Genomic DNA, 109,553 nt, shown 5'->3' with positions numbered 1-109,553 from the left:
TGTTAGCTGGGGTAACAGCAATTGAAAGGCCAGATTCTCTCATGTGGATAACCTGTACTCGCAAAAGGAGTCCTCCTTTTTGTAAAGAGACCACTCAGTGCAATGAAAATAACTTTGTGCACAGGACTGCATTTTGAACATGCTACTGTATTCAACTGCATCACAACAAACTGAGTGCTAAGGTAACTCCCACTGACAAGCTGGACCTACAGAGAGGGTAAAGCATGGCTCTATCTCCTCATACTCTAGGATAAAAGGCCACTTTGCTACACCACTTGTGGTCAGTTTGTTGAGTCAGAATGGTCAAGAGCAAACGTTAAAGGAGATTTAATCTTAGTTCATGGTTGTGCAAAATTTCCCCTTTCAACATTGCCAGATTGTCATTGTGAAAACAACGATGCTCACAAAATCCTTACATTTAGGGCATTTTGCCATTCCTTCCCACCCCACAGAAAAAACGCAGGAGGCCTGGACCTTGTAAAACTAGAAAGGTCATGAAAGAAGCAAAGAGCTCCTGCAGTCATTACTCACTCAAAACTACTTTTAGGAATAAATGCTACTTACAGGAGGGAGGCCCCTCCCCGGTAACTTGAACAGTACCAAAATACTACAACATGGGTAAATGAAAGAGAACCACAGGCCTGCCCCTTTGATGGGTTTTCCCGCACAGACTATGGGTCTGCAGGGAAAATCCTTAGCCTGTGGGGAATTCCCCTTCTGATTGCCTGGCAAATGGTAGCTAGTCAGAGCTGCTGAGGGCCTGATTTCTCTGGCAAATATGGCCGGCTGTGCTTTCCTACACACATAGGGGCCAGAATATTACCAGGGTCAGCTATGCCACGTCTCCTGGACACTCCCTATCCAGGTTGGGGAACCCGCCAGGTCTGGAGGGTTGAGGAATGAAGGTCCTACAGTGTGGGTGCCTCCCACAGATAAGCTGGAGCCACTGTTCTTTTCATGAGAGGGAAAGTAGAGCAAGGTGCAGGGCTCAGAGCCCATGAGAACAGAATAGAAAAAAGGTAGAGGCAGGACTGGGGGGAGGAGGCTCCAGAGGGCAGAATCAATTGGGTGGTTCAGTGTGGAGAAAGCAGTATCAAGTGTGAGGGCTTGTGGGGTGCAGAACCAAATGTTTCTTCAGGGTAGCATTAATTTGTCGGCATATTGTGTTATGTGTGGGTACAGGGAGAGTAGTGGAGTGTAAAATTCGGGGGAATGAAGAGAAGAAATCACTTCCCCACCTCTCAATCTCTCACACTTAAAATTTACTCCATTTCCCCCAAATCCACTCTCACTCTGCTGTTCAGACTTAACCCTTCTTTCTCCCCAGGACATTTTCTCCCTTTTCCTCTTCCATTTAATACTATTAAGGAGGGCAAGCTTGAAAGGGAGCAATGGGGATGGAGCATCCCTCACCTGAGGGAGAGCAGCCAGGAAGTCCAGCAACACCCACCATCACTCAGAAGAACCACCACACTGATACCTATCACACCCTGTTCCTGCTCTTAACTCAGGGGGAAGGGAGTTGTTATATATGAGTCCTATATAGATCCGAGTAACATTTTTTCTGTGAGTAGCTTACAGAAAAAAAAATCAAAATATTTCAGAGATCATTAAACTAAACTTTTTTGTTTCATCGTGATGAAGTGTATCTTTTCTATTTGGGGTATTTTGAGACAATCAAAGGAGGACTGGATTCACAAAATGGCAGGAAGGTGGAAGTAGTCTCCCATATAACCTTTAGCCTAGTGGTTAGAGAACTCACCCAGGATGTGGGAGACCCTGTTTCAGTTCCCCAGCTGATGCATGAGAAGAAAAGATTGGAACTGAGACCTCCCACCTCTCAGGGGAGTGTCCTAACTACTGGACTATGAGATACTCTAGTGTGGGCTTTATCAGTTTCTCCTATTGAAGCTGCTCCATTTTCTAGAGCTTAGTAAATAGTCATTTACCCAATGGCAATTCATAGTCACTCATGACAGTGAATTGTCATTGGGACACACACACAGACAGAGAGAGAGAAAGCGAGAGAGAGAGAGAGTGTGTGTGTGTGACTTTATAACTTGGTGCTTACAGTATTTACATGAGAGACAGGACACTCAAGTTCAAGTCCCTGCTCCAATGACAATTTAAGTATTTACAAAAATAAAACAGCTTCAACAAAAGAGATTGGGAAAAAACCATCCCAGAATATTCCACAGTCCAAGCTCCAATCCCTTCTCCTTATCAGGTAGAGAAAAGAATTGAACTGGGGTCTCCTACATCCTAAATGAGTGCGCTAACTAGTAGGCTAATGGTTGCATGGGATGCTGTTACTACCTTTCTCATCCCAACAGTTTTGGAAATGAGCTCTCCTTTGCTTTTGTCAAAATGCCCCTCTGAAGTCATTAGCAGTATTGCCAACTCCAAGAATTCAAACATCATGAGTCAGGACCCCCACCTCAATATCATGACATTTAAAAATAATAAATATGGGAGACCTTTTCTTTGGTTTCTGAGCCTCTAGGGTGCAATTGGGTCACATTTCAGGAGTTTCTCCATAATTGTAAAGGCTAGCAATGTTCTTTTTCAAAACATTTTTAAATTGATATTCTCAAATAATCTTGTGACTCCAGCAGCTGGAATTTTTAAACAAAAACCCACCAAATATCACATGAGTGACAATGAAATGAGTTTGCAACCCTGGCCCGGTCTTAAGGGCAGAGTATGATGTTTAAAAAGAAGGGACTACCTGCAGTTAAATACATGTGTGTGGACAGATCATAACAACTGTGTGATAACAGATCTAAATAATTCTTGGAGAGTTATCCTCTAAACTGTATTCATGTTAAACAACTCTTTTCTGTGCTAAAAGTTGCTGGTTATAATTATCTCTTTTCTAAAGCATACACTTTTGCTCAACAATCAAATGTCTCTTTGTCATCCTGATCAAGGATATTTTATAACTTACACTAAAATTGTAATATTAAACACTCTAAAATTAGAGTAAAAGTGTCTAAAGGCTTGTACCTGGAAGCATATCTAATGGGAGGAAACCACATTGCTATTCTTGCTTTCCCCCCAGTGTCCAACAGCCTTTGGCCATTTCTGTGTACCTACAGGAAGAGGGGGTAGCTCCCACTGGGGTCTCTAGGGAGAAATGACCCACATGGCCAGTCTCATCACCTTACCCACAGGATCTGATAGCTCCCAGCTGGTTCTCTCACAACACCCTGCAGTCATCCACTGTAGTTCAGCAGTGTGTAGGGGGAATGTTTGATTTCAGTCTGACAGATAGTAGTTCAGAAAAATGGCATTTTAAGAAATTGGATCTAATTGAAGATGAATGTTTGTATAATTTTTAAACACACACAAATTATACCAACCAACCTAATAATCTCTATGATTAGGGGTATATATAGCATATAATTATTCTTAACATTGCAAAATGTACTGTATTATATGTTGTGAATCTTCACTATAAAGATGCATACTGGAATTTTACATTTGCTATACCTCTGCTGTCGTGTGGCTTCCAATTCTATATCAAATTCTTACAACGCTCTCCACCTGTACAGTATCACACAGACTATGCTATTACATAAATTCCTGGCCCCAGAGAAAATCCTAATGAAGACTGTGCAGTGCAGAGTGGTACCAAAGAAAAATATTTCATTAGCATAGAGCATCAAGACTCCAAAAACACGACTTGAGTAGCAGCAATCAGTTCCAGAATTAATATTGTAAACATCCGGCATCCACCAACAGCCACTGTAATTGGTTTCTGATTTTTCCTCATTAAACTCATTACACTGGGAAGGCAGAATTGTTTTCAATATCATAATCTAGCATTGCCTCAAATTATGAAAAACCATTCTTGCAATTGCTTCAAAAGGACTAAACACCTGTTGATATTAGAGACTAGGCTCATTAAAATGACGCACATACTGATTGCCTTTACTAATTCTAAGCTTTTTACTTTACAATACAAGTTGATATCGGTATTGTTATGCGTGCTTTTTTCAAACTGCAGTATTTTCTTTCAAATGTTCATAAATCCAAGCATCTAATCCTTAGTTAGACAGTGATACCGACTGTCATTTACACAGTGGGGTCTAGATTTGTTTAGATTTTTTTTCTCTTTACAATCCTGCCCGCATAGGGCCAGGTTCTACTTTCTATTATACCACAGAACATCTAGATTAATTCCAGTGAAGCCAGAAGTACTGTGTTTTAATGGAGATCAGAATTTATCTTAGTTATTTCTGCATTCATTGAAATCTCTTTTGATATGTTTTCTACCCTTCACTTTAAACATAGAAAAGAGCATAGAAAATAGCTAAAACCACTTGGATCAGCAGAATTGCCATTACCGAGACCCTTCTCACCTTTGTAAGCTTCTTATGATGGTCCCAATTTCAGTCATAAGCAATTAACTCTGATTTCCTAGTTGGTTCATCTTAATATAATGAGTCTAATCCCAGGATTAAGGTAAAGTGGAATGCAACTTCCACTCTGTATTTAGCAGAGGAGGAGTTCCCCTTCCTCTTTCTTCTCCTGGGCTTATTTTCAGTTCGTTCAATGAAGTTTTATTGGCATAACAAGCGATGCAAATGTTGCCAAAGTGTACAAAAGATTGACTCCTCAGGTGTCTACTAGAGATGATTTACACACAGCATTTTGAGTTTGATCCCATGTCCATTTGTCATTATTGGCTATTCCTGATCCAGTGGCATAGAACAACCCCACCTCTGCCATCACTCTTCTTTCTCTCATTTCTCCCAGCTCACCCCCCTGCTCCTGCTTCTTCACTGGCGGACTCATCAGGCAGGAGAATGTGAAGTGGAAGCAGCAGGAGGAGCTAGTTCCTGGTTGGGAGTGTATATGGCTTCAAGCCTTCAACCAGCAACGGCAGCCTCTAATGGGGGAAGACTTCCAAACTGTACAAGTTCCCTATTTTCTTCATTACTTCCTCAGGAAGATTTTCCCTCCAGTGGTTCCTTCCAGGGAGGCAGAGAGCGAAAGAGGGAGAACCTGCTTCCCTTCAGCTCTTCCCCCTCCAGTGAAAAACTGCTACCAGTTCTGGATTTTTAGCATAAACCCATAATCAGGGGACTCAAAGACAGAAAAGACCTGTTAGGTCATGTGCTCCATCTCTCTGCTGATCCAGGATTGTTCCTTTCTATATATTTTTCTAGTGCTTTACTCAGTTTGATTTTAAACGTTGCAAGCAGTGCAGCTTGCACTATTTCTCTTGGGAGAGTATTCTACAGTGCTAAGAATCTGGGAAGCTTTTCCTAATAATTCCCTAAATTTCATGCCAATACTCTAACATATGACCCCTTGTACTGTTGTACCAGATATCCTTTGTGTGGTGTCATGCAAGTGGATCAAATATCCTTCCCTCTCCACCCCCCCGCTCTGAATTCCCAAATGTTACAATGATTGCAAAATACGATTGCAATATGATTGCCAACATAGTGGATGTGAAGTTGCTTTTCTAGGCTGTATTCTTTACTACATGAGTTATTTTTACTTGTGACTAACTTCTGTGGCACAAGCTTGTGTATCTTAGTACATTTCTTGCAACATATGCTTTGCAGCAACTTTAAGAAATGCAATAAAAGATGACAAAATTAGAAAAGGAAAATAATAACGGGGTAATCACAATTATAACGGTTGCTTCATTTAAAAGAGCTGATTTAGCAACTGCTAAAAGAAAGTGCAACGTGTGGAAAAAATAAAATGAAAATGGGAAATTATAGGTAAAATGTCTGCTTTTGCACTTTGGATTTCTTTATGTTCTCAGCTTATTATGTCAGAGGGTCAGTGATAAAACAGTTACTGAGAACAACTACAAGCATCACAGCTCCAGGTGTCCCAAGTTTTAAAGAGTCATTAAACAGGGTTTTGAGAAAAATCACTGGAAATTTATATTGTGTAGAAAGTAATTAACTCTGCTGTTTCACTCAAGGTCAGTCAGATCCTCTGCTACAAGGATGCCCTGGTCAAGTGGGATAGGCTGCCATGTAAATGAGGGTAGTTCAGCGAGTTCTTTCTGAGTACAAATTATGATTGTCAGATATGGAGCATTTCTTGCACATTACTATTTAATTCTCTTGAGAGCCACATTTAGAAGCCTTCTGAATTGCTTTCAGAACAGTTTCTGTTCTGATCCCTGTGCAGACTGTGCAGTGACTTGAGACAGAAGGCATTGGTTTTTGTCTAAATAAATGACAGGCATGTCTAGTATGATATTTGAGATTGTGTTAGAGATTAAATATACTTATGTCCTAGAGAGAAACTACATCCACTATACAGTGAAAAATATCCACACTATACAGTGAAATATACTCTGTTGTATTGTATGCTAAAATGCATAGCATACACACACCATCTTATATATTCAAAATGGATCACCACATGCAGATTCTGTTGGACAACTGTCTTGTTGATTCTCTGAACAAGACAGGAGCAACAAAAATAAATTCCTTTAATTTTTCTCTCTCTAAAACAAATTTTGCTTTTTGTAGGTCAAAAATCACCGTTATTTCAACTTCCAAGGAATCAAACAAAAATTTCATAGCAGAACCAGTTCCCCAGGCCTCAAATATCTGGATGGCAGCAACTCTATTGGATTTACTATTCAATAAGGTAGCCAACATGTGAGATTTTACCAGCTCATATTTGTTGGCAACAAGACATAACAGAAAGAAACATTTTTTTTTTTAAAAAACTCCAGCCATTTAAATTCAAAAGGACAGCATGAGGATGCAGCACCCCTATGGAAGTACACTCCCCCTGACCTCAAGGTATAGAACTGGAGACACTACTAAAGGGAAAATCACCAGAGACCTCTGTAGCCGAGATAAATAAAACAGAATGCTATGCTTCCTCTTTGGTGCCAGGATAAATAGTATCACCATACTGGTATGGGATAGCCTCAAAATTGATGAATTCCCATGGATTAGAGTTAGGGCTACAATTTTGTTGCAGAAATGTTTAATAGATTTCACGGCAGAGCTGTATGAAGGAAAGATAAGTCACAGAAAGACAGAGAGTGTGGGGGCATTGGATTGGGAGGTTGGAGAAGGAGCCAAGGTGGCTACTGTCCCATAGGGCGGGGCCTTTATCCCCACTCTGTGTGCTGTAACCTAGCGCACCTGTTTGCAGCGCTACTCAGTTTGGTGCATCTGCTCCTCTGTAGAGACAGAAGGGCAGTGGGACAAATTTGATTGGAGTTGCGACCTAGTGTACAGAGTTGCAGCGCCACTCAGGTTTGGCCTGTCCATCCCACTGTCTCCATCTAGAGAGGGGCAAATGGGCCAAACCTGAGTGGTGCTGCTTCTCTGTGCAAGAGGTCACAATGCCCACTGATTTGGGTGCATTTCATGGACTTGAACCAAATACACAGTTTCTATGACCACTGCGACCTCCATGCCAAAATTGTAGCCCTAATTACATGGAAACAGAAACACCTGTGAAGAATGATAGGATGTTGCCCCTTTTTTGACCCGAGTGACTAGTCAAAGTTTGGAGCCCTAAGGAAGTTCCAGTTGGGAGTAGAAATTGGTGATAGTTAGGTATTTCTTTGATGCAGTTTTGTTTATTTACAAAGAACATACAAAGTCCTGTGTCTCTGAATGCAGGAGGAATCAAATAGCAGGAAACAGCTTCTTTTGCACACAGAACCAAGAATAGTCTTTTCAGCCTGCACCCAGACCCAAAAGCCTCTCCCCAGATGTCCAGGGTCAGATAGTCTGAAGAAGCAGCTGAAAGCAAGGTGTTTGTCTAGCTCTCAGTCTCTCCCAGTTTGGCCTGTTCTGCTTTCACACACACGCACATACACACACCTGGTCACAATACCCAATGAAACCCCCAACCACAGGGTGCTAGTTTCTAGATAGACACTAGTAGATCTTGTTTTAGGTGTGATCCTTTAAGTGTTTCTTACAACTACCTTAAGTGAAGGGTGCAGTCGCACATCAGTTTTAATTCAGTTTTAACTCAATTCATAACAATCAATCATAGAATCATAGAATATTAGAGTTGGAAGGGACCTCAGGAGGTCATCTAGTCCAACCCCCTGCTCAAAGCAGGACTAACTTCAGCTATATCATCCCAGCCAGGGCTTTGTCAAGCCTCAGCTTAAAAACCTCTAAAGATGGAGATTCCACCACCTCTCTAGGTAACCCATTCCAGTGCTTCACCACCATCCTAGTGAAAAACTTTTTCCTAATGTCCAACCTAGACCTCCCACCCTGCAACTTGAGACCGTTGCTCCTTGTTCTGTCATCTGCCACCACCGAGAACAGCCTAGCCCCATCCTCCCTGGAACCCCCTTTCAGGTAGTTAAAGGCCGCTATCAAATCCCCCCTCATTCTTCTCTTTTGCAGACTAAACAAGCCCAGTTCCCTCAGCCTCTCCTCATAAATCCTGTGCTCCAGCCCCCTAATCATTTTTGTTGCCCTCCGCTGTACTCTCTCCAACTTGTCCACATCCTTCACCGAGTTCATAACAGAAGAATAATTTCAAAGACCTGGGTTGAAAAGCAAAGATGGAAGCAATGCAGCTCATTGCAGAAATCCTGCTGGATCTAAATATGAGTAAAGATAGGAGAAGATTCCTACTGGAGGCTGCCCAACTGCTGGATGTCTCAGAGTTTGAGAGAGGAGGGATTTTTATTCATGTTGAACTGGAACACCATGTGATCAGATTGTGTGGATTGGATAGTCTCATTTTAAGCATAATTGCACACTCCTTCCTAGGTTAAAAATGGTCAGGGTGCATTAAACAGACATTACACGATATAGGCATGGGGACGGGAGGAGTTTTCACACCAATAACTTGGCATTTTTATCCAGCATAATCCCAATGTAAGAAACTAAATTGTAATGTAATAAGTCTAAGTATTGCTTTCCTTTCATAAGAGATTTCATATAGTATAAGAAATACGCACAAAGCTACTAATTGTTTTATTATGGTAATGCCTGAAGGCCCCAACAAAGATCATGGCCCCAATCTGCTAGGCATTGTACACAGTAAGATACAGTCTCTCCCCCAAACAGTTTACAATCTATGTAGGCAAAGGCAACTAAAATAGGAAATATTATTCTCCACTTTCTCCCCATTTCATAAATGGGGACTTGAGACCCAGAGCAATTTTGTGACTTGCTCAAGGTCTATCTATCTTGTATGGCCTCCATCACTGTGGTATCTGAGTGCTTCATAATTGTTAATTAATTTATTCTCACAGCACACCTGTGAAGTAGGGAAGTGCTATAATCCCATTTTTACAGATGAGGAACTGAGGCAAGGTGATTTATACAAGATCACAGGGGAGATCTGTGGCAGAGGAATGAACTGAACCTAGCTCTCACGAGTCTTAGCACAGGGCATTTGCAACAAGGCCATCCTTCCTTTCTGACAGGAATACATGAAAAAAAGAGATAGTTACATTTTAGAACCAGAAATATTAATATATGTTTTGAATCTGAACTTGCTGAGCCTGCCATTGTTCATTTCTTGATTTCAGCTAGAAGTAGGAAATTGTAAAATGTAAATATTTTCACATTGATTATTGGCAGCAACTGCCATTTTTGGATGAAAAATTTCACTAGACTACAGAAGTAAAGTTACTTTGAAATGAGTTGTAAGCAATGTAAGTGGGCTATAGTTTAAAAAAAAAAAAGGATCACTTCAATTATCCCCTCACTCACTAAGTTTAAAAATAGCTGTGCATGTTTGAACACAAAGAAAACCTGTAATTAGGACACAAACTTTCAACTGCAAATTTGCCACAAGCTATTCTTTACTGTGTCCATAAACAACTGTAAAAAAACCCCCACAAAACCAAAACCCCACATCCACACCAATTCAACTCAGCGCCTGTAATTTACTTGCATAAGGTGTACATTAGTCACAAATGTATTTAGAAGCTATAATTCTCCACTAAAAAATGGAAACAAGAAAACACATGTATTTACAGTGGTATAGTACACTGGTTCAATATACTTTTTAGGGACTGATCCTGTGAAATGCTGAGCATCCTCTTCATCCATTAGACAAGGCATTCAGCACCCTGGAAAATCAGAGCTTGACTTTGATGATATCTTCACTATACAAGTGAACTGGTTCAGCAAGAGCTGGTTGGAAAATGGCATTTCCATCCCATGGGAAAATCTGATATTTCTTTCTTTCTTTCTTTCTTTCTTTCTTTTTCTTTTGTGTGGGGTAGGGGATGGTCCCAAGTCAGAGGGGGAAAATTGTAATTACAAAATTCTGCATGTAATTAAAAGTTCACAAAAACTTGGATGTGAAACATTTCAAAATGTCGATTAAAAATAAACATTTTGTTGCTGTTCTTCCCATTGAATTTTGGAAAATGCATTCAAAATCAAGATTTTTCTGTGAAAAACCCTGTATTTCATCAGGAAATGTCTTTGGTCAAAAAACTTCAACCAATTCTAAATTTGAAAAACTAAGAACCAGGCCAAAGTTCAGCTTTTTCCTTGAGCTTCATCATAATTCTTACGGTTCTGAAAGATCTCCCCCGCCCCAATCCTGCTGTTCAGCCTTCTCTTTCCATGACTCAAACAGGCCCTTTGTTGCTTCCCCGTGATCTCCAAAAAATCTAATGGAGCTCTCCTTTTCTTGTGCAACTTCCAACTACCCCTGTTTATCCACAACCTTCACCAAAGGCCTCCTTTAGCTTTAATTGCCTTCTTGTGGAATCTAACAAATCTTGCTCATGTTTGCTGGGTTCCACCTCCATTCAAATCTCATTCACTGAAGCTTCCTAGTCAAAGAATCTCTAGAACGTATCAGCATGTGCCTCTGACCTTTGAAGCACCACAGCACATAAGATTTGGAGAGGCAGACCATGGTTAGCAAATACGCAGCTATACCCAGATAGGGATTAATCAAAAGTAAAGGAGGAAAGTCTGGTAGTTTATAAAAAAGGAATTAAATTTGTTGAAGGTGATGGAGAGTGAGGAGAGCAGGAGCCTGTTGGGTGCACAGAGGGGTGTGGTGCAGGAGGCAGAGGGAGGAAGAAGGTTTAGAATAGCTTTGATAAGATGAACTTCTGGGGTTTTATCGAAACTGAACTGCCCCTTGATTTTCTCTCTCACCATGTTAAAAGAAACAAGTCTGATGGTCCTGTGAAGCTGGTCAAGATCTTCTAAAAAGAGACCTCAGATAATAGCTTTTCCCTTTCTTTTGCAACAGAGATCAAATTGGATGGTGTGGGGGAAGAAGAATAGCAGTTCTCTCCCAAACTCCACCCACAAAATACGCTGTCTAACTGAGATTGTGCAGATGTTCAAAATCTGAGCCCTCTAGGGCAACCCGTTTAAATAAAAAAATATTCTACTAAATAGTAAATTCCTGAAATCCTCCTCCTGTTTACTGTGAAAGTAATAATATATCTTGACAAGAAAATCAGCCATGTGCAGTATTCCAACCTTTATGCAGCAGTCTAACCACCATCTCTGATACTTTGGAGGGGTGGGATCATCTGTCTATTGAGTACTTCTGCGGATATAGGAAAGCGGATTTAGAAATGACACACAGGATGAGAAGGACAATGTTAATGTATGCAAGAAGAATATAAGATCAGAAACATGAGAGAGATGATGGATGACAGAAAAGCATGTCATTACACACAGCAGGCGCTGCTGCTGTTTAACTGAGTTGTATTTAAATGTTCTTCACATGAGGGCAAGGGAAGCCTGTGAGGATTGTTGACTTTCATCTGATAAAGTTTCTGGCTGAATGATAGCAACACTAACATTTCCAAAACCAGCATACCTAGGATTTGATTCTAACAAGGTTTAAGAATATTTCAATGCTTCAGCCTTTCATAAACTCACAAATTCTAATGTTTTACAGGCTTTCATAGTTAGATAGCCTAATTTTACATATTAAAGGCCAAATTCTGATCTCATTAACAGTGTAAAGAAGAACAAGTCCTCTGAAGTCAATGGATTTACAATGATATAAAACTAGTGTGAGTGAGAGCAGTACCAGACTCTTATGGTCTGTGAATTTCCTTTAAAGAATAAACAGCCTAACTCTTTACGTATGTCAAGAAGAAGACAAAGCCTTCCACATGAATAATGAGCAAGAATTTCTCTTATCATTAATATTTTTATGACAGGATGTTTTAAAGACAAGTAAAAGGTAATGGAACCCAGGACACTGAACTCAGGATTTTCTGGCCCTCCTCTGAAACTGTTAGGAGAGGTTTAACAGAGTCCCTCTAGATTGGGAAATAATGACATATTCATCTGTGCTACAACTAGCAACAAAAAATACTAGGCAAATATAATGATTGCTACTAAAGGCTACTTTGTCACATCATACTGAAACTGACCTCCCATTGTAAAGCACTTTGAGATCTACTGAGTGCAATATATGAGCTAGATATTATTAATTATTACTATTATTATTAGCCAAAATATACTTGATGATAAGGACTACTACTATTATTGTACAAAGCAAGAGCAGTGTTGGCATTCTTTAAAATTAAAACCTACAGAATACGTTGCACAGAATCACCAGGAAGCTTTTTACTCAGAAACAAATATAGAAATGCCTCATTAATCTTTAGGAGAATAGACACTTATTTCCCACCCTTTCTCATCAAGTGTCCTATGATGTCCATGTAATTTAAATTATATGAATTAAAAAAGAATCACCATCGATGTGGTCTCTGGTTTGGGAGTCCAGCTTCAGTTTCAATCTTCAAAAAGTCCCACTAGATTGGACTAAAGTTTCCTAGCTGAATGGGATTGTTTTGTAACCCCATTTGCATTACGTAAACTGGTTTGGGGTCCCATTAGAAAAAAAGTCACCTTTATTTGTAGAACTAGTAGTATGCCATAGGACCTACAGGCAGTGCTTAATTTGTGCCAGGGCTTGTCAGGGCTGAGCCCGGGCACATCTCGGCTTGGCTGTTCATAGCCCTGGCACCTCTGGGCTTGCTACATCAATTATGAATGTAAAAAAAATTGCTTGAGCCATGGCACCTCTTTCATTACAAATTAAGCACTGTCGACAGGTCCCTAATCAGGATCATGGCCCTATGTGCTAGATACTGTACAAACACAGAGTAAGACCTTGTCCTTGCCCTGAAGAAGTTACAATCTATTTATCGGACAAGATCTAAACAACGTTTCTACAAACTGTAGGAGGGAGCACAAGGGTAACAATGATAAAATCGTAAGATTACATAGGCTACTAGTGCACAACTTCTTGTTTCAAATTCAGTTGAATTATTCTGCAAGTTATATAGACCATCACAGCACAGGCATCCAAACTTTGCCCAACCAAGGACTGCACTGGCATCTTGCCAGCAGTTCAAGGACTGTACCTAATTTGCATAAAATTGAGCATTTTGCAACTGTCATCAACTTTAACACAGACGTGCAACTTGTGAAATCAGTCGATTCTGACACATGATGTTCCATCTTGATCTGAGCAGTCTGGACACCTGGATAACAATTGACCACTTCATAGGGAGCTTCCCTGGGCTCCACCACTGTGAAAAACAAGAATAGCCACAGGATGCAGTCTTCATCTTAGAACTCCACTTTGAGTGCTCCCATTTACTGTATGTAATGTTCAAAGGAACAAGACACAGTTTCTTTTGATATACTGTATCACAGATGACGTACGAATCTCATACTGAAGCTTAAAAACTGAACATGGTTTCTATCTTAGTATTCTTATGGCTCTGTCATGGGATTTAACCTGGTCTTTGTGGCTTCCTAGGGGAGGTCCCGTGGAACCTTGGAAGCTTGGAGGAAAAAGGCAGCCCTGCCTAGAGAGGCCTTATTGGAGCAGCCATCTTGGAAGCTAGAGATATCTGGTCCTCAAAGGGCTAGAAGGGCTAGCAACAACCAATCAGAACCCAGCAGGCCTAGATAAAAGGAGCTGCACAGCCTTAGCAGATCAGTGGGTGGAAAATAGCAGCCTTCACGCAGCCCACTCTGTTTAGTGAGAAATCACAACTAATGCCATCAACCTGGTGACTGAACATCGACCAATGATCTCCCAGTCTTCAGAGAAACAACTCAACAACTCAAGCTTCAGGACCAGGTAACACACCAGATAGGTTCTGGGACAAGGATCCTCCAACTTAACATTGATGGACTTTCCCGGGTGAAGTGCGAGTATCTCACAAACATGTTGACGACGCATTACATCAATGTCCTTACACTCCAAGAAACCCACACTTTCAATGACTAACAGGCTAGCCATTACTGTATTCATGGTTACAACTTCACGACTAACCACTACCATCCAAAATATGGCCTGGCCATCTACGTGAAGAACACCATCCCAGATTTTGTTATCGTCCCCCCAACTGAAGAAGAAGCCATTTACACCACCACCATCAGGATAGGGGAGCTGCATATTACCAACATGTATAAAGCCCCTAATTCAAAATGGCCAAAACCAGCGCTCCCAAGTGCACCAATCCCGGTTCTATATGTTGGTGACTATAACAGCCAGCACACTATGTGGGGCTATGAAGTAAATGAGGCTGATGGTGAAGACCTCAGAGACTGGATGTCTGCAGAAGATCTGCAACTGGTCTTTGATCTCAAACAGTGAGCAACTTTCCAATCTGCTCACTGGCAATGTGATTACAATCTGGACCTCACTGTTGATTTTCAAAGATCAAAGCAGGAGTATGCTTCTTGCATCCTGCAAAATACTTTCCAACTTCCCCAACAGCCAACACTGGCTCATCATCACCCATGTCGACACTGAAATCCCTGTGATTCTTTCGAAACAACTCCCACGGTGGAACCTGGCCAAAGTCGACTGGGCCTGCTATAGGGAAGCCGTTGAAAAAGGGGTGATCCGAATCCCCATGTCAGCAGAATGCTATCGCCAGTTTGTGGGCCTCCTTACTGTCACCGCCCAGAAGAGTATCCCTTGGGGCTTCTGGGAAGAATACACTCCCTGCTGAATAAAAGAGACCCAGGACTTGCACTGGCAGTACAACCAGTCGGGCAGCCCACTGCTTGCGAAGGCCCTGTTAGAGTCTTTAAACTCAGACGCCAGTGGTGGATTGAGTGCACTGAAGGTTTGAACTTCACATACTCTAGTCGCCATGCCTGAGCCTTAGTAAGACATCTCAGAGCCACTAATTCAAAGCAATACTGGACCTCTGAAGTCTGGCCCAACTCCATAGCCTTCAAATTGGTGGAGAGCACAAAAGGACCACTCGACAAAAACACCAAGCGAGAGATTCATTGTCAACTACCTTGAACCTCAATCTCTCCACAAGATGCCATCTCCATCAGAACAGATGAAGTGAAAGAGGGTTTAGCTGCAATGGAGAAAGGGAAGGCAGACAGTCAAGATGGTATCCCCCTGGAATTTCTTCATCAACAAGATCCTAGGGGACTCCAATGGTTGGCTAACCTATACACCAAAACTATGGAAATCAGATGCATATTAAAACCTGGCAGGAGGTGATAGTCATTGCCATACTCAAACTGGGCAAGCTGACCGACAACCATGGAAGTTATAGAACAATATCACTCCTGTGTACTACCTACAAACTCCTGGAATGTATCATCCTCTGGAGAATCAGTTCCCTTGTCGAGTCAGTGATCCCCAAAGAACAAGCAGGATTCTGGCCTTAATGCAGTTGTTATGACCAAGTTCTGGCTCTTGTAATATACATTGGGATATACATACAGAGGAAATCTAAGATCAGAACAGCCTTTATAGTCCTGTCATTGGTCTATGACATGGTCTGGATTAAAGGCTTGCTGCTGAAGATCGCAAGGATCATCCCCTGCTGCAAAACTCTATGTTTGCTATGGATGATGCTGAGCAATAGGCAACTACCTGTCCACTTGGACAACTAAATCAGTTTGCCCTGGCTCCTCAACAATGGACTGCCACAAAGCTCAGTACTTGCACTGACACTATTCAATGTTTACACAAGCGACATGCCTCCAACAAAGTCACACAATTTTGCATATGCGGATGATCTTGCCCTGGCAATACAAGCAGCCACCTTCACCTTCAGTGACATCAAGTCCAACTCAAATGGGGACCTAAACACCATGGAGGAATATTTTCAGAAGTCCAAATCCTCACAAAACCACAGCCACTTGATAACAGGAATGCTAAGCACACCCTGAAAGTGACCTTCTCCAACAACACCGTACGACAGGACCCCACTCCAACCTATCCTGGAATGAAGCTGGATTGCACGCTAACCTTCCAGGACCATCTGAAGAAGGTAGCTGCCAAGACAAAGACTAGGCTCAACCTGGTTCAGAAACTGGCAAGCACAAGCTGGGGAGCATCAGCATCAGTGCTATGGACATCAGCGATGGCCCTTGTGTACTACGTAGAAGAGTACTGTGCACCAGTATGGTCCAGAAGAAGCCATACTCAGCCTGATGTCCAACTGAACACTGCAATGTGGTGCATCACTGGAAACTTCAAGTCAAAACCCAACTCTTTGGCTGCCAGTGCTGTTGCACATTGTTCCCTCATCCATTTGCCATCATGCCACAACCCTTCGGGAATTCCAGAGGATCATGGAAAATGACCATCTTCCCATTCACCAGGACCTTAACAACATCCCTCACCACCAATTAGAGTCACGTTAGCTCTTTTGGACCCATGTGTTTAACCTTCAGCAATGCAACTTAAATCCTGATAAAACTTGGAAAGCCAAACAGAGTTTACAAGAAATTACAAATACACATAAACACCTTGTAAAAGACTCGACACAGAAGATACCTGGCTTTGATCTCCCACAAAGCTTATGGGCAATCCTAAATCACATCCACACAAACCATGGCAGATGTGGATACTTGCTGCACAAATGGAAAATTAAAGACTCTCCAGTATGTGACTGTGGTCACCTAGAACAGACCATGAAACATATAACAACTCTGTGCCTGATTCACAAATACCAAGGAGGCATCACAGCAATACACTCTGCTACTCCAGATGTAGTTAAGTGACTTAACCATCTGAATGCAAAATTATTGTTGTTGATCTACATTTACATCAGCCATACGAAGAAGCAGCAGCAGATCAGTTCCTAGCCGGTACCAGAGACATGAAGAAGGGTGCTTCTCTCTGGCTAAAGGAACTTGAGGGATAGCCAGAGTTTGTTTCCTGCCTGCATTTTGCATAACTGGGTTTGTAGAAAGAGAGAGGACCTAAGAGCCTTAACCCTGAAACTAGAAGGAACACACAGGGAGAGGCCCAGGGAAGAAGTAGCAAAGAACTGGATCAAGCAATACGTGGTTGCTGTGTAGAGGGTCCCTGGGTTGGAACCCATAGTAGTGGGCCTGGGCTTGGGTTCCCCCACTGGCCACAGGTAAAGTGGCATAAACCACAAGAAGGGGATGGAGCTTATTTGGGCACCTGAACAAAGGGCTGAATTTAAAGGGTCCAAAGCTGGGGCTGAAGACTCTGGCGAGGGCAAAGTAGTGCTTATTTATTGGACTCTTCCTACCCTACAAAGGGGTCATTCAGACTTAGTGCCTTGGCCAGAGGGCCAAACCACTGAAGACCCATCAAGGTTGGTCGGCAGGGGGCCCCAAGGGTAAGAAAATGATTACAGTATCACACCCAGCCACACAGAGGTGCTCAAGAGGTGAGTGCCCCATTACAAGCCCATATAACTGTTTACGGCCCACATACTTCTAACCACATGCAGTTCTGATTGCCACAAAGGGTCTACTATTTCATGAAATGACAAAACAATAGAGGAATAAATAACTGATTTGAGTCAATGATGAGTTCGATCAGATGAAATATTTAAGGGTTGATTTTTCAAAACCTTACATGACCCATAGTCAGCAAAGATAAAGGAGTGAAAACTCTTTTGCAACGAATCTTTTGATAGCCTACGCAGGCTTCATACTTCAGATGTGATCGGATATTAAATGGTTACTCAGTAAAAGCCTCGCTTTAGCAGGAAGTGAGAAATGCCAAAGGCCATGAGAAACTAAAACACACAGTGGCAAAATGCTAAACAGTTCACACAGCTGGTAGCTGATTCATTGCTACAAATGCATGTTAAATCACATACTGCAAATGTTTGTAACCTGCTTTCTACTTAGCTAGCCGTGGAGATGATTACCACATTTAGAAAATGGTTTTCATCCTGGGCCCACATCTAGAAATGATCTCAAAGTACTGCACTGGAAATCATTCCACTTGTAAAAATGACATACATTTTGTGTTTTTTCAAATCCTGGTGCTCCCAATGAACCCACACTTAATCATTCCATGTTATTATCAGGAACACGACTGTTTTCTACAAGCTTCAGAAGGCAGCAAGATTTGCTAAGTCCAGTACAAAAATCAGGTCAGATTCTTACCTTGTAGGCAGTAATGTATAAACCCACAGATCAGAAACCAGTGGGTGATTTCGGGTGTACCCTGCTTCCTTGTGCATACTTCAGCTAATATGATCAAAGATAATGATTCACACAAACTTCATCTTTTGCAATACACGCAGTATGAAAAAATGTACAGAAACAGCTGACATTTTTCTAAGCACAACTTTGAAACTACAAATGATGCTTAATGATGAAAAGAGTCAAGTTTAATATTACCTGACAATGGCTTAAGCATGTTTCCCGATTACAAAGAAATACATGTACGTATTTCATAAACACTTGCTTGTCAAACAAAATACCGGAAGGTTTATCTTCTCTTCTCAATCGTTCAGGTTTTAAATATAAAAAAAAAGATCAAGAGCATATCAACCTTAGTAAAAGGATGTACAATTTCTTAGAAATCACACAGGTTGTTCCTAGTTGCTGAGCTTAAGCAACAAAGTAACTATTCATCTTTACTTCTACTGTAATTTTCCACCACAAATTACCTGTCTCAAACCTCTTAGAATTTCTATTTTTTAATCTATTTGGTAAACGAATTGTGCAAAAGCCTGCTCGGTAAAAGCGTATATTTCATTTATATTTTTCAATGTGTATGTAATTTTCATATAAACACTTGCAAAGGTAATTACTATACATATGAGTATACTCCCCTAGCATGAGAGAGACTCCCCCCAAACTTGCCATCTCCCTCATCCATAGATTGAAAGATTATTTCTGCCCTACAGCCCCACTCAGTGTATGCATGGCATGATTTTCTGGAAGTGCTGAACATCTGCAGCTCCCATGGACTTCTGTTAAAATTTTGGGTGCTTGGTCATGTGAAAATGAGACCCAAGATGGGCATCCCAAAATTGTGGAACTCAATCTGTAGCCACTTTTGAGGATTTTGGCATAAGTGACTTATCCAATGTCAAACATGAAGGGCCAAATTCAGAGATTAGCCTAAATGAGTGAAAATAAGCCTACAGAGCTAATCACTACCTAATCTGAGGCAGTCTGCCCTCAAATAGTCAAATCAGTCCACAGCCTGGGAGTTCTGGGCTCCACACTGTTTCTGGACACTAAAATACCTACAGCTGTCAAAAACACCCTCTTTTATCTGCATCTGCCAAGAAGGTTGCACCTACTGCTATCAGAGAAGGACCTGGGTGCCATGATCCACTTCTTCATGACTTTCAGGCTGGATTACTGAAAGTCACTGGTTCTGGAAATAAGTGCACCAGCCATAAAAAGCTCTAACCTATCCAAAATGCATCAACACTTTTCCTGAGCAAAACCTGCCATCAAAAGCACGTCACCCTGGTGCTCTACTCACTACAGTGGCTCCCCGCAGAACAATGGGTTAATTTCAAGTTAATGGACCGTACTGATCTAAATTATTCTGGATAGAGCAGTCCCCTAAGGACTAGTTAAGGATTTCCAGACTACATCATACTTTGGCTCCGCCCTGTTACTCCTAGCCAACCTCTTGTATCTGAGGATAGGTTGTGGGGTGGGGTAATGCCAGCTACAATGGTTGAATCCCTGGTTGCCTTCTGAGGATAGCTCTCCAGTCCCTTTCCACCACCAGAGCTGCACAATGGGGTTGGAGACAGGGTACAAATTCTACCCCTTCACCCGTAAAGGATTCCCCATGGCACTGGAACAAGTCACCTAAACAAAGAAACTCTTGCAAAGGACCAACACCAAGACATCCACAGAAACAATTAAATGTCAATCACAAAGATTAAACTCATGAATGCTTTCTTGGAAACCGCCAAAGGTGGGTAGGGATTAGACCACTGGACCAGAGAAGTGCCCATGTACAGATCTTTGGGTTCCACCCTCATAACTGAGGCACATTAGGCCTGTGAGGGCAGCTACTTTAGCCATTTGACTCAAGTAGTGTCCATGCAGTGGCTTGGCAGTTTCTCTGAAGGTTGGGGAGAATATTTCTTCTCCTCCAATCACCTATGGACACTCCATTGGTCCCTTAGTCTAGACAGTTCCCAGATTAGGCCCTTAGTGTGGGAATTAAATGGCATGCAGGCTATGACTTGTAGGAGTCCTCTAAACTTGGATGAATTTAATCTTTTTTGAAGGTACAAGTCAAGTTGCTACGAAAAGGCCAGATTACACCACTTTTATTCACCCTTAAACAGTACTTCCTCAAATAGTCTCACTGAAATGAATGAAAATGCTTGAGGATAAGGTACTACTCAGCGTGACTAGGATTGACACAGTTTGGCCCAGATAGAGGAAGAAAATAACTTGCCATCGTTTATCCTAGGATAGGTCCCTTCTGAAAAAAAAGAAGTATATATTTTAAATTGTATTAGCCTAAAGAGTAGGACAGCAGTTGATGGTGAGCTACTGTAAAGAGATGCCAGGAAACTTACTTCCAGGATATAGAAAAATCCTCGATTCATTAATCTGCCAGATACATAGATTGCTTGTCTGGAATAACAGACAGATGGATTTTGTGAGCCATTGCCAAAACTGCTTTTAGAAAGCCCAGTATAATTTCCATAACTAGACAACCTCCATTAACGTTGTCCCTCAACAGCTGATGCATTTATAGTGGCAAATTCAGTGGTGTCTAAAATGGTGGAATAACCTTCTTATAAGGTACTGATTGTTCAGAAAATGGATCAAACTGTGCTCTCATTTATGTCAGCACAACTTAGATCAGAATCTGGCTGATGGGGACAAAAATCTGACTTCAACAGGCACCGTTCATTTCATTCAAATATACTGGGGCTGGACAGCTTTTGGGAGGGACAAGGAGGAAAAATATGTACACATCTTTTAAAAAATCCCTTCTCAATAGGGATACTTGGCATGCATGTGATATCTTTGATATGAATGAGTGACCTACTTTAAAATAAATAAACTGATAAGGCTACAGGAAAAGATAGGGGCAAAAATAATAATCATCGTCATATTGTACCTCCAAGAGCCACACATTTCACTCCCAGTTATGTTTGCTCCCAGGTTTTTGGAAGAATGAGAAAGCTGGCTGGAGCCAAGAGCGTGGCTGGGGCTAGGAGCGGGGCCGAGGGCCTGGAGTGTGGCTGGGGCCAGGGGCCAGGAACACAGCTGGGAGCATGAGTGGGGCTGGGAGCCAAGTGGGGCTGGATGGTGCACTGGTGCTCCCTCCCTGCCCCATGTGGGGGCTGGCCCAGGCCCTGCCACGCCCCCCGCATGTTCTTCTACAACCTCCTAGGGGGGGCATGCCCCACAATTTAGGGACCATTGCAGCTGATGTGCTCTCTCTGAACACTTGGGAGCTACAGAAGGCACTCCGCCTCCCTGAAGCACAATTCCTCAGAGTGGCGTAGCTCCAACTCAACCTCCATGCAAGTCAGGATATAACTAGCAGAACTGAATCCAAAACATCTGAGGCCAGATCCTCAGCTAGGGTTAAACTGGCATAGCTTCATTGAACTCAGTGGAGCAGTGCTGATTTACATCGACTGAGGATCTGGCCCTTCATTTTCCAAATTAGTGTAAGCATATGCAGATCTGTACCACAGGATGCAACTGGTTTTGCTATTTTTAAACGGAGCCACAAGAAATGGCCTAAAAGACTAAGGAATACTTTTTTACTTTTGCCACTTTAACATTTGTACGGTGTAGATTGGGATCCTCTTCTCCCTTAAATTTCTAAATTTGCCCTGGACCTCCTTGGAAGACTCCTTTGTCTCCAAGACTCAAATTACACCCAGAGACATGCATCCACAACTTCCACTGAAGTCAGTATGTTGTGCACTCCTAGCTGTGGGCAGAATTTTGTCTCACAAGTTTTTGTCCCATTGGAAACCCCACCTTTGTTAGTGAAACAGTAAGTGTGAGAGGTCTGAACGCAGGGCTTAATTTGTAATAAAAGAGGGGCTCAAGTAATTTTTATTACTTTCATAACTGATGCAGCAAGACCTGCAGTGCCAGGGCTATGAACTGCCAAGCCAGAGCTCAGCCCTAGCACAAATGAAACACTGTTTGAAGATAATATATTTATTTAGGAGTCTTCAAAATAACATTTTAGTAAAAAGTGTAGGGCAGTCAAACAATACAGTGCAATTCCCTCTCCAAGCCAGGTCCTGCAGCCTTTACGGATGGCAAAGCTCTCACTGAAGTTTATAGAAGCTTCAACTGGGCCTTGTATGAGTCATACAATCAGTCCCATTGCTCTGTATTTGGGGTCTCTTTCAGAGCATTTCCTGGTCTCCTCTCAAACTTCCTGAAAACACTTGCGTGAAGTAGTGTATATTTGAAGAAAGTCAGTTTGAAAAGCTCTGACACCAGATCGCAAAATGATAACTGCACCTCCAAAATGGAAGAAGGGAATACCCAAGCAATACATAAGGAGGACGATAACGGTGTTTACATCTCTTAAATAGACAATCTCCATAAACAAGGTCATATTCGTCCAAACATAGGCTGATCTTGAGTGCCCAATCAAACTGAAGTCAAAATGAATCTTAGGGAGTCCTTGCCTCTCAGGATCAGCCCCTGTTGGGAGGACAGCTTAGGCAGACTCCTTGGACGGCTACCCTGCATCCCCCTGCTTAGCTATGTTCTGGATCTTAGAAACAGACATGGCACGAAGCAACTTTCCAGGCGATGCTCCCGAGTCAAGCTGGAGAGAGCTGGCACTTGCTTCCTGATATAAATCTAGGCTTTTGGTCCCAAAACGGCACCGTCCAGCCTCAGCCCTTCAGAAGGTTTCTAAACACCAGTGCCCTGACCAGCTCATCCGCCTGGGTTTCTTCCTGAGGATCCCCAGGCTCCTGCCACAAAACCCAGCTGGATCTGGCTCTGTTACTAACAGGGACTCCCCTTACCCCACATCCCTTCCAGGACACCTGCTGCCGACGCTCCCAAGCAGAACCCAGCTAGCCTCTGGGCGCTGCTGAGTAGTCCGCCCGGGCTAGCTGACTGCAGGGACCAGCTGCCTGCAGCTGAATCCGACTAGAAGTCCACCAGAGAGACAAAACCCCCCCGGCCCCCACTTACCTGAGCCCGTGATGTTGAACCTGAACAGGTGGCTTCTTCTGGACGAACAGAAGGAGGAGATGTCGCTTTGGGAGCGGCCTCTGGGGCCAGGATCCCCGGGCAGCAGCCAGCCGTCTGGGGGAGCCGCCTCGGCGGAGCTGCCCTTCCTACACTCCATCCTCCCCTCCCGGGCAGCCAGCCGCAGCCCTGCGAGCGGGGAGCCCGGCTGAGGAGGGGCCGTGGAACGCGAGGTGTCCTCAGCCCAGAGCCGCAGGCAGAAGGAAGGAGCTGAAGAGGTCCCCGCAGCTCTCTGCACGGCGCTGAGATGGACAGGGCGGGGGGGGGGGGGGAGGCAAGAGAAAAGTTTGCACAGGAAGGAGCCGCCCACTGGCGCTCAACTCCTCTCGGTTCACAGCCTGCTGCTGCCTCCAGAGCTGCTCCTGAACGCTGCCCCGGCTGATCTTCCTCCGCACACACGCAGGCAGCTTCAGTAGGAACCCGCTGGGCTTCAGTCATGTCCATTTTGATAGGGCTCTCTGGGCATCCCTGCGTGTAAACGGTAGTGAGAAGATGGGGCTAAAGGAGCGGGTTTGTACCGCAGTAGGTAGAAACGGGAGGAGTATTAAAGAGGAACCAGGGAAGACTGTCTCTCAGCTTTGCACGCATAAGATCTCTGTATGTTTAAACACCTGTCACTTCTTGCACTTGCCTACATGTATCTGCAGAGAGGAAGAGAGTGTGTGCGCACATAACTAATCACACACACCGCCAAAAACATATATAGATGTGGGTGGGTGCATCTGTAATACACTATCACCGCTTTCTCAAAGGTCAGCGTAACCACTCTGTTGTTTCTGGCTTTTTTAGTTAGCCCTTCCTGGCGCGCTCAGAGACCCTGGGCCTGATTCTCCACTACTTTGCACCTGGTGTAGTCATTTACATTTGGACAAAGTGAATGCATAAGCGTAATGACATCAGACAGGTAGCATTTTATACCCACCTCATACAAGTGTAAATGAACACATAAGGTGCAAGTCGATGGAGAATTATGCCATAGCTGTGTAGGAGGAAAAAGAACTCGTTACAATCTCAGAGCCTGATCCTTACTTTCTTATGCCAGCAGTACCAGCGACATGATAATAGTTTTCCACTTTGTTTCCTACTCTCAGAAACAAACTCTAATGATCAATGAGACAAAAGTTAAGAAATTGACAGTATCAATTTTCTTTTGTGTACAGGATGCCTTATTTCTCTGCCTCCCAACCTACACAACAAAGAAGTCACCTGGTGCATCACCTAACCCATAGTTACTGTGATGAGTAATCAAATCTTCTGCCTAACATGAATAGTTTTATGTTAAAAAGAGTGTTTTGCCTTTAGTTGATAAAGTCCCTAGCTGCTGCTCTATGTAACGTAAATTCTAAATACATTAGAAGTAATTCCTTCTCCCCTTGAAATCAATTTGCAGAATTCCCACTGATTTTAATGGAAGCAAGATCAGGCCCCACAATTTCAATGTTTCTCTCCCATTTAAGTACTTTTGTAACATTAAGCAACATAAAAGTCATCAATAGAAAATACAGTTGTTTCATTCCCCCTGGTAGATAAGTAATTCCACATCATTATAGTAGATTAATGTTAGCCAGAAAAAGAAAGATATGAAAGTCAAACGTGTGCCCAACGAATATTACAGCCCCTATAAAACATGGATTCTACTAATAGAACATGGAAGTTCTACAAATGGCAGTTTTATTTTCCTGTCTGTATATGTGACGAGGGGTATGTCTTCATTGATGGCGGCAAATTCGCCACCGTCAGATCGATTTATCTGGATCAATTGAGTGGCAGTGAAGACCTGCTCAATCAATCCTGAAGTCGATTCAATAAAACCACGTCCCAAAAAAATGTAGTGCTGCGTCGACAGGTACGCATTTCCCGTGAGCGCAGCATAGTGGAGACGGCGCGCAGAAGAGAATTTAGGAAGTCGACGTAAGTTATACAAGCCACTCTACGTAGCTTGCATAATTCCTGTTGATGGTCACCAAATTTGCTGTAAGTATAGACCAGGCCTAGGAACAGGTGTTCTAACCACTTCTCAAACCTTGCTTCTAAGGCATCTTAAAGGGGTACTGTGCTGATTGCAGCAGAAGGGACTAAAAGTTCTGCACTGTATTGGCTCTTCCACAGTTGTCATCCAACTTTGGTAAAATCCTGGTTCCATTGAAGTCAATGGCAAAACTCCAGGGTTTTACCCTGAATGTATTTCTAATGCACCAATATCATAGTATCTAAGATATTACGTACAAATTAAGTGTCACAAAATTAAGCTGTGTGAAACTCTATTCAGCAGCTGCTGCTTAGAGATTATCTTCATTTTGTCTCCATTTCTTCCTTCCATTGACAGGTCATTCTTTATATTTCATTATTGCAAAAAGCTCTAGCCCCAACCCAAAGATCTATAGTGCTATTTTTAGCACCACATTGCAAGCCTGAGTCATATGACCGTGGCTGACACTTGCTGTCACAGGTCTTCTTTTGCTGTGTAGATGTACCTATAGTGACCTACATGCTGTCCATATTCATACAGCTTCCTGTGTAACCATCAACCCTGCTCTAGTATTACACAAAAACATGACTATTCAGACTTTAAGGAAACTAGTGAAATATAATATATTATTTTTATTATTAGTTCCTCATTACACTTTATATCACTGCAGATCTGATTGTAGGTCATGGACCTTTTTTCTCACTATGGATTTCAATGACTATCTTGGCGCCCTTGTAACTTTTCCTGGACCCAGTTAACGGAATTCCTGTTTACCATAAACATATTTTGGTCATGTTTAATATTTATTGAATTGTTTTATTTTCTCAATTTCAATGGATTCAATTAAATTAACAGAATAGACAGGGTCTGATTAAAGCTCATGGAAGTCAATGAGAGACTATTGACTTCAAAGGGCTTTGGATTAAATTCATGAGCTATTTTTGGATAATTTTTTCATTCAAAGCATTTAAGCCATAGAGGTTGCGCCTCAGGTGTGCTGCACAGCATGGCGCTATTTTAACAGAGTAAACTTAACAAGACCTACAAGTAAGGAGCACTTAGTGTCTGAATCTTTTAATGTAGGGCAAATATCAAAGGGAAAAGATACAGGGCAGCAGAATGTACGAAAGCTAAAAGAAGAGAGAAACTGGAAGAGTAAAGAAACAAAGTAACAAGAGACAGAAGGCGCTTGATAATATATGGTGAGGAGCAAAGTGACATCTGAAGAAATGGAAGTAAAAGAAAATATCTTGCAGAAAGTAGGTCAACTTTGAGAATAAAATAGGCAGATATCAATATGAAAAGGCAGGAGGAAAAGTAAAAATTCAGGCACTTGTATTTCTAAATTTAAAACACCATTAGGAATTAGAGTAATGTGAACAATCAGAAGGTATGATACCATGGGAGCCACGATGTTTTAATCAGCCAATTACCTGATATGCTCAGCAAGACATACAACTGAAAACATTAACCTTGTTTTTGAAGGCTATTGCATGAAGGGGTGAATATAATGTTTGTGATTGACAGCTCTGGATACTGAAGTCCTCAAGGAAAAGCACACACAGCAAAATTCAAACATGCAGGAGTGTGGCTGGAGAATATGGAGTGAGGTAGGTGGAGAGCTGCGATTACTGCAAATGATTGGCTAGGGACTGTGCATGGAGCTAGTCTATACCAAAGCATCAAATTATTTTCGTTACCCTGTCCTTTTGTTACTCTCCCCAGAACATTTACTTGTTTCATCCACCTATTAATGTCTTGTCTTTTACACAGTAAGCTCTTTGGGGAAGGGACTGTAATTTACTATATATTTGTATGATGCCAAGCACAATGGGGCCTGAGCTGGTGTGGGGCTTTAGGCACTACCACAATATAAACCATGATGATAACAATATACATGATGAATGGTGCAGCAGGGTCTCAGCTCAGCACAATTTCTCACTTGTGAATACTGTCAGAGCAGCGAAATGTGGCACAGGTGGGAACTGAGTGTCTCAGTGCATTCCTTAAAGCTGATCAGAGGAGAACAATTCTGTTTCATATCAACTTTCAAGGTTTCAGAATTTGTTTTTGTTCCACATTGGAATGAAAACAAAACCTTTAGAACATTTTCACAACAACAACAACAACAAAAAAGAGGGGGGGAGGGAAAGGGAGATAAAAAGAGGGAGAGTGCGTGAGACACACTATAGGTACTGGCCAATGGTACATTACACAGCAAGCAAGATCCTGTAGCAGTGAGTCTACAAACTCAGGCTTGAGCTACAGCACTACAAATAGCTGTGTAGCCATTCCGGCTCTGGAGCCTACCTTCCCCTCAAGGCTTCAGAGTCTGAGCTCCAATCTGAGCCCAAACGCGTACACTCTTACTTTTAGCACCATAGCGTTAGCCCTGTGAACCCGAGTCTGTAGACCCGGACTTTGAGACTCACTGTCCTAAGATCCTGCTTGCTGTATAGACATACCCTAGAGGATCCTGATTCTGCCTGAATCAGAGCAGAGGTTTTTTTATCCCAGATCACTCCAAATCTGCACATTCCTGGCCAGTATCATAAACACCCAGCAAGAGTGTCTCTCTCTCATTCTGTTTGTCTGTTCTGGACCCAAAAACCTTCTTGACAAAAGTTTTGAGGAAACCAATATGTTTCTATGAAACATTCCAGCTTCAACAAACAGCCTATTTTGCTGAAATTTCATTTTGGTGAAAATATTCTGTCCAGCTCTAGTTACAATTACACGGTTGCTGTGTAAGGGGGGAGGGGGAGTGCAGGATTACTTGCAATTGCAAAGCAAGTCATAGGCAGAGCAGTGTTGAAGTAGGGGTAGAACCTACACTTCCTTGTGTTTGGGGTTACGCCACTCAACATAGATCTTATTTTATAGTGAGAAGAGTCAAACCCCATGCTCAGAGTCTCCAGTGAGAGAGCCGTATTGCTTCTCAGTCACTATGCTTATATCCATTGGTTGTATACCCACACACGCTACTCCTCAATGTTGTATAACATCCCCATCCAGGGAGCGCAGCCGCGTTAGTTTCATCTAACCTACAAAGAGGCTGTGGTTTCTAGATGAATGACAACTTTTCTGCCATTGCATTTCATGAAGCAAACTGGGGGGTGTCTGATTTGCATCACAGAGTCCTGTATAGAGAGCTGCCTGCCTGCCAGTGGTCTCTTGGTCTGGCACAGTAGCATAGGCTGCTGTTACCGTGTCTCCAAAATTATTGATTTTTCCACCTGATCTTAGCCCAGTCATAGCCATTGGGATAAACAAAATAAGGGTGACCATTAGATCTTTCTGTATATCAAGTAGAGACCTATTTCTACTGCCCTGAGTGAAGCGAGCATTACGTTTAAAATTCTATTATCTGGGCTGGCTTCATTGTTTTGAACAACTTCAGAGCAAAGCGGCCTGGTGACTCACTGCACTTTGCATAAAGCTGATTTCTTGTGGGCAGGGGAACGTTGAGTAGTAATCTCCATAGGTGGTATTGTGGTCTCTGTCTCTTGGTGCTTGCAACCAGCAGCCTGCACTTGCAGTAACTGTCCATTACAGAGAGCTTCCCTAGTCTCCCCCATTCCAGTGGCCTATTTGCCTATCACAGAGCAAGTTTACCATATTGTAGATGAAGGTATTCCCTGAGTCAGGGTGGTGAATCAATTCATAGATTCCAAGGCCATAAGGGACCACTGTGATCATCTCTGGTGAAAAGTTCCAGAGGGGTAGCTGTGTTAGTCTGTGTACAGCAAAAACAACGAGAGTCCTGTAGCACCTTAAAGACTTAACACATTTCTGTGGGCATAAACTTTCGTGGGCTGCAACCCACTTCGTCAGATGCATGAAATGGAAATCACAGGTAGGAGGTATATATACACATCCAAGGGTAAGAAACAACAATGAGGAGGGCAAATGCTAACAAAGTCAATTCAGTTAGAGTAGATGAGGCCTATTCACAACTGTTGATTAGGAGATGAGAATATGTGAACAGTGACAATTACTTCTTGTAATGAGATAACCATTCCAAGTCCCTATTCTATTGGCACTCTCACAGCAGGACTGTCAGGCTATGTGGACTCTCTCCTCAGGCTCTATGCCACCAGCTATCTTCGTGATACCACTGACTTCCTGAGAAAACTACAATCCATCCGTCATCTCCCAGAAAACACCATCCTAGCCACTATGGATGTAGAAGCTCTCTACACCAACATTCCACACAAAGATGGACTACAAGCCATCAGGAACACTTTCCCTGATGATGATATGGCACACCTGGTAGCTGAACTTTGTGACTTTATCCTGACCCACAACTACTTCAGATTTGGAGACAATCTATACCTTCAAGTCAATGGCACAGCTATGGGCACCCGCATGGCCCCACAGTATGCCAACATTTTTATGGCTGACCTAGAACACTGCTTCCTCGAAACTCATCCCCAAGCCCCTCTTCTTTACCTACGCTACATTGATGACATTTTCATCATCTGGACCCACAAGAAAGAGTCCCTCGAAGAGTTCCACCAGGATTTCAATAATTTCCACCCTGTCATCAACCTCAGCTTGGACCAGTCCACACAAGAAATCCACTTCCTGGACACTACAATACAAATAAAGAATGGTCACATTAATACCACCCTACACCGAAAACCAACTGACCGCAATACATACCTTCATGCCTCCAGCTTCCACCCTGGACACATTACACGATCCATTGTCTACAGCCAAGCCCTAAGATACAACCGGATTTGCTCTGATCCCTCAGACAGAGACAAACACCTACAGGATCTCCATAAAACATTACCCACCTGGGGAGGTGAAGAAACAAATTGACAGAGCCAGATGGGTACCCAGAAGTCACCTACTACAGGACAGACCCAACAAAGAAAACAACAGAACACCACTGGTCATCACCTACAGTCCCCAGCTAAAATCTCTCCAACACATCATTAAGGATCTACAACCTATCCTAGCAGATGATCCCTCACTTGCTCAAGCCATGGGAGGAAGGCCTATCCTTGCTTACAGACAGCCCCCCAACCTGAAGTGAATACTCACCAGCAACCGTACACCATACAACAAGAACATTAACCCAGGAACCTATCCCTACAACAAACCCCGTTGCCAACTCTGCCCGCACATCGACTCTAGTGACACCATCACAGGTCCTAACTGCATCAGCCACACCATCAGGAGCTCATTCACCTGCACATCTACTAATATAATATATGCCATCAAGTGCCAGCAATGCCCCTCTGCCATGTACATTGGCCACTACGGATGCCACTACGCAAAAGAATAAATGGACATAAATCAGACATAAAAAATGGTAACATCCATAAACCAGTAGAAGAGCACTTCAATCTCCCAGGACACTCTGTAGCTGACTTGAAAGTTGCCATACTCCTACAAAAAAACTTCAAAAACAGACTTCAGCAAGAAACTGCAGAGCTGGAATTCATATGCAAACTTGACACAATCAGATTGGGTCTGAATGGGGACTTGGAATGGTTATCTCATTACAAGAAGTAACTGTCACTATTCACACATTCTCACCTTCTAATCAACGGTTGTGAACAGGCCTCATCTACTCTAACTGAATTGACTTCGTTAGCACTTGCCCTCCCCATTGTTGTTTCTTACCCTTGGATGTGTGTATATATATATATATATATACATATACACACACACACACACACACACACCTCTTATCTGTAATTTCCATTTCATGCATCTGACGAAATGGGTTGCAACCCATGAAAGCTTATGCCCACAGAAATTTATTAGGCTTTAAGGTGCTACAGGACTCTCATTGTTTTTGCTGTGATCATCTAGTTTGTGCTCCTGTATAACACAGGCAAAATAACTTCCCCAAAATAATTCCTAGAGCAGATCTTTTAGAAAAATATCCAATCTTGATTTAAAAATTGTCCGTGATGGAGAATCCACCACTACCCTTGGTAAACTGTTCTAATGTTAATTACTCTCATGGTTAAAAATGCATGCCTTATTTCCAGTCTGAATCTGTCTATCTTCAATTTCCAGCCCTTGGATCATGTTATACTTTTCTCTGCTAGATTGAAGAGCCCTCTATCAAATATTTGTTGCTCGGATATGTACTTATAGACCACAATCAAGTCACCCCTTAACATTCTTTTCATTAAACTAAATAGATTGTTTATCTTTGAGTTTACCTCTAGAAGGCGAGTTTTCTAGTTCTTTAGTCATTCCCGTATCTCTTCTCTGAGCCCTCTCCAATTCACCAACATCCTTCTTGAATTGTAGACACAAGAACTGGACACAATATTCCAGCAGCAGTCACACCACTGGCAAATACAGAGGTAATATAACCTCCAGCTCTTAATTAATATTCCTGTTTATACATCCAATGATCGCATTATCGCTTTTGGCCACAGCTTCACACAGGGAGCTCATGTGCAACTGACTACCCACCATGACCTCCAAATCTTTTTCAGAATCACCCTTAACTAGGATAGAGTCCCCCCATCCTGTAAGTATGGTCTGCATTCTGTGTTCTTAGATGTATACATTTATATTTAGCTGTATTAAAATGCATACTGTTTGCTTGCATCCAGCTTATCAAGTGATCCAAATCAATGTATATCAGTGACCTGTCCTCTTCATTATTTACCATTCCCCCAATTTTTGGGTCATCTGCAAACTTTATCAGTGATTTTATGTTTTCATCCAAGTCATTGATAAAAATGTTAAATAGCATAGGGCCAAGAACCGATTCCTGCAGGACCCACTAGAAACACACCTGCTTGATGATGATTCTCCATTTATAGTTACATTTTGAGACCTATCAGTTGGCAGCTTTTAATCCATTTCATGTGTGCCATGTTAATTTTATATTATTTTAGTTTTTTAATCAAAATGTTGTATGGTACCAAGTCAGAGACCTTGTAGAAATCTTAGTATATTATATCAACACTCCTATCTTTATCAACCAAACTTTTAATCTCATAGAAAAAAGATGAATATAGCATTACAGACTCTAAATCCACATTGATTGGCATTAATTATATTACCCTCCTTTAATTCTTTATTAATCAAGTCCCATATCAGCTGCTCCATTAGCTGCTCATGATTGATGTCAGACTGACAAGCCTATAACTACCTGCATCATGCCATTTACCCTTTTAAAATATCGGCAACTCATTAGCTTTTTTCCAATCTTCTGGCACTTTCCCACTGTTCCAAGGCTTATTGAAATCAACATTAATGATCCAGCAAGTTCCTCAGGCAAGTCTTTTAAAACTCTTGGATGCAAGCTATCCAGACCTGTTGATTTTAAAAAATGTCTAACATCAGGAGCTGCTGTTTAACAATCCTCTTGAAGTACTAGTGGAATGGAAGAGTGTTATAGGATGGTTCCCTATATGGTGTTTGTTCCATTTTTATAAGAAAAGGATCCTTCAAGGATGAAAATATGCTTAGCAGGACACATTTCTTTTTGGCAACATTTCTCCTGTGCTTACCCTGAACATGCATGATGTGAGGGTTTGCCCTTATTCCTCTAGACCTTGGGTGTGTGTGGGTTCTTCCAATTATTCAGTGGCCATCCTATAGACCCCACATGGGTGCCTGATGAGTGTCTGAGGCCTAAAGGAGGATAGGGGTGAGACTGCATTTGGTTATAATTGAGCACAGCAGCGGCAAGGTACCATAACTTCATGTGACAACCGGTTTCTGAAAATCCGGTGGCTGAATGCACAGCTTACGGCAGAGTGACCAGGCAAATTGCATGCTCAGACCAGGGTTGAATTTTCAAAAATGCAGCAATACCAATGCTAACCTTTGAAAATTCCTGTGATTTTTGGGAGACAGAGTGGGCAAGGTAATATCTTTTACTGGACCAACTTCTGCTGGCAAGAGATACAAGCTTTTGAACTACACCGAGCTCTTCTCCAAGTGAGTTTTGTAGCATCCCTCACTGACTGCCTAATCATCTTTTCTGAAAGCTCCCCTGCATCTTCCAGGAACTCCCCCTCAGAGTTTTGGCCATTATAATATTGCTTAAATAAGAACTGTGCTATGAAACCTTGAAATCATGCAGTTCTGCTACTTGATGTACCATGCATGCACTAAGTACATTGCAGAAACTCATCCTTCTCCAACAGCAATGTTCTGAAACACTGCCACTCTGTGGTAATTTAAAGCTACGGCCAACATACAACATATTCCCTGAATTCTGTTGTGTTCAAATGAAAAACAAACATCTTAGCACTAGGGCTCATTAAAAATGGTGCATATTTTTTGTGAAAAGTGTACTGAAGTTTACATTTTGTTTAAAAATTAAAATAGGTCTAGCGACCACAATAAAGCACTTTTCCAAACATTTATTCAGATGTTCACGGTCCATGTCATGCTTCCACAGTTGTAGTTTATTGGGGGGGATGGGGGAGAAGGACTATCAAGCTGGGTTAATCAAAAATAGAGAGAATTCACAAGTTGAGCGGGTTTGAAACATAATGCCAAATCCTTCCCCTCAAATGGGAGAGTCTTTAACAAAGGGCCTATAAACTGCTCCAAAATCCAGGAACCTCTTTCCAAATAAGACTCTGCAGAACTCAGTGTCGGGGATCAAGGCGGGCAGGACTACAGTTTCATTTTCCTTAAGTGACAACATTTATACACAATTACTGGGAAGTTTCCTTTGTTGTTCAGAACCTAAGGAAGGCACCGCTCAATCTTTGTGCGCCCACTGTACTATATGTACGTGCAGGTCTGTCTCAGGAAGCCCAGCTCCAAATGCAGGCGGTAACAAAGTCCTGGAAGGTGCCAGGATACTCAAATCCCATCGATTTAAACAGCAGTTGAAGGCAAATTGCCCCAGATCGGCTCCTTAAATCAGGGAGCCCGGGCACTGCACATTTCACACGGCCACGCCTCAATGCCTGGTTCCCTGCGAAGAGGCACTAACGTAGGGGCTGAGTTCAGCTTCCCTCCCTTCCTTGCTCAGCAAGCCTGCAAGCCAGCCTCTAGGAACTCAGCGTCTTCATCTCCTTCGCCCTCCTGTGCCCAGCCCCCGCCGAACACTGCCCGAAACCCGGCGCAGCAGCTCGGAGAGGCGGCGCAGGAGCCGGAAGCCAGCAGCCCTGCCGCCAGTCTCGGTCAGCTGACTGGGGCTGTCGTGTGAGAGGCAGAGACACTCCTCACCCCCAGCGATTGTTGCTCTCTCTCAAGCCGCCGGCGGTTGCATTGCTGCACCTCGGCGCCCTGATAGCTCCAGCCATGCTGCTGCTGCTGCTCTGTCTGTTCTCCCCCGCGCAGGCAGGCAGTGCGCGCTACGATCCCACCTGGCAGTCGCTGGATTCCAGGCCGCTTCCCACCTGGTTTGACGAGGTCAAGTTCGGCATCTTCATTCACTGGGGCGTGTTCTCGGTGCCCAGCTTCGGCAGCGAGTGGTTCTGGTGAGGCTTCCACGCACCGTTTGACGCTCAGCGCCTCCTTCGTGCCCCCTCTAGCCTTGCCCGGCTCCTTCTGTCGGCGGGGCAGCCTGTTGGTCTTGCTTCCTTCTCTAAGGAAGCGCTGAACCTTTTCTTCTCCTTCCCCCGCCCCCAAGGCTAAGTGGTGATTGAGAAGGAAAATGATCTGGCCCCAAATTATCTGGACACCGCTCCTTAATGTTGGGAGTGTTTTCAACCCAAACCTGGATGTGGATCCCAGTGATGTGAGTGAATTGAACCAAACCCTCACATCGGACCGTGAACCTTAAACCCTGGCAGTGTTTGAAATGTAAACCCACAAACAAATGTTGCGCCTGTGTTTATAGGTAGCTGGCCAAAATGCACAAATCAGAGCAGTTGTGGAGTTGTGGGTATCCATATATCTAATTGGATACCTGGTTGTAGAGTTTGGGATATCCAAGAGTGGCTTGAGCCCGTTTAGTGAATGAATGAAATTGGAGATAAATATTTTTTTATTTACACTTTGTTAGTGGTTGTGATTTTTAAAGTGATACTTTCCACGCAAAAAAACAACTCAGGCCCTGGTCCTGCAAACACTTACACAGGGGGAAACTTATTGACACATGAGTGTTTACAGAATCAGTCCCTTTGTCTGGTAAACTAATTTACCATTTCTGTTCCATGCTCTGCCACCAACTTCCTGTGTGATCTTGTGCAAGTCACAAGTTCATTCTGCTATTTTTAAAATGGAGGAAATAACATCTCTCTCCCAGGGATAAGGCTTAATTAAAGAATCTCACTAAAAGTATATACATTCAAATCATGATTTTCTGAAAACAGAATTTTGCCGATACATATTAGAACTGCAGGGGATGGGTTTAAACAGTTCTTTGATGTGAGCTCCACTTTACTACTAATTTTTCTGGACAAAGAATAGTGATGATGCCTTGTCTGCCTTCGATGCAGTACAATGTAATAGAATATTCTTGTTTTAGTACTACTTAAAATACTCTTGGCTGAAATGCCATCTCTAGTTTTGGGTATGTTCATGCTATCTAGGCTATTCACTCCTGAAAGTACTCATGCATCTGATGTAGAGCAAAAGGGCTCCACATCAATCATATATGCATCAAAAATAGAAAAGAAGGCTTTGACTATGATACAGATCCTTCCAAAAGAAAATTTATGGTTGAAATGTCATAGGAAAAGTGATTTTAGCATTCTAGTATATTAACTAGACTATCCTCCTATTGTGTAATAATATTTCCAAATCCTCACTCATACTTTTGAAACCTCATTTTTTTAATGGCTGAGTACTCTTTGCAATCATTTGGAAAACAATGGAGTTGTACAGACTATAAGTGAGGGCAGAATTTGCCCCTAAAGTAGAAATTGTCTTGTAGACACCTTCCCTCCTCAATCCTGACTGCAGACCTTCGTGTGATAACTACAGTGGTCGATTACACACAAAAGAAATGTTAGAGTAGTACAATGATTAAAATAAATCAGTTTAATGCAATGGAAGAGGCTGCATGGTTATGTCCCCTCATTTCGTATGTGAGCTATTATTTATTATCCATGTGCCAGATTTTGATCTTACGTAGGTGGAGTAACTCCACTGACTGTAAATAACATTTGGACTTGAGATTTATCCTGCATTTATCCTGTGGTTACAGCCTTGCATTTGTTACTACCAACTTTCTTTCCTTGCCTGCAGCTGTTTCCATTTCTCTGATCTCTGAAGATCACTTTTCAGTTTGTTTGTATTCTTTTGTAATTTCAACATGGTCAGTTTTGATGTCATTAGCAAAGTGTGGGTGACAGAGGGGAAGGTGTGGTCAGTTTCCTTAGACACTAAAATGCCTTCAGATTGCAACTATTTTTCCACATTTTTTTTCCCAGAGGAAGATTTCTGGGTTCTTTCTTCTAGATTCTAGTATGTCTGTGTCAGTGTGCACCGCCTTTTAGAATCTCAAAACAGGAATTGATTATTTTAATTGTATATATATTTTTAAATGACATCGGATGTTTTTATTGTATATTTGGAAGGTGGTACTGGCAGAAGGAAAAGAGACAGCCCTATGTAAAATTTATGGAGACAAATTACCCTCCTGGCTTCAGTTATGAAGATTTTGGCCCTTTGTTTACAGCAGAGTTTTTTGATGCCAACCAGTGGGCAGATATTCTGGAGGCTTCTGGTGCAAAATATGTCGTCTTGACTTCAAAACATCATGAAGGTAAATAGAATGTGTCCAGTGCTGGCCCTTGTTACAGTGCATGGTTAATGTCTTTTAGCAGAACAAAAACCCAGGTGAGGTTATCTTGTCCAGCTGGCTAGATGTTAAAAAACCTGGCAAAAGGATACGTTTTGTTTGTGAGCCCAAATCTTCTGTAGAAGGCTGCAGCTTTGATAGAAGGAAGAATTCATTATCATATTATTCCTCCTGCTACAGGTTGCAATGACTGAAGTTAGGAGTGCTGCAGAGCTTCCTACAGCTGCCACGGAAGTTGTTAATATCTGACTTGTGTAATTTAGCATTAGGCTTTTATTGCTTAATAACCACAAGAGTAAATTATGTACTGTTTCATATGGAACACTACTGTGTGGAGAGTTTGTTAGCTCTGTACACTTCTCCAAGAAATGTACAGTATGCTGCTGGGAGTCTGTTACAGGTTTTGAAACACACACAATTATATTTCAACATTAGCAGCCTGATTTCTATTATTACTGCTACAGCTAGAAGCCCAAATCAAGATCAGGTCTCCACGGTGCTAGGTGTTCTACGTACACATAGTAAGAGACAATCTTTATCCCAAATAGTTTACAGTCTAAATGGACAAGGTAGACAAAGGTGGTATTATCGTCACCATTTTACAGCTGGGAGACTTAGGCACAGAGTTTTTAAGTGACTTGCCCAGGGTCACACAGGAAGTCTGTGGCAGAGCAGGGGACTGATCCAAATTGTAGGTTAACCTGTTTGTCTCAGTAAAATCGGGATAATGATATTTATCCAGTTCCCAGAAGTGTTGTGAAGTTTTGTTATGTTTGTAAAGCTCTTTGAAGATGAAGGTTTAGCCTCTCTGGCCTTGGTCTATTCTGGGTAAGGCTTAGCTACAATGCAGCAGTATTTAACATGCCTACACTGGGCTGCTGTATTATAAATCCAGATGCCTGAAAAGTTAAATCGACCGGTACTTAATGTTAGGTTTAACTTTTTAAAGGCTATTCTAGGTTTTTCCTCTACCCAGATAAAAATATTGAGTACTTGATTAAGCATTTTAATATGTCATGAAAAATAAAAAGGGAGCATTTACATAAGATATAACAATCAAGAGAGCAGAATAACTTTTTAATGCAAATGATAGCGGGAGAGATTTTAAGTCACTGAATGTATCAAATGTTTTCCTGTTCTTGGATGTATATCAAGACACTTGATGCATCCAAGCAGTCATTGAGATGCCTCCAAAAAGTTACTGTGTTTCTGGTCAATTTACAAGGAAAATCTGTGTGGAATGAACACAATATGAGGAAACAATAATTTTCCTGATTAGTGCAGAAACTGAGTTCTGTTTTGAATGTAGACATGGTTCTTTATATATATAAACAATTTTAAAGCAACATCTTGCTATTGGATTTTTCTAAAGGAAGGAATATTCTGTTGATTCATAGGTAGAGATTCTAGTGATAGGGTAAACAGAAGCGGAGAGCCCCTACTTCCTCTTTTTGGGGAGCTGCAGTCAGTATGTGTCCTTGACTAATAGAATAGCATATATAAGATTATACTTACAGTGCTTTTTATTCTCTTTTTATCCTTCAACTTTCTCTTTCTAGGTTTTACTTTGTGGGGGTCCAAATATTCTTGGAACTGGAATGCGGTCAACGTAGGACCAAAACAGGACATTGTGGCTGAACTAGCAACATCTATTAGAAACAGGACTGATTTGCACTTTGGGCTGTATCATTCTCTCTTTGAATGGTTCAATCCTCTCTTCCTGTATGATGCCTCCAATAAATTCAAGACAAGACAGTTTCCAACAGCCAAGTCCTTGCCTGAGCTTTATGAGATTGTGATGAAATACCAACCAGAGATCCTATGGTCTGATGGGGATGGTAACGCACCAGATACTTACTGGAACAGCACTGGTTTTTTAGCCTGGTTGTATAATGACAGGTATCTTGGTTTTATCATATATTTAGCCTTTAAATTGGAACTTTGGCCAGTCTAAACCTTCTGCCTCATTTTCCATATGTTGTGTGGGATACCCAGGGGCGTGCATAGGGAATAAAAATATGGCTGCTTTTGGAGGGGCCCTTTCTGTGCCCCCCACGGCTGAAGTAGCTGGCTCTTTCCCCTCTCTGCCCCCACAACCGGTGGAGCTCATTCTCCCCCTCCCCCCATGGTGGGAGGAGCTGGCTTTGTCTCCATAGCCTCAAGTGAAGGAGTTGTCATCTCCTGGCCTGGCCAGGGGCAGAAGGAGCTCTCTCTCCCCACCCCGGCCGCAGAGTTCTGTGCCCCTGCTGATTGAGGGAGCGGGGGAACTGTGCCCTTGCTTGCCCCCCCGTGCGCACACCCCTGACATTTGTTTCACTTGATGGGCACTTACCCATATAATCTCCCATTTAATTTCCCTGCAATATATATAAAGGATCAAGTCAGGGAAGAGTATTCCCTTTAACAATCAAATTATTACACGTAACTGCAAAATTGTGAAAAATTTTCCATGAAAAATTCTGAGGAGGTCCACAAGTTGTTCCATTAAGATGATATGGCCATTTTATCTATTTTTATTCTCCTGTAAGTGATGGTCACCTACCATGGTGGCAAGTAAGATGGTTTTGTTAAGAATATAATCAGGACACTTTCTTCCCAAAGTGGGCCTTTGACACTGCACATAAAGCACAGTGTATATTCAGAGATATGTAGTGCAATCTATATCCATGGGAGCCAAGAGTAAGGAATGAAGAAATGGGTCTGTTTGCTACTCACATTCTGTGTGAGACCTCAGAGAGAGAAATCTCAGTCCAGATTTCTTACCCATTTGCATTATGTAAAGAGGAAAATTAGGAATATAGAAGTCATCTTGACTGAATTTCTGGGGAAGAGATGATATTTAGTCTACATAATTAAAAATCATACACATTTGTTTAAAATTTCTGTAATTTCAGCCCTATGCGGGATACAGTGGTAACAAATGATCGCTGGGGAGCTGGCAGCATTTGTAAACATGGTGGATACTACACCTGCAGTGACCGCTATAACCCAGGACACCTTTTGCCTCATAAGTGGGAGAACTGTATGACCATAGACAAGCGGTCCTGGGGTTATAGAAGCAATACGCAGCTAAGTGATTACCTCACGATTGAAGAACTGGTGAAGGTACAGTAAAATATATGTGGTACACAACATCTGGCCATTACTTCTGATTACTATAGTTCACCAATATAATGGTAAGGAATGATTTGCTTTGTGACCTCTTGATGATCATTTCTTTTGATTATATTATCACACTAAGTTCAGTACTGACTGTACTTTATCTGTGCAAATCCTATGGATTGATTCTCCTCTCTGTTACACCAGTTTGACTTCAGTGGAATTACTTCAGATTTACACATGTGTAAGCAAGATAAGAATCAGACCCATACATTTCACTTACTGTTATTGCAAATGAAAGAGGCAAGCCTTCCCTCTTTCTATCTTTAAGCCTCTTCCTGCTCCTAATTTGTGGTGACAAATATGAAGTATTTAATCTATGGATATTTAGTTTTGTTCTAAGTATTTTATGCAAATTATATACTTTAAGAGTTTGTGGTATTTAAATACAAAAGTCATTATTTTTTTTCTGTTGTTTTCTACTCATATCTCCCAGAATATTTTGCTAACAGCGGTCAGGGAACCAATCCTGCTGCCACTGAAGTCGATAGCAAAACACGGGCCTTATGTCTACCGAATCCCAGTTTACACAATATATAGCTAATTGTTTCCAAAAAAGAGTCTACATTCATGCAATGCAAAAAGTGATATTCTACATTAAATGTTTCTATTTTATAAATACAAAAGGATAAAATTTTTCCAAAGACAGGATAGAAACATGAATGTGTCTTATAGATTGGTGGAGATAGCAATCTAAGTCTGAATTCACTACCTCTGACCTAGATTTGAAGGCTGGGCCATGTGGGGGAATTTGGGTTTCCCTGTCCCTCTTCATTCAGGGGATGCTTTTCTCATTTCACCCTTAACATCACTTTATGAATTTGACCAGTCAGTGCTGAGAACAGATTGCTGACTCATCCAAAGAACCCAAAGCCAAAGCATGCTAGGAAAGGTTTCAATAAAAGTGTGACCACAGACCAGGGATTTCAGTGACAATTTGTTAATCACAGAGGAAGTAGTTCCTAGGCCATGGGTTGAATTTTTAATAGGTAATCCTAATGTCTCCCACAGGTAATCCTGTAAAATTTGTGATAATGAGATTGATGATTCCATCCTACCAGTTCCAGACTTCCAAATGAACCTACAGGGGTTCATGATTTAACTGGTGTATTCATGACTAAGTCCTTCTATGGATTCAGTAATTTGATGTAGAGTATGTCGAACAAAAACGTTGTCCACAGAAGAAATGAACATTCATACAGCTGTGTGTGCATATTATACCCAAATTTGGAGGTGATCCTGTAGCTCTTAAACACTTCTAATGCCTGCTGAAGTCAATGAGAATTTTACCTAATACAACAGTAGGAAATTATTTCAGAGTGCAAGGGATCCAGGTGTTCATAGGTCTCTGGTGGGAGAGAAATGCAAAAGGATTTAGTATATTTGGCTGTTTCAGGAATGACTTCATTGTTACTCTACATCAATTTTTTTAGGTGTTTTGTTTTTCCCCCATGCAATTCAATCTTATACTTAGTTTTAAATTAAAATACTTTGTTCATGAAAGTTGAATATGCAGATAATTGTGAGTATGTATGTGTGTCAGGGCTACAGTCCCAAACTCTGACCACTATTTCAGAGTAGTTGATATTTACAATATAAAATGACTGATATTGAAATAGTTAACAACATTGACACATCTGCTATCATTAGGGTTCAGAATCAACTCTCCAGTTAAACAAATGGGGGACAGATAATTACTCATAATGCAGACAGACTGAAAAAGGCAGACTCAGTCAGGCATCACAGAAATCACATGTGGGTGTTTTCTTCAGCCATAAGAGCTAAAATGGAAGCTTACATTTTGAGGAAACTATTGGAACCACCAGCATACTAATGGCATGTTGCAATGTCAAGTACTGACTCAGCCCTTTCAACCCATATGACTGGGGCAGAGTACAACGTTTTGGTAAGAACACGAAACACTGTTTGCCTTCATTTGCCTTAACATTTTGACTTTTCTAAATGTTTCAGCAACTGGTAGAAACAGTGTCATGTGGGGGAAATCTCCTGATGAACATTGGGCCTACCCACGATGGTCGCATTGCTGTTATATTTGAAGAACGCCTACGGCAGATGGGTGCCTGGCTGAAAGTCAATGGAGAAGCCATTTATGGCACTAAACCATGGAGAACTCAGAATGACACGGTCACACCAGGAGTATGGTAAGGCTAGTGAAACAAAATGCACCAGATATAACTATTAAGAAGCTTATGTGAAATTGTTCAGTTTCTAATGGACAAGCATTTATAAAAAAGAAACCACCACCTTAATTTGTATGCTATTTGGCTGTCTGAGAAAAGAACTCTTCTGGCAAACCAGGGCAGGTGCTTAAAGAAAGAATATATACACTGGACATTAGTGAAGTCGGTACATCCTAATGATTAGGGGGAAAAGACTGGGAGATAAGAGGGTGCTGCTACCAATGCAGACTGAAACAAAGCCTAGATGTTTATCCTTGGCCTGATTGTGCCTCCCAGAATAGCTGAAAAACTAAAGCAGAACCTAGGAATTGCTGTAGAGTATTGATCAATACAATATAAAAAATAAGTCAATATCACTTTTATGAGAGAGACAGAATTGAAAGGCACTTTTTAAAAATGAGCCATGTTTTTAAGGACCACCCCTTAGAAAGAACTTCCCAGTGTGATAGCTTCCAAAGCTGGAAAAATTAAAAAAAAAAAAAGTTCCTAGAAAGCAACTCTGATCAATAGTATGATGGGCATGACACCTGTCAAACTGAGTAGGATGGATAGATTGTTTGGTAAAATAATGGTAATATCATTTGTAGTGAAATCGCCCATTAAACCCACCCTTTTCTAGTCTCTGGACCCTTCTCTACCCCATAACTTCTGTGCCCTTGCTCTGCTAGTAATCCACAAACTTCCCTATCTGCATTTTGACCCTTCTCTTTCTCCTTCCCTTGTGGCCATCCTGTACTCCTGTCCCCAGCATTGGCTATTAAATATAAATATTACTACTAGAAACAATAGAAAACTGGAAATAAAACTCATGAGAAACATTCACTCGTAAGAAGGAGGAGAGAAACATTTCAAATATTTGCACCAAGGCTTGTTAGAGAAAAATGTGCTGGAATCCAACCTTTTTTTTTAAGAGTAGTTTTGCAGAGCGAGCACTGTTGTTGTAGTTCTGATATAAACAATTCTTGTGGTGTTTGTGAACCCAATTGCCACCAACTTTTAAAATTACTTTTCCAATCCTGAAATCGTTACATGTACATTGTCTAAGCATTTAACAGTAATTACCAGAAAAATTGGACATAACTTATGTGACTTCTCCATTTCAACCAGGTACACATTCAAACCTAAAGAAGACACAGTCTATGCCATTTTCCTTAACTGGCCAGTCTCAGGGACTCTGGTACTTGGTAACCCAAAAACCATTGTTGGAGAGACACAAGTAAGTGACCACGTCCTTCTTTGCTACTTCTGTGAACTTTCTAATGCACTGCCTTTGAATAAATAAAGAAATAAGTTCATAAGATAGATTAGGAAATATCTGAAAAATGTGCAGTCAACACTGAACATTTTTATTTTCAAATAATATATACCTGTCACCTTCGGTGATACATAGACCGGAATAGAATAGGTTGAAAAAAGAAAAATTCCATCCTACCTGTTAACTTTGTCTGGGACCCTTGCTCTGTGCCAACTGGGGACAGAGCAGAACTTTGCTCTGAGCCTGGGCGTAGGACCAGAATTCCCCAGGATGATAGGTTCCAAAGCTGAAAAATGCTAACTATATCAAAGTGTAAAAGTGCTGTTCAACTCAAACCACCTGCAGCCGAGCTGGATTTTACTTACTGTTTATAGTGTGTGTAATGGAAATGTCAGTTGCACTAAATCAAAGAATTACTCCTGATGTACAGTGAAGTAAATTGAGAATAGAATTGATACCATCCTCTGTACTATGTGCAATAATATAACTTCTATATTGATACTTAACTGATCTCCCCTCCCTCACAAACCATACTTTCTACAATGCTTTTTAAATGAAGAAATAGTATATTAAAATAAAAATTGATTTTCCTGAGCTGAGCAGAATGTTAATTTCCATTACAATAGAATGCAATTCAGTTCAAAAGCAGATTCCAGAATATCTTCTATTTAAAAAAACCCAAAACTTCTGCTTCCCATAAAATACCTAGGCTGGCATCTGACTTTTTCCTGGAGGCAAGAAGTAGGGCAAGTTTAAGAAACTATTAACTAACTTTCCAAAAGTGTAACATTGCATGATTGTGTTTAGATTCTCTTCACCTTCATGTACATGTTCTGCTTAATCATCTGAACATTGTTTTTTGTGTACAGTCACTTTGGTCTATTTTTGTGGCAGGATTTATTAAAAAAATGTAAATTATGCCATTAATTGTAAGACAATGAATTGGTTTGTATAGCAAAACCTGGCCCATCACATAGCGAGCTAATGTCTCAAAATTCTTTTGATTTTTCCCATTGTCATGTAGAACATCATAACCATAGTCTGGACCAAATCATAGGACACAGGATCATTACATTTTCATCTTATTTACATGAACACCTTAGAACAGGGGTGTGCACAGAAATTTAACTCTGACCCCTTTTGGAGGGGCACATTCTGTTGCCTCCTATCCCACCCTGACTGGCACTTGCTCTTCCCTCCCCCTCCTGCCCCAGCATACGTTTGCTCTTCCCTCCCTCGCCATCAGGGCCCCCAGAGGAGTTCGCTCTCCCTGCCACCCCTGGCGCCAGAGGAATTCTGTGCCCCCAACGATTATTTGGGCAGTGAGGGGGTGCACACCCCTGCTTTAGAAGCATCTGCTTAGAACCTTTGGATATCCTCTGTCCATCCATGGGGCTGGTAAACCAGTGCCTACAGTTAATCCTTTATGGTAAAAGACCTGTTGAAGAATGTTTAACTAATGGAAAAATAGAGGCATGTAATCATTGGGACAACATTCACTTTGAATAGACTGATCTATTTTTTTTTTTCAGGTGACACTCATTGGACATAAAGAACAATTGAAGTGGGTTTCACTGGGAGAAAAGGGAATGACAGTGGCTGTACCGCCATTAACCCCAAATCAGTTACCCTGTCAGTGGGGCTGGACTCTGCAATTGACTAATGTAAATTGAACGATACAATAAATGGAGACTTCAACTGTAGCTTTTTCCAAATTCTGCTCACTGTTTAACATTCTCCAACACTTCAAATTTCTAACTTGATTACATGAACTATATTGAACTGTCTATGAACAGCTGAAGTTGGGATTGATGGGTACAGATTTAATGCAGACAAATGCTATTCCAGAGTCAGCAGGATGAGGATTTGGCTTTCACTCAAGCGGTACATACTGTAAGTAGCTGCATTGATTTTAATGAGTACTCAACATGTGAAGTTAAGCATGTGCTTAAATCTTTTCAGGACCTTCCCCATAACTGGCTGCAAGTAATGTTAGCGTAGGAAAGTCATGTAGCTGTAGGTATTGTAAACAGCTCTATAGGATGAGGAATTTAACACAAATTGAGGGAATTTGTACATAAAAACTTAATTTTTTTCACATGTAAAATCTATCGTGTAAAATTTAGGAGACTGAATAGGTGTAGGCCTGAGTTATAAAACCTGCACTTATGCTGTGTGGTTCATTTAGTTATGATTATAGGTAGGAGGGCTGCTGTAGTTTATGCTGATTTGAGATTTTTAAATAGGTACCTCATGTACTTATAAATCCATATGTACATGGAAATTGCTCTCCAATAGTCTCACCTTATGTGTCAGGAGTTATATTTTTCTAATCGTTGCAATTGTCTGCAGGAAACTAATGAAAACAAATGCAAGACTATAATATACAGAAATTTTAATATATGTAAAGTTTTAAAATGGTGGTCTATTTATGTATAGACATTATTTTATGTTGGTAAAATTACTGCACACAAAGTTACATTAAAATATTTTATTGCAATGCAGACAGTGTACTGGGCTCAAAATTAATACAAATAAAGATAAAATATTTACAAACAAATGTGTACAGCAATAGCTGTTCATCAACAGCATAAACACAATAGACGGTCTAAAATCAATGTATTCCAAGTCTTAAGCAAGAAAGCAAGCACCCAGCACTTTGGTCAGGTACATGCGTCAGTTAGAGACTTTTTTTGTCTCTGGAATATTAAATCCTCCAGGATGGCATTTGTAACATTGAGCAATGAAGGGTGGTTTTTAAGTCTTTATGGGGGAAGGAGAGCGAAGCCTGACTTCACCCAGCTTACTGTCTGTTGCAATTTCTAGAACTTTATGATCAGAGAGCACGTCTTCCAAAATTCGCCACATCCAAATTGAGTCAGTTTTAACTGTAGATATCTTAATATTGGCATCATTTGCCTTTTCTGTCCAATAAAAGTAGTCCTCTAAGAGTTATTAAATAGAGTTGAAACCTTAATACGAGGTCTTAGTGAACAGTGATTCTTCCAACAAGAACACTTTTTAATCAGGTGTTGTAAGCAGGATTCTATTATATAAAACAAAAATGGGTGCATCAAGTATTTCAATAAGTGTAATCTTTCTGAAGGTCTAGCAATTCTACGCCATTATGAAATTAACCAAAACCCTTATTAAATAAGTTCTCACTGGGTATTCACAAGGGATGTACTACAAAGACATGATCTGTTCCTTTTGATGCACAGTTCATTTCTCTAGTTGTTGAGGAGTACTAAAAGCTTCATACACATTAGCAGCAAAGTCTTTCACTTGTTCCATCATCAACATGTCCTGGAAGAAGTAAAAATAACTAATTTAAGAGCATCACCTCTCCCCCCTTTTCTGGCTGAAGTACTTACACGTGATAAGCATGAAAGACACTGATATCAGAACGTATTGAGTTCTTTATTCAAATATAAAAATTTCTCACATTTGAAAACCAAAATTGTGATCAGAATCACCGACGCAGTCTGATCAAGAGATTATTCTGCATTTTTTATCACAGTCTGTCCCGCCCCCCATCCCTGCAATGACAACAGCAGGTGGCGTGTGTGAAAGAGAGAGAGAGAGAGAGAGAGAGAGAGACGGAGGGCCTGGTCTACACTTACCACGAAATTCAGTGGCAGTCGACAGGAGATACATAAGCTATGTAGAGTAGCTTGCGTATCTCATGTTGACTTCCTAAATTTTAACGAGCGCGGCGTCCCCACTATGCTGCGCCGATGGGAAACGCCCTCCCGTCAACGCAGCATTATTCTTTTTCCGGAGGTGGATTTATTAAGTTGATATCTGGATCGATTGAGCGGGTCTCTACTTCCACTCAATCGATCCCAAAGAATTGATCTAACGGCGGTGAATTTGCTGAATTTGAGTGTACGTGAGAGAGAGAACAAGAGAGCGCGTGCTTCTTTTGGGAGAGGGAGCACAATTAAAAAACCTCCAATTCTTAAGTGGCACCAGTTCCCACTTTTTAAAAGAAACTGAACTAAAACTCATCACATGAGAATTGGGCAATATAGTTTTGATAATATTTCAAACAGACTTGGGATACCTTTAAGACACTAAGTACAAAGGCTTCTTACCTGAACAAAGTGACTAGGGGTTTCACTGCACACTGAATGGATCTGTCCATTTATTATGGGTATTATCTTTGCCAAAGGAAGACTGACACTGGAGAGACTAGAAGGAACAAAAACATGTAAGATGTAGGCATAAGTCTCCCTTTGATATTGCAAAACCTATTTTTATACACACACACGCTTTGGGATTGTTACAGCTCTGAAGAAGTCACCTCCATCTCTTTTACCCTTAAAAAAGTAAGAATTCCAAATGTGCACTGTGTGTGGTTTTCAGTTTACTTATGAAACTTTGTTTTTTATCAGGTCTTTTGTTCAAGCACAGATATAGAGAACAACCACAAACAAACAGCTGGTAAATGTATTTCATGCAAGAGCTACTGTTAAACCAACATTTGTACTGACTGAATCCCTAGCTGTGTCAGTTTGCAGTCCCATCTTCTTTCAAATACTATTGGAAGTAGGTTGAGGATTAAAGCAGGACATATGGGAGATTAATAGCAATCAAAATATTACAGTAATTGTATCCATTTCAATAAATGATAGCCCTCTAAAGGATATCAAGCATTTTTAAATAAGACACATTGCTTTTTTATTATTGACAATGATAATCCTTTTTCCCATCTTAAAATAATTTTTTTAGAACTGGATGAGTGTGGAGTTTTCTAATAAGACCAGAAGTGTAGCCAGGATATCGCCCAAAAAGTGCACAAATGTTAGTTTCATCTTACTACTAAATCTGTCAAAGTAATAAAGCCTCTCCACATCTCCCCTTTCACAGTCAGCATTAAGGCTCAATCCTACACTGAGACAGATCCTTGTAATCAGACCCCTGTACACATGTAGTGTCTCACTGACACCAGCTGGGCTCTCACTGGGTGCAGGTGTTTGCCTATATGGCTCTTGCTGCAGGTTCAAGGCATAAAGGGTGTTATAAGGGAACTGCTATTCACAGAATCATAGAAGATGAGGGTTGGAAGGGACCTCAGGAGGTCATCTAGTGCAAACCTCTGCTCAAAGCAGGACCAACCCCACCTAAATCATCCCAGCCAGGGCTTTGTCAAGCCAGGTCTTAAAAACCTCTAAGGATGGAGATTCCACCACCTCCCTAGATAACCCATTCCAGTGCTTCACCACCCTTCTAGTGAGAAAGATTTTCCTAATATCGAACCTAGACCTCCACCACTGCAACTTGAGAACATTACTCCTAGTTCTGCCATCTACCACCATTGAGAACAGCCTAGCTCCATCCTCCCTGGAACCTCCTTTCAGGTAGTTAAAGGCTGCCATCAAATCCTCCCTCATTCTTCTCTTCTGCAGACTAAACAAGCCTAGTTCCCTCAATCTCTTCTCATGTGCTCCAGTCCCCTAATCATTTTCCTTGCCCTCCATTGGACTCTCCAATTTGTCCACATCCTTTCTGTACTGGGGGGGCCCCCAAAACTGGACACAATACTCCAGATGTGGCCTCACCAGTGCTGAATAGAGGGGAATAATCACTTCCCTTGATTTGCTGGCAGTGCTCCTACTAATGCAACCCAATATGCCGTTAGCCTTCTTGACAACAAGGGCGCACTGTTAACTCATATCCAGCTTCTTGTCCACTGTAACCCCTGGTCCTTTCCTGCCAAACTGCTGCTTAGCCAGTCAGTCCCTAGTCTGTAACAGTGCATGGGATTCTTCCATCCTAAGTGCAAAACTCTGCACTTGTCCTTGTTGAACCTCACCAGATTTTTTTTGGCCCAATCCTCCAATTTGTCTACATCACTCTGTATCCTATCCCTACTCTCCAGCATATCTACCACTCCCCGCACCTTAATGTCATCTGCAAACTTGCTGAGGGTCCAATCAACCCCATCCTCCAGATCATTAATGAAGATGTTGAACAAAACCAGCCCAGCACCGACCCCTGGGGCACTCCGCTTGTTATTAGGTCAAGTTCCTTTGGAAATGCCCATAATTTATCTATTCTGTTAAATATTTCAGCTATAAAATGACCCCTCATTATTCTGCTTATCATGTTTTGTTTTAATCCACTTTGCTCTTCAGCAGTCAACTCTTCGAGGCAAGGACCTATTCTGTATTCAGCACACTCCAGTTACTGTACAGTGCTGTGTACTCTGGCATTATAAATGGAATGTAGTTTAGAAGGGGTTAAACTAAGCATCTGGGAGTGAAACTTCTAATCAGAAAGTGCTAAAACAAAGAGCTTTATAAGGAGGATGGAGTGTGTTAAAAGGTAGGGGATTAAGACAGACAATGAAGTCACACCAGGGAGAAATCTGGCCCACTGGCTAGTCAGGATTACCGTAAGTACTCTAAACTCAGTGTTTTTAAACACTATTGCTAAAATAAGTAAAAATAAATAAAGTAAGCAGTCTATTCTCTTTTCCACTCAGTGTCTTTGGTATTTTCCATGAATTGTTACATTCAATTGTTCTAGTAGTTGCCACCAGAGGAGTAAATTCTAAATAAGTCAAAATATAATGAGTGAGACAGCATGCTCTAGCAGACTAAACACAGGATAAGGAACCTAGAACTCCAAAGTTCCAGTTTTAATGCTGCCACTGACTGTGTGGGTCCTTGGTCAAATCACAGCTTATATTTTGGTTTCCTTCACCTGTAAAATGGCAATGCTAATATTTCCCTACATCATTAAAGAGAGTAAAATCCATGTTTGCTTATGAAGTGTTATAATTATTCTCCTCACCAGTCACTTTCATAATACAGAGGCCACGAAGCCTATATCTATTTGCAGAATTTATTGTGAAATAAAAGCATAATCAAGTAAGACAACACACAAAATACCATCAAGGTAATATTTACCTATTTACAGAGCCACTCTGACATAGGTCCTGTTCAGTGGGTCTAAAGAACTCTGCCATATTGTCCAATAGTCGACTGAATCCTCTGTTTAAACACATGCTCAAAACGGTACTAAAATCTGGGCTGTAAAAAAAAAAAGTTTAAAAAATGTTGTTTTGGTTCCTAATATGTAGTTCTTCAAATTTTTAAAATAAACCTCCCTCCAGCAATCTGGGTGCTTCTCATAAATGTCTCTCTCTCAGCCCACCAAACAGATAGGCTTTGCAGCACGTCCAGAAGATTAACGAGTTTGGGTTCTGGGAGACCCAGGGGGGAGGGGACAAGTACTCTCCCCTCCCCTCCTGCCCTTCCCCCCCCCCCCCCCCCAAAAAAAAAAAAATCACAGAACACCCTGCTAGCAGTTCCCTCTCATTAATATTGAGGGCATTCCACCTTGAGCATCACTGCTGTTCTCAGTTGTGGCAGTATAGCACAGAGAGAGTAACCAAGTCCCAAACCATTTAGGGCTTTACAGGTTATAACCAACACACTGAACTCCGTCTGGAAGTTGAATAAAAGCCAGTGCAGCCCAAGTTTTCTAAAGCATTTATCATTAGTATAGGAACACTAAAACTTCAGTAATTATTTGTACTGAATCGTCACTGTCATGATGGGTGCAATAAAATCCCCAAGACCTTTAGAAGATCAATTAAAAGAATAGCCTGCCCATGGCTCAGTGCATACATGTTCAATGTCTGTCACCATTTCCAATGCAAAAAACCTCATTTTTATAATACCCTTGTACAAGAAAAACATTTAATGAACTGCTAAAACCATGCATAAAAAGACAAACTGGAATCCATTTAAAAATGGAATCCAAAAAAAACCATGAAGCCCAAGCTTCTGCTCTTTTACATAAGTGTATGCCTGGAAGAAAGCCCCTGATTTAAGTGAAACAACTTTGGACTTACACTAATCTAATGGAAAGGAGAAGTTGGCCCAAGTTATTGTAGAACTACAGAAAATGAGGGGGGAAAAAGATCTTTCATATCAACTTGTCACTGCAAGATTATTCCTTACAGTATATTTTCTAGTGATGTATCTAGTCTAGTAATTTCATGAAACTTGACACAACCAGACTGGGTCTGAATAGGGACTTGGAATGGTTATCTCATTACAAGAAGTGATTGTCACTGTTCACACATTCTCACCTTCTAATCAACGGTTGCGAATAGGCCTCATGTACCCTAACTGTATTGATTTTGTTAGCACTTGCCCTCGCCATTGTTGTTTCTCACCCTTGGATGTGTATATATACCTCCTATCTGTGGTTTCCACTTCATGCATCTGATGAAGTGGGTTGCAGCCCATGAAAGCTTATGCCTGCAGAAATTTGTTAAGTCTTTTTACAGGACTCTCGTTGTTTTTAGTTTAGTAATGTTTACAGTGATCAATCAGATTTTTTTTTTAGGTTTTAGAAGCCAAAGCTTGTTTTTTCAAAAAGGCCCAATTGAATTCGGTATTCAAATCCTATTGAATTCGAGCACTCAACCCCCTGAGGCACTTCTGAAAATTGCAACGGGAACATCCACCGCTCTAGGTACATACATGGAAATAGCAATTATGATAAAGATTTTAATGCTAATACAGTTCTCTCTATACCTTTCCAACATATCTCTGGTTTCATTAAGTAATTTAATAGTAGCAACATCTCTTTCTGTAAGTCCACAGGCCTAGAAAAAGCAAACAAATAGGAACTCCATTAGCAACTGGAATAGGAGTTAGACTACAAATAGAATGGCCTTGTCTCGAAGTCAGTGTTGCAGGACAAGGCTGGTAATACACATGCACCTAGTGTTCATTTCAGAAATGTATCAAAATGGGAGTAAGTGACCCAGGGACCACTTGGTATCAACTGGTAGAAGACACAGGGGGCGCAAAGTGCTTTATAGGGATCCCCTGGGTCAGATTTCTGTATAATAATCAATTGATGGGTGGCATGTGAGATCGCTCATGAGAACCAATAGTTGTCATAATCATTGCAAAATGTATGTACAGATGATATTTAAGGAGCTATGTAGCTATATTTATATTCACAATGTCTTGGAGTTAAGGCAGGTCACCATAAGGTGACATACCTCAGTTGTTACTTTCAGGCAAGAGGTGAGAGAACCCTATCTCCGTAGCAATCTGTGTGTTGAGTATTATATGCCTATGAGCATACTGAACCAGGTACAGACTGAGAAACTGTGAAATCTACAAGTGGCGAAATCTACAGAAATAAACAACAGGGGAAGTGTCTGATTTAGTAATAAAGACAAAGGTATATCTGTCCTGGCATATCTTGGAGTGCAAGGAGACATACTGAATCCTTCACCTAGGAAACAAACTGACAGTGTGCTTGTCTCATAAAAGAAGTGTTGCAGCCAGCCCGGCTGTAAAGTGCTACAAAGATTTTGGGTGAGCAATACTTTATTAGACACAAGTATCTTCTTAATTAAGTATAAGCACAAGAATGTGTGATGATTTTATTTTATATGGAACCATTTGTTTCCAATACTACATCTTGCTGCTACTTGAATCTCCATGCTTTATTAAACAGACAGATATGTTTATAGTGAAATCAAGTAAAAGTGCTGTGTGTTAAGCAGAGGGGTGATCGGAGGTGGAACTGGTAAACTGAGGTGTACTATTTCTTTGAAGGAAGCAGTGGATTTGTAAATACTGCGAGTGTTCAGTGGATAAGGGGCTGGACACTCCAGGGAGATGCTGGGAGGCCCTGGGGTGTGCCAATCACTAATCTGTAGAGGGAAAGTGAGGCCAAGAAGGCAGTGCTTGTGTTGCCCATGGCTGATGGAGTTGTGGAGCTGACCCATGGCAAGTACAGACAAGGCTTCCTCATGCTATGGGCAGGCAGCCTCCCAGCCCTAGGAAGAATCAGTGAGAACATCCCACAAGCGACCAAAAATAAGGGTTAAAACGTACGAGCAATAGGGAAACAGGAGAGAAGTCAAGCCAAAAATGTGATAAGCCAAAACAACTGTAACAAATGTCCAAACGGAAACCAAGTTTTAAATTGTAATTACCAAGTCTCTTTATAACTGTGCTCACTAATTTTGTAACTGCTGTTCTCTTTCAGAGAGCTTACTGGGAAACAAAGAAACTTAGCAAGATATTCTATACTTCTTAGCCCTCTAAAGTTGAAATAATTCAACACGTTTATATATAGCCATTTAACATGAGATGAGTATCTGATGAGCCACTCTGGGGAAAGTTTATTCCTTAAACTAGTTTTATATCAAGTTAAAAGCTAAATCTCCTGGCAGTGTGCGCGATGTGGATTAGAGATGTAACTATGATGCTGACAAACTTCAGGAAGTTTGGAAAACTGTTTCAGTGAAACAATGGATTGTCACTGAAGTTTTCTCCCTCTCTCTACCCAGCGGTTCTCAAACTGTGGGTTGGGACCCTATTTTAATGGGGTCACCAGGCTTGGCGTTAAGACTTGCTGGGGCCTGGGACTGAAGCCAAAGCCTGTGCCCCACCTCCCGTGACTTAAGCCAAAGCCCTCGGATGTCAGTCCCAGGAGGTGAGGCTCAGGCTTTGGCTTCAACCCTCAGCAGTGGGGCTCAGGTTACAGCCCCCCTACCTGGGGCTGAAGCCCTCAGGCTTCAGCTGCGGTCCCCCTGCCCAGGGCGGCAGGACTTGGGTTTTGGCGCCCCCACCCGGGGTGGTGGGACTCGGGCTCTGGCTTTGGTTTTGCTCCCAAGGTCGTGTGGTAATTTTTGTTGTCCAAAGGAGTCACAGTGCAATAAAGTTTGAAAACCACTGCCTAACTTTTATTTCTCCATGGAGGAGGATGAAATTGACCTTAGAACAGAAAACAATTCTCAGCCTTAACTCTAGAGCGGGTATTGCTGGTTCATAAATTACTTTGCCTGGATTAAAGAAACTTCACTTAACGTGAAGTAAATGGCATCAGCTCTTATCAAGGGTACAATCACCATGCTATACAATAATGTTGTGGTGCACAAAATAGAACAAAAATGACGCCCACAGAATAAAAACAAGTACCTGGTTGGCTAATGGGTTTTCTTCATCTGGCATCATATAATGACACAAAAGAGATCGAGATCCAGACTTGTCTAAGTGGGACAATTCTTCATGCTGTTCTACCAACTTTCTGATTTCTTTAAGTTTCTGCTCCAACTCCAAAAGAGACAGAGTATGTTTAAGAGAAACACTGTGGAAAGAATGGACTAAAATGTTAATTACAGAGTCAATAACATGGATTTAATTTATTTGCTTGTGACAAACTCACATTCAAACAACAACAAACATTTTCATATATTTTCAAAAATCTGTTGCAACAAGAGAAGTCTGCCAATGCACATTAACAGAGAAATCAGGCATTTTCAGATACTATTTGCAAATCATTAACTTTCCTCATTTTAATATTTCTGAGACACCCCCCCCCCAAATCCCTCGACACACTATTTAGAAGCAATCAGCATGGAAAAGATGGAAAAAATAGTCACATTTACCTTCCAAAAATTGTCTGCACAGCTTGTTTAACTACAGTTATTAACTCAGTTAGACCTATGGACAAAAAAAAGGTACCAAAAATTATTCAAATCTCATTTGTTCAAATACTGCACACAATGGCATGATATAAAAATAGTACGTTGACAAGTATCATACCATCTCCTAGAAGGTGTTGAATACTTGATAAATATTGCTGTTGGACTTCAGGGGGAGCTAGAGGTGTCTGTGAGGAGAAAAAACAATGTAATGATGTACCAGCCACTAGTCTTGATTATTGCATGAGTGGTGCTTTGCTTTCAAGCAGGTTATAGCCATTCTGGATGTAGCATTTTCCTTTCCCAAGTCCTTCTAACACCATGTGTGGGCTTCCCCAGGTCCTTCTAATATCATGCATGGGCTTCCCCAATTCTGCCTTGCTGGTGAGGCACCATCTTTCTTCCAGATCTCAGTTTCACAGTATGGAACAGGATAGGACAAAGACTTCCTCAAAGAAAAACTGGGGAAGAGGACCTCTCCTGCAGCTAGTCCATTCTTTTAGCAGCAGGTCATTCTGCTCATCCTTCCCCTCCCAGCGTCATGTAGAATCGCCACACACAAGCCTGAGCAAAAGATGGGAGTAGCCAATATCCAGGCATCTAATGTAGCAACCCCTACCCCACTGTGGACTTTGGAGAAAAGTAGGACAGTTCTTAAGTGTCCTTGGACACCCAAGAAGAGGACCTCCAGAAGAACTCAAACAGGAGTGCATGAGCTGACACGCTGAAGGTGGGAGATTACCAATCTCTCTCAAGCCATTCACCCTTCTTCAATAAAAAGGAGGCTATGGCTCTGCTTCTCCCACCCTAAAGGATCCTTTTATCCAGGCTATGGCTGCTGCTTCCCCACCCCAAAGGATCTTTTTACCTATCCTCCAAAAAGAGCTTTCTGCAGGTAAGCTCCCTGATTTTTTCTTCCACTGTATTGTAAGGAACTCTTCTCCATCCCTAGTGTCAGGAAAAGCCTCATCCCTCATTCACCCTTTGCTCAGGTAGGATGTCTCCTGAAGAGGGAAATCTAGAATTGGAACCAGTCCCCTCCTACACTTTTCTGCTCCTCAGAAAACCCCAGGAAAGCCACTCTAATTTAACAGGGTTACATAGACTCAAGTCTAACAAAAGCATTCAAACTTTCTCCAGTGAAATAGAAATTCTCAGGGCATGAAGCGAAGGCTATCTGCTTTGTTTAGATTGGATCTTGTCAATCCACTCCATTACTGGGAAGATGGCAGAAATGGAGAGTGCTTCTCCTTCTACCCTCACACTACCCAAGAATCTTTTCAGACTTTACCAACAGGACCCTGACTTCCATGATCTCTGGCTGCCTTACTGGAAAGTGGATGCTCTTAAACCCTCAGCCATGCCCCTAGAGACCAGCCTGTTCCTTCATGACCCTGGAAAGGAAGGCTGAAGGAGCTGTTAACAATACAGAGGGGCACTCAGATAACTGCTAGTGTCCACATCTCATGGTTTTAGAGCAGCCATCCAGTAGCTCCCAGAGATCTTTTCTCACATCCTACTTGAAAACATTTGTTCTTGTTGGTGACAGCCACAACACAGAAAAGAAAACCAAATCTCTTACCTTCCTAGTTGTTTTCTGTGATCTGGCAACATCAGTATGGACATCCAGTCAAGAAGCCTCATGGGACAATTCGAGACAGGCAATGTGACTAGATAGTCAGGGTTGTAATAAGCCAATCATAATTTTTCTTCAGTTGTGGGAGATTGCAATTTGGGGCAATTTGCCGATGTGATGGGAGGAACCAGGCATGAAAATCCTGCATGTGGATTAACTACCACAGGCCGATTTGTCCATACTGATATTGCTGTATCACAGAAAATTCACGAGGTAAGAGAAATGTGTATTTATCTGGGTATTTAACAACAAATAACCCTCTCTATTTGCACCTGTGTGGCTCAGAGAGGATGTTAGGTGAACTTACTAATATTTCGTTCAGCCCAGCGTTAAGGGTTTCAAGCAACAGGATTACCACTACTTCCATTGACTAATACATCTCACTGCCAGAAAGGTTCTCAGACCCCCACTCCTGATTTCAGCCCAAATTTTCCTTTCCATAATTTCATCCCCAAATTCCTGGTTATTCCTTTTCATCTCTCACTGAATAGTTTCTCTCCATGAATAAATACTCACTGTGCCATTTTTGCAGACTGCTGCATTATCCAGGTAGATGTAACCACCAATAATATTTAATTGGACTCGCAGAAGAACTACAAGCATACAGGTACTATATACAGCTACAATGCTTCTGGTAAAACCTTAAACAGGAAAGAGGAAATAATTTTAAAGTTACCTAACCAAAAGGGCAAATGGGAGCATTCTCCAGAGCTCCTTAAGCGTCGACTTTCATTTTTACACAGTCATTTTTTCATGTCCTTGACTTTCTTAGATCACACACCCTTCAAAGAAATTTCACAACCAAGGTGATCACATAAGTCTGTAGAGTAGTGATAGCTAAAATGCTTAATAAAATTAATAATCATTCACAGTAAAACAACAGGTTAAATTACACTATTAAAATAATTTGAAAAAAGGAAAGATACTTCACAAGTTATCCGAACTATATGCACTTACAGCTGATCCCTTTTATTGGGCTAATTAAAAATGCAAAATGGGAAGTTGCGTTGAAATTCCCATTTTTCATTAGGCCATGGAAATAGATGTAGAATACAACATTAGACTTCATCATATAATTCAGACAGAAGTGGCGTAACAGGAGCCTGGGAACAGAAAGCAGCCTACTATGGTAGGGGCTGCTACTGCCTAAGAAAGGAAATGGGAGCCAGCATTGGCACTGGAGTAGCCTGCCACTAGCAAGAGAGGATGTCTGGAAAGAAGGGTATGAAGCCACCAGGCAGTAAGTCTGCTTGTGTACCAAGCAATATGAACATAAGAGGAAATGGGCTAGGAAACAGGGACCAGATGGATGAAGTAGCACATACAGAAGAGCTGTAGAAGAGAGAGGAACAGAACCAATGGGAGGGGAAGATAAAGCAAAGAGAAAAACAGAACACCCCATAGTAGATAGGAGTCAGGAAAGGGTATTCAACCTTTGTCCAATGATAATTCATTGCACAACTATTCAGCTACATATACACGCTATGGCATCCTTCCCTTTCCCTCTACCCCAAAGCACATACAATGATGAAACAAGAAGCTACTATGCTATGATTGGTTACTATGAGTTTGAGAAAAAAAATCAACAGCTGACAGCATTCTTCTCTCAAATCTGCAGAAGTTTTACTCCCTAGCGATTATGCTATTGCAGAATGCCATAATTGTTTATGAAATTACCCATTGCATAGCTAAGGCCAGCTCTGCATTTGGAATGCTGTCACACTGCTTATGAAATGACAACGACGTCAAAAGAAGAACTAAGCTATATGTCTACTGGACAGTCATACTTACAATGCTTTTATAGAATTGTAAGACACAGGCAACATATTGCCATCACATTACGAAACCTAATCAGTTCCATGTGCATGGTCTTCAATTTCTTTGCAGGATAAAACAGTGGAACAAAATTTCAAATATTGAAATCTTTAATGATAGTTGGATGTCTGGCATTGAAGGCATGCTCAGAAAAGTTTTGGTCTGGGCATTTTGTTCGTATGACTCAAGAATACACAAGGCCATATTGTATAGGTCAACTAAAGCAAAGCACCCAGTTTTATGATGGCAAGTACAAACAATATAAAGACACACTAAAGTCCAATTTGAAAACCTGTCAGATTGACTCCAGCAACTGGGAAACAGCAGCCCGCATCAGAGCAGGGTGGCAGCAGTTTTGTCATGTCATTAATTGCTTTGAAGCAAGGCACATTAACACCTTATGTGAAAAATATGAACAGCACGAAGGAAGGATACAATAGCTTGCACTGGTGGGCCAGACATGACTGTCTATAACATGTAACTGTGTTTGTGATTCTCACATTGGTCTGACCTCACATAATGTTGCTATGAAGTGTAGTAGAATAGTGACTATATAAACAGTATTTGCAGAAGCAACAGCAGCCCTCTCCTGTGCACTTACATATCCGTTTATAGTCTAAAAGGAGAAGACAAAAAAGATTTTTTTAGGGTTATGTTATAATAATACGTAAATAAAATATATCATTTTGACTTACTTATTATCTTTAAATCCTCCCATATTTCTAACTTATTTGGTGGCCTGTGGGGAAAGAAATAATGAAAAATATTAAAAACATTTAAATTAAAAAACAACTAAAAATTATTAAAGAAGCTAAATGAAATAACAGTGCTGCAAGGTAAGTTTATATAACTACAATAATTAATCAAACTAGGTCTGTGTCCATCATCATTTGTTTGTAGTTCAGGAAGAAGTGTGTCTATATAAAACACTGCAAAATCCTGGAGGTTTTTCAAAACAACTTTCATGTACAGGATCAACTTTTAGGCGATTTGGATTCTGTAGCTCTATCATCTGGTCTGAGTTCATAAGCTTAATGAGACAGTATTTAAAGAGAAAACCCTCATGATACAGAAAGTGGTGTTGGTGACTTGGGCCCTGATCTTATCATACATTTCACACAGAGACAGCTACACACATGGAGCCACTGACTTAGTGGAGCTCTGCGTGGGCACCATGCAGTGCATTGCAGGACTAGAGTCTCAGGGGTGATATTCCTTCTTCCAAGTCCAACCATTGCCAAGTTTGGCTTTAGGGAGCACAGAGTTGATTATTTTTAAACAAGAAACAGTCTCTGACCATCTGGGAAAAGTGTCACCTGCACTTTTTTTTTTTTTTTTTTTGGGGGGGGGGGGGTGGAGGGAGGGAGGGAGAGAGAAAACAGACATGTTTTCCCCAATGTCTTGGCCAAAATTAACCCTTATTTACAACCTAAATTATTCCTGAATTTTTCATAAGATAATGCTTATCTTTAAGCATTGCTGATATAGAATGGCTGTTGCAATCTATGACAGCATTTCAGTGATGAGTGAAATGATCTCTGAAAAAAAAAATCAGGGAGGTACTTTGTAATTCCTTGGCGTGAAAGATTATACATAAATATCACTGTTTTTATGCAGGAGACAATGATCTTTTCTTGAGTCAGGGTGCAAGAAAATCCAGTAAAATAAAATTTAGATTGAGACTTCTGATCCTGAATTAATTGTTTTTCACAGGTATGGGCTCAACACTTCTGGGCATTTTCATGCTTTTGGAAGAGACACACAGAATATTGGTATTTGTTTAAAATATCAATCAATTGCTCAGCTCTTTAGTACAAAAAATACAACAGATAATGAAATAAGAGGCTATCAAATCTATGACTCTGGTGGAGAGACAGAGATACACATTAAGGAAGAGATAGAGGAATGCTATGGCATATGTAAACAGCAACTCTCACTTATTTTATTCTATTGTGCAAGGTATATCACAATTTTTTTAAAATGGAGAAAAAAAAATCCTCCATTAAAACAGATACTAGAGCATTCCTTTAAGCTAGCACATTACAGCGCTTGAAAATATACTTGTCTATTTATATATAATAAGTACAAAACTTCTCATGCCAAATGGGATTGGGAAGATGAACCATTGCCATCAACTTTTTCAGAGCCTGTGTTTTTATCTAAATATATAAGCAGTTTCTAGATTGTGATTATAAAGATAACCTTCTCAGTGTGAACTTATGTGGTCTTCTTAAGTCTCTGGAAAGATCTCCAATATCAAGCCACAGAAGAGTGAAAACTGACCACAGTCATTTCAGTTTTTACTGCTGCTACTCAGAAGAACCTTGTGGGCGGCAGTAAAACTGACCAGAATCACAGCAACTTTACTCTTATTTCTCCGGAAAGCCATATCTGGCAGAAGACGCAAGCACTGGAGTTGTTCACTGGGAAAGACTATGTAAAAGCGTAGCTGGGAGGATGGGTGGTGTTGAGTAGGTAGTTCAGCCAAGATTGCTTGGGTGTGCAAAAGGAGACTGAGATGGAACCAGAATACTCTCGTTCTTATTTGATATTTCCTCTTCTCAGAGTCAGTTTCCTAGGAAGACTGAAGAAATTTTTTCCACAACAAAGCTTAAAAATGTGACCAGCTTTTTATATTTTGGCAAACTTACTACGGCATGGCACAATCTTAACACACTGAAATATCAGGAAGATTCTATATCCTCTGGGTCATCAAGAGCTGAAATCTCCATTTCTGCTCCTTTACATGGAACAAGACAGTAGAGTTAGGAAATGTTGATCCTTTCTATCTGTCTGCCATGTACTTTCCTTCCTTCCGTCTAAATGATCTCTCATGGACTGCAGAAGTTTGATGAACCTCTACCAGTGGAGATGGTGAGAAAACATCTCTGTGCCTCTAGCCCAAGAATACATAGATACTTGAAAAACTCCAGCTTTACAACCAATCCAGTCAGTTACTTCATGTCATGATCTCTTTCTCTACAAAAAATAAAACACACAACCCTACCCAAGCAAAATGAAATTCAGTGCTTCCTCTGTACCGGTGAGCTAAGTAGAGGCAACTGATCAGAAAGTGCTCTAAACTGCATCATGAGCCAAAAAGATTTTTCATGCTTGCAAACTACTGTACAAAATTCCTGACGGTCTGAATATCTGTGGCCTGGCTGCCCATCTCTCCCCACCCACAGAAGATTAGCACTTACATGCAACATATAGATTCAGAAATTTAAATATATAGAAAACCATCTTACTATCTGGCCTGCCCTTTCCCACATCCAGTGCCACTGCATGAAGAAAACCAGCTCCATTCACCAATGTCTCAGAGCTCATTTACACTTTGACTTCCAAGCTTAAAAAGATAATCACCTATTAGACAAACCAGATCAACTTTGACACAAGAATACACACTACAGTGTATGACTTCAGCTACTGTGTGTCTTGGCTTTGAAGCAAAGGACACCCAAGATTGTAGCCATACTTGTTTTGCTGATTAGTTCATGATATAAACCTGATTAATTGCAGAGTCCCTTAATCACGCACATTTATTTAAATGTTTCTTCAATACGTTTCCTTTTTAAAATCATGGTTTCTTGTGACACAATTATTGATTTAATATGCTGTATAAAATTAACACATCAGCACTGAAATAATTTAGAGACTTTTTTCCGCTGTTTTTGGCAGCTAACTCAATTACATTTAAGACACTGTTGGAACATCTATTAAGTCAATTTCTCAGGGGTTGACAACCATTTTAAATAGCATTACATTAAGTTGCTTGCTAAATTTTTTAAAAACTAAATAAGACAATGACTTGTTAAGTAGTTCATTAAGACTGAACTATTGAAAAAGCCTTTCCAGTTGCTTAAAAAAAACCTACCTCTTTTTTTAAAAGTAGCTATGGTGAATTTTGGTAGCTACAGTGCTTTTCTTAGCTCCTCCAAAACACTGTTTTGTTGCACACATTATTGTAGTATTAATGTAACTGAAAGCATCTTTTGAGAGCAATGAGGGATTGGATGGCTATATACTGTGCAGTTTTTCCCTTCTATGTCACTGGTTCCAATATAAACCAGGTCAGAAGTCAAGAAGTCATTGCCACCTGATGGCTATTCAGTGGCCTACATTCAATGGGTTGTGGATCACAGCCACAAAAGCCATTATCAAAATTGATAGAGGTATGTCCCTAAAACTGTGCCTTACTTGTTAGTGTAGAATGTGCCCATACCTGTTCTACTTTAAATTCACTCTTATAGCTCATTTCTTCCAGATAGCTTTCCACTTGTAATCTCATCTTGCATACTCTCCATTACCACTTGCATGCCTGACCTTGATAAGATTACATAAACATTTTTACAAATTCCGTGTAAGCAACTCACTGAAAGACACACTGTCCTGTTTAACATGGGGCCTGATACTACAAGTACTTCCACTGCAGGAATTCCACATGATAAGTACTGGAAGCTAGGGTTCTTAGACTAAATGCCTAAAGGCAAGGATCTATTCTTCTAATGTTTGTGAAGTGCCATTCGTGTGAAACTACATACATAAATAATTATAATTTTATCATGATATAATGAATACCATAACAGACTGTTGATTCAAGGCTCTAGAGAATCAAAATCTCACATGGTCTTTAAACTGAAAATGCAAGTCAGGGAAAATTTATGACTCAAAATCATTTAGCACAGTTAAAACAATCAACTAAATAGTCTTACCTATTTTTCAGTAAAGATGTGAGGCTCTCAGAATTCAGCTGATGCATTAGGGAATCCTTCAGTGTTGGAAGCATTGACAACACTAGCATTGAAAAATAGAAAAATAAATCGATAAATAAAAGAAAAACAGCCAGCCTAACTGTTCCCCCTCCTCCTTCCAATAGTAAAGAATATTCATTTTTTGTATTCCTAATTTACAACATAGAGCTGCCTTCTAGGTGTGTGTGACTGGAAGGAAGGACAAGATACATTGAAGGCCTTGAAACTCTACTACAGCATGACCATTTGATCTAAGGTTTCCAATCAGAGTTTAGCAAAAGCAAACATTAATCAATAAGTCTTGTAGAAATCAAACTGGGATGGCCACTACCCATCTAGTACCATCCTTTCTAGAGGTCAAGGCGGGCCCTTTTCAGGTTACATCGAAACAAGAAACAGTAAATGACTTAGTACAGTCAAATTTAAACAGCATGTAGTCACTGGGATGGTTTGCTTCAAAAAAGCCCTTGCTTGTTCTGTTTCCTGATTGGGAACTCCCACTTGTAAAGGAAGAAAAATTCTCACCTAACTGCTCAAATCAGAGACTAGTTTCCTTGTCAAGGAACAGCCTTTGTAGCAGCTCCAGATAGAGTATTTTCCTACTTCCTAGTATCTGCATTTGCCCCATTTGTCAAGTGCATGGATCTATAAATCTCAACTCCAGGCTAGTTCCCAAATTGCCTATGTTTTGTGCCAGGCTTAATTGGCTGGTCAAGTTAGACTTTTGTTCCTTCTTTTTCTGTCTCTCAGGTAACTTAGATAGATACTACAGTAAGGGAGGCTGACTGCCTCACATTCTTTAACACAGTTATCCTCACAATGCCTCTGTGAGGTGGGGAAGTGCTATTATCCCCATTTTACAGATTGGAAATTGAGGCACCAAGTGATTTGCCCAAGATCACAGAGGAAATCTGTGGTGGAGCAGGGAACTGAACTGGGGTCTCCCAAGTCTTAGGCTAGCATCCCAATCACTGGAGCATCTTTCCTCTTTTTAACTGATTCATAACTGAATACTGCATTACCACACACAAACTGTACCAAATATATAGTGTTTGGGGATTAAATTATAATTTATGATGCAGTAGAACTCAGCATACCAAGTACTTTACAGACATAAGAAAACAAAGTCACTGCCTCAAAGAGTTATGAATCTACAAGAAAGAAAACTGAAGCAAGGTGATAGAATGGGACCCAACACAAGCAAAGTGCTTAGGAGACCTACTTGCACACAAACTGTTAATGCCACTTTGTGTCGTTGCATTTACATACAAATAGGAAATACCTAATTATTTGACATATAAAAATCTTAAATTTACACAGCTTTCTGTAACTGGCCAAACACAAAAATTTGGCTTTCATCAGTGGAGAAGACGACATTGAGCTTGTTTCCAAAAAAAAAAAAGGATGTTGCATATCTGAGAGAGATGTTTTATGTTTAAAACATGAAACACATAGAAGGGATACTGGGGGAAAACTTCCCTTCATCTTGGAATATCTCAGAGCCACATTCTTATCCTGTTAGGAGGATAAAATGAAGAACAGATATGCACAGTATATAATGATAATGTGTGTAGAAATTTAAAAAACCAAGAAACATCACCTCAGAAAGAAGGTACTTAGTTGTGGACTGAACAGGGTAATTGCCTCCATAGAGTCAACCCAGCACTATGGAATGGAGAAGTTTTTCTGTTAAGTGCACATTACTTTCCAAACATCCTTGGTATCCTGAATCACCTTCAGAAATCCAGGGAACTGTTACACACTTCAAAAGGGGGGAAAAAAGAAATGCTGCTCCACCCTTGTGTTTTTATAAATAATCTTGAGTGACCTGTATTTTTTTAAATGAATAAATCATAGCATACCAAATCCCCATCTCTAATCTACGGATTATGTTGTAATACAAAAATAATTCCCACTACTTTAGTGTTACATTGAAGATAGACCAGTTAAAAGATGAAAGGGAAGACTGCAAATTTTCTTACTAGATGTAAGAAAGGTTATCTGCCAAGTTAATTCTATGTAACTGATTATGTTTATATTATTAATCTTTGTGGCTTGCTGATTATCTACCCACCCCTTTAGTCTGCGGACCACTTTATTCTTGAATAATATAATGCTTAGGGACCTTAGAGAATCTTGAACCTATGAAAGCTGTAACCAATATATATATTATTATACAGCCCAATAATACTATTTTGAACTATGTTTTCATAAGACAATTATTCAACACTGATGCTTTTGAGTTCTAACTAGTTGCTGTGTTAATTTTCTCCTTGCATCTTGTGGGTTTGAATATTTTGTATAAATTCCCACAGGATTCTTCCCATCCGAAAAATGCATTTTCTTGCTTTACCTGTCATATTGCAGGTCCTCTGATTACTTTCAAAATGATACTGCCTTCGTGCTTGGGCAATATATTCAGCTGCTTCTCTTTCTTGGATTTCTTTAATTTTCTTCTGCCCATATTTTCCCAGTAAATAGACTCCTATAAAGACAGATTTTTTTTAAATGACAAGTGGCTTTACAAAATGTCATGAAGTTTCTCCTACTTCTGCCCCTTTGTTCTGTTTTACTACAGACTCTCTATTTATTTAACAAAACCACAAAATCATATGCTTCTTCAAAAATCTGGGCCTTGGTTATTTGGAGTGGAATTTTTCCATAGGACTATTAAAAACTGGAACTTTAAGTTGAAAATAAAATGTCAAACACAATGCTTTGAATTTATGCAAGAAATGTCTTCCAAGCATATATTCCTCACAATTTGACAATGGGACTTTTGGTGCTACTGTAATGCAAACAAAAAATATTTTAAAAGCCTGGAGAATGAAAAACAGAAACAATGCAAGAGTGTGGTAGAAATAGATGGTGAGGGAGAAAAGATAAAGCAGTGTTTCTCAACTGGGGTTCCACGAGATGAATTTCAGGATTCCGCGAAAAATTGAAACCGCGCCACCGAAAACAGCCGACAGCGCGCGCTGCTGAAAAGGGGAAGATGTCCCGGATTTTTCAGCGGAGGGTATCGCATGGCCCCGCAGAAGTTAAAAAGGGTTCCGCGGCCAAATTTAATTGAGAAACACTGAGATAAAGGCATAAAACCCCAAAAATGGGGTAAAAGAGAAAGATACAAAAGGAAAGAAAATGGACAGCTCAATTTTAGACAAAAAATTTTGTTTAGATATTTGTATGGCCTGATAGCAAAAAAGTCAGAAATGAAATCCTCAGCATCTGAAAGTCTATATGAGTCCTAACATACAGAAGTGATATTAAATCTCTTTAACTGGGATGAAAGTCACAAGGGCTATCAACCTGTTGTAGGCCTGGTTGACACTAAAAAGTTAGTCGGACCTGGCTATGTCGCTCAGGGATGTGAAAAATCCACACTGCTGAGTGAAATTAAGCCGATGTCCCTGGTGTAGGCAGCGCTAGGTCTTGCTACCGCCTCTTGTGGAGATGAATTAACTAACTATACCTGCAGGAAAATTCCTCCAATCACTGTAGGGAGTGCCAACACTGAAGTGCTGCAGTGATACCACTGTAGCATTTCAAGTGTAGACAAGCCCTTGTTGGCTTCCGGTGGGCTTCATGTGGCTGCAGGGGTCTGCTATATACAACACATTGCAGAATCAGGCGCCTAAGACAACCAGCAGCTGGGATCAAGAAGAAATCTCCCTTTTCCTTCTAATATTGTAGTATGGTACAATTGGCAGAGGACATTATATAGGGGTTCACTGTCCTCCGAAACATTTAGCACTGACTAATGGCAAAGACAAGATTCCAGACTTCACTGAACTTCTAGCCTGTGCCTGCTGTGTTTCTAACACAAAGCCTTTGAGTGCTTATTTCATGTCATGACACGACAGATCTAAGTGAATTTCCCCCAACTGATCAATTGTTGTTACGGTTATTTTTATATTCATTGTACTTGAGCTTCGAAATGAACACCTTAATCTTAGAATGTTGACGTTTCCCAGATTACCAGTCAAAAATATTTTGGAGGATATATATGTATCTAAAGCATCCAGGATTTTAATACACTGTTTTGGACCTAGGTATGTTCTACTCAAGTATAATTTTCTTTTTTTTTTAAATTCATGCCATTACTACCGTAAGCATGACTGCTATTTAACCACATACATGTGTTTTTCTACATTAATTCTCTTTATACAGCTCTTCTCATTGAAGAAAGAGTCTGGAAATTACATATCAGTACACAGAACAAGTTTAGATATTGACTCAAAATTCCTCTTGAAGCTACAATGCACTTACAAAGCTGTAAATAAGTTTATACATTTTTTTTCAACGTAATCAAGAATCACAAACTACAAAGTAAATATTTGAAAGAGTAAACCAGTTATTATTATAAACTCAAACAGTATTTAATTGTTGCTGAAGATTGAAAGTCTTTAATCAATCTAGCTATCTTTACAGTAAAGCTATGAGCCTGCCCCAGTGTAAGAATAATGAGTGGTCTTTTGTACATTACAAAACATTTAATAATCTCACCAATTAAATATATGCATCCTTAAAACCATTTAATACTTTGTCAAAGCTACCTAGGTCAGAAGTCATTAATGTTTCAACTGGAATATAAGCCGCATACCCTTAATATCCATGGATCCACTAAATCCCCTTTGTGCCTTTCCTAAGTAAGCAATTCAAGAACCTCTGAGCTGGGTGAAGCCAGCATGGCTTGTGACACACAATACCCCTACTCAGTTTAGGACAAGTGTTGGGAATCTTGAGCAAGCGTGAAGGGGACATGGCCAGATCAGACTGTGCTCTAGCAGTTCATGCTGGCATAATGGCCCCTAGGCAGACAGTTAAAAGCCAGCACAATTTAGAGCAGTCCTGAATCTACAGTACACAAACCAAGAGTTCACATCTCTCAGTTTCACTCCTCCAAGGGCAGTACTTCCTGGGGAAAAAAGGGTTCTGCAGGAAATGTCAGACAATAGACAAATTTAGTCACATGACCCTTTACAAATAGTCTTAGCAAACCTCAAATAATATTCCCCTTCCCCTCCTGCAACCCCCCCCCCCCCAACAAACTGGTATAAGAAAAATCAAGCAGAACACAAATTACAATAAATGCTTTAAAATCATATTCTAACGCAAAGGACAGATTTTTGTAGACCTTTTTTAGCTCTGTTAAAATGGAAATCCTGGTGAAACCTTAATTGTGGTGACCCCCACTACCCCACCATAATATTTCTGTGTTGCATCAGGGCCAGGAAAAGTTAGTGGTGTAAGCTGTGGTCATTTTGTCTAGGGGTTCCTCAGATACAGGCTCCTCCTTTCCCCCCACCCCATGAATAAGGAACTGATTTTAATATTCAAATTGCTCTAAAACTGGCCTGCATATAGATTGTCTGTCTTTAAAGTTGGTGTTTCACAATAGGGGCTGGGATAGGTTTTAGGAAAGGGAAAACCCCCACTGAGATAAATGGGTCAGTTCACATCTCAGAGCTATTATGTCATGCTGTATTCATCTCCATGTAATGCTCCCAGAACATCCCACTGAGATGACACTTCACATCTCAGCAGTCCTCCTACGTTGCAGATTCCTCTACCATAGTCCTGAAGTGTGGAATATGAAGCTTGGGGCTTCCATCCACTCTTCTTGCTCTCTCCAGCTGGTAGATATGGTCCTCGCAGCCCATAGGTTAACACTTGCTTTCCCATAGCCCTTCCATTCCCACAGGGTACAGGTCTGCTTGGACCTAATTTTTAGGCCTGACCTGAGCTCACCCGGCCCGACTCTGAGAGGGTTGAGCTGTTTGCTGACCCAACCTTACCCATTCCCCCAAAACTGGGTCAGCCACCTCCTGCCCATAGGGTCCAACATGGCAGCGGCTGCTCATACTAGTGGCTGTGTGCCTGGCTCCTGTGGTCTGCCACCTTTTGCTGCAACTCCTCTGCAGCCTCTCACTCTGCACTACAGCACACATCGCAGCAAGGTGGCAGCTGGCAGGAGCGCACAGCCGCCACTGCGCCAAACCCATCACACCCCCCAGAGGGTCCGGTTGTTTTCCAACCTGACCCAGACCCAACTTTTGTAGTCCAGTCCCATCGGGTTTTGGCTTGGGTTACAGTGCTCTACTATGGGGGGAATGGAGAAGCCAGCAGGAAGGCAGAGCTGTTAGCCAAATGGCTTTGAGATGCCCCCTGGGAATGGGGCCCAGGTGCAGGCAGTGCTGGCTCTGAGATGAACTCCTGGAGTGGGGCCCGCTACATCCAGCTATATAAAAGGAGGTACGTCTATGGTTGCTAAAATCACACCTCCCAAGTGAGTGTGGACACACCCTTTGTGTCCCAACCTGCCTTGACAGATATGTCTATCCTTCCAGATGAATTCAGAGCACTGTGGGTACACAGCACATAGGTCTCATAGAAGAAACTGTTAAGAGTATCTTCACAAAGCCAAAAGGGACTTACCATGCATTAGCAAGCTACAACTGGCTTATATATGACCACTTCACCTGCTCTGCACAAACCTTCAGAGCTCAGATGTTACGAACCCTTGACCCTCGTCTTAAGGGCTGCATCTGGAATACCACTCACACTGAACCCTGCCCTGTTGTGTACTGTTATGCATGCTACCAGATTAGCACAAACCCCACAGCAAGAACAGACTATTGTGTAGAATTAAACTCTATGTTGCCTGGTTTTCAGATGTTTAAGTACAAGTGCATTGAACATCCTGGAGCAGTACATGGCACTGCCGGTTAACTAAGTTTTGAGGTAGTGCGTTTGCCATGACTGGTGGTAGAATGAGTGCATGGAGTGTTGTTATCAGTGATGGCAAATGTGCATTTCAGCTAAACACACAGCTAGTTCACTTAATTATTGCAATACTCAGTACCAGTAAGGATGATACAACAAATGGCTTTCCAATGTTGCAGTATGAATTTTGTTAAACTATCATCAAATATTCAAGGTGTGTGTTGTTTTCAAGGCCTTCCAGTGAGCTCAGATTTACTAATTTGACATAAACAACCAAAATGGACACAGCCCAAATGCTTTATTTATATTGTTTGCCTCAGCTGATCCTTTTAGTTTCCCCACAAGCAATAAGGGATCATGGCCCTGGGTAACATTTTAGTAAAACTCAATCCCTATTAAAATAAGCGTGGTAACAGGAGGGAAAGATGTTCAAATATGAGTTGCCACACTGGCTGCTGTGCCATCATCCTCTCCAAAAAAAAAAAATGCATCAAAGAATAACTACCTTGGAAAAAGCAGGGTCTATCTGCTGATGAGTTCCAGAGGGGTAGCCATGTTAGTCTGTTTTTAGCAAAACAGCGAGAGTTCTGTGGTATCTTAAAGACTAACAAATTTATTTGGGCATAAGTTTTCGTGGGCAGAAACCCACTTCATTCGATGCATGAAGTGAAAACTTTAGTTAGGAAGGTACATATACAGGTGCGGGGATGGATGAGTTACATCACAGCGACGAGGGCGAGTGTTATGGAGGTTAATACAATCAGGTCTAACTGCTGTGCTTTTTAAAACCACAATTTTGCCTCTCGAAATTATTATTCATTTTATGCATTTCATTCATACGGTTTGGGGGCAGTCTCTCACTTCATCCATTTAAGTTATTTCTCCCCAAAGTTTATATATGAAAACGTAACGCTCTTGTCCAAACAATGCACAAGAAAGTGACATTTTAAAAACTGCCTTTCAGGTTTACACTCGAGCAAGTTCGGGCCGCAGGTATCTGTAAGGTGTGTAAGCGTCTAAACAAAGCCCAGGCTAAGGAGCGGCGGGGAAGCATTTCCATCCTGCACAGGCAATGTTTTACCTGCACTATGCCGGGGAGCAGGCAGGGGCTCCGGGCTGCACCGCAGATCGCAGCGCGCCCCGTGGGGTTCCCGGGGAGACCCGATCACCCCTTTCCCCCTCGCAGGGCCTGGCTCCGCGGGGGCTGCCTGCCTGCCGGCGGCGGGCCGGGGACTCACTCCCTGGTGTCTGCGCTGGGCAGGCACCGCTGCGGTGCAGGGCAGGCACCAGCACCGAAGCCGGCGGTTCGCTACCGACCCGAGGCCGAGCCTGCCTGGGCGCTCCGCTCGGAAGAGCTCCCCGGGACGGGGGGAAGGCGCAAGGAGCACAGCGGACTCGGGGGGGGGCGGAGGGTCGCCTCGCCGGGGCGGCGGAGGGGCGGGCGGGTCACTCACCGCCCAGGAAGGTGCCCAGGAAGAGACATTTCTTCTTGTGGCGCTTGAGGAAGCTCCACAGCGCTCCCAGCATCCTGCCCCCCGGGCCCGGCCGCCCCAAGGGAGCCGCGGCTGACGCGCGCCGGGGCAGGGCAGGCCAGGGGCAGGCGGCGGCGGCTCGGCGCCCAGCGCGCAGACACCAACCGACCGACCAACCGACGCGCCTCCCTCCCCTCGGTGCCGCCGCCGCCCGGCTCCGCCGGAAACAGGCGCCCGGCGCGCCGCGTTCCGGGCATGGAGGCGGCGGAGCGCTGGATGGACCGAGCCCTGCGCATGGTGAGTGATGAGTGAGCGAGCGGGCGGTGAATCTCTGCGGCGCCCCCTTGGGAGTGAGCTGGGGGGGGGGGTTCACACGGAGAGACCCGGCGGTGCGAGAGCTAGCCCTGATCCGGCTTCTGTGGGTGCCCCAGGCCAGCCGGCGAGTGCCCCGGAGCGGCTCCGCTTCAGGCCGGCGCAGCTCTGCGCCTAGCCCAGGCTCCGCACCCGCCGGGTGGGCTCCTGGCGCTCGGGGCTTGTCTCCCCTGGAGATGGTTGCCTGGAGTTAGCGGGCCAGGCCGGAAATAACTGGGGAAGACCAGCCCTAGTGGAGAGCTGGACGGGCCCAGCAACAGTAAACCGTGTATCAGGGCAGTGGGCCCTCCAGCCTGCTGAAAGTGCCCGGGGAATACAGGCTGGCAGGATATCTCAGTCTGGCCAAGGCCCTGGATTTAGTAGTGGCCAAAAGGACCCCAAGTTCACCTCTCATCTAAATGAAAGAAAGTTCCTTCCAACAGGGCTGGGGCCCCTAGCGCCATGCTGTTAGATTGTCTCATCCAGGAGTGCTGGAACAATTTTTATAGTGGGGGTGCTGAGAGCCATTGAACCACACTGTAAACTCCCTATATAATGGAAACCACTTGGGGGGAAAGGGGAAGCAGCACTCCCCACAGCCCTAGTTTCAGCACCTATGGTCTCAGCTCTGCCTCAAAGGGCTGAGTGCTACTTACTGAATTACTGTTTCCTGTCAAATTTAAGCATCCCTATTAGGCCTGCTATTTAATTATTGAACGAGCTCTACTCTGCTTAACTTGTGGGCTCTCTGGAGGGATCACCACATAAGGTGAGCCGGCTGAGTTGTAGAGGTTATCATGGGTGTCATAATTCACTGTTGATATAATTGGGACAGAAAAAGAAAGCTGTGGAAGAGCGGATATCATATATCTGCTGCTCTTGCTCATTTTACAAAGAGGACCATATGTCCTCTGATTATCCCTTCTACCCTAAGTCACTTACTTGCTCACTAAACAGAGATGCGTAGGCCTAGTCTGCACAGTACAGAGTTAGGTTGACGTAAGCTGCATTGCATCGACCTAACTCTGTAAGTGTCTACACTAATATGTAGCTCCCACCGATGTAAGTTGCCCACTACACTGACTTAATAACTCTATGTCTGCAAGAGACATAGTGCTTCCATTAATGTATTTAGGGTGACACAGTGTCTGTGTATACACGGTGTTACTTACATCACCTTTTGGCTATCAGCCATGCTGCTGGGGGCTGACAGCTGGAACCCCTACGCCGGGCCTGACAGCTCAGGCTACCAGCCCGAGAGCGGGGGGCTCCAGCTGTGAGATCCCTGCAGAACTGTCAGATTAGGCTGTCAGCCCTGGGACTGGGGGCTCCAGGGGCCAGTGCCCCACAATGCCCCATCACACAGTTAAGTCGGTGGAAGCTCTTCTGGTGAGGACGCACACTGCCGACCAAAGGAGTATAGTGTGGATGTGAAACACCACTTTACTTACTGTGGTGGCTCTATGTCAATTTAACTTAAGTCAACTTAATTTTGTAGAGTAGACTTGCCCTTAGCTGTTATGTTCATTCACCTAAATAAATTTGACCTATTCTTTTGCTTCTCTCAAAGGCTGAAGGATGTGTAATGCCTACCTCACAAGGATGTTGTGAGGCTTAATCAATGTTGGCAGAGTGTCCTGAGATTTTCTGATAATGGGGGCTTACAGGAGTGAAAAGCTTAAATAGACAAGACTTTATATCCCTAAACTGCCAGAACACAGTACACATATGCAGTGTAGGTGTAGCCTTCTCAGTCCCAGGATATTAGAGACAAGGTGGGTGAGGTGGTATCTTTTATTGGACCAGCTTCTGCTGGTGAGAGAGACAAGCTTTTGAGCCACACAGAGCTCTTCTTCAGGTCTGGGAAAGGTACTCCCAGCGTTACAGCAAAATGCAAGGTGTCAACAGATTGTTTAGCATAAGTAGTTAGCACATATTGTAAGGGACCGTATAAGGTAGAGTGACACACCACAGGACACACCAACTCAAAGTGGCACCAGACCCTGTCAGAGCAACAGATGCAAAACCTGCAGACATGCCATATCTCCAGTGCTACTGATGAATACTCCCCACAACACACCTCTCAAGATCCATGGATCCTACATGTGCCTGCCACAAGATGTGGTGTACATCATCCAGGGTACTAAATGCCCCAATAACAACTACTGCATATGGGTGAAACCAGACAATTACTATGCTCATTCACACAGGAACTCACACAAGAAAGTGATAAGAAACAAAAACAGCCTACAACCTGTGGGTGAATGCTTTTCGTGAAGTGATCACTATATCTGAAGTATCAAGTCCTCATCCTCAAAGAAAACCTGCACAATGCTTTCAAAAGACAAACCTTGCAGCTTAAATGCATTACTCTGCTAGACATTAAAAATCACGGACTGAATAGAGACACTGGATTTATGGCTTACTACAACAATCTGTAACCCACTAACCCCCTCTTTTGTCCTCTGACTGCAGAGGTATGAATGGGACACTCTACCTTGATTGGTCCCTTACAATGTTTGCTAATTGTTATGTTGAATTCCTTTTAATTGCTTGTATTCAGAGAGAGAAATCAGCATAGGATCACAGAGAGAGGCAACACAGGGACGTCTTTATTGAACTAACACTTAACCCAGCCAGGAGTGGCTGAGCTATCCCCTAATAGTCTAACTCTATTGCTATGGCAATAAGCTAAGCTCTGTTGTTACGGCAACCTAGGCAATTAGGCAAGACACAAAATACATTACACTAACTACTTATGCTAAAAAAATCTGTTCCACTTTGCATTTCGCTGTGATACGGGAGAACCTTTCCCAGAGCTGAAGAAGAGCTCTGTGTGGCTTGAAAATGGCTTGGTCCACTAAAAGATAGTACCTCACGTACCTTGTCTCTAGAACACAGTACATTCCTCTGCCTAGAGATCACACGAGTTAGGTGAGCAAACTCTCTAGAATTAATTTGAAAAGTCAATACATTTAATCTGGTGAATCCAGAGTGCTGTTCAGTTTCACTCACAGCTATGGGTGTTTCTTTTTCCCTTGCCTACTTCAGCCATGCTTAGGAGAAAGGATTATTTGCTTTGTGAGCCTAATGCAAATATGCCTGGGGCACCCTGACTCCATAAATTAGTTAAGTTGAAAGAACTTTGCACACAAACATTAAATTTGCACAGGGTTAGATTTATATGTTAAGATAGTCTTACCTATAGACAGTCTGTTTGAAATCAGTATCCTCCTCTTCCCCCCCCCCCATACACATTCTCTGTCACTAAGTTATTTTACAATCCTCCCTGCCACTGAGGTCTGTGACTTGGGGGTCATTTTTGCCTCTGCCTTCTCTGTTCCCCCACCCATCCAAACTGTGTCCAAATCCTGCCAGCTCTTCCTTCCCAACACCAGATCTCCAAGATTCTTCCTTCCTTCCTTCCAGCTAGAAGTTTTATCCAGGGCTGCATGTGATGAATTGGGGCCCCAAATAATTGCTTGCAAATTGTTCACTTTATTCTGTTAAATTACCATGGTCTTATTCAGTGCCTTTTCAGTGTTTTCCAAAAGGAGATCAGTCTTGAAGAGAACCAGCACATTATACATTATGGAGATAGTTTTTCCATATTGCCTTATGTAACATTTTCAAGGAAATCTTCCTTTTTCTTACCAAAGGACTCAGATCCACACCCATATTTCTGGAGGGTTGACTTTAGTCCCACAGCTTCCACTATGCTTCCACAATATACCTTTTTATTTTAGGTTTGAGGAAAAAGATTAATCATTTTTGGTTTTGTTTTCTTATAAACCCTAACTAGGGGAGTAGATCCTCATGGTATAATCAAAAGCTATATAGATACAGTATATTATGAACCAGATATTCAAGAGCTAACACCCCCCCCCCCCAATCGTAAATGCAAATAATTAGGGTTGAAATTTTTCACCCAGAATGTATGGGTACGGTCAAGATCACTGATATCTAAGGTTCCCTTATTGAGCTTACAAATGAGGAGGCGTATATAAACTGCAAGCAAAGACTATAGGTTATTGTCTCCTGGACTGTAGGGGGTGTCAATTGCACGTCTCTGCAATAGGCTGGCTCTGTGTGCCTGAGGGAGATTCACACAAAGGAGGGCAGGCAGGAGTATTGCCTGCCTTCATGGATTTTACATTGGGCGAGAGCCATAGAAGACACACCAGAAGATGTTTGAATGCATTCTATCAGTTTCTGCCTCATCACACTCCTGCTGTCCTGATCAGCACTACCAACATTTGTTGTTACACTGGCTTCAGGGTAGGAGTATGTATTGCTGTTTGCACAGCATATTTGCCACAAGATTTCCTTGGCTGCATTTAGAAGAGACATAAAATATCCCATAAAATATCTGTCTTCTTACTGGAAATACAGAAAGAGCTTCTGTGAGAGAGTGTAACTCTGCTATCAAGTATACAGCAATTAAGTTTTAGTTTGTCTGTGCCTTATCATTAACATTCCCCCCCGTCATTTTCTTGTGTGTGTGTCTCAGGCTAAAGAAGCATTAGAAAATGGGGAAGTTCCTGTTGGCTGCCTAATGGTCTACAACAATGAGATACTAGGGAAGGGGAGGAATGAGGTGAATGAGACGAAGAATGTAAGTCACAAAAATGTCTTTCATTGAGGTCTGTTTGATGCCCTAACAGAAGGTACACTCTACGTGCAATTGGAATTTCACCACTGACTTCAGTGGGGCCTGGATTTCACCCCAGGTGTCTATATTTTGGTTTCTTTCCACATATTTTTCAGATTTCTATCTCTGCACCCCTTGCCCCCTTTTTCAGTAAGATAGCCGTTCTGTCTTTTTTTTTTTGCTATCACTTTTTGCATGTTTATGGTTCAGAGCATGGTCTAGTTATTTCAATATGCTTTAGCTATCATCTGGGTCATTTTGCAGTTACTGATTATAGTTTATATGAGTGATGGATTTCAGAAGTTTCCACTTATCTACTTATTAGATACAGTAATTCCTCTAGGTCAGTGGTTCTCAAACTATGGGGCTTTCCTTCCAAGGGAGGCACGGGAAATACGTCAAGGGAGGCGCAAACTGTGTGCTCTTTTTTTTTAAAGAACTCTGGCTGTCAGCTCCAGGTGGCTGGGGCTTATGCAGAAAGGTCAAGCACACCCAGGAGATGGGGATAAAGAGGACAGCTGGAGTCCTGCCACCCCGGGGCTGACAGCCCGAGTCCCAGCACCTGTCCTGGGCTCAGGCTCTCCTTTCCCCTCCTCCCCCCAGTCCCTCACTCGGAGGCAACCCTGGCTCAGGCTCTCTTTCCCTCCTCTCCAGTCTCTCATCTGGAGGCCTTCAGCTGTCAGCCCCGATGTGGCAGCAGCAGCACAGAAGAAAGGGTGGCAGTGGGGCGCTAAGTCTGTTGTACAGTAGAACCTCAGAGTTATCAACACCAGTTGTTACGAACAGACCGGTCAACCACACATCTCATTTGGAACCGGAAGTACGCAATCAGGCAGTAGCAGAGACAAAAAATTAAAAAAGCAAATACAGTATAGTAGCATGTTAAACGTAAAGAACTAAAAAAATAAAGGAAAAGGTAAAAAAAAAAAAAGATTTGATAAGGCAAGGAAACTGTTTCTGTGCTTGTTTCATTGAAATTACGATGATTAAAAGCAGCATTTTTCTTCTGCATAATAAAGTTTTAAAGCTGTTTTAAGTCAATATTCAGCTGTAAACTTTTGAAAGAACAACCACAACATTTTGTTCAAAGTTACGAACATTTCAGAGTTACAAACAACCTCCATTCCCGAGGTGTTTGTAACTCTGAGTTTTTTCAGAATTGACAAATATCACTTTTCACATTGCCATCCTTACTTCTGTGCTGCTGCGGGTGGGGCAGTGCTTTGAGAACTGGGTGCCCGGCCAGCAGCTGCTTCTCTCCGCTCTGCCTTCAAAACTAGGTGGGAACAACTACAGACCCAAAGAAGGGGGGCCTGATCCAATAAGTTTGAGAACCACAGCTCTAAGTAGAGCTGCTTATGAAAAGGAATATTAAAAAAAAAAAGCAGAAAAGAAAGTCGATATACACAGATATAAATGTATATATGCAATATATACAAATACATATATTGTACCTTATATGTTGTACTGAATTCATATTTATAGTTAAAGCTGCATCCAAATTTCCTGTAACAACAGTACACTGCAGTAAAGATAATGCATTGTAATGTAGACTACTGGTAATTTTTCTTTTTTCCCATATATTTGTGGACATAATAAATTATGCAGGAGAACCTTGCTAATTTACACTAATGACCAGGAGACTGATGGCAAATTACTGAATTTTGAAATTTAGCATTTATATGAACAAAATACGGTATCACTTTGCAAATGTACTTTGACAAGTATAGTTGGGTTTTATTTATTTACTCTAGTACTTCATAGGATTGATGTTAGTGTTTTCCCAAGAGTTAGCTTTAGTAATATGAAATCTAATGCCAATATTCTTCTATGAAAACTTCCCTGGGAAGGAAGACAAGACTGGGACTGCAAGTTATAGGATAGGCATTTTGGCAAAGTTCAACTGTATTGTTCACCCAAATTTTGTCAATAACAAAGACTCATGCTATACAGAATTTCTGCTTTCAACATTTAGACCCCATTCTTGCAAGCAGATTCACGTGGGTGGATTCTGTAGCCCCACAGTATTCAACTGAGCTCTGTGCAGGCTTGCCCCAAATGGATCTGATTGCAGAATCAGGTCCTTGATTTGTATTACATCTCATCCAATCCAAAAACAAAATAAAAAAGGAGATTTATCAATACAGTTTCAAAGAGATGGTGGTCTAATAACCCACTTCCATTTGTGTTGGATGATGATGCAGAACTTTTTTGTAGCATCTTTACTTCTTATCTCTCTTTTATGAAAATTAGAAGTGTAGTACTTGTGGGGGAGGGGGGGTGGGACAGTTTAAAATTGATATAAACACTTCTCCCACTACTGAAATACAGGTACCTTTTTGATGACCCTCACTAGGTATTTAATGAATATTACATCATTATTTAGAAAATAAAGTGAAGAATACTAAATCCAATTGAAACACATAGGGAGAGTTTACTGATAATAAGGCAGAATGTAACAATAGAAATTGATCACAAAAAAAATCAGCATTAGCACCCTTCCTCATACAGAAAAAAAAGTGTAATGGGAACTTCAGGCACTCAAGTTTCACATTTTGTGGCTTAATTTTCAGAAGTGCTAAGCACAGACCACTCACACTGAAGTCATTAGGAACTGTGGGTGCACAGTTCTTCTGAATGTCTGTCCCTTGTTCTTCAGGGATGACACGCAGTTTGGGTCTTGGCTGAAAGATGATGTTAGAGTGAGGGTGATTACTTACTAGAAAATATATAAGCAGGAAAAGACCAAAATGTCTTCAATATTTCTCTTCCCCGTGGTTTTTCTCATACTGTTTTATAGTATTAGTTGACTGGATGCAAAGTGAACTGCTAAGGGCACTCAGCATCCCTTCTCCCTATTCCAAAACTGGTCATTTTGTCTAAACATTTATTTTCTGAAATCTCTCCAAATTTTGCAAACAACTGAAATATCTAGTTATTCTGCATATTGTCACATATGCTCTCTTTCTCTTCCATGTGCTAATAGCAATATATGTAAAATCAGCGAGGCAGCCTCTCCTTCTACCAGCCCTATCTGAAATTTTTTTTTTTATCAGCTTCCTTCTTGCCAAGGTTGGGGATGGGAAGAAGGGTTATATGTATTACAGAGTCTTTCATGTTGCTTAGTAGGAGCATGTATCGGCCCTTCAAGATTGCTAGGCTTGTCATTACTTGAATTCGTTGGGTAACAGTGCAACAAATACCCTTTGTAAGGCATTCTTTTTAAACAACTTGGCAGTAGGTGCACAGGACCCAGCCAGCATTGTTTGCCCTCTGGCAGCTCCCACGCTTGCCTGATTGGTCTCAATTTTTTCTCATACAACCATACTATTTCCTCTGTAATAATACATGTGGCCCTTCCCAACAAGAAAAATGTTTGGAATTTTTATCTTTGTTTATGTGCAAGCATCCCCCTCCCACTAAACTGTTCCCTTTTAGATGCTTTGTTACCACATGCAGGCTTCGCCTCTCTATTTATCTCCTGTTTAGTCATGCCAGCATGTGTCTTTGCCCAGAGCATCTTGCAGTACAGTGTGTAATCACTGAGAAGGAAATATTGTTTCCACTCATAAATTACTAATGATGCCCTGAGATAAAACAGAATGACCAGCTTTAGCGCTGTCACTCTCACTTGTTGATTCTTGTGTAAGATTTAGATTGTTCATTCTTCAGGGCAGGAGTACTTTTGGGCATGGTATTAATAGTATCATGGCTTCTTCCCTAATGTCTTCACCTTCAGGTAATGTCTCTTTTCCCCAACACCTTTTATCATTCTCCAATAACAACAATTCTTTTCCTGTTCCATTGTTACTGTTTGTCTGTTTTGGTTTTTTGCTTTATGTTATGTAATGTAACAAACACTATGCAAATAGTAATTTTATGTACTGATCTTATAGAAGATTATAAATGGACTCATATGGCGTAATATGAAAATGAACCTATTCATATATTACAGTCCACATGCACAACCCATATAAAAATGACACATGGGTTTGTTTCAATATACCTGTTTACAAAGTCATGTTTTAAGGCCATGTGTTCCACTAATGTGGACTCAATCCTCAGCTTCATCCAGCTCATGGTTGGTGCAGTGGAGTTGCTGTGAGGGGAGCAAAAGTGGCTCTACCTTTATGCCTCGTCTGATCTTCAGGGCATAATTTAGAGCAGTTACAGGTTTGCTCTAAATTACACTGGCTGTAGTGGGCACCTGAGGATCAGTCTGCTGGCTAGGGATTACTGGAGTGCAATGAGCCCCAACCTCTGGCACTTTCTATGCAAACACCCTTCATAGATTCATAGAGTCCAAGGCCAGAAGGGACTATTGTGTCAGACTAGATGATCACAGGCCATAAAATTTCACCCACAGTATTTCCTATAGCATAAATTTTAGAAAAACATTCCATTTGATTTAAAAAATTGCCAGTGATGGAGAATCCACCATGACCCTTGCTCAATTGTTCCACGGTTAATTACCCTCACTGTTAAAAATTTACACCTTATTTCCAGTCTGAATTTGTCTAGCTTCAACCTCCAGCCATTGGATCATATTATACCTTTCTCTGCTAGACTGAAGAGCTCATTATCAAATATTTGTTCCCCATTAAAGTATTTATAGACTGTAATCAAGTCACTTAACAAATCTTAACAAACCTTCTCTTTGAGAATAAATAAACCGAGCTCCTTGAGTCTGTCATTACAAATCATGTTTTCTAATCCTTTAATCATTCTCATGGGTCTTCTCTGAACTCTGTCTGATTTTTTCAACATACTTCTTGAATTGGATCTGTCTGGATATCAGAACAGATACAGTATTCCAGTAGCAGTTGCACCAGTGCCAAATACAGTGGTAAAATAACCTCTCTAGTCCTGCTGAAGATTCCACTGTTTATGCATGTATGGATTGCATTAGCCCCTTTGGCCATGGCAGCATTGGGTTGGGAGCTCATGTTCAGCTGATTACCCACCACAATCTCCAAATCATTTTCAGAGTCATCCTTCACTGAGGAATCCTCAGCCATCATGTTAAGGCAATGTTAAGGTCACTTTTCATCACTAAGTATGTGGGAATTACATCTAAATATTGATTTAGAGCCACATGCAGATTCTGAATGTGGATTTAAATATGAATTTGAAATTATTTGTTTTAGCAACATAAAATTTTATTAGTAACCTATTTATCTGCATATATGGGCCCTATCACCTTAATATCCAAGCATATCACAATCTATAGTGAGTTTACCCTCCTGGCACCCTAATAAGGTATTATCCCTATTTTACAGATTGAAAATTGAGTCAGAGAGATTAAATGATTTGGCCATGGTCACACAGGAAGTGTGTTGCAGAGCTGGGAGTTGAACTCTGATCTCCCACATTCCACTGCTGTGCCTGAGCCACATAAACCATCCTTCTTCTCCTAGATAAGGATTTAAAAAAAGAAAATGATCTTGACAATATTCATTCAAATAAATGATACTCAAACTTGAAGAGTCACAGAGTCACAAATAATCAGAACCATGATGTGACATTATCTTGTGATGTTTGTGTTGTGATATTACGCCAACAAAACTCATTGTGACTGATATACCATAATGCAGACATTACAGTGCAATATCAGGATTTTACTCTGTGATTGTTCTGTGAGTCTCTGGAACTCCATTAGATATTTTCTATATTATGTTTGTGTTTGTTATGCCACACCCACACCATGATACAAGTGTCTCCTCATCATTCCCACCCCACCTTCCCATCTTTTCTGGTTGCAAAGAGAATCAAGGTCACTCTGGTTTGTTTACTCAGCATTTTCATTACATATGAAGCAGGATAGAGTGAGGAGAGTGCTCCTGAGTTGAGGCCCCTGCTTGTTCTGCCCAAGAGTAAACAGAAGGAGAAGCGCTCTGATCAAGCTTGTGGATTCCTGGAGAGTTGTACATGACTAAAGTTTGAGGTTGAGTATCATTGCCCAGGTTGAGTATCACTACTTCAACTCAGTCTGTGCAAAACTGAAATTGCACTCTGTATGAACTCAGTTCTCCAGTGGGAACTGGCCAAAAAGAGCTCTTTTAAAGAAGCATTACATTGCCACTGTGATAGAAATGAAAATAATTGATGCTTACTAGACAAGGTGTAGGCCACTTGGTTTTTACTAAAAAGAGAGATGATTTTATGTTGATGTGTTCTCATTTCACTTCAGTGATTAAGAGTAATAGGGGTAATATGTTTAAAGTTGCAGATTAATGCAAGCCTTTTTTGTCTCACTATAAATTCCCAGGCTACTCGACATGCAGAAATGGTAGCAATTGATCAGGTCCTGGACTGGTGTCATCAGCATGACAAGGACCCTGCGGAAGTGTTTGCACACACAGTGTTGTATGTAACGGTAGAGCCTTGTATTATGTGTGCAGCTGCCCTGCGCTTGATGAGTATCCTTTGGTTCCAATTCCTGCTGGGAAACCATATGTCAGTTTGTTTCTTTCAAGTGAATCATTTGATGATGAACCAATGGAGAAGAGCCTGATGTTGTCAAACAAAGCTTTCCATAGTACCATTTTATCCACTCAGAGAATGTACCCATGCTACAGTTTCTATATTGAAGGCCATATGGCCAAGAAAGAGAGATTTAAAGATAGGAAAAAGCAACTCGCAAATCTGGCACTTATATTGTTTTCTCTTATGTGTATGAAAGTAAATCTTAGAAAGATCCATTACTGTACACAATTAGTTAATCCCATGCCAGTGTCCAGTTTTAGAAAATGTTACAAACTAGTAATATGTGGCTTCTAGTGTGTCCTCTTTGGAATTTCATCCCTCCCATCTTCAAAGGCCCTTGAACAAGATGACCCTTCCTTCCATCTGCAGAAGGCTAGACATGTTCTGTGTGTTACCCAGAAGTAGATGCTGAGTGCACAGCCAGCCCAGGAGTGAGGGTTGAGCGCAGACTAAGTTTATTAAGAGTGCAGGTACAATTTACTGAACTCAGAGGGCCAGTTAAATCAGGATACTCTGCTTCATTTCACTGTTTTTTTATTAACTTAGTTCCTTAACTCTTTCTTATAAATCCCACTGGTTGTATATGGCTGTCAAAATGAGCGATTTGGAGGCTGTGGCTCAGTCTTGAACATCTCTTCTGCTAATTTAACAGACACAGGCGAACCATTTCAGGTAAACAATCAAGATATTTTCCTTCTTGTATTGAATGTTTAAAACAAAGAGTACAGTTGCAGTTGGTGATGAGAAACTGAAGTAGTTAGGCTGTAAAAGGGTTTCTGACATCAGCAAGAACATACTGTATTGTATCACAACACGAGCACCTGATTTCCAGATTGACCACCAGTTGATCAGTGACAGGAGAGAAAGGAAGCTTGCTTGTGATAGTAGGGTCTGAGAGCTTTGCACACCCTCCTCCTGAAAGTTTGTTTTAATATTTAAGCTAAAGATGGGTATTTAGCTCTCTGCTATACCCAACTATGTAAAGAAAAAGGCTATTTCTGTCACAAATGTTTTTTTCAAGCAGTTGCAGTGGGATGAATGCATACAAGTTAGCACCTTCTTATGTGGGTGTACTCTCTGCAATTCATGGTGTTATTGAAAACATCCTAGCTTGTTATTTTTCCTATCATTCCCATTCACATATTTGGGCTGGTTACAGTATATTTTGTGGGTGGGAATGTTACCTTTGAAGGGCCAAGGAGGCCTCAGAATTGTTTTTTAGGAAGAGGATCACAGAACAGCTACTTGATAGGAATCTAATTTACAAATACCCCTGTGCACGTTTCTTAGGCCTTCCCTTTCCCCCAAAAAAATTAAGTTGACCTAATATATGTCAACTTCAGTCACCGCTGTAGCTGTGACTGATGTCCACACTGCCCTCCTTGGGTCGGTGGAATGCGTCTTCACCAGGAGCGCTTCCACTGATCTAAGGGGCAGTTCGGGGAGCTGAGAGCCCATAGGCTCCCGGGCTCCCTGTGCGCAGCGCCCCCCCACTCCAGTTCCAGCCAGGAGCCGGAGGAAGCTGCCGGGGACGTCTCCCTTCCCTTTTCACTGCAGGGAGCCGGGGTAAGCCATCAGGGACTTCTCTGCTCCCCCACTCTCCTCTGGAACAGGCAGCCATGTCAATTTCATGGCTCAGCTGTGTAATTGACAAGGCAGCGGGGTAGGGAGAACAGGAGGAGAAGCACCGGGACTTCTGGCCCTGGCTCCAGAGCGGAGACCAGCAGCCTGGGCTTCTCGCCGCACTTCCAGGTAGGAGCGGGACAAGAAGCCTGGGCTGCTGCGAGTCTGGATGGCTGGTTCCCACTCCCGGATGGGAGCAGAGCGAGCAGCCCACAAGCCTGGGTGGCTGATTCCTGTTCCTGGCTGCCAGCTGGGCCAAGAAGTCCAGTGCATCTCCATCTGCTCTCCCCCTCCAGGCAGCCTTGTCAGTTACACGGCTGAGCTGTGAAATTGACATGGCTGGCACCTGGGCTTCTTGCCCTGCTCCCAGATTAAAATTGACAAGAATGACAGCCCCACAGCTGATGTAGGGGAACGCAATATCTACATTGACATTGCATTGCCCTAACTATGCCGACAAAAGCCCTACACCTCTCATCAAAGTGGTTTTATTTTGTTGAAAAAACAGGGCAGTTTTGTCAGTGGGGGGTTGATTGCAGTGTATACATCACCTCTGTTTTGGTCTTACATTCCCAAGTGTTAGTGTGATTTACCCAGAGCAAATGGAAAGTACACTACTAGTATGTAGAGAAGGGAATGGAGGTTGCAGAGGAGTTTTGCCCATAACTTCAATGGAGGATGAGCAGGTTTGCCAACTACTATACTAAGCCTCAGCCTAATTTCAAAACCAGACAGGGTCTTCACCCTGAAAATGAGGGTTTCTGATCACAGATAATTTGAGATGTACTCTAAGTAAATAGAAAAGACAGTGCAATTTCTGTGCAATTATCTTACATCTTATGTGTTATTGTGAGGCACAAGACATCTTGATTTTGGATGCTTTCATGAACATAGGATTCTAATTTCAACAGTGCATTGCTGGTTATCGAGCTGAAGAAGCAGTGGACATGTTAAAAACCTTCTACAGACAAGAAAATCCAAATGGTAAGTTTCCCTTTATTGCAGCTATCTTAACCCTAATCATAACTTAAAAGAATTCTGGCACAGGCATTGTCATCTTTCACGTTCCATGTCCTCTTTTTTTCCTCCCTCCTTTCTGGCAGCACCAAAATTAAAAGTACGGAAAAAGGAATGCAACAAGTGATAGTCCTCTACTGACGGAAAACTGAAAAATAAGAAAATAACGATTTGTGGAAGAAGATCTCTTCAGTGTTCCATTTGATGCAGCGTTTGGGAATGCAAACAATGCACTTTCAATCTGTTATTCTGTATGGTTTCACCTACTTGAACATGATTGGTTTCTATCATTTTCTATGACTAGTAGGTTGAATGATTTCCGATCACCAACCATAGCCTTTATGAAGAGCATATGGCTTTTGTTTGGTGGATGATATTTTGAATTATAGTTCAGACTGAACTTCTTTTCAGCCATATGGATCCTGTGCTCCAGTGGAGTAACTGCCATTCTGTACAGCGCATGGATGAATATCTGAGTCCTTTTGTCTATGGAGCAGCCTCTTGCTGTTAGACAGCCGGTCCTTGAAAGGCTAGATCAATACCAAAAGTGGATAAACAAGCCACATTCATATACATACCCTACTGCATATTGAATTAGAATACAATTAAGAGTCACAAGAGGATAACAAAAGGACACTTAAGCAACTATACCGATCTTGAAAATTAAGATCCGACAAATGTAACAGTTCATTGTTTTCCACTGTGTATCTGCTGTAGGCCAAACTTTCAAGGAGCTTCTGAAAAGTCACATATAAAAAGGCAGATATATGTACAAAACTGCACGTCTGACTACTTGATTTGCATAAGCAAATGCCACTTTTGCATGCATAGTATTTGTATGTGAAGTTGTGAAGGCTGGCATGAAAGTTTGTTCCTCTTCCCCCTCTCTTGAATGTTAGCATATAGAAAAAGATTACAGTTCAGAATTAAATCCACCCGTAAATTGGACTCATTCTAAACTACCAAATCGTGGCATTTGAAATGGGTAATCACAGATGTGAAAACTAGCAAAAGAAAAAGAAAAAGAGAACAAGATGTATGGCAGTCTACCTTTTGAAGCATTTGTTAGCTAAATGTCACTTACATATACTTTTCCTTGGCCATGCTGTAATTCATAATCCAGAAGAGGGCCTTACTGTTCCACTAATGAATAAAAAGCAAAGGTCTAAGCTGAATCCTTGATTGTATTGCTTTTGGTGGATATTTATCTTGAGGAAAAAACATCTTGAGATTTAGTTGGTTGATTTGCAGAAATGTCTTATTTTTTATTACAGAAGAAAGATTAGAATTCTATGAATACAAAAGTCAAAATCGTGGTACATTTAAATATTTTATACAAGTCAAGTAACATGTTGAAAAAGTGGAATTTTTTGTTATTGATGGTTAAATAAAGAAACCCGTTTGCCACCACATCACCCAACACTGTGGAATTAACTTTCTTTGTATAATTTTCTCATTGCTTATAGTTTACTGAATGGGAGAAAAAGGAACTAAAAAGAAGATTGTGCTGGGATCCTATATGCTGTTTTTAATATTACTGTTATTTACAAGAATTTAAAATTATTTCTTTTGTTTATATTTTCTGTCTATTGTATCTCCTGACCCAGTTACTCAGTTACTGCTGGTCTGAATCTTATCTTTCCTATAACCAGATAAAACGTTACTGCATTTTTCGATTCATCAGCATCAACAGAGATCTTATAGTGCTGACAGGAGATGCCGTCAGTTCTCTTCCTCCAGTAAGCAAAGGCTACAAGGGACCCTGAAACAGACTGCCTGAATACCCAGAATTTAGATAACAGTCTTTAATGCCTAGATCTCACTGTGAGCAAGGATATTCTTGTGGTTAAGGCACTTGACGCATGATTCAGGAGATGAGTTAAATTCCTGGCTTTAACACAAGCATCTTTGATTACCCTGAACAAGTCATTTTAAGGCCCAGATCCTCAAAAGGTATTTAGGTGCCTAATTCCCTTTGAAAATCAGTGGGAGTTAGATACATAAATACCTTTTGAGGATCTGGGCCTTACTGTCTCTGCCTCCATTCTCCATCTATAAAATGGATACCAATGCTTCCCTATCTCACTAGTGTCTTGGAAGGATTTAATTCATTAATATTTCAAGTGCTTTGAAAGTCTGGTGATAGGAACCATTTAAGTACATAGATAACTCGTTATAGGAAAATTAAATACTTTTGAAGCCACGCCTGATTTTGCTACCCTTACTTACATTGAGGAATGCTTACTCGCACAAAGAGTAGTCACTGAAGTCAATGGGACTATTCACATTAGTAATAACTCACCAAGATCAAAGGCTGAAAAATCAAGCTGTTGGGGAGCGGGCACACATAACACACACAATACAGCTGAGGGTGGTTGACACAGTGAGATTCTATCGAGGACTTTCAAACTGGAACAAAAGATGGCAAGTGGGATTCTTTAAATGAAGCTCATCTTAGAGGGAGGAACTTGTTTCTCTAAATATGTCAGGATATCCTTTGGCAGGCCAAATACATTGCTGGGTCATTTATATAGGATATCGGGTTGAGAAAGCCTTACCAAAACCACTGGCTTTTTCAAAACTGGTCAGGTTGTAACTCTTAGAACAAAGTTATAATGAAGTGAAAAAACCCAGTCTAAATCTGGTGGTGACATTTCTAAGTCTCTGGTTGATTATCCCTTCCAAGTAAAGCAGAAAAGAAAAAAAAAGGCCAAAGTTACAGACTCCTAAAAAATCTTTTCAGCTGGAAATCTCGGCGCAATCTTATTAATTATATGAATTATTTTCACAGGACTTCTGCTTTATTATTTCTATTTTTGTTTGTTACAGTGTGGCCAGAGACCTGAAAAGCTGCAGAAAACATACACACAGCTTGTATGATGTGGAATTAGTTTAAATATTATAAATACAGGCTTTCCCACCTCCCAAAAAATATCCTGCTGCATCAGACCTACCTTGGACTGTGTCTTCTCCAGTTTAAGTCACAGAATTCTATGACCTTATCTCATCCATTGGCTTGCTTGTCAATAGATTCTGACATCAAAAGCTGTTGAACCAGCTTGGAGGGCAAGAGCGCAAAGCTACACGGCTCTGTCTGCGCTAAATGGATTGTGATCGACAATCCAAAGATATAATAAGTATGTCTTGTGACTGGCATGACAGAAGAAAGCATTAATTTAAATTACAATTTGGGACTTCGAAAGGCTTATTGAGCCATTCCATTCTCATGAGTTCCTGCCACTATTTGAAATTAAATAACACCTTTACATGACAGTTTTATTTATTTAAATGTGTACATTTATGGAGTTCTACTAAGTGTTTGAAATGTGGTCAGGTTTTTTGCAGAGATGTATATGCAGCATGGCACATAATTACCTAAGTAGGCTTAGAGCACTGATGAAAGATTATATTTAAAAAGTCCTCAAACTTTCCCAGCACTCGGCAGAAAACTTATTCCTCTGTTGTATTTGGAGCAAGACCTGGGGAGAGAGCCTGCATCCAGGAGGTGCTCCAGTGTAGGCAGTAACTGTTAAATCCTAAAAGAAAATGCTTTTGACAGAGGAAAATAGAGTAATAGAGGAAAGGAGAGAGGAAGACAATTAGTGCTAGAATACAAGAAACAGCTGTTTAATCATTTGTTTTGCCTTGTGGCTACCTATATACAACCTTATAATTAAAGTACATCTAGAAATGAGTCATTTTCTATTAATTCTCTAAAGCAGGCTTTTATCTTTTTAAGGGTCTGCTACTGAAGTGAGGTTTATATGCATTTTTCAAAATTGTAATAAATTGGTAGCCAAGAATGCTGATTTTTTTTCTTTAACTGAAAATTTTTTGCAGAGGTTTTTGGTATGGCAGATGGCCTGTGGTGATCCAATAGGATGTAAAACTCTAGTTAGGCAGTCACTTGGCAATAAAATATGAGTTAGCCTGTGTTTCCATAGAGACATTAAATGTGTTCAGTGCTGTCTTACTTTTGTTTCTTTCAAAATACGCATGATTAAAAAATAAGAAAAAGATAAGATAAAAGAAGAAGCTTGGGACTCTGCAGACGTGGAGATTGAGAACTGTAGGATTAATCTTGCTTTTCTAAGGGGATGTTATGTCTGTTAGCCTCGTATAGCCTGAGGACAGGAGGCATGAGTTTGTTGCTTCACTGCTTTCTGGCGGAAGAGCAACTCAGTGACTTCAGCTAAGAATGTGTCTGCCAGCTATTCTTAATCCCTTTAGAGGGGGTTGGGATGTGTGGGAGAGAGAGAGAGAGAGAGAGAGAAGTAGAGGGAATGTATCTGCCAGCTACTCTTATTCCTTTTAGGTGTGTGTGTGTGCGCGCCCACAGTAGGTACTAGATGATACTGTTGGGTAAAGTAGGGGCAATTTCTGGAATTAAGGAATTGTTCAGATTTGTATTGCTATCGGGTGAAATCCTGCCCTCAGTGAAGTCAATGGCAAAATTTCCACAGGGGCAGTTTGGGCCAAGATTTCACTTGTGGTTTTCCCATTTTAATATGGTAAAAAAAAAAAAACATTTTGTTGTGAGGCTTTTGGTTTTTTGTAAGTTTTTTTAATAAGTGACTATCATGAAAAATTCACTCAGTCTCCACAGGATCCTATTTTCCACTTGTGTAAAAGTAGTCTAGAATTTTGAGATGCCGCCATTAGGTCGCATTACACAGTGAGACTTAAGTTGCTCAGATACCATGGTGATGGGAATTGTATAAAAGTCTGGACAGGCAGACCAGCTGTAAACTGGCATGGGCAGGGGAAAGGGTTAGTAAAAGCTGTAGATATTAAGGATTCATAGGAAATTCTGCCCCTAACCCGCAAATACAGACTCTCGTTTCACACAGGAATGCCTAGCAGTGCCACCACAGTTGGCAGATTTGCTACTGCCACTGGCTACTGAGCCATCACTTTAAGACTAGCTAATGCTATTGTTCCCCTTCCCAAAAGGCTTTTTATGCATGGGGTAGCCCAGGGAAGCCATTTCAGTATGCTGATAACATCCAACTGGAGGGCTCTCTTCTCTTGCTGTGAGGGCATTATGGTTTCAGTGCCTCACCCAGTGTTCAGCTCAGACAGGGTGAGCAGGAGTTGGCTGAAGCTCAGCTCACCAGGTATAGAGGTGAGGACTTTAGATGGGGGGAAGCTGCAGAGGAGATGGCAGAGATAATGTCTCAGTGGAGGTCACCAGAGTTCAGTGATTTTAGATCTCCAGCTGCTGTTAGAGGATCATATTACAACAGTAACTAACCTGGCTTTTATTTATTTATTTATTAGTCTGTGCCTAGCCAGGATGTTGTTACTTTTACTTTTGGATGTGGATCTTGATATCGCTCGCCCTACCTTTGCCACTTGCAATGTGCTCCGTGTCAGACTACACTTTAAAACCCTTCAGAGACTGAAGCTGCTGCAGAACACAGCACATAACACTAGAGTTCCAGGATCTCTGCTGGTTGCCTCTCAGTCTCCAGGTGAAGCTTAAAAGATATTAGTTCTGACCTAGAAAGCCCTAAATCGCTTGGAGCCTGCCTATATGAGAGACATTATCCCTCCTATGATATACTGCTGATCAGCAGAGGCTCTCAACTTTGATTTCCATTCTTATAAACAAGAGGGGGTTGCTGCTAGTGTTTTCTCTGCAAAGGCCCCAGGACTCTAGTTGGTTTCCCACCTTGGTCTGCAATTGCTCAAACTTCAGAATCTTCCAGGCACACTGCAATAGCCACCTCTTTGACAGAGTGTGTGGGAAAAGATGAGGGTATATTCCTTGGGAGGGAAGTGAAAGAGGCTTTTATGTTTTGAGTCATTGGCTGGTTGGGTTAGTTTGTTCCCCCTTTACTATTATTTAATGCAGCTGGATGGTCATCATTCCATTTCTGTAAGTATAACTAATTGTTAGGAGACCTACAGCTTTACAGGTGCTTATTAGTACATCTAAATAATAATTAATAAATAATGCTGCTCTTCTTATCACTCCCATAACTGCCATGGTCGGTGGGGACACCCTCACTGATGAACAGTCAGCCAATTGTCTCCATTCCTGAGGATTGTGTGTCAGTGCCTGAGTCTCTGCGAAGTCCATTCCTGTCCACTCTTCTATGGACTGACAACATAAAAGATGCTGCTCTAAGCCGCACTAAATAACCAGAATATTTTACACAGAAGGGGAACGTCCTGCAAAGAGTGTCTGTTGTCTGGTTCTTCCACTCCCTGCCCTCTGTATGATTCATCTGACACATGGAGTTTTTGCACAGGTGTCATTAGCAACTACATGGATGTTTGTGTGTGTTGGGTTATCCCACGTAGCCATCTTTTTCCAGCATGCCCTCACACTTCATACCTTTTTTCTTTGATTTGCTTCTCCCCATCAAATTGTGCAATCACAAGTGGAGAGGAGCACTTAGGTTGGAGTCATGAAATAGCCCTGTTCCTTGCTCTCCAAAAGACCCACGTGAGTCAGGCTGGTGCATCAAATCGGTGTAAACTTTTTTCAAAAATGGGTGAAGATGTATTCGGGCATCTTCCATAATTTTGCTGCCAGGTGTTATGTTGCCAAACAAAATGCTCAAGGGGAAGAGAAGAATAGCTTTTATTTTATTTTCTTACTTTTAAACATGAAAAAAATCTATTTTTGTGATTTAGTGTTACACAGGCAAATGTCACTAACATTGGAACAAAATTGTGTAGTTACCTTTCTGGTCTCTGGCTTCACCCATAAACTCAGACTGTCATCAGGCCAAGAATCCCCAGGCCCTGAAAGGAGATGAACAGGTATGGCTACTTAGGATCTGTCTTTGTTAATCCTCTCCACGAAGACAGCTGCTGCTTCTTTTCAATGTGATTCATTTGCTTACCTTCCACATTGTAGGGTCTACAGTTCATTTTCAACCATGTTTTGCAGTGCTGCTGCTGTCAGCAATGGCAATCTGAAGGAGTCACTCATGCATGCACACTTGCTCTGTAGTATTTAAAGCCGTTGCCTAATAATTTGCTAACTTGAGACTTTATCCAGTAACGCATCTGGCACCTCCAATGAGAATTTGAGGATCTTTCATTTCTATTGACTTCAGCGAAGGCCCTCAGCATCTTGCACAACAGAACCCTTAATTACTTCCACTTGAAGATACTTTAATAGCATTTCCATTGTGTGGTATGTGTAGCAACTCATGAGTGGGCAACTGCAGCTTGAGAAGTCTCTAGGTTTGGGGAGTTTTAAAAAAATATTCTAGCAGTGTTCAGTGTTGTACCGTGCGTGGACACCAGGGGGCAGCTGGAGATCTGAATGTCAACTGATGGCTCAGAGCCTTACACAGTGAATTGACTCCTTGGCCTGTCCTGACCCCACCCCACCCATTCTTTACCTTAGATTTGTGCTAGGAACAGCTGTCCCTTAAGGACTTGTTTATCCCACTGTGTTGTGTTTCACTATCACTCCTATTTCAATAGTTTCCTTGTTCACTGTGGCAGCTCTTACTGAAGATTTGGCATGTCTTTATTCCTACTGCTAAATGCCCTGTCTCGTAGGCTAGATGTATAAATGGGAGCACTATGAAGTGTTCAGGACATTATTTCCTCTGCTTTTTGTTACTTACACATTTTAGGCCACTTTTGCAGTCCTCCCCAGTCATTGGCCAGCACAGTTTTCATCAGCCTTTAGGTTACACGAATCTCTGTTGCGAGACTGAGTCAGCCCAGGAACAGGGTGCTGCACAGGTAACGTAAAGCAATCTTTGCACTCACCCGTCTGGTCTTGTCCTCCAGACAGCCCAGCTGGAGTGAAGAATGTGGTTCTCCATTTCCTAGTCCTATGCATTTCATTTGTGCGTCATGTTTGTTCTGTTTCTCTCAGTTGGAAGCATGGGGAACCTGCATCATGTGGCCAATAAGTGTTCCACTGAGCAGCACTGGTCCAAAGACAGAGGTTCCTCACCTTTGATCCAATCAGATGTATTCCTAGCACCTGCCTATTGTGCCACTTAATAGATCTTTTCTCCAATTACAAAAGAGGATTAGCCCACAAGGAGTTGGAGATATTAATCCATGATTGACTTGACATTTCCCAATGTCACGTATCTGTCATTTATTAAAAAGTTTAAGGGTAAAATCTGGAGCCATGTTGTCCTATTCATTTTTAAAGCAAAACGCCCCATCAGGATCAATGGAGATTTTGGATGCCATCAGTTTTAATGAGGTTTTGGCCACCGGATAGGAGTTGCCTTGCTTTTAGCCTACTTTTAAAAAATCTGGATAGGAGCCCAAATTTCTCAGTGGATAAGACTTTTGCTGGAATGAGCGGATGATTCATGAGAAGCAAGATATTATCTGCTTCATGTATTACCATGTACTCCTCCTTTCCCAGTAGGATTCCTTCACCATTACCTCTAACAGCAGTAGCCAGCGGGTCCAAATCTGATCTCACACAGGTTTTACATTCATGTGACTCCATAGACTTCAGTGGAGTTATACAAGTGAAAGTCAGGAATTAATCAGATCAAATTTAGTCCAAGGGTTCAAGAGCTAATACAGAAATTAAAGTGGAAAAGATAAAAAGCCAGAGACATATTTTTAGAACTGCTTATTTTCCACAGTTACGTAACTGCATAATAATTTTGTCTTGGGACCAAGATTTCAACGTCAGCTATATCGGCCTGCTTATTTTGATTTTTACTTCTCCGCAATAAAAAGATGTCTATGGAGAAATGGCATCCTTGACAAGAGTTTAAAAATATACTAATGAAAGATTTAGTCAGTTACCAAAGATCACATCCCCAACAACAATCTATATTGGCAAACAGAAAGTATGTTTAGTGACAGTTAAGGTGATGACAGGAAATAGTCCATCCATCCAACGCCTTAACGGTATGGAAATAAGGGGAAAGTGTGTGTATTCCTTTCAACCTTCGTATTGCCTACAATGCTGTCACTGGCACGCCAGCACTCCCTAAGGCTTTCACTCCCAGCTCCAACAGACACTCAAAAGCCACATGTACCCCAACTTACAAAGTTACCTCATACAGTTTTGTCACACTAGATCAGCACACCTGACTCTCATATTCCATGAATTGGGGGAGTTATTCTGCCTTAGCACTACTGAGGTCCCCACTAGATTCCCACTCCATCACTACCCATCTCCCATTTCCTTATGGTCAGGGGAGAAAAGATGGGTCTTGCAATGCACATGGAAATTAATACATTCAGATCACTACAGACCAAAGGGAAGACGTGCGTTCCGAAGGCTCATGTCCCTAATGGAGTAGACCCTGCCAATGAGGCTTCAGCATTGGGTGCCTCCAATGCTGCAAACATAGCAATAGGGAGATGTGTTTTCTTGTCAAATGCTTTCTCCAGCTTCTAAAGGAAATAGCACTGAGAGGGTGGTCTGCTGCATCCTTCACACTCCACTTTAGATTCACCAAGCATCACACCCGTAAGGAATGAGCAATAGCCTGCCCAATGTTTGAGTCCTTGGGACAACTTTTGTTTTTAAGAACTTCATTTTTGTCATCTTAATCCATTTACATATGAATTGCTGCTAATGAGGACTCGCAAACTTGGCTTTCCAGCAGACTTTCAACAAGGCAAAAATTAAGGATACAATTGTAGTAAGCAGTATGGCAGATTAGTAGGCAGAGCATTACATGGTTTTGGGGTAAACAAAGAAGTCAGCCGCTGTTTATGGCTGGGGTACAGCCCATTTCGGGGTTGTTGGGTTTTATTTTTGTGATTACTTGAGAATTTTAAAAATAGCAAATTATAGTAACAAACCTATAGATTCTGTAGCAACTTTTCTGATTAATGTGAAGCTCAAGAAAGATGCTAAATTATTCTCCATAAAAGGTACTGTTCTGAAATTTCCTGGATGATATTTCAGCCTATGTCTTTAGAGTCACATTAATCAGAGGATTTTTGGCCTGTAATTTAATTATTGCAAATGGTCCATCACTGGGGTTTTTTGGTGGGGAGAGAGGTAAAATAAAAATCTAGGCTGCAATTAATGCTGAAATGAAATCCTTTTCCTCTACCTCTCTAAAAACAAATATTGCCAAATGAGACTAAAAGAGCTTATAATATTCTATTAGAAAGTCATCTTCACCCAGAGCTTTTCCAGAGCCCAGGGATTTTATGGCTTCTTTTTATTTCTTCCTCTGCAATCGGACTACCTAACCGTTCTCTAATTTCCTGAGGAATTATAGGTATTTCCATTTTATTTAAGAGACCTTGAGTCTGTTCAGATGTGGCAACTGATTTAGATTAATTATGTGGGTTTTTAGAACTCAAGAGACATCACTGAGGTCCAGAGGTTTTGTAACTCATGCACAGATGACCAAGCAAAGCGATGATATTACATCCTGCTTTCTTTTTCTTAAACTGTAGTGCCAGCGACTTCCTGACCATTTCTCTGTATTCATGGTTTCTCTGTCATAACAGGGAAAGACCACATCCGCCATTTTGTCAGCAGAGGAATCTTGGCTTTCACTCCCCAAGTGAGTACAAATACTATGTAATTTTGTGTCTGGATTCCAGTGTGTAATGGACCCCCCCCCCCCCCAATATTTCTTCCACATAGCCACCCCTATGGATTACTCAAGATCCTTTGGTGAGAAATCTGAATGAATGAGGATGCATAGTTGACTTTCATTGGAATTCAGAAGCTCTCACATATCACGTGGTATAAGAGCACCCACTTTACCAGAAACTCAGTTGAATGGGGGCAGACTCCACTAATCCCATTGATGAATAGTACCTTATAATCAAATGCAATTAAGGCTATCAGGCCAGCCTATAGAAATGTACTTACCTACTTCACAATTAAATAATAGGATGAGAAGTGGAAAATTTTGACAGAAGGAAAAACAGAGCAGAGAGTGGGTCAGAAAAATTCTAACTGCACAATAAATACAGTGAGCCAAAGTCATTCCTCATGTGTTACTCCACTGAAGCCCAGACTGTAGTATATACACCATATGCAGGGAACCTATTTGTGCCAGTTTAGCATTTGGAAAGGAAGATGGTTCTATTTCTAAGACATTGACCACAAGTTTCCACAGTATTTTTAAATGAATCATCCTTGGGAGAGATGGGGGTTAAGTCGGAGAGAAAAAAATAAATATTGTGAACTCAAACTAGTTGAGTAAATGAGCTGTGCCTTCAGAGGGATACAGTGGGGCTGAGAAGTCTACTCCATTGAGACTAGCCCATAGAAGTCTAGCCCATTGAAAGCTGCTGTGCAGCTACATCGGAGGGATACGTGAGAAGTAATGGATGTGGCCAGCTGCTGCTTCCCTGGGTATGTTGAACGTGTGGATCCATGCCAGATGCAGACCCTCTGGACATACCACTACTTTTCCTGCTCACAATGCCTGTCTCTGTGCTCCTAAAACATACTGTGACTGCAGATCTATTCCACAAGGGTAGAGTGGAGTCACTTTGTTTCCAAGCCTTTGTGCTGATGTGTTTGAGGCCTTGAGTGCCTACAGAGGAAGGGTTTGACCTTTAGACTTGTGTCTTGCGTGAGTAAAGGGAAACAAGCGATTCAAGGTCCATCATCTCCTCTTGTAAGCATACAAGCACCTCTTAGATATTTAATTATTTTTCAGTAGGTCATGTCATGTTCTGAACAATTAAATATTTACCACCTACAGATTGCTAACCAATTCAAAGAGAGACTACAATACAACTCAACAGCAAGGCGTGACGATGCAGTTCATTAATACCATTATATTAACTTGTGTAAAATTAGCTGACATGAAATCAATTCCATATTTACATGTCAAATTGGGTTCCCTGTCAGTACATCTAATCTTAAAAAAAAGGGGGGGAGGAAGACAGCTACAGTCCATAAATTATTTCTAAATAGTATGCTATAGATTGATGGTACCTAGCACTCTCAATTCTGCATTTATATTAATAACTCGTTTCATATGTATACATTACATAACATAGCAATTACGCCAGATGAAAAAATGATTCTGACGTAGATAATAAATTAATACCTATTTTACTATTCATTAACATCTTATCTTTGCTAGGCAATGCCATTTTTAAAAATTTCATGCTATATACTATAAGATTAATGCAACTACACAATGCAATTGTATCATTTAGCTATATAAACCCTAAATTCTTAGAATACAGACATGAGCAATAAAACCGAAGTCTAGGCTACAAAATATTTAGATCAAGAATAAACCATTCATTCGAACCAGAATTCCACAGAGAAAAAAAACTTTAACGTCAAAGTTAAATTATCCTAGTTACTGACACTTATTTGGCTAGATTCGCTCCTTCTGAAACTCCATTAACTTCAATGGATTTAAACCAGGAGGCATATGGGATAAAATTTTCAAAGGCAGCTAAATGATTTAGGAGCCCAAGCCCTTGATCTATGCAGCATTAGGATTAGAAAGGCCAATAATGGTTCAAGAAATGGCCAATGGAACTGTTTTTCACTTCCATATTTCTGCTTTGAATCCAAACCATATTGTCAGTGACTGAAAGTTATTACCATCTGTTGGCTGTTAAGTGGCTCATGTGAAACGAGTAGGTGGTCTCTCATTCCAGTTCCCAATTGATGAGAGCCAAATCACAAAAAATACTAAGGCCTGGATAAGCAGGGAATGAGCTACCCTCTTACCCTTAGGTATGCCTGCACTTGGAGCTAGGGGTGTGATTCCCAGCTCATTCAGATGTACTCGCACTAGCTCTTAAGGAGCAATGGCACAGACTAACCACCCTGCCTGGAGCCCGTGGGTATGTACTCAGCACAGCTAACCCAGGCCTCCTCCGCGCACCACTGCCAGTGCTACCACGGCTACACTACTATTATTAGTGAGCTAGCCTGAGTATGGCTACCTGAGCAGATAATCCACGTGTCTAGCGCCAAGTGTAGACGTAGCCTTAGAAATGGTGCCTCCAGCACAGGTGTTTTGGTACCGCATTCTGTGAAGAGCTTGCTCTGCTGCTGCTAGTACAGCAACAGAGAGGAAATCAGTCTCTCCTAGAACCTGGGCCCAGTCCTGCAGCCTTTATTCACATGAGTAAAGGCTGCAAGATGGAACCTAAACCAGCAACACTGGAAACAAATTGCTGTAGTGTCAGAAAAGAAAATGCTTGATATTTATTTAGCACATAGCATGGGGCACACATTTTCAAAGCCACTTTCTAGCTGGGCCTTTGTCACAGATCCAGTTGGAATCTCCCTGTCAGCAGCCCACCAGGTTGCTGTGGGGGAATCCCAGCCTCTGGATATTCAGGTGTTTTAAGCCTCTGGATTCTGAATAGAGCCCAGGCACTGTCCTATTCTTGGGGTTCCTAGGCACACTGTCAGAGTGCAGACTCTGTCTAGCACCCCCTCCTGACAGCTGTGATCACACAGTCCAGCTACCCAGCCCCTGCTACCAATGCTCACCATCTCAGATTCCCCTGTAGCTTAAACACTCTCCCTTCCAGAATCCCATCAAAGGCATCAGCCTTCTGGGTGTACAGTTTAGTTCTCTCAGGGGGCATGTGGTGTCTGTAGCACGCAACAGACACTTTACACAGAACCAAACACATCATTGCTCTTTACTTAATCACCCCAGACATATACAGATTCATGCACAAAATAATAAGACCTGCATACATTTCTTCTCACTGTAGCTCACCCTTACCTTGGGAGCCCTTCGGAATCAGTATTCAGGTAGGTAGGAGGAAGGGTTTCCACCCCCTGGTTCTTCCAGCTCCTGTGGTAGCTTCCCTCATCTTAAGGTAGTCAAAAATGGCCAGGGAAAGAGCACACATGCACACACTCACAGCTTCTGCCATTTATAATCTCCTAGTCCCTCTGTCAGGTGATATCTGGATCAGCCTCCTCAGGTGACTTCACTGCTAGGCAAGCTCTCCCCTGATAAATTAGTTCTTCTGGTTGGGACCCAGTCTTTTGTCTACAGCAATTTCAGTGATTGGGCACTTAAGTCAATGACCCTCTTCTGTTACTCTTTTGCCACTTGCCTTTGGAATTTTAATCCAAAATGGAGGTAATAGGAAAGCAAGGAAGGTTAAGAACCCCATATCCAAAATGGAGTCTACATTCTTGTAAAGATACAGAAAACTCAATCTCACATAGAATTCATAAATTGTTTACCTAAATTTTCATAGGACCCTAGACTGGGAAAGTATTACGGTACTGGAAGAAAATCCTTGACACTTTTAGAGCATAACGTGGGGCACACATTTCCGAAGTAACATCCTGGCTGGGCCTTTCTGATGATTCTGTGCCTGTACACCAGCTCCTAACATTGACCTTATCAGCCCACCAACCTGTGCCCCTTACACTCAATGTGTGTGTGTGCGCACGTGCTTAAAAGACACAGAAAATAAGGGCAGCCAGAGGGAGGAAGAAGAGAAAGGTGATTAGATTTAAACTGTCCCCTGCCCTTTATTACTTTCAACTCGGAATTCCAAACTGTTCAATATTCCAGTTTTGGAACCCCATTGCCTTTTTCATATAATTCCCAAAGTGTATAAGGCACTACCTAGACATAGGAATAGACAATGTGCCTGTCCTGCTGAGTTTACTATTTAAATTATTAAGACATACTCAAATACGAATAAATCGTACCAGGATGTGCATCAGTAGGCTTCTGGCGAGTGAAAGCATTAGTAAAATGTACCGGTACCCTGATAATACATACATAGTTGTTGTTCATTGCTATAATACATAGCAGGGAGTGGTTGAGCAGAACTCTGGGGTTCTATTTCCACTTCTGCTATTGACTTCACGCAAATAATATAACCACTCCATGTCTCAGTTTATCCCTCTATAATACAATCCATAGGATAATACCTCACAAGGTCGTTGTGAGGCTTAACATTTGCAAAGCAATTTCGTGCCTTCCATTGAGGGTCTCATTAAGTGTAAAGTATCTCCAGGGAAAGGCAGCTGATAAAACAGATTCATATGCAACACAATGCATCTGCAGAAAGGCCAAGCTTAGTTTGGAGATGGATGTGGAAAGATTAAATTCAGTCGCTGATGGCAACATCTCCTGGCTCCTTCTGCAGGTGCACAAAGCAGAAGTGTTCCATTTCCTTTGCTTAAGGGGGCTGGCAAACAGAAACGCATCATAGAGGATCTCTCTGCCCCCATCCATGGTTCTGTGCAAAGGGATGGGGAAGTTATGGGCAGCTCAGGGAAGGGCAGCGATGTGGCCAACTAGAACAAGCACAGCACAGATCCACTGCCCCCAAATATTGCATGTGGGCACAGTGTGCAGTAGCCACTACTATCTCCATGCTACAGTGTCAGTTACAGCCCCACTGGTGATGCTGTTTTCCCCACCCAGCTCTTGCATAAGACCCACAGTGCAAAGCCCCTTTACCAGGCTTTCCTCACATGAGGAGGATTTAGCCTGGATTGCAGAATGAAGGGAAGGAAGAAATGTGACAATTTTTTCCAAAAGTCGAATCCTGGTTTTAATACGACTCACCTCTGGAGAGTCCAGAAGGATAACAGGAGCTGTGCTTTGTTAGCAGTTAGGGTTAATGTTTAGAAATAAAGGACTGAGGCTTTTATCTGTTTAATTGTTTGGTGCTGCTAACAGCAACCACAAGCACAGTTCAATGGTGTATGAAGGGAGTAAAGAGTAACGTTCACTACTCACCATTATAGTCCTCACATTTAAATACAAGGAATGTAGCATCCTGGCTGGGGCAATAAACCAGTCTCACAATTATCTAAGTGACTCAGTTATAATTGTTCTCCACATAGGGTTTAAAAGCTTCTCTATTTCTTTTTAATGAAGGAAGAATGAGGTGGGTTAACACTGAAACGTATCAGTCCATTTGGGTAACTCTTCTGCCATGTGGAGTCGGCAGCAACAAGGACTGTGTTCAACATCCAGGGGTCACTCTGAACAAGATGACACAGAAATGGCTTGAGCCCCCACCCAGTAATCTGGGAAAATTAAACACCGTCCCTGGGTACCTTGAAGAAGCAATACTTCCCTGCTTGCAAGCACCGAGTCTGTGTATAGCAGAGAAAACGTTTAATAAAAAGGGGAAAGGAACCTGGCATTAATTTGGGAAACCACAATAAACATGATTCGAACATATCTGACCAGGAGCAAAACTCCCACCCCTTAGTACATTGGGCAGTGTCATTTGCCTCCATTTCTCACCTTGCAGTGAGAGAGTCCAACAAACAAATGTCCCTTTAAAACACCACTCCCCTCTCCTTCCACTGCACCCCGCTCACAGCTGCTGTCCTTGGTCAACGAAGGCCCAGAGTTCAAAGGTGCGTTCATGTGAGTTCACCTCCCACCTGGGGGAAGAAACTGGCTCACAGTTGCTGCCCTTCGCTTTGCGTTGCTGCCTGCTGCCACCACTGTGCTCTCATCCACTCCACTGCTGTTCTCCATCGTGCCACCATTTATTCCACCGTGCTGTCATCTGCTCCGTCGCCGATGGCCCTGCCCTGTCTCCTTCTGCTGCCACCTGCCTGTCTACTCTGATCTCTGCCAATCAGTCTCTTGAGGTTCCACCCAGTTCTCAGTGATTTCAGCAACGAATGGGAGGAACCTCACTGCTAGTGCAGGCAGGGCAGTCTCTTCTGCAGAAACGGTGCGCCGCAGCACATCTAAGGCTGAGCACTCAGACCTGGTTATCAGTGATTTCGTCTCTAGTGATCGCAACACTTAAAACAAAAGGCTCTCAACTGAGCCTGACTAGGTCGGTCTTTAAACAGCGGAGAGGGGCAGGTCAAATGGTCCCAATGATTCTCAGGCAGAGCCCACACCACCTGGCAGAAACACCTCTCCATCCCTCCGGGACCTGGCCTCCGAATCCCCTGCTTAGCAAGTTCACTTCAGTTCAGTTGAGGGTGACCCCCTCAGTCAGGACAGGCTAAGTACAGTTCTGCTGCTCTTTACTCGAACAACAAGACTAACAACATTTCATTACCCCTGCATTCAATACTGAACTTATTTGTAACCCAATCCCAGCCAAGATTGAGCACTTGGGCAACACAGTTCTGCCTAGTGGATGCCTAAGCAGAGTAGGGCTATGGCAATGCTGGAGAGCTTACAGCGGCACAGCTGCGCCATTGTAAGCTCTCGGAGTAGCCGCTCTAAACCAACGTGAGAGGGCTCTCCCATCGACTTGATTACTCCAGCCCCCACGAGCGGTGGGAGCTATGTCATCAGGAGAAGCTCTCCCACCGACATAGCGCTGTCCACCCCGGCGCTTCAATTGGCATAAATTATGTCACTCAGGGGGGTGGCTAAGTCCTGTTTAATTTTCACTGGCCACATTAAAATGCAGATAAGAGGGGTTCCCTGGTAATCTAGCTTCAGCACAAAGACTACCATGCAGGTAGTCACCAGTATAACAACAGAGCCATTGTTAAAATGGACAAAACAAAAGCCCACGCAGAGACTAGAGGGACTTCTAGAGCCCGGCAGCTGTTTTCATTGTGATGTGTCCCATTTCCTCCAACCATCTTACCGGGGATGATTGATGCTGTTTCCAGTCATAGTGACTTACATAGGAACAGTGTCTCTTTATGGTGTTCCCAATAGGACCAGGGCCAGATGTCAGAGGCTGCCTATGGATACAACAAGTCAGCTAATCTCCTGCACAGTCTGGGTAGATGCCCTCTGCTAGCAGGGCTGTCCACTTTCACTGGCATATAGCAGGGCACAAGGGCAGAAGGCACTGCCCATTCTCCTTCCTCATGCACTTACCCAATGGGAGGAACATCCAGAGCACAGCTCCTATGCATTGCACAGGACCTGGACCCAAGATCTGGGTAACCCTAACGCAGGGGAATGAAATGAGGCTTTAGATGCCCTTACTGTTCAGACTAGCTGCATAAGGGCTAATCACAACGTAGTCCTTAGGTTATATGCTTTTGGGGAAAGTGAATCCATCTTGAGCTGTATTTTAAAGCACCATGGACATTTATGGTGCTACCTTTCTTGAGCCATAAATCATGGGAAAAAAGCAATAAATACCTTTTTATAACTAAGTCTGCTGCCAGCTTCTTTACCCGCCTCTCCTGGTCTCTAGGACAGCTCCGTTCAGGCAGCTGCTTAGCTTCCCCCAAGTCTTGCACTTTTGTCCTCACCATCCTAATGAGGAATCTTTACCAGCTGGATCCCACTCCTACTGCAATCGCTGTAATCAGGACAAACACACGGGGACCTTGCTCCCCAGCTCAGGGAGAGAATTTTATTTCATTCCATTCCCCGAATACAGGTCACGTTCCTTTGAGACCATGGCGAAAAGAATGTCAGATGATCTGGCAGCAAGACAAATTACCTGGAGAGGAGAATTAAAGGGCTGGAGAGTGAGCAATAGCAAAGGTGGAAGGAAAGGATTAAATGTTGCCCTTGCATGTGAGCACGCCTGGCTCCCTTTGGTTTGGGCTATTCTGAATGTGTTAGTTGAGAGCACATGGATTTGATGTTTGTCTAACGTAACTGCCTTCACTGGGAATTATCCACATTGTTCTCTGTTTTCATTCTGATAACTTGTCTTGTTCTATTTTGCTTGATATATTTTAGTCACAGCTGGTTGGGTGGTTTTTTTGGGTGTTTGACTCTTTAACGTCAGAACACTTTGGCAGGAGTGAAAATTTTAAAATACATAATCTAAATATGCTCCATCCATTCTCTCCCTCGGGAATTTGATTGGCAGAAATCAGAGGGTAAAAGCAGAGCTTGTCAGTCATTCTGAAATCCTTAACATGGAAATGGCCACCTACATTTTACAGCACAGTTTGTGCCATTGTGTTGAAAGTGCCTGTGCATGTTTAAATACGTCTGAAGGCCCACCCTCTTCTTGTTTTCTGATTTAGGCCATCTGTTGAGCATGCACAATGCATTGCATGTACATGTGCTTTTGTTGCTTCTGTACATGACACACATCTTTGTAAATTTACTTCTATGAAATATAAAGAACAAACAAGTGTTTATAGACCTGGTTGCTGGTACCCATGTGCAGAAGAGGAGGCGGTTACTGGTGCCTGCTAACCACACCTTGTAGTTGATGGAAGTGGAAGCAGTGTGTGTCTTTGGATATTAATAAGCAAATGGCTATAGCAGTTGTTTCTATTTCAAATATATCTGCTTGGTTCCCTTTTGTTAAAAAGACTCATGGATATGCCAAATATTTAGATAGTTTGTGTAATAACACACTAAGGAGGGCCTTGACAATTCTCCATTTTCAGTCCATGAAGACAGCTTACTTAGAAGGCCAATATACTGGCACAGAGAAATGTAACCGCTTCTGTCCATGTGGCTTAGGGCAAGTGGAATACCTACCCCCACTACTTCTTATATTGAAATTTGTATTGCCATCTGAGGTCATAATGGCTTTCTGTGCTTTTGTCCCTGATGCCTAGTTGGGGTTGGCCCTGCTTTGAGCAGGGGGCTGGACTCAATGACCTCTTGAGGTCCCTTCCAACCCTCATCTTCTACGATTCTATGATTCAGAAACTAGAATATGTGTTGGGAACTGACAATGTGTCTGTGACCAGAGCAGTTGCTCCATCTGCACTAAAATAAGGAAAGGGCAAAGTGCCTGGTGATCATACCTATAGGGTTTAATGGAGTATGCCATGTGTAATCTTTATTTATAAATATTTTACCATTCAGCAGTTGTAGATGTAGTTTTAAGTTCCAATGTAATACTTCTTTGGGTTTTTTTTGCACATGGGCCCACAGCAAAATTTCTGTCAATAAACTTTGGTTTGCTTTGTGGGTCTCTGCTGCAACAAGTTGCATCCACTCTGCCTAACCAACATGGCAGCTGCCCAGGCTCCTTGACATTTATAGGCTTTTTGCGCAGAAAATGAAACCATAATGACACACCATAACAGTGGCACCGATTCTGGACTGTGCTTTGGCCTCCTGACAGCATTTCTGCTGCGTAGAAAGCAGTTGGGTCTCACAATCCAGGAAGTCTCTCTGTGTGACAGCACTTTGCTCGCTCTCCTTTTAGCTCCAGCACAGGGGTGGGAGGTGGATCTGTTAGGAGGAGGGGACGTGAGCATATCGCTCTGTGCTCTGGCTATTCTGGGCTGCCAAGTGTTCTTTTTGGGACTGTGTAAGCTAGATGAGCTCCTAGCGCTGGGCATGCAAGGGTGACGTAAAGCTACCTTTAACCCTTGTCTCACTGCTGGGCCAGGCCTTCTGGGAGGCACAGCTTGGGCCTAGGTTTATGTAGAGACACTTTGGTCAGGGTCAGGGCCTGGGTGTATGCACAAGCACTTTGGATGCTCTGGACATACACTATACACAGTGACCTCCTGTGACGCTGGCAGACCCGGTGCCAGTTCATGCTGAAGCCCAGCTCAATGCACTTGTGTATCGGTATAGATCAAAGTAAGTCTTAAATGTATAAGAGGGTATTTATTTGTTGTTTAAACTTCATGAAAACGAAAGATGTTACATGCATCGTTTTGACTTCTCTGTATCCTGTTATAATGTAATAGCAAACATTTACATTGCAGATACCCCTGTAACTAAATCAGACAAGAAAGAAGCCTTGTGAAATGCAAAGGAAGAACTGAAACAGAAAAGTGCTAATTTCAAAGCAAGTGATCATTGTGTGTGCTGATCGGAGGTCAAAGACTCAAAATGCATTCCTCACTCTCCATCATCAAAGGAAAAGCTCAGGTGGGTAGTGACCCTGTCAGCTGTTTTATGTGAGGAAAAGCTATAAGAATGGATTCAAGGAAAAATCCTTCATCTCTAGATTGTTTGGATTCTAACAGGGCAGAATAACAGCAAAAAGACAGAGATCCCTAGAGTTATGCTGGGTAGCCCTGAGATATTTTTTGGGAAATGCAGATTACTACAGCTCCGGTACCATTTGGAATTATAGACTGTGACTCACCTGTACATATATTTTACCTGCGTTCAACTCTCAGTAACTCGCTTATTTTTTCTTAGCTAATAAAGCTTTAGCTAGTTTACTATAGAACTGGCTGCCAGCACTGTCTTTGGTGTAAGATCTAGAATATCAGTTGAGCTGGGGTAAATGACTGGTCAGTTGGGACTGGGGAGCAACTTGATTCGGTGTGATTTTTGGTGTAAGTGACCTTTTATCACGAAGCCCGATTTGTCTGGCTGGTAAGATAGATTGGAGAGTCCAAGGGGACTGTCTGTGACTCCCTGGTAAGACTGTATAGTGATCCAGGAGTTCACATTTGTTACTGGTTTGGGTGAAATTTAATTATAGAACACAGCATCAATTGGGGGTGTCTGCCCTGTTCTTGGACAGTCTGCCCTGAGAGATAGGCACTCACAGTTGTGAGCTGCTCACCAGCATGACATCTACATTTTCCAGGGTCACTGTTTTTGGGTGCCGAATCTGAGACACTTTGGCCCTGATTTTCAGAGGTTTGGAGCCCGCACAACTCCAGCTGACTTCCATGGGATATATAGGTGCTCGACAGCTTTGAAAATCAGGCCCTAGGATTCTGAAGTTGGGCATCCAAAATCAATTACTGCTTTGCAAAATGTGGCCCAATATAACATAAACATCTATTTCGCAGCAAAAGTCCTCTGAACGATTAACTCAGCATTGTCCTGTAAATTCAGTGCTCAGAAAAACTGCTAAGCTCCTGGTGCCTAACTAAAGGTGAAGTCCTTTATTTACCCATAGAACAGGTACAGCACAGACAGCAGCAGTGCTCATCTCCTTACCACCAGTACGTCTCAACCCCGACATGGAGAGACCTCTAATAGTAGGAGGAGTCATAGATTTCAAGACCAGAAGGGACCATTGTGATCATCTAGTCTGACCTCCTGCATAGCATAGCACTTCCCCAATACACAGGATAGTTGGGCCTATACATTAACTCAGTCCTTGGTCTTTCCATTGAGACTACCCGCTGTGGCGGTGTTTGTGGTCTGTCTCAAATGTCAGTTTGCTAAGGAATGGGCTGATTTATGGTATACAAATATAAAGAACAGAACTAAATCTGGCTGCATTAATATTTGCTGGAAAAGGAAATATTTATTCTATTTGTTTTGCTTCCAGTATTTGAACAACAAATTGCCTCTCTCACTGCACTTGGAGGAAAAGTCATGCCCACCGAGGCTTAGATGCACGCCTTTTCATTCTGCAGAATGGATTTTTGCAACTTGAAAGTGACTTTTTGACTGTTAAATTTTGGTGTTTGGTGTAACCTATCAGAGAGAAATGCCTCATGCTTGAGTATCTTGGCTGTTTCCTGTAAAATGGCAAAACGCATAAATAAAAAATGAGAGGAGAGAAAAAGTGAAACTCATTTCAGACATGTTTTCAGAGGAGCTGATTTAGCTGCAATCTGGAGGCAAATTCTTAGCCATGGAATAAGCCCCTAAAATCAACGACTCTGGGCTGTCACTAGGAATCAGAGTGGACACATAGGTCCTTCTCCTGGGTTCTGGGAACTGAAGGAAAATAATTGTCTGCTTGATTATAGTTACTCCATTTGTGCAGCTTCTTTGTTTATAAGGCAAGGCCGTTTCACTCTGTGCACAGATCATGGAAAGTTCTTAAAAACACAGAAGGAGATAAGCCTCGGCTAAATTCAACAAGCTCTGCAACCTTGATAAATAAATTGTAGTTAGCTGCAAAACATCTGTAAAAGTATCTTATGAATAATAATATAGACCAATAGTTGTAGAAAAAATAGGTGTGTGCCCTTATAAAAAAATATGTATGGTCTTGTCATAAATATTTAAGTAGCAATAAAGTATAAAACTGTCTGTAATCCTTTGTTCAAGGTCTTTTTCCACTGTCCACTTGTGGGCTTGGGAATTGACCTTCTGCAAAATAAACTCTTTTAGAGACTGTCCAGCCTAAAATCCTGTGTGAGTCTCTTATCGGTGCAAAGTAACAAACCACACTTGGAATCTTTTTCCAACAGAACCTACCTGCTGATTCTGTACGTGGAATGTGACCCCATGAAACCACTGCTACCTTTATTTATTCATTGAGCAGTGAAGATACAGCAGCTGAAGTCATCGTTTCCAATGATCAAACATGTCTTGTGGAAAGCGGATGGCCAGAGCGAAGGTTTGATGTTTGTGTTCTGTGACAAAAGCCAGCATGTTATGCAATGAACAATAAGAAGAAAACAAACACCCTGGCTCAGGAGGTGAATTGGTTAAAGTGCGAGTATCCTCCAGTCACACTCAGTTTGCTAAAGCCACAATCACAGTGTTCCTCACTCACCACACCCACCTTTCCAGGACATTCCCTTATTTTTCGGATATGGGATGTTATGACATATGTTTTAAGAGCAAAGATTTAATTACCACAAGGAATGCAGCTCTGCCAGCTCATGGGCCTTGCAAAAGAGTTTCTCCTTCAAGGACTGTGTCTGGTCCTCCTTTTCTCCCCCGCTTTAAGAGCCAATGATCTGTTTGCCCTTTCAAACTCCAAATCTGTATCCCTGAGATACTTCTTGGCCCCACCTCCTTGGGGAAACATTGGATCCTTAAACTGTGCACTGGGATCTGTTCTCTAGCTCCAACACGTTCTTGTGAAGAGCTATTTCTCAGTTATTGGGCAGCCTGGGATTGCTCTCCAATGCTAAATCCAGTCTGAAACCTCTGCCATCCAGGCAGTCAGTGACTGCAGGGTCAACTGAACTGCTCCCATAGCAGAGATCATGCTGGCCCTATTCTCCGACCTTGTTTTGAGCAGTGAAAATACCTCTTCCTGCCTCATGCCTGGCAATGTGGCTAAGATTCCCTTCTTGCTGGGGAGTTGCTTCTCGTCTCAGCTTTTTCAGCAGTTTTTGCGCTGCCTGAGACCTTTGCCAACATCTTGTTGCTAGCCTGGTAAGTT

The 109,553-nt window shown here is 41.8% G+C and overlaps 3 protein-coding genes across 3 annotated transcripts; 2 read left to right on the top strand and 1 right to left on the bottom strand.

Moving 5' to 3' along the window:
• Positions 1-34,595: 34,595 nt before the first annotated feature.
• On the top strand, positions 34,596-46,061 carry FUCA2 (alpha-L-fucosidase 2). The gene is made up of 7 exons (XM_067542351.1): positions 34,596-34,832; positions 36,879-37,066; positions 38,662-39,001; positions 39,997-40,207; positions 42,233-42,423; positions 43,570-43,678; positions 45,250-46,061. The coding sequence occupies exons 1-7, from the start codon at positions 34,654-34,656 to the stop codon at positions 45,388-45,390; spliced, it is 1,359 nt and encodes a 452-aa protein (XP_067398452.1). The 5' UTR covers positions 34,596-34,653; the 3' UTR covers positions 45,391-46,061.
• A 132-nt stretch (positions 46,062-46,193) lies between these two features.
• On the bottom strand, positions 46,194-71,774 carry PEX3 (peroxisomal biogenesis factor 3). Its single transcript, XM_067542353.1, has 12 exons — positions 71,579-71,774; positions 65,752-65,883; positions 63,360-63,441; positions 59,340-59,383; positions 57,346-57,470; positions 55,315-55,381; positions 55,158-55,212; positions 54,688-54,856; positions 52,276-52,346; positions 50,635-50,757; positions 47,815-47,911; positions 46,194-47,023 (listed from the first exon to the last, which is right to left on the bottom strand). The coding sequence occupies exons 1-12, from the start codon at positions 71,649-71,651 to the stop codon at positions 46,940-46,942; spliced, it is 1,122 nt and encodes a 373-aa protein (XP_067398454.1). The 5' UTR covers positions 71,652-71,774; the 3' UTR covers positions 46,194-46,939.
• Positions 71,775-71,812: 38 nt separating this feature from the next.
• On the top strand, positions 71,813-87,161 carry ADAT2 (adenosine deaminase tRNA specific 2). The gene is made up of 6 exons (XM_067542205.1): positions 71,813-71,893; positions 76,458-76,562; positions 82,867-83,017; positions 83,650-83,756; positions 85,619-85,691; positions 85,811-87,161. Exons 1-6 carry the CDS (start codon positions 71,852-71,854, stop codon positions 85,849-85,851), a joined length of 519 nt encoding a protein of 172 aa, XP_067398306.1. The 5' UTR covers positions 71,813-71,851; the 3' UTR covers positions 85,852-87,161.
• Positions 87,162-109,553: the final 22,392 nt, after the last annotated feature.

The sequence above is a fragment of the Emydura macquarii genome, unplaced genomic scaffold (assembly GCF_026122565.2).
Source record: "Emydura macquarii macquarii isolate MOO-44397 ecotype Brisbane River unplaced genomic scaffold, CSIRO-AGI_Emac_v2 contig_705, whole genome shotgun sequence".
NCBI classification, from domain to species: Eukaryota; Metazoa; Chordata; order Testudines; family Chelidae; genus Emydura; species Emydura macquarii.
The sequence above is the reverse complement of the archived record's forward strand: the minus strand, read 5'-3'. Positions and strand labels throughout refer to the sequence as shown.

Excerpts from the sequence above, each read along its gene's own strand:
- FUCA2 (XM_067542351.1), top strand. The coding sequence starts at position 34,654 with ATGCTGCTGCTGCTGCTCTGTCTGTTCTCCCCCGCGCAGGCAGGCAGT. Across the intron at positions 34,833-36,878 it reads TTCGGCAGCGAGTGGTTCTG|GTGGTACTGGCAGAAGGAAA; the intron begins GTGAGGCTTCCA and ends TATATTTGGAAG. Across the intron at positions 43,679-45,249 it reads CCATTGTTGGAGAGACACAA|GTGACACTCATTGGACATAA; the intron begins GTAAGTGACCAC and ends TTTTTTTTTCAG.
- ADAT2 (XM_067542205.1), top strand. The coding sequence starts at position 71,852 with ATGGAGGCGGCGGAGCGCTGGATGGACCGAGCCCTGCGCATG. Across the intron at positions 71,894-76,457 it reads TGGACCGAGCCCTGCGCATG|GCTAAAGAAGCATTAGAAAA; the intron begins GTGAGTGATGAG and ends TGTGTGTCTCAG. Across the intron at positions 85,692-85,810 it reads CAGACAAGAAAATCCAAATG|CACCAAAATTAAAAGTACGG; the intron begins GTAAGTTTCCCT and ends CCTTTCTGGCAG.
- PEX3 (XM_067542353.1), bottom strand. The coding sequence starts at position 71,651 with ATGCTGGGAGCGCTGTGGAGCTTCCTCAAGCGCCACAAGAAGAAATGT. Across the intron at positions 59,384-63,359 it reads ACATCTTTACTGAAAAATAG|GCCACCAAATAAGTTAGAAA; the intron begins GTAAGACTATTT and ends CTTTCCCCACAG. Across the intron at positions 55,382-57,345 it reads CAGTCTGCAAAAATGGCACA|ACACCTCTAGCTCCCCCTGA; the intron begins GTGAGTATTTAT and ends TTCTCCTCACAG.